The 144,179-nt window shown below is 39.7% G+C and overlaps 2 protein-coding genes, 3 long non-coding RNA genes and 1 pseudogene across 10 annotated transcripts in view; 3 read left to right on the top strand and 3 right to left on the bottom strand.

The window, feature by feature from the left end:
- Positions 1-4,834: 4,834 nt before the first annotated feature.
- LOC140641167 (uncharacterized) lies at positions 4,835-19,610 on the bottom strand. The gene is made up of 3 exons (XR_012037671.1): positions 19,475-19,610; positions 7,534-7,826; positions 4,835-5,922 (listed from the first exon to the last, which is right to left on the bottom strand). It is a non-coding gene; the product is annotated as an uncharacterized lncRNA (long non-coding RNA).
- LOC140641166 (N-alpha-acetyltransferase 20 pseudogene) lies at positions 16,044-17,033 on the bottom strand (annotated as a pseudogene).
- A 5,924-nt stretch (positions 19,611-25,534) lies between the features above and the next one.
- CCDC112 (coiled-coil domain containing 112) lies at positions 25,535-70,844 on the top strand. 3 transcript variants are annotated; one of them, XM_072840597.1, is made up of 10 exons: positions 25,535-25,573; positions 52,492-52,613; positions 56,733-56,854; positions 59,855-59,944; positions 61,713-61,788; positions 62,402-62,792; positions 66,474-66,887; positions 68,520-68,615; positions 69,349-69,467; positions 69,872-70,844. In XM_072840597.1, exons 1-10 carry the CDS (start codon positions 25,550-25,552, stop codon positions 69,912-69,914), a joined length of 1,497 nt encoding a protein of 498 aa, XP_072696698.1. In that variant the 5' UTR covers positions 25,535-25,549; the 3' UTR covers positions 69,915-70,844. The 3 variants fall into 3 exon arrangements, with proteins under 3 accessions (XP_072696698.1, XP_072696699.1, XP_072696697.1); XM_072840596.1 differs by lacking the exon at positions 25,535-25,573 and adding an exon at positions 42,580-42,803; XM_072840598.1 differs by lacking the exons at positions 25,535-25,573; positions 66,474-66,887 and adding an exon at positions 42,575-42,803.
- On the top strand, positions 40,665-41,414 carry LOC140641168 (uncharacterized). The gene is made up of 2 exons (XR_012037672.1): positions 40,665-40,861; positions 41,228-41,414. It is a non-coding gene; the product is annotated as an uncharacterized lncRNA (long non-coding RNA).
- Positions 70,845-75,574: 4,730 nt separating the features above from the next.
- PGGT1B (protein geranylgeranyltransferase type I subunit beta) lies at positions 75,575-128,611 on the top strand. 4 transcript variants are annotated; one of them, XM_072840593.1, is made up of 10 exons: positions 75,592-75,739; positions 84,889-85,011; positions 87,724-87,898; positions 98,246-98,313; positions 101,602-101,753; positions 103,147-103,279; positions 108,683-108,728; positions 116,695-116,879; positions 121,635-121,743; positions 127,164-128,611. In XM_072840593.1, exons 3-10 carry the CDS (start codon positions 87,841-87,843, stop codon positions 127,343-127,345), a joined length of 933 nt encoding a protein of 310 aa, XP_072696694.1. In that variant the 5' UTR covers positions 75,592-75,739; positions 84,889-85,011; positions 87,724-87,840; the 3' UTR covers positions 127,346-128,611. The 4 variants fall into 4 exon arrangements, with proteins under 4 accessions (XP_072696692.1, XP_072696694.1, XP_072696693.1 ...); XM_072840591.1 differs by lacking the exon at positions 87,724-87,898 and having other exon boundaries at positions 75,575-75,739; positions 84,889-85,007; XM_072840592.1 differs by lacking the exons at positions 75,592-75,739; positions 87,724-87,898 and adding an exon at positions 75,882-76,191 and having other exon boundaries at positions 84,889-85,007.
- A 2,747-nt stretch (positions 128,612-131,358) lies between these two features.
- Positions 131,359-144,179, bottom strand: part of LOC140641163 (uncharacterized) — a 14,936-nt gene continuing 2,115 nt past the window's right edge. The window contains exon 2 of the long non-coding RNA XR_012037670.1: positions 131,359-134,846. This is a non-coding gene — a long non-coding RNA (uncharacterized lncRNA). The remainder of the gene's footprint in view (positions 134,847-144,179) is intronic.

The following is a 144,179-nucleotide window of genomic DNA, read 5'->3' as shown; positions in this document are numbered from 1 at the left end:
AGCCATTAACAACTATCTCACTGCTTCCACCACAGCTCAGACTTTGGAAATGTGTTTTTGTGTCTCAGGGTGTCTAATGAGTCCCAGAGGGAAACTGACTCTAGTAGGTAGTAAGTGGAACATTTTTGGACTAGGGTAGAATATTTATAAAGGGTGTTCTCTCCCACAAATGAAAGTAGGGTAGACCCTGATGCAGGCAGAAAGGCTGGGAAAGCTGGACATACCTGATTCCAGAGGTATCAGATTGCCTTAGATTCCAGAGAGTGTTATTCTCAAAATACAGGTTGAAGGTAGTGGTGGACATTTTTGTATACTAATTTTCTCCTCAAGTGTGGAGATGGTCAGTAAACTTGGATGCATAGCTTCATTAGTGGTGCCTTGGAGGTGTGTTAATGATGAAGCATGAGGCAATGTTACGTGAGCAGGGGCTCTATCTGTTACAGATGAGAGACTGAACCAGAAATTAAGAATTTGGCAGAAGGGAACAATTGAACCAGAGATGGCCAGAGATGTGTAAGCTTTTAAGAATCCTTGGAAATAGCTGGGGAAGCCTTGGATGATAATTCCAAGCATGCCGTTTGAAAACTAAGAGAGCTGTAACTTGGGATGCCTGGGTGGCTCAGTGGTTGAGCATCTGCCTTTGGTTCAGATTGTGATCCTGGGGTCCTGGAATTGAGTCCTGCATCGGGCTGTCTGCAGGGAGCCTACTTCTCCCTCTGCCTGTGTCTCTGCCTCTCTCTCTCTCTCTCTCTCTCTCTCTCTGTCTCTCTCATGAATAAATAAATACAATATTTTTAAAAATAAAGCTGTAACCCCCCAAATTCCAAGTATTTAGGCATACCCAAGAGATACCTGGGTATCACCAGCATTTATGAACTGACTTTATTCTCTAAGTGGTAAAATGGTCAGGAAGACAATAATTTACCCATCGCTTCACTTTCCAGAGTTATATTTTTGGTTACACCAGAGCCAGATTTTCAGTTGTTTTTATTTTCCTATCACATATGTAAAAAAACAAAAACAAAAACAAATCTATATTGGTAAACTTCAATAGCCAAGGTTTTCCTCATTTTGAAATGTTACTTGACATCACCTACAAAAAATTAACAACTTAATTATTTTTTAAAGGCGTCTAGGTTAGATTACCAGAAAATGCTATCGGAGGCCATTAATTACACTAGATGCAAATGTATAGGCTTCGCTTACATGGATTTTTGTTTGGGCAAAGAAATATGATAACTCCAGTCTATTCTTTTTCCTGGAACAGTGGTTAACTTTTGACCATGAGATGAAGAAGTGAATTCTCCCTGTATAGGCATCTAGGAGGTGTTGCGATCATGCAGATGTGCTGATGATAGTGTTCAAAACATTCCTGGGATGAATCCAGAACGTGCTCACATGTGCTCTCAAGATGGCGAGGATGCGAGAGACCTTTCCTGGAACAGGTTTCTGGTCATCTGGTTTGATTTCAGTGGTCAGTTGTACTACCAGTCATCTAGAAAATTATCTGAACTCCTGATGTATCTTAATATATTTTCTTTTGTCTGTGATAGTCTCATTCTTAAGCTAGATGCTTCTAGTAAGGGTGGGGAGGACTCTCAGTGAGATACAGGAAAGTAACATTGTCCTCTTTGTATTTTTCTGGGAGACCTTAGTCTTAGTAACTAAAATTTGAATATGACCTTTACAGCTGGCAAATAACTTTTCCATATTCATTTGATTCTTGAGAACAACATGGTGCAGCACAAAAAAGCAGGGCCATTGAAGCCAGAGGGCTTGACTTTCAATTCTAGTGTGGCTCTTTGCTTGCTCTGAGTTCCTGGACTAGCTACTTCATGCTTTGGTGGATGCTTTTGACAGCAGGTAATTGAGATCCAAACCAAGCTAGCTGAAATGAACAGGGAATTTGTAATTTACTCATTGAAAAAAGTCTAGAGGGAGGCGACTGTCTGGGTCCTCTCGGTCCAATAGCTGTCTTGCCATCCCTCTGCCACCCCAGAGGGTCTTCCTCCAACTGGTAATGAGGTGGACAGAGCAGTTCCAGACATCACACCTGCCAACTGGAGGATAGCCAAACCAGTTATTAGCATCGTAAAATACTTTGGTACCAGTTGATAAGTAGCCATTGCTCTGAACCTGCTGAGTACCCCCAGCATCGGCTGCTATAACCCCCCGCCCCAGGACTTCCCCAAAGTCCAGCACTAACAGAGTGATCTGCAGCCCAGCAGGGAGCCCCAGACCCTGCTTTGGTTGTATCTGGCAGTCATCATGATAAATATGCACCAATTAAACATTATTTCTATTACTCTGGTAACGTGTGTTAACATTTGGAGGAGGAGAGCCTATCTTTCCCTATGGCTTTATGTCTGAGCAGAGAAACATACTTTGCAGAAGTCCCTAGCTCACTGTCTCCCAGTTCCCCTTGCCCCACCTCAATAATGTGGTCATTTCCTGACCAGTTTATATGACCCCTTGTTAATTGAGAATAAAGTTCAACGTAAAGACTGCTAACTCTGGGAAACGAACTAGGGGTGGTGGAAGGGGAGGAGGGCGGGGGTGGGAGTGAATGGGTGACGGGCACTGGGGGTTATTCTGTATGTTAGTAAATTGAACACCAATAAAAAATAAATTTAAAAAAAAAAGAGAGAATAAAGTTCAAAAGCTGATCATCCACAAAGGGGATAGGCTCACCCCCAAGGTTAACGGGAGGGAGGACTTCCTTGCTAGGTCAGAGAGGAGTAGATATTAGCACAAAAGTTAGAATATGCTCATTGTCAGTGTTCTCTCCTAAGCAACAGTCTGGTGAGGATCAGATGAAATCACATGGTACACTACTTAGAACAGAGTTTGGCTTACTGATTCACACCAGGTGCTCAACAGATGGCAGTTGGCCACATTCAAAACAGTTATAATGGCTCTGCTATTGTCAAGAACTGTGGAGGGTCTGAGATTTCACACCACTTGCAAGCTTAACAAGTAGGCCTGCCATAGTTTCATGGATCTTGGCAAAGGACACCACACTCATGGGGCAAAGACACAGAAACTTACCACTCATAGCAGTAGCCAGAGTATCAGCATTATCAGGGCTTTGAGACCCAAGCCCCACAGGATGATTCCAAGAAGGCCCAGGGACCCCACCATGTGCAGTGAGTTGCATTACAAGAGAGGAACCCTGAGCTTAAGAAAGCCCAGTATTTTTATATGGTGTGGGGAACACGCCTGCCCTTTGCTCAGGAGGGAGGCGTGATCTCTGTTTCCCAAGGCTGTTCTCTATACAGACATCCTTGAAAAGCTATTTCAGAACGGCAACCAGTGCCTCTTTTCACAAGACATGCAGCATTTTGAGAGACCCCACTGAGCATTATCTCCCAAGAGCTGCTGTTTGATGGTGAGTTAAAAAGTTGAAATATCTTTCCAGAGCAGGCAAGTATTATTTTTCTTACTTGGAGCACTTGACTAGCCCTCTGTTAGTGGAAGAGTTGCACTGTGTATGTTATGTTGGTGGGGGACCGCATGTTCCTGGGCCCATATGTCAGAAGTCTTAGTAGATGAGATAAACTTTTATGATCTATAATCAATATCCCTGTGGACAGCTCATATTGAAGTGTTCGCCGATACCTCGGGTTGCTCTCACTGACATGTCTTACAAATGACACAGGCTAGTGGGAACTCTAGCATGTATGTGGAAAACCCAACACAAACTCATCTATAGCAAGATCACCTCACCTTAAATCAAATGGACATTTAAGAGGTTGGGTGAATCTGGAGAAAGGACTGGCTTGTCTGGAAAAAGACAGCAAGACATAGAATGTTCAACAGAAGGTATTCATAGCTACTCAAAACTATTATTTAACAATAAATGAAAAAGACAGGTTTTCTGTCAACATCCAAAAGCACTGGACCTCTACTTGACTGTCACGGCAGAAACTGAACTTTGCTGCATTGACTCTAGGTCTTAGGACTCCAGTGGACTTTGGAGTCCAGCAGACATCCCAGCCTCTGCGGCTTGCTAGCTGTGTGAGCATACACAAGTTTCACACAAAGGAACATTTCTGTTCTTTTTTTTTTTTTTTTTTTTTTTTACATTTCTGTTCTTTAACTAAAATGTAGAACTAATAGCACCTACCTCATAGGCCATTTTGAAGAGTCAATTCTGGAATTGAACTTAGCCTAAAGACCAGTGCATGTTGTCAGTAACAGTGGGTGATATGCTTGTTTAAAAAGCTTTACTAGTGAGGGCACCGGGGTGGCACAGTTGATTGGGTGTCAGACTCTTGGTTTTGGCTCAGGTCATGATCTCAAGGTCGTGAAATTGAGCCCCATGTCCGGCTCAGCGCTCAGCAGGGAGTCTTCCTAGTGTTCTCTCTCTCCCTTCCCACTCCCCTTCCCACTCATGCTTTCTCTCTCTATAAAATACATGAATAAATCTCTAAAAAAAAAAAAACCCCACAACTCTACTGATGATAATCTTAATAATATATCAAAAAATATGCCTATACTCCATCTGTGTTTCTCCCCAGACATATGTGGGACAAAAAGGCTATTTCATAAAGCACCTACACATGGGGAGCTTAGACGGGTCATCAAAATGATGAGGCATCCCAGAGACCCAGTACCACCTGTGTGCCACCATAAAGTCTCTCCGGGTAATGCATCTCTCCATTTCCTGGACTCCCAGCTCTGGGAGATGGGCATAAGGTGCAGTGATCAAATTCTAGAATGTTGGGTGTGCATCCTGGCTCCACTGTTTTTGACTGTAAACAGATCACCTCAACAAAGAGTTGTAATGCTTAAATAAAATACGTTTATTTTATTTATTTTTTTAAAAACGGTTTTATTTATTTGAGAGAGTAAGAGAATGCATGCGTGCGTGGTAAGGTGTGGGTGAACCGGGGGAGAAAGAGTCTCCAGCAGACTCCATGCTAAGCGCAGAGCCCAAAGTGGGATTAGGTCTCACAATATGAAATCCTGACCTGACCCAAAACCAGGAGTCGGGAGCTCAATTGAGTGCACCATCCAGGCACCTCTAAAACACATTGATTCTTAACTAGCACAATTTCTGGCACATTTTACACACTCAATAATTATATATTCCTCTCTTCCCATCTCCATTACAATAGAGCAGTTGTTTTTCTCCAAGAGTGTGTCAAGCTGCCACTTTTGGGTAGAAAGGAGCAGCCATTTCAGCGAATCCTTAAATGTTAGTGAGCATCAGAATCACTTGCGAAGCTAGTTAGTAATGCATATTCTTAAGGCCCATCCAGAAACATGTTGCACAAATGAATCTGGGGTGGCAACCAGAAATCTGCATTTTTAGGAGACTCTGCAGGGGATCCTTCTGGTGTCAGTGATGTGTTGACCACACTCAGAGAAATGCTGTCTCCAATGTGCCCTACTCTGTTGGTCTCAGCTATCTATCTAGTATTGCTAATGTCTCTTTCTTTTCTTTCTTTCTTTCTTTCTTTCTTTCTTTCTTTCTTTCTTTCTTTCTTTCTTTCTTTCTACCATATTACACAACAGAAATTTTATTTTCAAAGTGATATGTAGAGCAGTGGCTGAGGGGATCCACCAGGGTCAGGGAAGGCAGCTCTGCATTTTCATTTTAGAATCCTGTTCACTTCTCAGGACCTAGAAGTGACAGTGCAAATAAAAAGTGAATTTTCCCGTGAGTAGGAGACTCAATCTTAGTTTGAGATAAGAGCAGTGGAAGAGTGTTCTCATTGTAAGTGCACAGAAACACCCAAAAGTAAAGGGTTGTCTGGTAATAACAAAAAGGATTTTATAAAGCAAGAGGAACTCAATCCAGGGGCACCTGGGTGGCTCAGTCAGTTAAGTGTCCAACTCTTGATCTTGCTCAGGTCTTGATCTCAGGCTTGTGAGTTCAAGCCCCATGTTGGGCTCCATGCTGGGCATGAAGCTTACCTGGAAAAAAAAAAAAAAAAGGAGGAAAAAAAAGAACACAATCCATTAATGTGGTCAGTGAGTATTCAGGTTATTCTATAGATGAACTCAGAAATGGTTATAATTTTTCAGGAATGAACATAGACTCAGCTTCTTACTGTGTTAATCTGTAACACTGATATCTCCTGTACTTGAGAAAGGAAAAATTATATGCAGATAAAATTGGTGATAAATGCTCCACCCTCTTTCAAGGTATAATGTTGCCTATGGAAGTGCCTGGTGGGGAATGGCTGTTGGTTCTTCCCTACAACACAGGCCTTGGAATAAATGGGGTATTGTGGTCTATTCCCAGCTGGCTATTTCTAAGAAATGGAGTATTTCTGTGACAGAGACTCTCTTCCTAAGGGAAGTTCCTTATTCATTATTCAAATCCATACCCATCCCTGGAACAGGTTCAGCAACAGAAGTTCCTTTGCTTTAGGATGGTGAGGTATAAATAGTTCTGTAGGATTGAATGCCCATATTATCTCATAATATTGAAACCATTGGAATGTAGCTGTGAATCAGGTTTCAAGCTGTTGTACCACTTCTTGGGGGAAAAATGACTTTAACTAATCCAGCCCTCAAAGGTCTAATGAATTTAATTGCTCCTATTTTGAGGCTAGCTTCGAAACGTATACCCAATTAACCTGGCTATACTTGAAGGGTGAGGGGAGGAATCATCAAGTCAAATAAGAAGGCGACACTCAGAAACACAAAACTCAACACGATGTTAGCTTTTGGGGGTAGAGATTGACCCGGGGAGACGTGTGGCACCTCCGGGCCATCCTAAACTTGAGAACGAACATGGGCACAGTGATGCGGAGTGGATGATTTCCTTCACACACGGGAAAGAAGAGCCTTTCTGCTCCGTCTCTAAAGTAAGCGGTATCAGGGCCTCTGCCTCCCGAGGGGAGAGAAGCCTTCCCCCACCGCCTTCCCGGATTGGGCCAGTGGTGCTGGAAACGGACCATGCTGTGCCTGTCATTTTGGATCTATAGGACAACGGTGACTTTCCATAGACATCTCATTTCCTTTGTCCTTCCTTAGATGTAGTAATCCGTCGGTCCACCTGTCCAGCTGTCCGGCTGTGTCTCCATCTCCTCCCTCCTGCTCAGCCTTGTTATTCAGAGATCTTGCTCCTGGCACTTTCCGCATCGGGCTCCCTGCATGGAGCCTGCTTCTCCCTCTGCCTGTGTCTCTGCCTCTCCGTGTGTGTGTCTCTCATGAATAAATAAATAAAGTCTTTTTTAAAAAGTTTCCATTTCCCTTTTAAGTATCAAGATCCCCCACTCCCCCACCCCCACCCCTCCTGTCACACATCTGTGGGGAGGCAAGTCACTATCTTCTATCCTGGTTCTGTGATCTTGAGCCTGCTAGGCTTTGTACCCCAAAGCAGAGGGGCTGGACTCCACCTCCAATACCCCTCTGGTTGGGCAATGGTTTTGAGCCGTGAGGAGGAGCTGATGCAGGTGGAGGATTTCCCTCCTGTGAGCCCACCGGGCACCCCAGGCCCGAGGTGGTAGTGGGAGGTCCTCCCATGGGGGGAGGGAAGGCCCACGTCCTTGGGGACCTGGGCCCATGAGCACTCACATGACATTCCCGGCATCTTCCCTGTGAGCCAGTCAGGGGCCACCTCCTGGCCCTCAGGTTGTTCTTTGTTAATATATCCCGGGAGCAGACTCCAAATGCAGAAGAGCATCAGGGGCTCTAAGTCCTGGTGGTTTTAATCACTTCTGATATTTATATATATAAACTCTCAGGAAAATCAGTGCTCATTGGTTTCCTTTCTCTTCTCCGTCTCTTCTTCTCTCACACAAAGAAAGCTCGGGGTGCCTTCCACTCTGTACTTGTCTCCCCTCCAAGTGCTCCCGGGCATTTCCAGACTGAAACACAAGGTAGAACTGCTGATTTGGGGCAAGGAGGAAAGAAAGCATTTTCGCAGAAACTGAACCAAACAAAAAATGCCTATTTATGTTTTTTGAGTACGTTTGCATTAACCTGGAGGAGATAGGTGACGAGAGCACACTCATGAGACTTGGACACATCAGAGAGGGGAGATGACAGCAGAGAGGCAGCAGAGGTGGAGTTTATACTATTAAGGTTTTCTGTATGCTTCTTTTTGTCATTCTGCTTGTCAGGGTGAACATTATTTTGTAAATTAAATAAAAATAGAGAACATTTGTCTTTGTTTAGATTTTATTTATTTATTTGAGAGAGAGTGCACATGAGCAGGGGGCAGGGGGAGAGGGAGAGGCAGGCTCTTCACTGAGCGGGGCCTGATGCTGGACTCGATTTCAGGACCTTGGGATCATAACCTGAGCCGAAGGCAAATGCTTAACTGACAGAGGCAGCCAGGTGGCCCCAAATATAAAACATTTTATTTTACTATTTTTTAAAAAGATTTTATTTATTTATTCATGAGAGACACACAGAGAGGCAGAGACACTGGCAGAGGGAGAAGCAGGCTCCTTGCAGGAACCCCGACGTGGGACTTGATCCTGGGACTCCAGGATCACGCCCTTGGGCCAAAGGCAGGTGCTAAACCGCTGAGCTAGCCAGGTGCCCCCAAATAGAAAACATTTTAAAAGGAGTAAGTGGACTTCCACTTCTAGGAAGCTGAAACAGACATACTTTCCCCTATCCTTCCCACTAAACACAACTTTAAAAACTAGACATTATATATAAAACAAAAATAAAAGACTCTGCAAGGTGGAGAGATAAGGCAGACGATCTCTGAGCAGCAGGAGTCCCTGGAGCAACTCGGCAGCTGATTTCCTGGGTTTTCATTCTGCCCCCCTTTATCCCTCACTTGGAGCTAAAGATGCCATCCCGCCAGGAAAAGCCAGAGGGTATAGACCCACAAAGGCCCCACCAAAGCCTGCTCTCTGCAGCCAAAGGATGGGGAAGAGGACAGCCTCGCAAGGTTTGTGAGGACATAATTACCATTCTAGCCCAGTGGCACACCACAGGGGAAACTAGGGCCCCCACCCCAGCAAAGGTTGACTGGGAACTTCTGCCCCAGCCTGGGCTGTACGAAGGTGGGAGAGGCTTTCCTCGGATAACCACCTCCGTCCAAGGTGTCAGGTGGGACTGTGTGGGGGGCCTAGGATTCCACGCTGCATGGGTCCAAACAAGACACTCTTCCTTCCCACTGGGATGGTATCAGAGTCAGCCACCAGCTCTCAGTGGTAATAAGGCTTCCCTCGCCAGCTGCGCCCCGTGTATGACTCAGAACAAGGGACTTCCACCCCCTCCCAGCCAGGGACGTATTAACAGAGGCCTACGGGGCAACCTGAACTCCCACCCCGCCTAGCAATACCTTCTATCATACGAAGTTTTTAAAGCATGGAGACTCAGAATAAGTACAGTAAGAAATAATATATTTACTTGAGTCTGTTAATGAGTAGTTGGATGTTTGAAATAGCTGGTTTCCTCTGTTTTAAAAACTTTTATTTTATTTTCCAGTTAGTTAACATACAGCATAATATTAGTATCAGGTATACAATATTGTGATTCAACACTTCCTTACATCCCCCAGTGCTCATCAGGACAAGTGCCTTCCCTAAGTCCCACCACCTGTTTCAACCACCCCCCCACCCCCTCCCCTCTGGTGACCATCAGGTCTCTATAGTTAAGAGTCTATTTCTTGGTTTGCCTCTCTTCCCCCACCCCTTTGCTTATCTGTTTTTGTTTTTTAAATGTCACATAGGAGTGAAGTCATATGGTATTTGTCTTTCTGACTTATTTAATTTAGCATTATATTCTCTAGCTCCATCCACATCATTGCAAATGGTGAGTTTTCATTTTTTTAATGGCTGAGCAATATTCCATTGTATATATTTATACCACATCTTCTTTATCCATTCATCAGTTGATGGACACATGGGCTGCTTCCATAATTTGGCTATTGTAGATAATGTTGCAATAAACATAGGGGTGCATGTATCCCTTTGAATTAGTGTTTTGTATTTTGGGGGTAAATACCCCATAGTGCAATTACCAGATCTTAGGATAGTTCTGTTTTTTAAGTCTCTGAAGAAACTCATGCTATTAAAAATTTTAATTAAAAAAATTTTTCACAATACATGAATATATTCTAATCTTTTAAAAATTCAAATTCTAGGGGGATCCCTGGGTGGCTCAGCGGTTTAGCGCCTGCCTTTGGCCCAGGGCGCGATCCTGGAGTCCCGGGATCAAGTCCTCTGTCGGGCTCCCAGCATGGAGCCTGCTTCTCCCTCCTCCTGTGTCTCTGCCTCTCTCTCTCTCTCTCTCTCTATGTCTATCATGAATAAATAAATCTTTAAAAAAAATTCAAATTCTAGGGGCACCTGGGTGGCTCAGTGGTTGAACGTCTGCCTTTAGCTCAGGTCATGATCCCTGGGGTCCCGGCATCAAGTCTGACATTAGGCTCCCTGCATGGAGCCTGCTTCTCCCTCTGCCTGTGTCTCTGCCTCTCTCTGTGTGTCTCTCATGAATAAATAAATAAAATGCTTAAAAAAATAAAAAGTTCAAACTCTATAGAAGTATGTAGAAGTCATGGCTAACAGACTTTCAGTTTTATATACGTCCTTCCAGACAATTCTATGTCCGTTTATATAGATACATACATATTTACAAGTCTACATTTAGAAAACTAGCCATTGATGTTTTTTAAATAAGTGGCATCAGATTCTATGGGTGATTCCATGACTTTTTTTTTTTAAGTTTTTATTTATTTATTTGAGAGAGGGAGAGAGCATGTGTGCAAGTAGGAGGAAGGGCAGAGGAAGAAGGAGAAGCAGACTCCCCACTGAGCAGGGGGCCCAATGCAGGCCTCAATTTCACGACCCTAAGACCATGACCTGATCCAAATTCAAGAGTTGAATACTTAACTGACTGAGCCACCCAGGCACCCCAGCTCTACTGCTTTTTAAAAACTCAACACATTATAATGGGTGCTCCATGCTAGTACATGATATTTACTGTCAGTACAGGGTTTTCCCCCCACAGTTATGAATATATCACACAATTCTATCATAAGCCAATCACTTTAAGGGCCATAGTGTTCATAACCTTGGTATACGTATAGATGTATGTTTCTAAGGACAATATCTAGAATTGGAATTTCCTGATTGACAATCATGCACAAAGTGTTGATCCCTTTGGCCACACAGCTGCTGGTGAAGCCTGTGCTGAGGCGTGCTCCCGGTAGCGTGTGTGGCCTGTCCTCACATCTGGTATCCAGCACATCCGAGCTGAGAACACGCACCAGAACAGCTCCCAGCCCCACAGCAACCCTCTGCAGCAGGGTCCCTCTCAATCCAGTCCTGTCTTCTTCCTGCCTTCCAGGCAATTTTTTTCAACATTTCTTCCACATAATGGCAACTCTTGTTTTCTTTTTTTTTTAAATAAATTTATTTTTTATTGGTGTTCAATTTACCAACATACAGAATAACACCCAGTGCTCATCCCGTCAAGTGCCCCCCTCAGTGCCCGTCACCCATTCACCCCCACCTCCCGCCCTCCTCCCCTTCCACCACCCCTAGTTCGCCTCCCAGAGTTAGGAGTCTCTATGCTCTGTCTCCCTTTCTGATATTTCCCACACATTTCTTCTCCCTGCCCTTATATTCCCTTCTTGCTTTCTAAGCATTACTGTATTACTTATTTTTAAAATATATATCCAGTTATTTGAAAGGACTTGGAGATGTGGGCATATGTGCTCCGTCTGACATCTTGCTCTCTCTCGGCTCCACCAAATGGAAGACAGGTGGTTCAGAATAGTCAAAAGGGAAAGATGTGCTCAGAATCTTTACATAGAAACTCTCTAGGAAATTTGCCTTTTTGGAAATCTCTGATCCGTGGGCTCTGTGAAACATCATCTGTAATGTTAGTTTTTCTGTTGAATGCCTCTAGCTGTGGGTCATGGAGCAGAGGACAGAGATTTTTATGTCACCCTAATGGATTAATGGTTTGAAATCAAATCCTGGCAGAGCATCAAAGACTCACATCAGAAATGCAAGGGTAAAAGTTCTATCTCTTGAAAAAGCAGAACTTTGAGCCTGTTGTTTTGTTTTGTTTTGTTTTTTTACACATTGAGTACATTTATCATATTCTTTTAATCTAAAAAACCAAAAGAAAACCCCATGGTGCCAAAGAAAGAAAGCGTCCAGAGAATAAAAAGTGATTTTGGAAGCAATAAAATTTCCTTTAAAGGATTTGCTTCTTTTAAAGAGCACCTAAATGACCTCATGTTCCATACAAAACTCTCAAATCTGGACACAGACTTTCTGTTTTCTATTTAAAGTCCTGTACAAGAGACCAAGCAAATGCTTGGCCTGCAGGTATTATACCTTGAGCTGCCTTTGCTCTGCCAAATTTTCACCAGCTCAAATCAGCAGGAAAGTTTCTGGCCACAAACCCCACCCTCAAGGCTGGGTCTCAGCAATGTTCTGAAGCAGAGAGGGTTTTTTTGTTTTGAGGGGATTTTGTTTGTTTGTTTGTTCAGTCCCCTGGCTTCCCAACCTGGGTAATCTTTTTCCTTCTTTCTGTGTTTTCTTCTTTCTCCCAGTGCTTCAGAACTTTCAGATTCTTTATTAGATTTAGGAGCCTGCTTCTCCCTCCTCCTGTGTCTCTGCCTCTCTCTCTCTCTCTCTCTATCATAAATAAATAAATAAATAAATAAATAAATAAATAAATAAATCTTTAAAAACATTAAAAAAAGATTTAGGTGCAAATGGCTGACATTAGCTTTCTTTATTTTTATTTTTATTTTTTTTATTGGAGTTCAATTTGCCAACATATAGCATAACACCTTTTTTTTTATTGCTTGGAAAATATCTGCTTGTTAACATATGTACTTTAGGGATGCTTGGGTGGCTCAGTAGTTAAGCGTCTGCCTTCAGCTCAGGTCGTGATCCTGGAAACCCGGGATCGAGTCCCACATCGGGTTCCCTGCGTGGAGCCTGCTTCTCCCTCTGCCTATGTCTCTGCCTCTCTCTCTCTATGTCTCTCATGAATAAATAAAAAATCTTTAAAAAAATAGGTGCTTTAATTATGGAGACGGGGTTGACAAGCAGGTGTGGAGCAGGTGCAGGGGGCCAGGTGGCCTTCAGAACCTTCCAAGTTGGTGAACAGTACCTCCTTCATCTGCACACCTGGGTGCCACTTCCAGCTTCTCACCATGACTTTCATCTGGTTGTGGCCAAAACAGGATCATACTTCTGTGCCTCTTAGGTTCAGTGAAGAGGTAGGAGTCAGCCGGGCTTTGAGCAGTACTTCTCAGAAATGAGCCTCTCCACCACCTCCAGGGAAGGAAAGCAGTGAGAACAAGCAGGACCTTCACCCTTCCTCTACCTTCTTTTTAAAAAATGTTATTTATTTATTTGACAGAGAGACAGAGAGCAAGCCGGAGCAGGGGGAATGGCAGAGGGAGAGGGAGAAGCAGACTCCCCGCTGAGCAGGGAGCTGGACTCGGGGCTCAATCCCAGAACCCTGAGATCATGACCAGAGCCACCCGGCTGCCCCCTCCTCTACCTTCTTCTTCAAAACAATTCCTTATTTGTCCTTTTTTCTTTTTTTCAGTGTGAAATGTTGAAAAAGGGAGTTCTGTGTCCAAAATAAAGATGGAAAACCTAGTGAAGGCAAGCATGTTCTTTGGAATGGAATAGGGCTCTGCTTCCTGCTTCTTGGAGCTCAGGTGGGTTCAGTATGCAGCGCTAGTACAAAATAAGTCTTGGTCAAAGAAGACCTTGGCCAAAAGTCACATTGGGCCAACGGAGATGGTGGCCTACAATCACCTCCCAGCTCAGGCTGCACTTTTGTAGGGAGGGGACCTGTGCATTCTGTCCCCTGGGGCAGGAAAGCTAATATAGATGAGAGACCTTTTCAGTGACTATGGAAACGCAGACTGTTGCTGATGACGTGTTCTATTTTAGCTAACTCACCAAGCTTTGGTGTCCTCATCTGTAAAATGGGAATGATGACAGTGACTTCACAGGGCTGCTGCAACAGTTGAACAAATAATATGTGGAAAGCTCTCTGGCTAGCGTTTGGCCCGAAGTCAATGCACATGCACGCTATTGTTACTAAGCACCTGCTGTCTCAGGTCTCTTTATGCGAGAACCACGTGTCTCCCAGCTGGAAAGGAAATGCTTGGATAGAATTATGCTTCTTGGCCTATATCCTGCCTTCTCCCATCTCCCCACAGCCCCCGGCACACAGTGAGTTCTCAGCAGATACTGCTCATTGACTTATATGTAGTGCAGCTGAGCTCACGCATTCCCCTTTCTCCTGCAGCCCCTGAGATCCTGTGGTTACACTTGCCCTTGTTTCTGTTTGCTCTTTTATGGAGAATGCCACCTTCACTCCTAAGCACTTTTTTTTTTTTTTTTTTTAGAAAAAGAAGTTTCTGCAATTTGATCTTTTGGTTTACCTACATGAGGTAAAGGAAAAGAAACGATAAAAATCAAGGGTTTTGTGGGTTTTTATTTTTTCTAAGATTTTATTTATTCATGAGAGACACAGAGAAAGAGAGGCACAGACATAGGCAGAGGGAGAAGCAGGCTCCCTGCTGAGTGGGGAGCCCGATGAGGGACTCCATCCCAGGACCCTGGGATCATGCCCTGAGCCAAAGGCAAATGCTCCACCACTGAGCCATCCAGGTGCCCCGTGGTTTTCTAAATGTACCTTTTGAGTCAACCCAGTAAGAGCTTGTTTTTCCCGCTCTTAAAACTATAGGATATTGGAAAATATTTTTGGTTTCACTTTGCTTTATATTCTACACTTGTAAAAAGAGGAGAATTTTGAATGCAGTGGAGACTATGGTTTTTTAAGATGATATCAGTAAAGAGTCACTACATAAAGATGATATCAGTAGAGTCACTACATAAAGTGTATTCAATTGTAGAGAGACAAAGAGGATTATATTCTTCTCCACCACTGGGTGAATTTTGAGTTAAAAGTAGATCTGATATGAAATGAATTATGCATACATAAATTATACATAATTACATAAATATACATAATAGATATTATGTATCTATATGTGATATAGATACTATACATTATAGATATCACATATCTAAAATATACATAATAGATATCACAGTTGATGTTGAATTCACAAAGTTTTCTTGCTTAACGTATACTTTATTTTTTTAAGATTTATTTATTTGAGGGGGGAGGGGCAAAGGAAGAGGGAGAGAGAAACCTGAGAAGACTCCACCCTGAGCTCAGATACCAATTCAGGGCTTGATCTCACGACCCTGAGTTCACAACCTGAGCTGAAACCAAAAGTGGATGCTTAACCAACTGCACCCCGAGGAGTCCCTATTTAACATATAAAGATAAATATAAATGAAATAGTGCCGTCACTTCGGAATACAGTGGGTCAGTTTCCTGAAAACTAAACATGCAGTTTGTATTATCTAGCAGTTGTATTTGTGGGTATTTATTCCAGAAAAATGAAAATTTATGTTTACACAGAAACTTGCCCAGGCATACTCATCATAGCTTGTTCATGATATCCCCAAACTGGAAATAACCAGATGTCCTTCAGTGGTGAATGATTGAACAAACTGTGTTACGTCCCTACTATAGATCACTCCTCAGCAATAAAAAGGATGTATTCCAGCTACATGCATCAGGAATTTTGTGAAGGAAAAAGCCACCCTCAAAAGGTTATATGCCATCTGACTTTCTTTATGTAGCATTCTTGAAGTAACAAAATTACAGAGATGGAAAACAAATCATTGATTGCTAGATGTGAAGGAGAGAGGTGGTCGCTATAAAAAGGTAGTACAAGGGAAGCTTGTGTTGATAAAGCAGTTCTGTATTCTGATTGTGATGGTCTACACTTGTGATAAAATGACATAGAGCTGCATACACACACACGTGCACGTACACACACACACACACACACAAATAACTGCATGTAACACTGTGACACCAGAATAAGTTCTGTGTCCTCTACCAACATCAATATCTTGGTTTTGATGTTGAACTCTAGTTTTGCAAGGTGATACAGTTGGAGCAAACCGGGTGAAAGGGTACATGGGACCTCCCTGTATAGATATTCTGCAACTTCTTGTAAATCTGTAGTTCTTTCAAAAAGAAAAAAAAAATTCTTTTCAGAGAGTCAACAGTGCATTTTATCATACATCTTAGATTTATACATTTCACATATGCTTTTAAAGCTTCAATTAACAGTTTGATACAAAATAAAAAATATATATGCAGCAGTGGTTCTCAGGCACAGAATTTAGGAGACTGGAGCAAGTTTTTTTCCTAGCATATAGTGAGTATTACGAACCAAAATAGTGGAATGTTTCCATCTGACCTAGCTGCCTTTTTGATTGAATTTTATTACAGTGAAAGGATTTAGTAGGTATGAAATTGCTAACTGGAAACAATGAGACTCAATTTTATAACCTGTATTTTCTTGAAGTCTGTAAGACCTAAATAATTACTTTTTTCCTAATACAGCCCCAAGATCATCCAATGAAAATAATACTGTCCATAAGATATCTGGAGCATCAGCCTAAGAACCACTGCTCATGGTTATTCAATGTCTTCAGGCCTCACAGGATGAGGTAAAGGTATGATGGATTTCTTCTCAGTGTCTCTGGAAAGTGCTTTCCTCATATCATAGGCGTCCTCATCGGGCTCCCCATTGCTGACTGAGTAGTACTCTATGACTGTCCCGTATATATGCTGTAGCCCAATTGCTTGTACATGTTCACTGCAACTTGGTTAGATACTCTCACAAAGAGATCAACAAAAAATCCACCCTTGCTTTCTGAAATCTCCTCTAATAACTCCATAAGTTTAGCAGCCAAAACAAGGCGTCGAAATTCTGGGGCGACAGAGAGAGCTGTGATATGCCCATGCCATTCTTCCCTAGCTACTGAGCCTTCCGCTTTACCCATGATATAACCCATTAACTCTCCACCAGGTGCCTCCACAACAATGAAGTACTCTGGCCAGTGGGCGAGGTACTGTAAGTAAAAAGGAATCCCATTATTTTCTGTAAGTGGATCCAAGTTAATGTTGTTGAACCGGAACAGGTCATTGCATGTGAAGGCCCGGATCATGGTCATTGTGCTGCCTCCACCGAAGTCAGCTCCCTGTGACCCCCTCAGAAAGAAAAATTTAAAACAAAAATATAAAAAAGAAAGATAGTTCTGTCCAAATAAATGTCCATTGCAGATGCTAGTTTTTTCAATAGATATATCTAAAAAGGGAGCCGTGTGATATTACAAATGATACACACAACAGGGACTTTGGAGGCACCAGGGTGGCTCAGTTAATTGAGCATCTGACTCTTGGTTTCGTGCAGGTCACTATCTCAGGGTCATGAGATGGAGCCCCATGTCTGGTTCCATGCTCAGCATGGAGTCTGCTTGAGATTCTTTCTCTCTCTCTCCCTCTGTCCCTCCCCCTGCTTGTGCATGCTGTCTTTCTCTCTCTAAAAAATAAATAAATAAAATCTTTATAAAAAGAAAAAGAAAGTGATCTTTGGGGATCAAAAATGTAACCCAGCACACTTTCTCTTAGCTTATGAACACAGGTAGAGTCGATTTGATCATAAAAACTTTGATCTCCAAATCAAAAACTAGATTTGAACTTCCAAGTATTTTTATTAATCTCTTAAACATTCAAGAGTACTGCCAGCATAGCAGTTAAAGAACATGCACACTTGTCCATATTTTAAGAGAAAGAAAATGAAACATAAGTTTCTCCCTGTATGCTATATACTGCAGAATTTCCATTAAAATTCCCTATTCTCCATAGCTCTCTGTATTTATCTCCCTTCTATTTTATCCTTGTGATAACTGTATGGAGTGTGTAGAGGAAAGAACAGAAGCAGAAAAATCCTAGGCTGCTAATACTACCATTATGAACTGCCAAGATGATCACACATAGCCAGATATAAGTATCCCCAATAACTCAGAGACCATCCCTGGGTATCCCTCACATATTATGCCAAAAAGACACAAAAATTTGGAGTGACTTGACAACTCTTCCAAAGCACTGTGCTGATGTAAACATTGTACTATATGGTTCACTGTATTTCCCAACATTTTATTCTCCTTATTATCCTGTGAGGTAGGCATCTTATAGATAAAGAAACCACGTAACTCATTAATCTGCAAATGAAACCTATAGGTGACTGAGCCTGGGGCTCGTCCTGGCCCAGCCACATTCACAGTGACTTGGCAGTCAGCTTCTGGAGCCATGCTACATGGGTGTGAATCTCAGTTCCACAAGGTGTGAGCTGTGCCATCCAGGCCTGTTACATAACCTCTCCGTGCCACAAGCTCCTCATCTGTAAATTAAGGGCAGTAGTAACAACTGAGGTGCTTTGAATATCAAATAACTTCATGCTTATAAGTCACTTAGGAGTCATCAAGCTCTGTCTCGTGGGCCCCTATCTAGCCCGCTGCCTGTTTTGGGGGATTAAGTTTTATTGGAACAGACCCACGCTCATTCCTTACCTGTTATCTGTGGCTGCTTTCTCACACTAAAGCAAAATTGAGTAGCTGTGACAGAGATCATGGCCCAGAGAGCCCAAAACATTTGCTATCTGGTCCTTTCCAGAAGAAGTTTGCCAACACCTGATTTAGTTGAATATGTGGCAGAAGTTAAGTGTTCAGTAAACGTTGGCTCTTGTCTCTATTGCTGTTAAAATCCATGCTGAAGGCTTGGAGAACAGACTCCCCCACCCACTGAGGGCCCGGCACAGTGCATGCTTCAAGCAATGTGTGTTTCAATCATAATTCACTTAGAAAACCCACACAGTTGGCCGTTTCTTAGGCCTGAGCAATAAGGGCAGCATCCTGGTAGAACAGGTTTCTCCTTACAGAGAAAACTGCAGAGTCACTGTAGTTAATCATGGGAGGGGGGAAGGTTTGGTCAAAAAAATCTTGCTTTGGAGCATAGTTGCAGCATGACTTTTCCAGGTCACACCAACCAATGCTTTTGCTAAGTGACTATAAGACAGTGGACTGCTTTTCCCCCCTGTGCTAGGTCACACCACGGTCAGGTTCTCCAGGGAGGGAAAGCATCATTACCTAAAAGGGCCTGGTTTTCCGGAGGACAGGTCTAAAGCTCAGGAAGAATAAAGGGGAGGGATTGGGAACTAATCTGGATTTGCAACAGATAGAAAATAAAAATAGGAGTCCTGTTACTGGCCCTGGGTGAGTTTGTATCAGCCGCATTCACAAGGCTAAAATAGATCTACTCTCCTCGCAGCATGCAGAGTTACCTGTGAAAGCACAGGTCAGATTGTGTCCCTCCCTTACCTAAAGTCACACACTTACTTCTCATTTTAGTGTACAATCTGAATTCCATGATTCTGCTCTGTCCCCTTCTCTGACCTCAACCTGCTGTGCCTCTCTCCCCCTTGTTCACCTGGGCTGACCCAAAGGCCTTCTTTGTTTGCTAGCCATCATGCATGCTTGCTCTCTCTTCTCCCTAGTTTCTGCTCATGGTTTAGGTCTCAGCTTCACTGGCACTCCCCCCAGCCAACTGTCTCTGGTGATCATCCACTCACATTTTCCAGCACTTCTTCCCATATGATTTCGTTCTCATCACCCTCATCACCAGCTGAAATGATCTTGTTTATTTGCTTGCTGACTTGATGATTGTCTGTCTTCCTGCACCAGCACATGAGTTCTGGAAAGGCCTGGAATTTCTCTTACAAAATCGATACTTGATAAATAGTTGCTCAATGAATGAATGAATTGGCAAGGTTTTTAACCCCACAACTTAAAAAAAAAAAAAAAAACTGGCCGAGATAGAAGATAAGAATTCTTCAGGGAACATTCATTTAGGTTAAGGAGCAGGATATAGTTGGAGTGTAGTCAAGGGACAGAAGACTGTGTCCAACAGAACTATTTGGAATGTGCTTTCGAAATGCCTTCTTCTGATACATGCATCCTCTCTCCTGCCATTTAGGCAACATACTCGGAGAGTCTGCAGAAATGCATTTTAACCAACAATTCTACTCTTCCTCATTAATCTTAATCAGACTGCCTGTAAAACCAGCAGACAGATGCAAATGCCCTGAATCTCTTAAATGCCTACAGGTCATCTTTCCCTTCAGTGTTTCTGGGATCAGGGTCAAAAAATCAACTCCCTTCTTCAGAAGAGAACATTCTTTGAATTTTTTGTTTATGGCTCAATTTCCTGTTTGAAAAAAAAAAGTCAAGTTATTAATATATAAAAAGACCATTAAGGAAAAAATAAATAACTAAAAAATAAAAAGACCATTAAGGAAAATAATCTTGTACCTGAGAGTAGTTCTTCAGTATTTTCACAAAAAGTAAAAGTAGGCTTATCATAGGCAAGAAATGATGTCTGTCATTGGCCCTTGGAAAGCCTTCTAACAGAGTTCTATTTTTTTTAAGTTTTATTTATTTAAGTAATCTCTACACACAACATGGGGCTTGAGCTCATAACTCCAAAATCAAGAGTCTTGAGAGATCTAAACAGCCTCGTAAATTACGTACACTAGGGTAAGCTAGGACTGCCATGAAAACAGGCATCAGATCTTTCAGGATCCACTCTGAGGACCAAGCATGTCCAGTGCATTGGTTAATAGCACATGGGTGTCATATTGAAAATGTATTTAAATTAACATATAACATAAAATGTACAGTTCCATACATGTGGAAAGCTCTAGATGAACTTTAGAAATTAAAGGAAGGGGAGAATTTCAGAGAATTCATTGAATTTAGAGGAAAAAAATGCATTTTGAGGTAAGAAGCTCCTAAGCACAAACTTTCATTTCTATTTTTTTAAAAGATTTTACTTATTTATTCATGAGAGACACCCAGAGAGAGAGGCAAAGATACAGGCAGAGGGAGAAGCAGGCTCCATGCAGGGAGCCCGATGTAGGACTTGATCCCAGGACTCTGGGATCATACCCTGAGCCAAAGGCAGACACTCAACCACTGAGCCACCCAGGTGTCCCCAGACCTTCATTTCTGGCTCAGACATTATTTTTTTAGTTGTGCAGTAAAAACCTTCTGCTTCATTTATTCATTCATTCAACAACAACTTACTAACTACTGCTTATGTACCAGGTGAAAGTCTAGGCTCTCACAGAACTTACCTACTAGTGAAGTGAGACAGACAAATATCAGATAGACAAAAAAATTTAATTCCAGATTTTAAAATGGAAGTTCTGAATGTCAAACAAAATATCTGAGTTATAGTTTTGACTAATCTTTAATATTCATCAGGTAAATTATTTAACATCTATCTGGACAGACCTAGGGAATATTAATGAATATTAATTCTCATGAGAATTCTGAATTCCACATAGATGCAGATTTGAGTTAGAGTTTCAAAGTGGGGCCAAAGAGAAATGTGTCTTCCAGGAGGATTACATTTTTTTTTTTTTTTGAGGATTACATTTTTTTTTTTTTTTATGATAGTCACGCACAGAGAGAGAGGCAGAGACATAGGCAGAGGGAGAAGCAGGCTCCGTGCACCGGGAGCCCAACGTGGGACTCAATCCCGGGTCTCCAGGATCGTGCCCTGGGCCAAAGGCAGGCGCTAAACCGCTGTGCCACCCAGGGATCCCTGAGGCTTACATTTTTATTGCAGTGAAAGGATTGGGCTCAGATTTTATGGAAGAAAATTAGATACAGGACATTTGTTCTCATCATGTAACAAAAAGTATTTTCTAAATGGAGTTTATCAAATAAAATAGCTTTTTATGTATTTGGTGGATTAGAAAGATTAGTGTTTCAAGGAGCGGCACATTTTGTTGCTGTCCACAGAGAGCACACTCTGGAGGAGAGCTCACATGTATGGGAAAGCTCAAGGCCTTGTTTGTAGATTTCTCAGTCTATGCCAGTTGCAGGGACCCCAACACCTTGCCATGGGCTTTGCACCCATGACCACACTTAAACCATAGACACGGGAAACAAACGGGTGTTACCAGATGGAGAGGGCTTCAGGAGTAGGCAAAATAAGCAAAGGGGATTAAGAGGTTCAGACTTTCCAGGTATAAAATAATCAAACCATGGGGATGAAAAGTACAACCTAAGAATGGGATCCCTGGGTGGTTCAGTGGTTGAGTGGCTGCCTTTGGCCCAGGGCATGATCCTGGAGTCCTGGGATCAAATCCCACATTAGGCTCCCTGCATGGAGCCTGCTTCTCCCTCTGCCTGTGTCTCTGCCTCTCTCTCTGTGTCTATCATGAATAAATAAATAAAATCTTTTTTTAAAAAAAGAGAAAAGTACAACCTAGGGAATATAGTCAATAATATTGCAATAACTTCATAAGATGACAGATGGTGATGACACTTGTCATAGGGATCACTTTGTAATGCATGAAAATATTGAATCACCATGATGAACACCTGAAATGAATAGGATATTGTATGTTGATAAAAAAAATTTTTTTAAGATTTATTTACTTATTTGAGAGAGAGTACATGTGCACAAGTAGAGGGAGGGGCAGAAGGAGAGGGAAACAGAGAATCCTCAAGCAGATTCCATGCTGAGCACAAAGCCAGTCATGGGGTTTGGTCTCATGATCCTGAGGTCATGACCTAAGCTGAAACCAAGAGGCAGACACTTAATGCACTGAATCACCCAGGCACCCCAATAAAAAAAATTAACACATAAATAAAATAAGCCTGACAGGGAAACAGAGGGAAACAGAGTTAAGTAATTTGCCCACAGTTGCCACAGCTAGTAGGTCAGCGATTTTAGACCTGACTCTAGGGTCCATAAGAACTCAATCACTTTCCTGGAGCCTCTCTCTCAGTTGAGAAATGTTTCATCAAACTTGAATCTGATGGGCCACCTGGGTGGCTCAATTGGTTAAGCGTGGGCCTTTGGCTCAGGTTATGGTCTCAGGGTCCTGCGATCAAGCCCCTCATAGGGCTCTTCACTGAGCAGGAAGTCTGCAGGAGATTCTTTCTCTCTTCCTTTGCCCCTACCTCCCCCTCATTAAATAAATCTTGTTAAAAAATGAATAATAATTATATTTATAGCTAAAGCTATTTGCCCACCTCACTTGCCTTTCCTTTCTTTCCTGGTGCTGACCACTATTTGTTTTTATTTTGTTGTGTTTTTTTATATATTTTTTTTCTTTATTCATGAGAGACACACACACACAGAGAGAGAGAGAGAGAGAGAGAGAGAGAGAGATGCAAAGACATAGGCAGAGGGAGAAGCAGGCTCCCTGCAAGGAGCCGGACCAGAACTCAATCCTAGGACCCCAGGATCATGACCTGAGCCAAAGGCAGACGCTCAACTGCTGAGCCATCCAGGTGTTCCTGACAACTTGTTTTAATTTGAAGATCTAATTGGCTTTATCATTCAATTCATGAGTCAGGCAGCACCCATGTCGCCAGTCGAGGGGAGCCCCTGAACAGTGCCCTGATACTCATGTATATGTTTCTCAGCAAAAGGGTTTTTCTAAGGCAAATATCTCTGAGTTAACAAATGCTAGCTGATAAAACAGATGCACCCTAAAATCTCCATGATTTAACACAATGGAAGTTTATTTCTTGCTTATGTGAAGTCCCAAGTGCGAGGCAGGAGTGAGGAAGGGAGGAGAGAGCTCTGTTCCAACAGAACCATTCCGAGACCAGGCCTCTGTTTGGACACCCTGCCTCCCTTTGAGATCAGCCTGTTTGTCAGCATCCAGCCAGAAGACAGAGAAAGAGTGGGGAAGGTACACTAGCTCTTTAACTGCTTTGGTTCAGATAATACACACATGACTTCCACTTACCTTCCACTGGTGAGAACCAGCTCACCCACATGCAAGCTGGCCAAAATACTGATCCACTGCCTATGAGAATGTTGTTTCAAATTAAGAATTAGAATCCAATGAAAGTAGCTTAGTCATTGTCATTTGAAACTAAGGGGAAAGGAATGGCAAATATGACAGGACCTACCCTCTGTTTTTCCTAATTCTGTTCCATCTGGTTTTGGCCCAACACACTGAGAATATGATCCACCTCGTTAAAGAACAGCCACTCTCCCTGAAAGAGATTCTTAGCTGGGGGCTACACACCCCACATCCCAGGGCAAGTACAAGTAGCCTTGAACCTGTTCAAGGGGCTATAGACAAAGGAATGGAGCAGCAGAATATTCCCAGAACTGTGATCACAGAATGGTTTCCTTTAGAGAGCACCTCTTTATAAGATTTTATTTATTTATTTATTTATTTATTTATTTATTTATTTATTTATTTATTCATTCATTCATTCATTCATTCATTCGAGACACAGAGAGAGAGGCAGAGACATAGGTAGAGGGAAGAGCAGGCTCCCTGCAGGGAGCCCAATGTGGAACTCGATCCCAGGACCCTGGGATCACGACCTAAGCCAAAGGCAGATGTTCAACTGCTGAACATCTTTATTAATGTATTAAACATTAATAAAGGTGCCCCTCTTTAATACATTAGTATTAAACATACTTTTGCAAGAATGATTCACTGGTATCCCCTCCTGTGACCAGTTTAGTTTATTTATTTGTTTAGTTTATTTATTTTTAAAATATATCTATGTGTTCTGTTTGGGGCAGAGTTCTCCAGCATAGGGCCATCTTGCCAGCTGATGCATTAAAATGTCTCTGAACAGGGGCATTTGGGTGACTCAACCAGTTGAGCATGGGACTCTTGATTTCAGCTCAGTTAATGATCTCAGGGTCCTGAGATCGAGCTCCGCAGCAGGCTTTGTGCTCAGCAGGGAGTCTACAAGAGATTCTTTCCTTTTTCCTCTCCCTCCCCTCTGTTCCTACCTCCTCCCCACCACCTCCACTTATGCACATACTCTCTTTCTCAAAAGAAAAGTTTCTGAATAGCCTGACCTAAACACAGTAGAGTACTCTGTTTCTTTGCCATCCTAAACTAAGGGGTAGCATAGAAGAATCAGGGGGAAGAGAGAGTGGTGATAATGTCCTTTGGTGATTTTGATACACACCCCAGCCTAAAACCCACACTCGCTCACTCAGCCATCTTTGGGGAATAAACAGTTCTAAATCAAAGATGGCTGGTGGCCATTGGCCATGATAACCTTCCAATCAACAGGGAAGTTAACTTCACCATATCCTTTTTAATGGGCTAGAAGGGAAGTAAACCAAAAGTAAATTTCACCAGATCCTTCTTAATAGGCTAGAAGGGGGAAACATCACCACGACATTTTTAATAATTTGTGATCCTAGAATAATACAGCTGCGACATAAGTGGTGACTTAAAGGAGGTATGCTTTAGAAAGATTCCTGTGGGTTTTGCCTTACAATTTTGCTTTCTCCACAACTTACTAATCAACCTTATCAAAAGGAAATTCGTGACATAGCTCAATGCTAAAAGACCAAGGAACAACGTTAGGGCTGGAAATAGTGACCTGATTTTGCTAGATATTGCAGAAAAATTACAGATTTATAGGTCACTGTTTTTTTTTTTTTTCCACCAGAAGTGCCTGAATAAATTAGATTATGGCCTGCAGGTCCTTCACCTGTCTCTTATACAAATAAAATTTCCCAAGAGTGCCCTTTCAGCCCTATGCATTGGATGACTGGCACAAACATGATTTAGCCGAAATAAATTACCTTGTTTGTCTGTTTCAGGAGAAATTTGGTTCTCTTAAGAGGGGATGGCATGAAAATTTGTTCAAAGCCAAAGGTGAGTGATGAAATACAGTAGTCTCTAAAAGGATCCTTCTGCCTCTAAGACCACAGAATTCTATGATTAGAGGATGTGGAATGGAAATTAATGAGATCTGCTCTCCACAAACGAGCAGATCTAGGATGAGAGAGGTATGTTGTAACTTGAAGACAACCTCAAATTTATTTTTAGTTTGCACGAATATTTCAAGGTTCTTGATTTCAGGAACAAAACCCACTCTAGCTAGTTTAAGCAGAAAAAGAATTGTATTACAGGTAATATTGTAATAAATTACTTGCTTCTGCATGGAGGTATCCATGAGGTGGGTCTGATTGGCAGAACCTGGACCCTCTGTCCTCATATCTGAGATGTCAGGAGAGTTTCTGACTTCTTTGGGGAGCAAACTCTCCAAAATTAGGACATTCTCTGAATATAAAATAGGCTGAAAAGCAATAGGTGGCCAAAAAACATGACAAATGCTCACTGTGGCAAAGTTGTATAACTCCAGCTTCCCCTATGTGCCTGGAGAGGCTGAGGATGCCTTTCCATGAGAGTTAGTGATCCATGGGGCAGACTCTCAACCCATGGGACACAAGGAATGGGAAAGAGCTGGCAGAGAAATTTCTTTCCCTTCTTCTGTCTTGAGGGTCTGTCTTTGGTCTTGCTGAACACATCCCAGGAGCATTATCCTCTTGCAACCAATCACAGGCTGACTCCAGCCTCTCACATTTACCCCTGACCCATTCCCTTTTGACTCTAACCTCCCTGGGACTGCATCTCCCTACAACGGGGCAGCTCATGAGCTTTCCCTTGGGCTCTGGTTTCTCAGAAAGCCCACGCTACAAGAGCGGCTTATTGCAGGTGCAACGTGGTCCCCATGACCAGCTTCAATTATTTTCCCTAGAAAACTAGTCATAGATGCTCATGCTGATTTATAAACCAGCGTTCGTCAGAGCTGTCACTCATGTTGAAGACTTCTCCTGTCTCTCATTTAGAGAATTATTCATTGGGAAATTGGATTAGGAGAGTGGGGATGGAGGAGTTCGCTTGCCAAGTCTCTCAGGGTCCCCGGGAGTCTCCTAGCTTCTGGTTGAAACAGCTTTATGTTTTTCTGGCAGCACAGCTCTAATCTTTTTCAAGTTGTCTTCTAAAAATCTGTGCTTTGGGGGCATCTGGGTGGCTCAGTTGGTTGAACAGCTGCCTTTGGCTCGGGATGTGATCCTGGGGTCCTGGGATCGGGCCCTGCATCGGGCTCCCTGCTCAGCAGGGAGCCTGCTTCTCCTTCTCCCTCTGCTGCTCCCTCTGCTTGTGTTCTCTCTCTGTCAAATAAATAAATAAAATCTTAAAAATAAAAAGCTGTGCTCCCTCTTCTCTTATCTCTAAAACAAAATGCTTCTTGTCCTTGAAAACTGAGCTTGGGTGTGTGTCCTCCTTAAGGAAGCTCTTCTGAAGACCCCCAACCACAACCCTAATTAATGCTCAGCTGTGTATTTCTATAGCACACTGTGCAGCATATTTATGTAGGCTACACTGGACTTTAGTGATTGGTCTATTGGCCTGTATTCTCTCCAAGAGGTTAAACTTGTTGTGGGCCAGGATCATGTCTCATTTGGCTTTGTAGCCCCAGCTTCAAGCAGTGTAACAGGCACTTAATGATTATTCAGTAAAAAGCTGCTGAATGAACAAATACAATTTGTGGGATAACTCACTGAGTAGTCCCAATTAGAGTCCCTGTGCAATGTCATGGAAGTGCCAGGAAAAATCTCCTTTCTGAGCCCTCCTCTGGCTCAAAGAACTGTTTTACCCTTCCACTCAGCTGAAAAAGTCATACTGCATTGCACCATCCTGGTGAAAAAAACCCTGTAATTTCCCTAGGAAGGAAGAACACCCTAGGAAAGGGTTTGGTGACACGTTTGGTTGGTTTTTGAGTCTGTGAATGACAGTGATAAGAGACTGAATTTCTACTTCCAAGAAGTTCTTTCACTTGAGACTGGCCTCAGAGATGACCAATGTTCTTGTCAACCATATATACTCATTCATTTATTCATGGATCCATTTAGCAATATTGATTCTAACAGTGGGCCCCTATCAGGCATAGGGTTGCAACAGTGGACAGAGCAAAGATCATTCTTCATGGAGCTTGTACTCTAATGGGGGAGGCACACAAACATTGTAATCTGTACTCAATAATTCTTCCTTTCAACAAATATTTATTAAGTGCTATTAATTAAACTCCACTGTGGCCTATGAGGCAGAGACGTAAGGGTGCCCCATGGAGGAGGTTCCCTTTTAGATCATATCATCACACAAATAGATCATAACAAATGGTAACATCTGTTATGAAGGAAGAACAGATTAGAGGGAATCCAAATCTAAATGGCACTGAAGGTGGCCAAGGAAGGCTTCCTTGAGAGCTGAGATTCAAATTGTGTCCAGAAGGTTCATGACTAATAAAATAAAGGGAGGGCTGGAGGCTCATTCCAGACCCAGCGCCTAATATCCTGGCACATTCGTGGACCTGAGAGTAACCCAAGGTAGCGGAAGAGCCAGGAGGGCAAGAGAGGGAAGCAGGAAAGGTGGCCAGGGTCAGATAATGCAGGGTTTTATAGGTCATTGAAGGAGTCTGGTCACATGCAGAAGAAAACAATAGACTACAGAAGAGGAAATGGGGTTGTTGGTAAGAATTAGTTCATGAACTTCAAAGTTACTCAGTCTCTATTCTTTTGGTTCACCTGGTATAAGCAGGTGAATGTTGGGTTTTTTATATCATATAGAAATTGGTAGCATTAAAAACTATTCCAACGACTTCCACTAAAAAGAACTCTTAGATTTAGTATAACATTTGGGTAACTGAAATCTGTTTCAGAGGTGAAATGTCAGTCGACTATATTTGAGAATCTGAATACGTGTAAATGTTTTTATTTATCTGCCACGTTTCAACTGGCCTGCACCTTCCTACCCATATTGCTGATATATCCTAACAAGAATATTTTAATTTTCATGCACAAAAAATGAGAATATTTTTCTTTTGCAAATAATCACTCTTGCTTACTGTTTCTCAGGTGACATCTGGTGGTTAAAAAGTGAAATGCAGTTTTCTATAGTTAAGAAAGGTGAGGTTCTCAAATTCTTTGAGCAGGAAATCATGCAAGCATTTGATTTGCATTGGTTAAAGATTAAGTTTGCTTAAAATTTTGGCGTTGTGTGATCCACAGCAAGTAGGCGTATGGTATGAGATGTGATGGAGAGAACAGTAGTGCGTCACTGGATTTGGCAGGCTTTCAGCCCTTCCCCCTGACAATAGCTAGAAGATTTGCTTTTGTGTTTGCTTTTCAAAAGCGCTTTCGGGGTGCCTGACTGGCTCAGTCAGTGGAGCTTGCGATTCCTGAATTCAGGGTTGTAAGTTCCAGCCCCACACTGGGTGTAGAGATTATTTAAAAATAAAATCCTTAAAAAAAAACTTCTGAACTAAAGAAACAAATTAGGTGCAGGCAGACAAAAATCAGGTTGATATTGGTACTATACTCAATACAGTAGTAGTACTGCATAAAATAGAAAACAGAACAATATCTTCAATGTTCTGAGGGAAATTTACTTATTTTTTAAGATTCTGTTTATTCATGAGAGGACACAGAGAGAGAGGCAGAGACATAGGCAGAGGGAGAAGCAGGCTCCCTGCGGGGAGCCCCATTTGGGATTTGATTCCAGGACCCCGGGATCACAACCTGAGGTGAAGGCAGATGCTCAACCACTGAGCCACCCAGGTGTCCTGAGAAATTTACTTTTACCTAGAGTTCTCTACTGAGCCAACTCTTCTTCAGATAAAAGTATTTAAAATACTGTCTTTATTGAACATTTCATTTTATCTTTAGGTATTTTCTTTTTTGCTACTATAATATGCGTCTTTATTTCCATCACACTCTTTCTCTCTTTCCCTACTAAGGTATAACTCATACACAACTATTGTATTTGCTAACTGGTTATTGTTTGTATAGATGAAATCAATTGATTTTGTGCCCTTCCATGTCATAAGTTCTCATAGTTTATAATAGATTTATAATTGAGTTTCTTGGGTTTTCCAGGTATACAGTTATCTGTAAATAGTAATAAATGTACCTCTCTTCCAATGTTTATACTTCCTATGTCTTTCTCTTGTCTATTCACATTGGTTAAACCTCCAGAACTATGCTAAATAATAGTGGAGATTGTAAATAGAATTGCCTTGCTATTGATTTTTTTAACATTACTCATCTTTTCAGCTTTTCAGCTTTATTTATTTATTTATTTTACTTTTCTAAGTAGGCTCCACACCCAACGTGGGGCTTGAATTTAGAATCCCAGGATCAAGAGTCACATGCTCTACTGATTGAGCCAGCCAGGCATCCCTTGCTGTTGATGCTGTTGATTTTAAGGGGAATGCTTCTAGTGTTTCTTCATTAGGCATAATGCTGGCTTTAAAAAAAAAAAATCCATCTTTCCTATTTTAAGAAGATTTTTTAAAAATCAACTATGACTAATCAAATGTAGCATCTCTGGAGAAAATCTTACAATTCTTTTTTCTCTTTTAATCTGTTTTATCAGCCAGCATTCCGTTGCAGGAAACAGAGGGGATTTATTACAGGGAATCAAACACTTGTAAATCAGTGGGGAGCTGAAGGAGGAGGTTCTAGAAATAACTCTCAGAACCATAGTGCAGAGCCAGCCCACCAAGAGAGGGGCCACCTCCACAAAGGTCAGGAAATCATGCTTCTGTCTATTAGCTTCCAGAAAACACCATCCTAATGTGCTCTGGGAATGAGACGTTGCCACCAGAATTCTCAGCTCCAGAAACACACCTTCTTATCTGTCACCTCTGGATCTCAAAACCAGTGCTAGAACTGTTAGCCTCACGGTTTCATATCTGCTACAATCTGCTACAATCAACTCCAGCAAAACGGATGCCTCAGGCACCACCTCTTTCCCTGTTGAATTGAGTTCTAAAACCAAGTTTCACATAAGTGCATCTGATTGGCCAACATAATTTACAGTGAAGACCCTAGCTGCAAGGGAACCTAGGAAATGAAGATTCTAGAGCTTTCTAGAGTCTGCAGAATGGGAGCCAACCAGCCATGCTCAACCACTTCCTAACATAGTGAATTATGTTGAATCGTTCTTGCAATCCTAAGAGGGAAATAAATCTATTTTTCTCTTAATTCCTCCAAAGTACTTCAGGAATCTATTTGCTAAAACTTTGCTGAAGATTTTTTGCATCAATGTTCATAATTGAGATTTTTGTTATAAGTATTTTTTTGTGCTATTGCTGTTGGTTTGGGGTAACAACTATATGCTACTTTTACTGTGAAAATTCAGAAGCTGTTCCCTTTTGTCTCTGTTCTGGAACAGTTTAAAAAGCATCAGAACCCATTTGTTTCTTAAGATTTGGTTAAGATTAGCCTGTGAGGTCCTCTGGGCCTGATGTTTTTGTGGAGTCTACCATTTTAGCAATTTTTTTTCCTTTTTCTTAGGTTTTTCATAGCTAATGGTTAGATGTTTCTTTTTCTTTTTTTTTTTTTTTTGATGTTTCTTTTATCAATGTTAGTAAATTGTATTTTCTTAGAAAAATTATTCATTTCATCAGGATTTTCATATTTATTTGCAGATAATTGAACAAGATAGTCTCCTGTGATTCTTTTACTTTCTTTTGCATTTTATATTACGTATATTTGTGATTTCTTAATTCCACATCAGGTTAGCTAGTAATTTACCTGTCTTAATTGGTTAAATTTATTCATGGAGATCATTTCTCCATCTTTTTATTTCATTATTTTCTGCTTTTACATTTCTTGATTAATTTTTCTTTCTTTCCTTTTTTTGGTTATTGATTTTTCCCAATTTTCTTGAGTTGGATGGTTAATTAATTTACTTTTATTCTTTTTTATTTATTAATATAACTTTTGAATTTGCTTCTGAGGATTGCTTTAGCTGTATCCTATGGAAACTAATATGTAATGTTACCAGAATTTTAGTTTTGATATCCTCTTTGGCTCTAGAGTTTTATGAGAATTTTAAAGTTTCACGTAACAGAGTCTTTTTGTCTTCTCACTCCATTTGCTTTGTGATCAGAGAATTATTTCTTCTTTTTGGCATTTATTGAGGTTTTCGTGGCCTAAATATATGGTCAGTTTTTGTGAATGTTTCATGAGTATCAAAAAAGAAAGTATTATTGGGGGCGCCTGGGTGACTCAGTTGGTTAAGCATCTGACTTGGGTTCAGGTCATGATCTTGAGATCCTAGGATCCAGTCCTATTTTGGGCTCCCTGATCAGCAAGGAGTCTGCTTGTCCCTCTCCTTGTGCCCCTCCTCCCACTTCCCCACCCCCGCTCATGTTCGCTCTCAAATAAATGAATTCTCAGGGAAAAGAATTCTTTGAAGACTAAGTGGTATGGCCACAAAACTATCAACCACACAGATTTTTCATTTCCCTGAGGCTGATATGAGGGATGCCAGCCTAGCACTTCCTACAGAAGAATAATCAACACCCCTTCAAACACAATTGATTATCCTCTTTATTTTCTAGTGGCTGCCAGAAAAAAAAAAAAAAAACAAACCCACTAATCTTTAAAAGAAAAAAACTAGACTTGGAGGTTATTATGGTTTAGGAAATTAAGTATTAATTGTAAAGTCAGATCCAGGCTTCATGGTCGGCTCTGCCATAGTCAGGCTACATTATTTTTAAAAGTTTTTAAAAAATATTTTATTTATTTTTTCATGAAAGACACACAGAGAGAGGCAGAGACAGGCAGAGGGAGAAGCAGGCTCCCTGCAGGGAGCCCACTGTGGGGCTCTATCCCAGAACCCTGGGATCATGACCTGAGCTGAAGGCTGATGCTCAATCTCTGAACCACCCAGGCATCCCTTTTTAAAAGTTTGCTAACGAAGGTTCCCCACGTTAATTTATTTATTTAAACCAAAGAGTAGTGATGGAGTTAATGAGTGTGTTTGACACACAACAATCAAAAGTAAGGATTATACGTATTCACACTGTTTTCCAGACCTGCACTTACTCTGCCTTGCAGCCATATCTGAAGCAAAGATTCACTGATTTTGCACCTCCTGTCATGGTGATTATTCAGCAATAAATCTTTTGGGCCCGTCCCAAGGAACTGATAGCGTGCTGGAGAGTATCTGGTAGGGAACCCCAACCTTCCCCTAACCCACCAGACTGAGGACTCTTTATATCACTGTTTCTTTTTAGTGTCCAGAAATACAGACAAGTTCAAACCACTTGAACATTTTGTATGGAAATAGTCATTTAAAGGTCAACTATTTTTATTTGAGAATGAAAATAGTGGAAGGTGTTATCATCTCATGTATAAATAGGATTGGTTAGCTCTTCTGATTTCTTATTTCTGATTTCTTGCAGCCCTGTCAATTTTTGCTGGTGGGTTCTGTAGGGCACCCTAAAACCATCCCTTTGTTAGTGTATTTACAACAGTAATACAAATATTTTGTTAATAATTAAGCCTTTTTAAAAAATATTTTATTTATTTATTTGAGAGAGAGAGAGAGCAAAAGCAAGCAAAAGCAGGGGGAGAGGCAGTGGGAGAGTGAGAAGCAGACTCCCCACTGATCAGGGAGCCCAACATGGGGCTCAATTCCAGGACCTCAGGATCATGACTTGAGCCGAAGGCAGATGCCTACTGAGCCACTCAGGTGCCCCATGAAGCGTTTTTAGAATGAGCAAATCTGGTGCCTGAGCATAAGAATATATTTGATTTTACTTAACTCTCTGGAGCAATTCTACCCATTGCTAGCATATCGGTCTGTGACTCTGAAATAGTTTATAACCGTTTCGCCATCTGTTCAAATTTCAGTAGGGATCTTTAGGGCAGTAGCAAAACAAAACATTTTCATTAAAACAAAACACTTGTGGGTGCCTGGGTGGCTCAGTTGGTTAAGCGTCTGCCTTCAGCTCAGGTTATGATCTCAAGGTCCTGGGATGGAGGCCCATGTCTGGCTCACCACTCAACATGGAGTCAGCTTCTCCCCTCCCTCTGCCCCTCTTTCAGCTCATGCTCTCTATCTCTCTCTCACATAAATAAATGAAATCGTAAAAAAATAAAAACCCAATATACTTGCAAATCCCTAGTCCTAACACGTGTAACTAGTTTTTTATTGAGCTGAACTTGGTTAGTTATAATTGGAAAATAGCCTCTTTCTTCCCCGCACTGATTTCTCTTCAAATGTCCTCCACTACGTCTCTCTTGTCTGCCCCAAGGTAATACTTTAGGGGGATCCCATATGTTGTCTGGTCTCTTAGGATATTAGAACAATCATGTTTTCTGATGTTAAAAAATCAATGTTGCCTAAGTCAATACTATCATCTCTTGTCCAATTCATTGCATCCCCTGCCCCAGAATCAGTAAGCAGGAGTGGAAAAGGAAAATATGTTCTTCTCTCCCCTTTTTTACTCCCCTTGCTCTGCCTCCTTTGTGTGCTCTTATGCTGCTACTGGATACTTCTGGATCAAAGTGAATAGGAAAGGCAAATAGAAAGTCAAGAATTGGTGACAGTAAATATTGAGTTGGTTTCTTTTTCTCCCAAAAAATGGCAGTGAAGACCAGAAATATAAGACTGTAACTTGGCTCACATATTGTCTCAAAGCGAAGTTCAATTTATAGGCTACAGGCAAGAGACATGCCTACACAAAATGAAAAAATATTGAAATTAGCGGGTGGACAAAGGCCTACTGGCAAAAAAAATACCCATAAAAATGAATCACCAGATAATGCTCTTAATAGAAGACAAGATTGAACTCAGGGCAAAAATCATTAAACAGGAAGGGTGCTTTACAACAGTAACAGGTGGAATCCACAGTGAAGATCTAAAAATTATAAATGTGTATACACTAAGTCACATGGCATTGACATCCACAGGAAGGACCACAAGAGCTAAAGGAAGAAAAAGACAGAGAAACACTAGCACCAGGAGACTTCAATTTATTTCTCTCAGTCTAAGATCAAGAATTAAAAAACCTAAGTATGGATTGGGAGGGAATACAATGATGTGGGGCAAAATTGACTGTAAAATAAACTATTCGTTTTACTATTTACTAATGCTATTATTACTAAAATAATTTGGTCTTTTTTTTTTTAGTAATAAATAGATCTAGAGGAAAAATACATTTGCATGTAAAGACTGAACGAGGTAATATAAGAGTAATTTAAAAAGCTAGTCAGGCTGTTAGAACAGGCAGTGCTAGCAAGTATCAGCTCATAGCAACCCAGATAAATACCCTTTTAGGATGCTTTGCAAATAGGGGTGGTCATGTGACTCAATTATAGTCAATGATATATAAATGGAAGGCACACCATAGAGCTCTTAGGAGAGCTTCTTAAAAAGGAACAGATTTGCTGTCAAGCTTCTTTTGCTCTTTGCCTCTGTAGCAAACATTGTAGGTGTCCCATCTCTGAGTTAACCTATCTTCACAGAGAGCTGCCCACTTCTGCCCAGGCCTCTGCTTCTTGGCTTAATGGCTTTCTCCGGGAGATTGTTTAGTTATTGTGTGTGGCAGCCTGTAAATGCTGGAGCTTAATGGCCCCAGAGAAGTCTTCAACCAAGGAGTTTTGGGATTTGTTGGATAGATATTAAGATTCCCCATCCCTTGGTGGAGCAGTTCTGAGAAATGTTCTGTCAGTTTCCTTAGGAGGTCCGTAGGTAGAATGAGTCCATCTGTCCACAGCAATAACCACTATAGCCTCTTTATTGGCTTTCCCTCCGTTCCCTCACTTGTCTTCTTGGGACCACCTCTGAAACAAGCCTCCTCCTCTACCCAAGTCCTTGACTCATGATCTGATTTCAGGGAAACCCAAACTTGGAGTCTTCTTTCTTCTTTCTAGTTGGAATATAGGCGTGAGAATTGGAAGGGAGGACATAACATGATCTCTATTGGCAGATACTATAATAGCATAAATTGAAACCCTAAGAGAATCATTCTAAAGATAATACCAAAATTAGGATAACTGATTAAAACACAATTAAAAAACTAACAAAAATCTATTATCTTCATATACTCAAAGAATACCTAGTGAAAGGATATGAAGGAAGGGGAAATCACACTTACAGTTGCATAAAATCTTATGAATAAACTTAAAGGAAAATGTTTACTCATCAAAGATGAAAAGGTAGACATGAATAAATGTAAAGGCATGCCTTGTCCATGGATAGGATAACTTTATGTCATACGTGTGTTAATTCTTCCCAAGTTAATAAGTAAATTTAATGTGATTCCAATAAATATCTAGAGTTATTTTCCCTCAAAATAGATTATTTAATTCTAAGTTTCTTATGAACAATTGAATAGGAAAAGGTAAGAAAACCCTGGAAAAAATAAACAATGAGAGGAACTAGACCTATAAGATATTAAAACATTTTATAAAAACTCTGTAATTTTAAAAGTGTATATTCATTGGTACATAAATAGACACACAGAAGGATAGAATAGAAAATTCAGAATAGGAGCAACTGGGTGGCTCATTTGGTTAAATGTCCAACTTTTGATTTTGACTCAAGTCATAATCTTGGGGTCCTGAGATTGAGCCCTGCATCAGGCTCTGCTCTCAGTGGGAAGTCTGTTGAAAATTCTCTCCTTCTCCCTCTCCCTCCGTTCATGCCTGCTCTCTCTCTCTCTCTCTCTCTCTCTCTCACACACACACACATAAATAAATAAATATTGAAAAAAAAAGCAAATTCAGAATAGAACAATTTTATATGAAAAGTTAAGTGACACCTAAAATCAGTGTTGAGAATATACTGTTTTTAATAAATGTTGTTGGCATAATTAGATAGCCATTTGGGGGAAAAGCAAAATTTGATGCATATCTCATACCGGATATCAAGATGAAATCCAAATAATACAGATATCTACCTGTAAATAGTAAAACCACACAAGAATTCATTTCTTTGCAAACTTGAGTGAGAAAAGCCTTTCCAACTATGATTATAAATCCAGAAGCATCAAAGACAATTCTAAAATATTGACAAATTTAACTACATAAGGATAAAAATAACTTTTTCAAAGCAAAAACAATCACAAAACAAATTAAAAACCTAGAAGAAAATATTTACAATTTATATCACAAAATTATATCAGATTCACCTAATTATTAAAGAGCTCTTTAAAATGGAAAGAAGCCCAAATACCAATGGGGAGAGAATGTGAATAGAGAGTTCAAAGAAAAGGAAAGTCAATAATGTCCTTCCACTTGTGAAAAAAGGCTGACCTTCACTCATAAGAGAAAGGCATATTAAAATTACTGAGAGATACCATTTTCCACTTATTCAGACTGTCAAAAATCCAAATAAGTTGAAGAAATCCTGTGATGGCAAGCGGCAAAGAAATGGGCACCCTCAGGCTTTGCTAGTGAGGGTGCAAAATAATACAACTCCTTGAAGGGAATTTAGCGATACCTAACTGCATTGTTTGCTTTGACTTAGCAATTCCACTAAAGATACACTGCCCTGAAATGAAATACTTATGAATCATTGCTTGTAACACCAAAAGATTGGAGATAACCCATACATCTATCAATAGATGACGGTTGAATAAAACAATGGAAAGGTAGGTGTCTGGGTGGCTCAGTCAGTTAGACATCTGCTTTTGGCCTCAGGTCATGATCTCGGGGTCTGTGATCAAACCCAGAGTTGGGCTCCCTGCTTGGTGGGAGTCTACTTCTCCCTCTGCCCTTCCCCATGTGTGTATTCTCCCTCTCTCTCAAATAAATAAATAAAATCTTTAATAAAAAATTAAAAAATAAGATAATGGAACATGATGCCTGCATTAAAAAAAGAAATGAGGAAGATTTCTGTGAACCAAGTAAGTTCCAGGAGATATGATTAGGTGAAAAATGTAAGGTGTAGGGAATTATATATGAGTTGAGTTGTGTCTTTCAAAGAGATGCTGACATCCTAACACCAAGTACCTACGAATGTGAACTTATTTGGAAATATGACCTTTGCAGTTGAGTCAAGTTAAGGTAAGGTCTTACTGGATTAGGATGGAACCTAATCCAATGCCAGGTATCCTTATAAGCAAAGGAAAATTTGTACACAGACATCACGTGGAGGGGGGGAACCCCATGCAAAGATGGAAGCAGATGTTGAAGTCATGCTTCTAAAAGCCAAGGAACACTGCAGGTGGCTGGTGACCGTCAGAAGCTAGGAATGAGCCATGGGACCAATACCCACTTTGAGCCCCAAGAAGGTACTTCTGGCCTCCTGAACTGTGAGGGAATAAATTGCTATTGTTACAAACCCCTCAGTTTGTGACTTTGTCATGGCAGCCCCAAGACACTAATATAATATGCTACATATTTTTGTGAGAAAAAAATAAAAATAAAAATAAAAATAAAAATAAAAATACATATAGGGGCACCTGGGTAGCTCAGTTGGTTGAGCACCTGACTCTGTTTCAGCTCAGGTCATGATCTCATGGGTTGTGGGATTGAGCCCCACATCAGGTTCTGCAATTGGCAGGAAGTTGGCTTGAAGATTATCTGCCTCTGTCGCTTCCCCCACTCACGTGTGCACATGTATGGGTGCTTTCTCTCAAATAAATTTTATTTATTTATTTATTTATTTTTTTAAAATTTTTTTTCCCTGGTCAAAGTCCCTTTTTTAATTAAGCGTTATCAAGCTGTACACAGTTCCTACGCCTTCCGCTGTGAACCCGGGCAGCACCGTGTTCCACACCCGCAGCGAACCGGGCCGGGCGAGGGGTTGCGGCGGAGAGTAGGAGCTGTCTCTCAAATAAATTTTAAAAAGAATATATAGGGCAGCCCCAGTGGCCCAGCAGTTTAGCGCCGCCTTCAGCCTGCGGCATGATCCTGGAGACCCGGGATCGAGTCCCACGTCGGGCTCCCTGCATGGAGCCTGCTTCTCCCTCTGCCTGTGTCTCTGCTTCTCTCTCTCTTCCTGTGTGTGTGTGTGTGTGTCTCATGAATAAATAAATAAAAATCTTTACAAATAAAAAAATTTAAAAAAGAATATATATAAGGCTATACATATACTTACATACATCTTATATATACAAGATATGATATAGTATCTAGTACTTATATGATATAGTATATAGTACTTATACAAGATAAGTATACATGACTGTATATATGACTATGTATAAACTACCCCTCCTCCCACTTGTGTGCACACGCCTTCTCAAATAAATTTTTAAAAAGAATATATATACAAGGTTATACATATACTTGCATATACCTTATATACATACATATGTATGTTATATGTATATATACATATACAGAAGATATATGTTAGTATATATATACTATGTATATAACCATATATAAACTCATTTTTGTGAAATGAAACATAAAAGATGAGCCAGAAATTGATAAAAATTGTTACACACAGAGGATAATTTGAAATGGCATGGAGAGAATGTGTTAGCAAGACTTCTTTAAATAGACCTTGTTGTCTCATTTGACTTTATATATGTTACACATGTTTTACATCTTTCTAAAAAAGTAAACCAGAAAGAAAAAAAAAAAAAAGACTGAAACTGAACACAAATACTATCGAAAGAACCCAACTGTATACAAATTGACTCCATAACCACAGAGAGAAGACAGATTTCACAAAACCGTCAAACACAATAAATATTCTGATGGGATATATAGTGTAGGACAGAGTTGAAGGACAAAAAGAATGTAAAATGATCTTAAATTTCTCTCAGTAGGTTTACTGTTTGTGGAAATGCTACAACTGTAATTTAAGAGTATGCAATTGTTGCAAGAAAATGCAAATAAGTAATATGTTGGTAATGTAAGGAACATAGATTTTCAGTGTAAGAGAAAAGAAATGCAAATACAAAGGAGGTGAAGGAAAAACAAATCTCTGATGTTCAATTAGAACTGGTACAAAATGTAAGAAATGAAACTGTATAGTACAAATGAAACTATAGTATTTTGTAGCTCTCATCACTGAAAGGGGCCTGGCAGCTGCCTAATCTCATTGCAAAGGTCTGCTCTCATTTTCTGTTTGTGAGATTCTTAATCACTTCCCAGAATTTTCCATCTTAATAAATCATTGAAAGCCTTAAACAGTAGGCATCTTACTTGCAGTGTGTATATTCCCGTGGATTATCCGTTCCAGTGTTGCCCCTTGCAGAGACCACTGAAATGAAGCTGTTGATTGACTGCCCCTGAAGCTGCCAGATTTTTCCAGACTAACAGTTACAGGAGCTCAGGGGGTGCTATAGCAACAGATCTCATTTTGGACAAAATGTGCATATCTAAATTAGAGAGGTTTTACCTTCACAACACACCCAAGCTGCCTACTTCCTCCTACTTAACGAAGGGAGGAGAGGAAGCCATCTTCTCTCACCACATCTACCAATCAGCTTGCACTGTAACCGTCCAGTCGGGAAGAGCCTATACTCATATCAAAGACAGACCTTTCCACTTCTGTCCTGGACTCCAGGGCACAAGCACTCTCTAGTAGTCCTCACCTTGGAACACAACACAGCAAAGATCACACATCTTCTCTGGTCGCACATCTTCCAGAGACCACCTCATTTGTCTGATCCCCTGTATCACAAATTCATCAAAACATCTGTTATTTCTATTTCTATTCCTCATGTTCAATATTCCCTCAACCGTCTCAGTGAGGCTTTGTCCTCACCATCCCACTGGCGCTGCTCTTCTTGGGGTGGCCATGGCCTCCCTGTTGTCAAATCCAACCATCATTTCTCTGTTTTCCTCTCACTCAAGCTTCTGGGCAGAAGACCACAAAGTGCATCATTCCCTCTTCAAAACACTTTTTTCTTCCACAGACCTTTGGTTTTCCTCCCTTCTCTCAGACCTCTCCTTCTGAGTCTCCCTCCTCTTCTTCCTGTCCGTGGTCACCTATGTTGGAAGGCCCTAGGACTCAGTTCTTAGACTTCAATTTATCCTCCTGTGTGAGCTCATTCAGAGTTATTTAAAATATTTTCTACATGCAGGGGTGCCTGGGTGGCTCAATTGGTTGAGCATCTGACTCTGGATTTTGGCTGGGGTCATGATCTTGGGTTTATGGTATCAAGCCCCACATAGGATGGGGAGTCTGGTGCAGATTCTCTTTCTCTTTGCCCCTCTTCCCCTCAAATAAATAAATACTTAAAAATAAAACAAAATAAAATAAAATATTTTCTACATGCAGATGAAGACCAAAGTCACATCTTAAGCTCCAATCTCTCTCCAGGCTCCAGAGACATTCATCCACTTGCCTGTTGAACTTCTCTACCAGGATGATCTCTGGAGTCAGGCTGCTGAGGTTTGTATCCTTATTTGTGAAAAGGAGATAATAGTGATACCTACTTCACTGGGTTACTTAGAACAGTGTGAGCACAAAGTAAATGCTCAGTAAATACCCTATTTGTTTACTTGTTTAAATTCCCTAAAAGTTAGAGAGAAGGAACCTCGTATAAGTGTGTGGGTGTGCCCCCATGTGCATACATGTGTCTAATTGTACAATGAATTCTAAAGGCCTAGAACAGGGCCTGGCCCCTAGCAGGAGCTGGATATTGATTGAATGAGTGAAGGGATGAATGGATGAATCCATTTCTTTAGAGGAGGAAAAGGCGGTGGTGAGCCCAGGAACCCGGCAAACTGCCACTGGTTGTCTGTGTCTTAATTGCAGGAGTCATCCATCTATGGATTTTTTCCAACTCCCCTACACAGTGTCTTTGAAATGTCCCTTCTTATTGACCAAGTGTGGCATTTCTGCCTCTGGCGTCTGACAGTGCGGGGCATGTCCTGCTTCGTTTCTTGGAAAGTGTAAAATACAGTTAATTGTTCAAACTCATAAATAAATGCTTTTACAGTGAGACTCTGTTTCACCAGCACTTAGTAGAAACCTAGAAAGCAGTCCTATTAGGTAAAATATGTAACTATAGACAGAGCTATATCTATATATAACACAAATAAATGTGGCAGTAAAAGGTGAGTAGGGGACTGGAGGTAAAGGAGGGATTTAGAAAGATTTTGCTGAATACCAGTAGTGAAGCTTTTGGGAAAGTTGACACGCACCCGCAGCAGCGCTAAGGTTCTGGCCGATCGCCCCGCCCCGCCCCGCCCCTGCCCCGCCCCTCCTGTTCCCGGGCCGCGCCCTGCCGGCACCCAGGTTCCTCCCGGCCCCGCCTCTGCTCGTACTCCGCCCCGCCCCTGCCCCCCGCCCCGCCCCCGCCCCGTTCCGTCCCCCGGCCGCGCCCTGCCGGCACCCAGGTTCCTCCCCGCACGCTCTCCGGCCCCGCCCCACGCTGCTCCCAGGTCCTGCCCGGTCCCGCGCTCCGACCCGCCCCACACCTTGGCCCCGCTCCCAACCCGTTCTACACTCAGGCCCCGCCTCACAAGCCGACCCGCCCGCGCTCCCGCCTTGCCCTGAATCAGCCCCGGCAGAGCCCGGCCAGATTCCCCCGGCCGCCCTGCACTTGGCCCGCGGTGCCCCCGCGCCCCTGTCCCGCCCACGACTCGGCCCCACCCTGCCCTCCGCCCCGCCGCACGTCTCGGCGCCGCTCCGGCGTCGGCCCCGCCCCGCGCCCGGCCCCGCCCCGCGCCCCGCCCCGCGCCCCGCCCCGCCCCGCGCCCGGCCCCAACCCGCGCTCCCGCCCGGCTCAGCATCCCCTCGGAGCCCCGCCCTGTCCCCCGCCCGCGCCCTATCCCTCCGGCCCTCCTTGCACTCCCGCCTGCTTCCCAGTCGGCCGCGCCCAGCAACGCCCCCAGCTCCCGCCGGGTCCTGAGCCGCGGCCCAGCTCGACGACTCGGCTCCACCCTCCATCTCCGACCTGCCCTGCCCTGGCCTCGGCCCCTCGGCCCCGCCCCCGGCCCCTCGGCCCCTCGGCCCCGCCCCCGGCCCCGCCCCCGGCCCCGCCCCCGGCCCCGCCCATCGGCCCCGCCCCTCGGCCCCGCCCCGCATCCCGGCCCCGCCCCTCGGCCCCTCGGCCCCTCGGCCCCGCCCCGCGCCGTGGCCCCGCCGAGCTCTGCGTCCCGTGGGGCTCCGCCGCGCAGGGAACGTCTGCAGGACCAGGAGCTCCCGCGGCCCGGACCCCGTGGCCCGCGTGGCCGCTGCAGCCCGAGCGGCCGGGCGAGGAAAGATGGCGGCCCTGACGACGGTCGTGGTGGCGGCGGCGGCCACGGCGGTGGCGGGAGCTGTGGCGGGGGCGGGCGCGGGCGCGGCCCCCGGGAGCGGCGTGGGAGCCGCGCAGGTGCCGCAACAGGTAACCCGCGGAGGGCCGGAAGCCGTTCCCGCGGGGGGGCGGGGCTGTGGGCGCTGCGGGCGCTGCGGGCGCCGGGGCCGGGACGGGGCCGGGACGGGGTCGGGCCCCCGCCGAGCTGGTGTCCGCCGCAGCGCCTCCGGGGGCGGGGGCGGGGGCGGGGGCGGGGGCGCGGGCGCTGGGAGCCTCCCCTGGCCGCGGCCGGGCCCACGCCGGGCGTCGCGCTCTGTGGGCTTGTGCGTGCAACTGCTTTTTCAGAGCCACGGCCATGTGGCTTTGGCATCGAGGCAAAGTCTGGGTGGAACCCTGGCTCCGCCGCCCCCAGCCCCGTGATGAGAACCTAACGTCTTGGCGACTCCGTGCCTTCTGGTCCCCACGTCCGCGGGGCCCTGCACGGTGCCCGGTCGTTGGTGGCTGCTCCGTTATTGTGTCTGAGCGAGGAGCACAAGAAGAGCTAAACACGGGGTGGTCTCGTATCTGCCTAGGACCTCGGTCTCCGCGCCGGGGACCAGAGGATCCTCAGGGACGGCTGGGTCCAGTTGCTTCCGCCAGAGACCTCCACTGCTCTCGTTGTCCCGCAGCCCACACCCAGAGCGTGGGCAGCCCCCCGTGTCCTACCTGCAGAGTAAGTCAGAAATCCCACTCACTCTTCACATCTCCAGTGCCGCTGCCCTTGTCCACACCATCATTTCTCCCTGGCTGAAATACTTTCTGAATTGGTTTCTGTTCTAACATTCTTGCCTTCTTAAAGTATCCTCAACAGCCGGGGCAGTTCAGTCCAGTAATGACACTCTTCAGCTCAGAGCCCTCATAGTAAAAGCCGATGTCCTTACCACGGTCTGCAGAGCCTTCTGCTTGTCCCTCAGGCATGCCTAGCACTCTCCTACCTTAGGACCTTTGTCATTGCGATTCCCTCTTCCCTCTTGATTCTGTGGCTAGCTCTGTTTTCTTCTTTTTTAAAAAAAAAAAAACTTCTTCTATTTATTCATGAGAGACACACAGAGAGGCAGAGACATAGGCAGAGGGAAAAGTTCCCCTCTCTGCTGAGCAGGGAGCCCCATGTGGGACTTGATCCCAGGACCCCGGGATCATGATCTGAGCCAAAGGCAGATAATGGTCAACCACTGAGCCACCCAGGCACCCCTAGCTCTGTTTCTTTCATGTAACTTTGTTCAAGTGCCATCAGCTCAGTGATTCTTTTCTTTTTTTAAAATTTTATTTATTTACTCATGAGAGACACAGAGAGAGAGGGAGAGACTTAGGCAGAGGGAGAAGCAGTCTTCATGCAGGAAGCCTGATGCGGGACTCGATCACCAGACCCTGGGATCACACCCTGAGCCAAAAGCATCTAGACGCTCAACCGCCAAGCCACCTAGGTGTCCCTCAGTGCTTCTTTTCATGACTTACCCAAACTGAATCCCCTTACTCATCACACCCTATTCCCTCTTCTGGTTTTGTTTTGCTCCATGGCACTTATTACCAGTAGGCTACATGTTACATATTTTCCTTTTTCTCTTGTGTTTTAGTCCTGAATCATAGTAGGCACTCACTGAGTATTTGAGGATCAATCCAGACTTGAAGGAAGGCTTTTGTGAAGTGAGGATAGGTTCTCTCTTTTTCTTCTTCTAAGAGAATATAGCGATTTTCTATCTTGATTTGAATTATTAGCTCAGGAAATTCCACCTCAGCCAAATGTTTCACAGCATCCCCCTGTAATTCTATTAATCTACCTCTGGCCCAGATGTCCTAGGGGGAAAAAAGTAAAATATAATAATGCATTAAGTACTTTAAAAATAATTTTTAACATTTTATTTAATGTATGATCCCAGGGGTTTAGCCAGCTTGCTGGCTTTTTCCATGAAACCTTTCTGGCTTACTCTAGTTCAAACTGATTTGTTCTCTAAATACTGTCATCATGTTTTGCCTGATAATGTCATTAATGGGCCTTTTTATCACTCCTTTCTGGTGATGTTTGCCTTTCCAGGGGTTGGATCAAAATCACCTGTGGAGCTGTTTGAAATATTTTATCTATTTCTGACATTTAGCAATGTCTGGAGACATTTTTGGTTGTCACAACTGGAGTGGGGTTGGGTTGTGTGTGCCACTAGCATCTGGTGGGTAGAAGTCAAAAGATAGTCCCCCAACAAAAAAATTATCTAGCCCAAAATGTCAGGAGTGTTAAGGTTGAGACACCCTGCTTTATATGCTTTCATCATTTTAGGGAAGGAAGAGCCTCGTAGTTGATGATGACAGCAGTAACAATCTTTCAAGGGTGTTTGGGCTTTAAAAAAGAAATTAGAACCACTGCTGTACCATATTGTGAGGTTTTTGAGGATTTTAGCTAGGTATAATCCATCTTTGCACTTCCCTCATATACCACACACACCTACACACTCAAATTCTCAGCTTACCACTGAACTTGAGTATTTGTCATATGATTAAATGCATGAATATTCCCACTGACTCTTATAGTGAAACCAACTAATGTTTTTTGAGGAGAGATTTTTCCTGATGACCACTTCATGGTGTAAGAAATGTTCACTAAAATAGCTAAAATTCCTGTATTAGTTTGTTAGGGCATACTAACAAAGTATCACAGACTAGGTGGCTAAACAACACAAGTTAATTTCCTCACAGTTTGGAAGGCTAGAATAGTCCAAGGTTAGGGTGATGCTAGGATTGCTTTGTGGTGTGAGCTCTCTCCTTGGCATGTAGATAGCTTAAGTGTCTTCACATGGCCTTTCTACTGTGCACAGAGAGAGAGAGAGATCACCAGTGTCTCTTTCTCTTCTTCTTCTTTTTTTTTTTAAGGTTTTATTTATTTATTTGACAGAGAGAGTACAAGCAAGAGGAGCAGCAGAGGGAGAGGGAGAAGCAGGCTCCCCACCGAGCAGGGAGCCCAGCATGAGGCTCAATCCCAGAACCTTGGGATATGACCTGAGCCAAAGGCATGCACTTAACCAACTGAGCCACCCAGGCACCCCTCTTCCTCTTCTTATATGGACACTAGTCCTATTTGGGTGGGGCCTCACCCTTATGATCTCATTTAGCTTTAATTACCTCCTCAAAGGCCCTATTTCCAAGTATAGTCACAAAGGGGGTTAGGGCTTCAATATATGAATTGAGGGGGAAGACATAAATTAGTCTATAACAGTTCCTTCGCATTATTTTGGAGAAATTCCCTTCGAAGTTTTAGAAACATTTTGTATTGTATTTTATTCTACAACCTCCTTAGTGTATGGAACCTTATAAATTTCTTACCCATAATGAAAAGTAATAACGCACCCTGTTTATCCTTTCTCATATTTATATGTTTATTGATAATCCCCCTCACCATTGTTTTACAAGTCTGAAGACCACAAATCCTTACCTTCCTCTCAAATACCATTTCCCTCTTAATCATTTTAATAGTTGAATTATGAGTTTTAAAAGGTATCTATAACAGCATCACACTAGCGTGTGTCCCTGCTTTAAACTAGGATAGGGCTGTGTCCTGTTCTGTTTTTTTCTTAAGTAAACTTCCCTCTGATGGCCTAGATGTTATGGCCCTTGGCTGCTTGGAGTAGTCCTTTAGTAATAACTACATTTCTTCTCTGACTTTACCTTATTACTTACAAGGAATTTCCTCTAGAAGATCACACACATGTGTAGGGTTATGTCTGTGTTTAGGTGTGGTAGGCTGAATAATGCATCCCTCCCCCCAGGATATTCACATTCTAATCCCCAGTACCTGTGGCTCTGTGACCTTACATGGTAAAAGGGACTTTGCAGATGTGATTTAATTAGAGATCTTAAAATGGAGAGATTATCTTGGCTTATCTGTGTAAGCCTAATGTATTCACAAAGGTCCTTTTAAGAGGGAGGCAGAGGGATCAGAGCCAGTGGTAGGAGATGTGACAATGGAAGGAAGAGGGTGCAACGATGTGAGGAAGGTGCATGAGGCAAGGATGAGGGCGGCTTTTAAGAGCTGAAAAAAAGTATGGAAGTAGATTCTTCCCTGAAGTCTCCAGAAGGAACACAAACCTGCCAACACCTAGGGCTCCAGAAATGTGAGATATTAAATTTATGTTGTTTAAGCCAGCAAGGTTGTGTTAAACTTATTTGTGGTAAGTTGTTACAGTAGCATTAGGAAAACACTACACTGGGGAAGACCTGAGAAAGCCCTAAGCCTTCATCCTTGGCTGACCTTGAAGCTCTGTGCAAGTGATGAGTGAAGGCTGAGTTTGACTTGTAAACAGCCTGCCTAAGTGTCGAAGGTGTACCCTGGTATGCGTGCAGACCTCCTTAGCAAAGGCTGGAAGACGTATTGGTTCTCAGCATCTAGGAAAACCTCTGACCAGTCAACCATAAGATGACAACTGAGCTAACCAGGCAGAGATTTCAGTGCCACACAAAGAATATAGTTTTCACAGAATTAGTTCAGGAAGTTGACTAAACAGCAACAACAACAAAGCTTGGGGTTGGAAGAGAATCTCATTTTGAGGCAAATTATATTTTTAATATAATTATTATATTTATAATATAATATAATTATGTTAATATAATAGATTAACCAAATTATATTTTTAAATATCAAGTTTTTAACAAAAAAAATATGAGCTATGCAAAAACCAAAAAAAAACACAAGATTTTTTTTTTTTTTTAAGCAGGATAAAGAAACTGTCTTAAGGAAGACTAGGTGTTGGAAATAATAGACAAAGACTTTAAATAAGCTGTTTTAAATTCATTCAAAAAAAACTAAAGGAAACCATGGCTACAGAACTAAAAGAGCATGAGGATGATGTCTCACTAAATTAAAAATACCTATAAAGAGATTAAAATTGTAAAAAATTAAATAGAAATTCTGGAGTTAAAAAGTACAAGAACTCAAATGACATGTTCCCTAAAGGGGCTCAACATCCAACTTCAGCTAGCAGAAGAAAGAGTCAGAAACTTGAAAATAGGCCAATTCAGATTATCCAGACTGAGGAACAGAAATGAAAAAAAGAAAAATGAACAGAGTCTCAGAGTCCTGTGAGACACCATGAAGATCATATATACTGAGAATCTCAGAAGGAGAGGAGAGAGAAATCAGAAGGGGCAGGAGATTATAAGAAATTATTGCTGAAAAACTTCCCCAATTTTTTTTTTTAAGTAGGCTTCACATGCAGTGTGGAGCCCAACATGGGCCTTGAACTCATGACCCTGAGATCAAGACCTGAGCTGAGATCTAGAGTTGGAGGCTTAATCAACTGAGCCACCCAGGTACCCTGAAAACTTCCCAAATTTGATGAAAAATATTAATCTACATATTGTTAATGCTTGATAAACTCCAAGTAAACTCAGAGTTCATACCTGGACACATCATAATCAAACTGTTGAAAGACGAAGACAAAAAAAAAAAAAATCTTGAAAGCACCAAGAGAAGGAACTTGTCATATACAAGAAATCTTTAATAAGATTAACAGCTGACTTCTTGTCAGAAACCTTGGATTCCAGAAGGCAGTGGAATGATTTAGTTAAAGTACTAAAAGTAAAGAACTGTTAACGAAGAATTCTGTGTCCACCCAAATTATTCTCTAAAAATGAAGAAATTAAGACATTCCCAAACACTAACATATATGCCAGTATATATGCCCTACAAGAAGTATTAAAGCAAATCTTTCAAAGTGAATGAAAAGACATAGAAATTCAGATCCACATGAGAAGAATATCAATGAAAAGTACTGGTAAAGTAAATGGGGAGGTAAATATAGAAGTCAGTATAAATGTAGTTTTTTGTTTGTACCAAAATTGTTTCAGAAACTAGAGGAGGGGATTTTTTCAATTCATTCTGTGAGACTGGTTATTATCACCCTGATACCACAATCAGACAAAGATCACAAGAAAGAAAATAACAGACTAGTATTTCTTATGAATACAGATGCAAATTCCCCAATAAAATATTAGTAACTCAAATCTAACAATATATGAAAAGGATTCATACCATGATCAGCTGGGATTTGTACCAGACATACAGGTTAGTTCAGCATATGAAAATCAATCAATCAATAATAGAACTTATTAATAGAGTAAAGGACAAATCACATGATTATTCCAGCAGATTTAGAAAGAGCAATTGACAAGGTCCAACACCTTTCCATGATAAAAAAAATTCAACAAACTAGCAATGAAAGAGAACACATCAATCTGATAAAGGCTCTATAAAATTCCCACAGCTGACATAACACTCAGTGACAAAGGATTAAAAAGCTTTCCGTATAAGATAAGGAACAAGACAAGAATGTCCGTTTTCACCACTTACTCACTGGAGATTCTAGCAAAGGCAATTAGTCAAGAAAAACAAATTGGAAAGGAAGAAGTAAAACTATCCTTATTTGCAGGTGGCATAATCTGTATATAAAAATCCTTAAGGGTCCACATAAAAACTACTAGAGCAAATAAATTCAAGATTGAAGGATAAAAAAGCAATCGATAAAAATTAGTTATAATTTTATATACTAGCAATGGACAATTCAAAAATGAAATCAGGAAAATTTTGTTTATAGTAGAATCATAAGAATAAAACACATATGAATTTCACAAAAGAAGTAAAAACTTATGCTCTAAAAATTCCAAAACATCATTGAAAGAAAAGAAGGAAGACCTACATCATTGGACATTTTAGGCTCATGAATATGAAGAGTTAATATTGTTAAGGTGGCAATACTCCCCAAATTGATTTGCAGAGACAGTGCAATCCCTGTGGAAATCTCAGTTGCCTTTTTGTTCATAAATTGATAAGCTGATTCTAAAATTCATATGGGAAATGCAAGGGACTCAAAATAGCCAAAACAGTCTTGATGAACAAAGTTAGAGGACTCATATTTCTTAATTTCAAAACCTATTGTGAAGCTACAGTAATCAACGGTGTGGTATTGGCATAAAGATAGACATACAGATTAGTGAGAGTTAAGAGGTAAAGCCTACGTTTATGGGCAATTGATTTCCAACAAGTGTGCCAAGATAATTCAGTAAGAAGATTCTTTTCAGCAAGTGGTGTTGGGATAACTGGATATCTACATACAAAATGAAATTGGACTCCTGCCACACACCATATATAAAAAAACTAACTCAAAATAGATGGAGACCTAAGTGTAAAATATAAAAGTATAAAACTCTTAGAAAAAAATGTAGATGTGAGTCTTCATGACCTTTGAATGTTTCTTCTGTATAATATCTAATACACAAGCAGCCAAAGATAAAATGGATGAATTGGATGTTATAAAAATTGAAAATGTTTGTGTTTTGAAGGATGTTATCAGGAAAATGGAAAGATGGCTCAGGATAAAGGGGAAAATATTTGCAGGTCTTTTATCTGATAAGGGAGTTATATCCAGAACATATAAAGAATGCTTCCAACTAACAATAAAAAAGACAACCCAATTTTTATTCTTTACTTTTTAATTTCTTAATGATTTTATTTATCTGAGAGAGAGTGCATGCATATGCACACATGCATGAGTTGGGTGAAGGGCAAAGGAAGAGGGAGAAGCAGACTCTCCTCTGAGCAGGGAGCCCAACCTGGGGCTCGATTCCAGGACCCTGGGATCATGACCTGAGCTGAAGGCAAATGCTTGCTTAACCAACTGAGCTACCCAGGCACCCAAGACAACCCAATTTTTAAAGTGAGAAAGTAAAACAGAATTTCCTTGTGATCCCAAAATTCCACTGTTAGGTGTATGCCCAAAAGAAAGCATATTCATACTAAAGCTTGCACAAAAATGGTCATAGTAGCATTATTCATATTGGCCAAAGAGTGGAAATAGCTCATTTTCCATCAACTGATGAATGGGTAAACAAAATATGGTAGATCCATATAATAGAATATTATTCAGCCATAAAAAGAAATGAAGTACAGATTTATGATACAATGTGGTTGAATATTAAAAACATTATACTAAGTGAAAGAAGCCAGACACAGGGTTACACATTGTGTGATGCCATTTATATTAATTGTGCAGAACAGGCAAATCCATGGAGTCGAAAATAGATTAAATGGTTGCCAGGGGCAAGTGGGGAAGAGGGGTGAGGAGTGACTGCTGGAACATCCGGGATTTCTTTTTGGTATGATGGAAATCTGGAATTAGGTAGTAGTGATGTTTGTACACATTTGTGAATATATTAAAAACCATTGAATTGTACACTAGATGGATATACTCTATGGTAATATGAATTTCGTATCTCAATGAAAAAATATTTCCTAAATTCATTACTTTTTTTTTTTTTTTGGTTGCTTCTAGAAATGTAAACTCTTGTTTCCTTTCTCTCTCATCTCCTACATCAATCTGTCAGCAATTCCTCTTGGTTATAGATCCAAAATGTATTTGATCTTACTACTTTTTTTTTTAAGATTTTATTTATTTGAGAAAGAGCAGGGGGAGGGGTAGGAGGGAGAGGGACAAGCAGACATCACACTGAGTGCAGAGCCAGACGTGGGACTCAGGCCCAGGACCCAAAGATCATGACCTGAGCTGAAACCAAGAGTCAGATATTCAACCAACTAAGCCACCTAGGCAGCCCTGGTCTGTCTTCTTGTTATATCTGCCACCACCCCCGTACCCCTAGACACCATCATCCCTCATCCATGTTCTGGATGTACCAGCTTCTTCCTCCATCCTTCTACTTCCAGTCTTGCTTTACCTCCTCCCCCCACCTCCCACCAATTTATTCTCTGAAAATGGCCAGAAAGTGTTTCTTAAAAATTTCCATCTATCATGATATTCTTCTGCTCAAAACTCTTGAGTAAAATCCAGACTCCCTAAGTGACTTGAAATGCCAATGAGATAGGCCATGTACCTGCCTGTCTACCTTTACCTCCTACCAAGCTCCCCACCTCTGCTAACATCATGTCATCACTGCTCTTTGTCTGCTTGAACCAGCCAAGGTCCTTCCTGCTCTGCAGCTTTTGCACACACTGGGCCCTCTGCCTGGGACCCCTTTCCCTACTCTTTGTGGCATGGCTGGCTCCAATATTCCTTAAGCGTCATCCCCTCAATAGAACTTCTGTGGTCATTCTAACTAAAAAAACAATCCTTTAATCCATTATCTCCATCTCAGTCCTGTTTCTTCCCTCTCCCCCGCTTTTCTTTTTTTTAAAGATTTTGTTTACTTATTTGCGATTGAGAGAACAAGCAGGGGAGCAGAACAAGCAGAGGGAGAAGGAATAGCAGGCTCTTCGCTAAGCAGAGCCCAATGTGGGGCTTGATCCCAGAACTCTGAGATAGTGACCTGAGCCAAAGGCAGCCCTTAACTGACTGAGCCACCCAGGCACCCTTATCCTGTTTATTTCTTAAGTAGCACTTACTGCAGTTGGTGTTTTTTCTTTATTGCTGGTTTACTTTTTTCTTTTTAAATGTTTCCCTCATTAGACTTTAAGCCTGGGGCCATATTGATGTAGGTCATCATTATTTCCCTGGTGTCCAGAGCACCACATATCACATCATAAGTGTTTAATACATATTGCTAAATGACTGAAATAATTAGATCTTTTTGTAAAAATCCCCAGACTTAATATTTATTAATTTAGCATTTTAAAATTAAATAAGATCGGCCCCCAAATTATCCCTCAAGAAACTTGATTACTGACACTTTATCTCCGAAAAAAAAATTCTGCCTTCATCTTTTGCCATTTTTATTATTGATGGTAAATCTGTTTTTGTTCTCTGTGTAGAATGACAGTGGTTTTGGTACTTCGGGTGGGATTCGTCCCTTTCAGCTTCAAAACTGGAAGCACAAAGTCAGTCGGACAAAGAAAGCAGAGTTCATACGCACAGCAGAAAAATTAAGAAATCAGTAAGTATAAGAACATTATCTTCAGTTAACATTATTAGTTGTGTTATTTGAATCAGTGTATTTCAAGGGAAACAAGACAGTTATTTGTTTAGATCTCATACATTGGTACATTTTCAACCAAGATAAGCACTTGGTAAATATTTTTTAGTTCAGTGATTTTAATGAAGAGTCTGTACCCTCGAGTTGTTTTTCTTGAAATGGCCTTTTAATTGATCTCCCTCCTTCAGTCTCTCCTCTTTCAGATCCGTCCTGCACATCATGTCTAGAGTAATGGAGAAGTTGCCATTTACTTTCATTTTTCATTTTTAGCATATGTGTATTTTTTCTTTAAATAACCAGTGATGTCTGTCGAATGTTCATCATCAGCAGGACCATGATATAAGTATTGTAAAGGATGATCAAAAGAATTAGAACTTGTACACCCAACCCTACCCTGCAGTTGAGGGCTTTTTTTTTTTTAAGATTTTTAAAATTTATTTATGAGAGAAGAGAGAGAGAGGCAGAGACATAGGCAGAGGGAGAAGCTGTCTCCCTGCAGGGAGTCGGATGTGGGATTCGATCCCGGATCCCAGGATTACGCCCCTGAGCTGAAGGCAGATGCCCAACCGCTGAGCTACCCAGGCATCCCAGTTGAGAGCTTTATACGAACACTGCTTGACTTTGTATAATACTAATTTCCTAAGGAAATCAGGAGAAATAGAGCCTATTGTAAGGAATGGTCTCTAGATGGGCATGAATGAGGCAGTTCTGTTTAGAAATTCTGCCAACAAAAACGTATACTGTTTGACTTTTGAAACTTATACCATACTGTAGCTTTGGGAGATTGAATTGTCTCTGCATTGATATAATAGTTTTATTTTTAATATTCAGAATTTGAGGAAATACAATTTTATTTTATTTTTTATTTCTGAAATGTATGATTTTAAGTAGAACTGGACTCTAGGTTAGGGGTCTGGCTTATGTTTGTCTCTAGACAGGGTAATCGGCCAAGTGGTTAATAGCCATGTTTATAGCAAACCAGTCAATTATGGCAGTATATATACTTTGTTTACCAGTATGTGTTAGGTTTTTTATAGCTCTGAATAGACTTTCTTCATCTTGTTATAAGATTTTGGAAAATCTCATGGAAAGAAAGAGTGTTAGAAAAATCCATTAATAGAGTGTTTCTGGCCAACAATTTTCATTGAATACAGAAAAGCAACAGTTTAAAATATAGTTCTGTTTTTGTTTTCAGCATAGGTAATACATTCACATGGTTCAAAAATCAACATACATCGAAGGGTACAGAGTGGAGAGTCTGTTTCACCCCAGATCCCAGTCACCCACCTCTCCTCCCTTCAGACAGCCACTATTTTTATTTTCTTGTATCCTTCCACAGGATTTTTATTTGCTTAGGAGGAAATAAAAATACATATTCAGATTTTTCCTTTTTTATATAAGTGGTAGCATACTGTACACACTTTTACGCATCTTGTTTTGTTTTTAACTTAAGAGTATATCTTAAATACCAAGGAGTTGTTGATTTTTGTCAGACATGATCATGGCATTACAGTAAGTCAAGTATTCATAATCTCTAGAGATGCATATTCAGGTATGCTGGGGTGAAATTGAATCATATAGTAGATTTACTTTAGAATGCTTCAGTTAAAGAGAGACAAAGAGAAAGGATTAAAAAGTAGAAGAGCTTGGTGAACCAAGAGAGGTAAAATTATCAAATCAGAGTGATATGAAGGTAGGCAAGGGGAGTCATTCAATCGTTTTCTACTTTTGGGGTGTATCTGATATTCTTATGTAAAACCTTTGTTAGAAGAAGAGTGCATTTTGGAACTCTTTCCATATCAGCACACAGAACACAGTATTGCTGTGCTGTATTCCAGGGCACAAATGCACCATAATTTATGTACCCTGCCCCATAGTGATGGACATTTAGGTTATATTCGGTTTTTTGTCATAATGAATCATAGTTATCTACATCTGTCCAATTGTTTTCTACATGTGTAAATATATCTACAGGAAAAATTCCTAGAGGTAGAAATGCTCAAAGGCCCATGGGTTTGTAGATGTAATAAATAAATATTGTTAAACAGCACCCCACAGGCAATTTGTAATTCCACTAGAAATGTGTGAGAGGACTTATTTCTCCACAGTTTTATCAACAGAATATGTGTTTACACTTGTGATTTTTGCCAACCTGGTAGGTGCACAATGTTACCATGGTGTAGTTTTACTTTGCATTTCTTCTACTATGAGCAAGGTTGGGCATCTTTTCCTATATTTAGCTATCTGTCTCCATTAGTACATTTTGAATGTCTTAGCAGGTAAATATTTCTAACCTAGGAATCACAGAACATAACTTACTGTTATAGCAAATCCTGTGTACATGCAGACATTTCTCTCTGATCCTATAATTTCCCCCACCTGCCACCAGAACCTGGATGGCCTTCCCAGTCCTCAGCACAGGACTCCCTCAGTCCTTTAGAGTTGACATGCAGACTGAGATCTCTTTATATATTTTTTTAAGATTTTATTTTTTATTCATGAGAGACACACACACACAGAGGCAGAGACACAGGCAGAGGAGTGCTTCTTAAGCAGGCTCCATGCAGGGAGCCCAATGTGGGACTCGATCCCGGGTCACCAGGATCAGGCCCTGGGCTGAAGGCAGACGCCAAACCGCTGAGCCACCTGGGCTGCCCTGAGATCTCTTTGACAGCTCTGTTCTATCTTTGGCTTCCTCACCCATGCTCATGTATTACGGTAGTAATCTTCTCAGCCTTTGGGGCAGCCAGGTAGGGCCCAAGACATCTCATCTGTTTACCCCACTGTAAATTATAATATATATAATTATATATATTATAATTATATATATTATAATTATATATAATATATTATAATTATAATATAATATATTATAATATAATATATTATAATATTATAATTATATATATTATAATATTATATAACCTTATAAATATTAACTTTTTTTAAATGGATGCCAAAGTAGAAAATACTGGGAAACTCTCCCTTAGGTTATATGAAATTAAGTCATGGCCAGAGATATCCCAATATTTGTTAAATACAGGATTACTAGAGAATAATTTGTGTTCATTTCTGGAAGAAGAAAATAAACTTCTTTGACCAACCAGAAAATCTTTTTGCTAGTATTTGTTTTGTCTTACCCCAGGGTTCATGCTAGCATTAGCACTCCTTACTGGTAGATGAACTAAATCCAAAGAGCAAAGATGACACTGAAGAAGCTCTGAAGTCCTTATAGGTGATTTCCCTAAATATACTAAATATACTAAATCACCTTGTAGATGACTTCCCTAAATATACTAAAGTTCCTGTCTTTGTAGATCATTTGCCTCTTGAAATTTTAGGTTTATTAATATTAGTAATGCATTTCTATAGTACATTTTTACTGCATGAACGTCTGTCGTATAATTTAATCACATCCTGGTTTAGGTCATTGAGATCTGTCATTCACATTTAGTGAGGAGGAGGTTCACCGCAGGGGAAGTTAAAGGTCTTGGCTCAGTTTACAAAGCTAACCTATCTCCTATTGAAAGCAGCCATTTGCAGTGGTGGCCATTTTCAGGCCACAGCAAGACTGAGTTGGAATCAAGAGCCAAATAGCTATTGTGTTTTCAAAGTAAGTCCACGACTGCCTTTTCCAAAACTTACATTTTATAATTTTAATAGCAGTTCAATTACTCATGATTGTAATTGAACTTGACTCTTTTTTTTTTTTTTTTTAAATTTTTATTTATTTATGATAGTCACAGAGAGAGAGAGAGAGAGAGAGAGGCAGAGACACAGGCAGAGGGAGAAGCAGGCTCCATGCACCGGGAGCCCGATGTGGGATTCGATCCCGCGTCTCCAGGATCGCGCCCTGGGCCAAAGGCAGGCGCCAAACCGCTGCGCCACCCAGGGATCCCAACTTGACTCTTTTTTAACTACTATTTTGACTCTTTAGATGTATTAATTCTAGTAATTATATTTGGACTCCTTAGATGAATTAATCCATCTATAAGTACTGATTATAATGAGTGTCTTCATATTTTAAACAATTAAAAATATGTTTAATCATATTTATGCCATTTGTTTCTTTTTCTGAAGAGTTATTAACATAGAAAAAGATAAACACAGTCATTTCTACAACCAAAAAAGTGACTTCAGAAGTGAGCAGAGTATGCTGGAAGAATTAGAAAATAAATTGATTAACAGCAGGAAAACAGAAAGTAAGTTGAGTTCATGATGAGCTACAAACTGTTGAGTGACACTAAGTTGTAGTTGTTTTGCTCTCTCTGTGTGCATTGACTGTGTGCATTCTCTGTCAAAATCACTTTCTAGTTGGTAATAACTCTGTCTTTTAGGGATCTGTATTTTTTCAAGTCACTATTCAGTCATTCGAATTGGATTGTTTTCTATGTATGTTTTTTTCTATTTAAGAGGAAAAAGAGGGTTTTGTTCTTTGGTTGCCACATCAGTTAAAATTTCTTAAAATGAAGGGAAATCAGTTCTAGGGCTCTCATCGCCCTGGTGTTGTTGACTGAATAAGTAAACACCAAGAGATGCAGATGCCTTACTCAGCTGTGGTAGGAGGTGGGCAAGGCCAGAGTTCCTTGTCTCTGATAGAAAACCTACCATTTCTGCCTCAGAGGAGCTGTCTGTGCATCCAATGAAGTGTAATACATGAGAAAGTACTGTATAAAGTGCACAATGACTATGTTCTGCTGTTACTAATAAATACTAATCATTGGTAACAGTGTATTAAATATTAAATGTTGCTCTTAAAGAATTCTGTAAAAATATCTTGTTTTGTTGTAAAGAGTTTCTATGTTGCAAAATCCTTGTTATAATGAAAAAAAACTGAAGCATTGCATAAAGGAAAAATAATGGTTATCAACTAAGCATTATGAAATATTAAGACATATAAAAACTACACTGCTTATACTCCTTTATAGTCGATTAAAAGAAATTCTTAAATGTTTTCTTTCAGAATCTAAGACTGCAGTATTGTAAAAAGTCATCCTCTGTCAGTTAGTGGCAAAAATCATTCTTCCTCTTCTGTTGGGATGACAGCAGGCCCTAATATAATTATCAAATGTCTAGTTTTTTACTTTGCAGAGAAATCTTAACATCCCTCATTTAATATTTTTCTCAGTCCTTTTGTAGACAACTGAGAGATGGATCTTTTTTTAAAATTAATTAATTAATTAATTTATTTATTTATTTTAGAGAGCGAGAGTGTGAGCAGGGGTAGGGGCAGAAGGAAAGAGGGAGAGAGTATCTCAAGCAGACTCCCTGCTGAGTCAAAATCAAGAGTCAGACACTTAACTCCCTGAGCCACCCAGGCACCCTGAGACTGATCTTTCTATGTCTTAATCATACCATTACTGGAGTATTTCCCTTCTGTGCATTCCCTTTTGTAAGACAACTTTATTCCTATCTTTTCATTTCCCATTGTTGTACAGTTCTGCCTCTCTTTATTCACACTTTGTGTTTATCTTATCTAGGAGAGGATGGAATGCACTGTTTTAGCATAAGTACATAGAAAGTTTCTTCTTCCCATATTACAACTTACAAGTAATAAATACCTTTTCCTTGCCTCAAATATCGCACTGCAGTTTTGGCCTGCACTTATGTAATACTGTATGTGATGGTTGGCCTATTCTTAATATTAGTTCCAAATGAATAATTAAGGGATCATTTTCCCTATGACAGTTTCACTGTAGCTGATCAAACTGTGGCAAAAACAAAATAACAAAACTTTCCTAGTTATTATAGTTTGCTCGAGAAGCTGCCCAACCTAGAGTTCTAACAGTGAGTGAATGAGACCCTGTAAAATATGTTGGATATGTTTCTGCTTTTATGGAATTCTTGAATTTTAATAAAAAGTAGAACAAACCATGGGGCACCTGGCAGGCTCAGTTGGAAGAATATGCAACTCTTGATCTCAGGGCCATGAATTCAAGCCCCACATTGAGTGTAGAGATTACTTTAAAAATTAATAAATAAATTACTTTTTAAAAAAAGGTAGAACAAACCAAAACCTCATACACATGTGTGAGGTTTGTTAGCACTGACTCTGGGCCTATGGGTAAACTTTAAAAAAAAAAATTGGTTTTAAGGGACGCCTAGGTGGCTCAGTTGGTTAAGTGTCTGCCTTTGGCTCAGGTCATGATCGCAGGGTCCTGGGATTGAAATTGTCCTGCCTTGGGCTCCCTGCTCAGCGAGGAGCATGCCTCTCCCTCTGCCTGCCACTCACCCAGTTTGTGTGCATGTTCTCTCTCTCTCTGATAAATAAAATCTTAAAAAAAAAAAAAAGTAATTGGTCTTAAGGACTTTTGGACAGAGCTGTTTAGTGCTTCATGCTTATTTGTGGAAAAGTTGCAAAAAAGAAAGAGGGGGTATACAAAGTACCCAATGATGATGAAATAACAATATTATTATATGAATATATGATATTAACATAATAATTTAAATAAACATTAAAGTAAGGTTATTACTTCAGAAAGAAAATAGGAAAAAAGAATCCAGTCTTTCTGCTGATACAGAACATCTGAAAATGTCTTTGAGACCATCATCTGGCTTTTATTGTGGGTCTAGCATGTTCTTTCAGGCTAGTCCCTTGTTTGAGCTTGATAACCTATAACAAAGGTACCACTACATGGCAGCTGGGTATCTCCTCAAGGCCATGACAGTGACACCAGTGGGTCTTACCAACCCCTGTCACAGAGGATGTGGTTAGATAGCATTAATTCTCATTAGGAAGTTTGTTGGTATATTCATGGAGTTAATATTGGTTAGACAGTTTTAATATTCCAATAGTAGAGATCAAATTCTGTTTCTACAACTGATAGCAAATTAAAAAGAAAAAAAACTTTTTAAGAACAAAACATGACTACATCTGAGCTACTATTCCATGTATTTAGAACAGTGTTCAATCACTCAATCTCCAAAGAGTTAAAAAAAGAGAGAGAGAGAGAGAGAGAGAGAGAGAGAGAGAGAAAGAAAAAATTTAACCTAGTGGGCTTTTAAATATTGGAGGAAATTGCGAGTTACTTTATTTAGATCAAGGGTACTTGAAATGTTCAGGCTGTTTTGACACAAATACTCATCTTTTGTCCATTATTTAATTGCTCTTGCTTGTCTTCTAAGTGATAGGGATCAGTCTTTTGTGTTGCAACCACCTTTGTCATAGAGTTATTTAAAAAGTACATGCTTCTTCCTTGTAGGAGCAAAAATCCAGCAACAGCTGGCCAAAATACATAACAATGTAAAGAAACTTCAGCACCAGTTAAAAGATGTGAAGCCTACACCTGATTGTGAGTGAATTTAGATTTCATGTTCTGTCTTATGTGTTAGTATTTGCTATTGCTCATTAGAAATATTTATACTCTCCCAATAAGTACTTTTTCTGTTTGGCTTTACTGGAACTAGGCCATACTGTATTGGTTAGGGATCAATAAAGATACATTAGATCATTAACTATAATATCTGGCCTTTATGTAGTTGCTTTACCTTTAAAATGCTATCACATCCTTACAAGTTATGAAGTAGGTAGAACAGAGAATAGTGTGTACAGAATGGAAACTCTGGTCAGCTAATGAAGAAGAAAAAGATTAATTTTCTGATTCCTAGCCTAGTGCTTTTCCCACCATTGCTTTTTCAAACAGTCACCTTTGAAATAATTGCATTTCGAACACATAAGGAAAAGGTTAATAGTACTGGGACAAAAGGTAGCGATTTGGAAAAAAATGAAGTGGCATTCTTACCTCCCTGCGTACACCAACATTCATTCCTGAAGGATCAAATCACTTATTAGTTACGTGCTTTTAGGCAATTACTTGGTCTTTCTGAGCTTTTATTTCCTTAGCTGTAAAATGGAGATAATCATAGGACCTACCTCAGGATTCTGGAGAGATGAAGTGAGACAATGCATATAAAGCACTTGTTCAGTGTTTATAACGTAGGAAGCACTAAAAAATGATAACTATGACTCTCCTAATTTTTACTAATATATGAAGCCATAAATATCCTAGGAAACAAGTTTTTATAATTGTATTCTAGTTTGTAAGTATGATGAAAAGAAGCCTTAAAGCCAAAAGTAGACATCACTGACAACTTCACCAAAAAAAAAAACAAAAAAAACAAAAATACCCCCCAAAAAACAGAAAAAAACCCAAAACCATAAAGTTGAAAAACAAATTAGGAAAATACCAGCAATACATATGCAACTTAAAAAAACTAATGTCCGTAACATATAAAGAGTGCTGACAAATTGGAGCAACAAAGGTAAATAACCTAATGGAAAAATGGGTAAAGATTATCAGGTACTCATTTATAGCAAAAGGAAAACAAAACACATTAAAAAAATGCTCAGGCTCATAAATGATCATAAAATATCAGTGAAATCAGTCATGATCCGTTTCACCTCTCATTTTGGAAATGGTTCAAAGTGCATAGGAGGTGGCTCTCAGGACCTGCATGTGGGTTAAGCCTCCCTGCAGGACCATGCACCAGCATGAATTATACTGTTAAGTGCATATACTTTTTAATTTGGCATTTCAAATTTTCAGTTATTATCTAAAAACACTTGAGCATATAGAATCACTACACAAAAAATATTGACCTTAGCATTGCATCTATTGGAAGGCTCATCACTTGGGAGAACTAATTAAATGGTTGAGGGTGAATGTATAGACAATGAAATCCCATGAAGCCATGAAAAGAATGAGAGTGGACGCATGTATATTGACATGGAAAGTTCACCACATATTTGACTGCATTTTGTTAAATGAAAACTACTTGTCACAAAGCAGTACATGTAGTATAAAAACATTTCTATGGGAAAAAATAATGATATTAAGGTTTAATAATACTTATTCAGAGGAATAAATCTGTTATTGGAAAAAAATAGTCATAAACATTAGCTTTATAAAAGCATAAGTGTCTTATCCTTTAGGTTAAAAAGTGTGTTTAAAGTAAGGCAACATTTCATTTTTTTCTAACATTTTAGTCTTAGTCCTACTAAAATACAACATAACAGTCTTTGCGTGTGTGTGTGTGTGTGTGTGTTTTTTTTTTTTACAGTTGTTGAAAAGCTCAGAGAAATGATGGAAGAAATTGAAAATGCGATTAACACTTTTAAGGAAGAACAGAGGTTGATGTATGTTTTAAATTCATTTTGATATAAAATTACTGACTTTTAGTTTTCAATAATTCTCCACTAGGTTGTTGTATACAAACCATTTTATTGTTCTGTATTTGGTATTAGTCATAACACGAGAACGGTTTAACACCTCTCTCCTTTTGTTTTATTTTTTAAATTTTTTTAAAGATTTTATTTACTTATTCATCAGAGACACAGACAGAGAGGCAGAAACACAGGCAGAGGGAGAAGCAGGCTCCATGCAGGGAGCCCGATGTGGGACTCAATCCTGGGTCTCCAGGCTCACACCCTGGGCTGAAGGTGGTGCTAAACCGCTGAGCCACCTGGGCTGCCCTCAGCTTTTGTTTTAGCTTTGATTGCTTTTTATGTTTCAAGTGATTTTTTGCTTGTATTTGGACAAGATGAAAACTCTAGAATTTGAAAGATGTGGGTATTATTTTCCCCTTTTGGGAAACTCTTTTAAGGCTTAGATTTACAATGTTAATAATTTTAAGTCGAGAAGATGACGTGAAAAGAGTAAAGAATAATGAAATTCAAGAGGGGGGGAAAGGCAAGGTTAATATGGATTGGTTTCTATCTTATTATTCAAAATTTACCTTTAAAATTTTAGATATGAAGAGCTTATTAAAGAAGAGAAAAGCACCAATAATGAGTTGAGTGCCATATCAAGAAAAATCGACATGTGGGCTTTGAGTAATTTGGGAGCAGAGAAAGCTTTCAGAGCCATGTCAGGCAAGCTTCCTGGAGACAAAGTAATGCCAAGCACTCTTCCAGAAGAAGTGGTAGATTTTGAAAAATTTCTTCAGCAAACTGGAGGGCGGCAAGGGGGCTGGGATGACTATGACCATCAGAACTTTGTAAAGGTGAGAAACAAACATAAAGGGAAGCCAACGTTTATGGGAGAAGTTCTAGAAAACCTTCCTGGAAGAACACAGGATGAAGTTCAGCAGCACGAGAAATGGTATCAAAAATTTCTGGCCCTGGAAGAAAGAAAAAAAGAGGTAATAGTCATGATAATAGCTATTATTCATTGTATGTTGCTGCCTTCTAGGCATTGTGCTACCTCTTTAACACGCGTCATTAACTTTACAACTGCTCATGAAGTGTATTTAGAGTTTCTCAACCCACTCTCTTTTAAAAGAGAAACTGAGGCAGTGAGAACCTAAGTAATTTTACCCAGCTAGTGGAACTCCAGTTGGATTTCTTCAAGGCTGAGAAATACAACAACAGGCCAGAAAACTTCTGATAGTGGGCAGAACCCTCTGTGTCTGCCTGAAATGTGGGAAATCCAGAGCTATTTAGGGTTCAGTAAAAGTTATCTTACCACCAAGGCCAGATTGTTTTCAATGGAAAATAGAGGCAGTATGAAAAAGTCTTTGGTTCTTAAAAGTTTCTTGGAGTTTGGGAGTGTAAGCCTCACTGTTTATTTTAAAAGACTCAATATGTTGGCTACCCCAGAGGAAAGAGTAACTCTTCATGGTAGCAAATACCTAACAGGTTCCATTTTCACAATAAGATGACTCTGGCTTTGGTTTAAACCAGGACTTCTCACCCTTGGCACTGTTGACTGGGCTGGAGACCTCTTTGCTATCTTGTGTCATAGATGGTTAGCAGCATCCCTAGTCTCCACCCTCAAGATGCCAGTAACACCCCCTTAGCTGTGATCATCAAAAATGTCAGATGTTGAGAGATGCCCCATAGATGGCAAGAATTGCCCCTAGTTGAAAACCATGGGTTTGGATAGTCTGTCTCAGTCTCTTACTTATAGACTTCAGCTGTAATAAACGTCAACTAGCTTGGTTTGACAGCAAAAGTATGATTGTTCAACAGATGACATACCTCAAAAGTGGTGAAGAAATGTTGATTCCACATTTAATTTAAAATTCTAGAGATTCGGTGCCTGGGTGGCTCAGTCAGTTAAGCATCTGCCTTCAGCTCCTTGGGTTGTGATCCCAGGGTCTTGGGATCGAGTGCCACATCAGTCTCCTTACTCAGTGGAGAACCTAGTTCTCCCTCTGCCTGCTGCTCCTCCTGCTTGTGGGCATCCTCTCTCTCTCTCTCTCTCTCTCTCTCTCTCTCTCACAAATAAAATCTGTAAAATTTTAGAAAAAAATAACTAGGGTTCATTTGTTGTTTTTTCCCTTAAAAATAAGTTGAATGCAGGAAAATTGACATTTGGGACATAAAGAAAATTTTTTAAAACAAGTAATTTTTTTTTTTTTTTTTTAGTGAGAAAGCACACAGGCTCATGGAAGGGAGAGGGAAGGAGGGCCGGAGGGAGAGGGAAAGAAAGAATCTTAAGCAGACTCCACACCTAGTGCAGAGCCGGATATGGGGCTTAATCTCATGACCCTGAGACATGACCTGATCCAAAATCAAGAGTCAGACGCTCAAATGACTGAGCCACGCAGGCACCCTGAAACAAGTCATTTTTAAAAAGCCAAAATATGAGCTATTAAGAATTTATTTGGGCTTTTTTTCCAGGATACTGAAAACATGGGGTCCCTGGACCAGCAGAGTCAGCATTACCTGGGGACTTGTTAAAACTTACCAGACCACCCCCAACCACAGACTGAATCTGAACCCTGGGTGTGGGGGGAGCAATCTGTGTTTTCACAAGGCCGTTAGGTTATTCCATCACAAGTTAAAGTTTGAGAGCCACCTCTCTAGGGAAGAGGACCAGACACGGTATTCTGGTAATAAACATAAAACTGGATTCTGGCTCCCTCTTCTCACTCTATTTCCTAGTGTGTGATGACTTATCGAATATAAGGGTGAGGTGGGTGGGGTGTGCACGATGAGGGGCCATTTATTGTGATACGACATGTTGGAGGAGAAGAGGGAGGTTTGGGGGAAAGGATCAGGACTGTAGCTTTAACTCTTCTGAGTTTAAGACGATGAGTAGGAGGGGTGATCAATGGGCTCGGTGGGTGGAGCAGGTGACTGCATCTTGGGGTTGGGAGTTCGAGCCCCATGTTGCTGTAGAGATTACTTAAATAAAACTTAAAAAAAAAAAAAGCTGAGTAGGAAATTCTCCATGCTTACTTCCCACTTCCCTTAACATGTCCTGTATTTTGCCCAAATGAAGATACTGATTTTCAGACATGCCTTGAACTTTCTGGCCTGAGGACCCTTGCTTGTTTCTGTTTCTGGAGCCTCCATCTTTCTTTCCCCTTCCACTGCCAGCCCATCACAATCTGACCAGATCAGATGCTACTTCCTGCTTGCCCATCAGACACAGGAAGTCCTCTCATAATTTAGATTCTTCATATATACCTTTTTTTTTTTTTTTCTTGAGAGAGAGGGAGAGAGAGCATGAGCAGTGGATGGTGGGAGGGAGAGGGAAAGAGAGGATTTCAAGCAGGCTCCCCAGTGAGCGCTGAACCTGACCTGGGACTCGATCCCAGGACCCTAAGATCATAGCCTGAGCTGAAATCAAGAGTCAGATGCTTAACCAGTTGAGCCACCCAGGCGCCCCTTGTTTATACCTCTTTTATGATGTGTGAGGGCGCATTCTCTATGCTGGTGTTTATGCACATATCTTATCTCACCTAGAACAGTGCTACTCAAACCTGGTCCATGGACTAGATGTTAGTTTGTTAACTATTACTGGTTTCCAGGAGGATAAATTGACTGCACCAGAATCAGCTACTCAGTAAGCTCACTGTTTAGTCAGTTCACTTTTTTTTTTTCCCTGTAGAAAACTTTCTCTTGGAAGGAAGCAGGGCATTAATGTACATTCTGGTGTGAATTCCTGATATTTTTGTGGACCTGTGCTTTGAGAGAATCTGTACTAGATGGCACTTGGTATTGTTTTAATTATCTGTGGCTCCTACCACATTGCCTTGCATATAGTACCCTTATCATAGGGATTTATCTAATGAATGTATGATACAGCATGAGAAAGGGTGAAGAAACTGTTTCCTGACTAGTGGGGGAAGTAATTCAGTAGATATATCCTTAATGGCTGCTAGCAGACTGCTAGAATTTTAAATAATATTTATATACCCATATGCAATATAGCAATTTTACTTTTTTTTCACACTTGTGAATCATTATGTGCCAGGCACTGACTCACTGACCCTTCACAACAGCCCTGTTTGAGAGGTACTACCCACCACTTTTACAGATGTGCAAAATGAGGACAGAGAAGTTTAGTGACTCATCCAAGTTCACACCTACTAAAATGCAGAACCAGTATTCGGTCTCAGATGGCCTGGCTTCAGACCCCATGCTCTCCATCAGCCCACTTTTAATTCCTCTTCTGATTTTTGACCAAAGGAAAGTCACTCAAAGTATTCCAAGCCTAGACAGAGAATTTGGAAGCTGAGTGGGATGATCAGAAGAAGAGATGTTCCCCATGAATGCAAAGGAAGGAGGTAAAGGAGAGGAGGCTACTTGATGAGGTGCAGTCCTTGTGAACCTAGGGATTCAGAGAAGAAGAGGAAGGCCAAAAGAATAAGCCACTACTCAGGGTTTAAAAGATAAATTTATTTTAAAAAAATGAAGTAGAAAAAAACCTGCATTTGTTTAGGGGGAAAAAAGCTTTAAAACTCCAGCAACCAGCATTCTGCCAACAATATTCTTTTTGGGAAGATGGATATGAGGTTGCATTTTCAAGTGCTCCTGGTTATTAAAAATATTTTTCTCTTGCTGTCCTTTTTATTTGTTTAATCATATAGTCTATTCAGAACTGGAAAACCAAAAAGCAGCAAAAGAAGGAGGAAATTTTCAAGTTAAAGGAAAAAGCAGAGAACCTATCTCTACTCTTTCATAATAAAAAAGAAGATAATCAAAAACACAAAGAGGAACAAAGAAAGAAGCAGAAACTGGCCGTGGAAGCGTGGAAGAAACAGAAAAGTCTGGAAAGGTCAATGAGACGTGCCTCCCAGGTGAAGGAAGAAGAGGAGAAAGAGAAGAAGCAGCAGAAAGAGCGCCGACGCCAGTTTAAGCTAAAATTACTGCTGGAGAGTTACGCGCAGCAGAAAAAAGAACAGGAAGAATTTCTGAGACTTGAAAAGGAGATGAGAGAAAAGACAGAAAAGGCAGAAAAAAGGAAAGCCGCTGCCGAGGAGATCTCCAGGTTTCAAGAAAGAGTGAGTCAATACAGTTCCCGGGACATGCTTTCAGGGCTGCACACAGCAGAACCCAGGGCTTCTCGAAGCCTGTCAGGCTGTACCCGGCGTTCGTCCAGTCGGAACAGGAAAGGCTGTTCCCTGATTTCCAGTAGATTGTAGTCTCGAGGGAGAGACAGGTGTTCAAGTGGGAGACGTCAGGAGAACGAGGTGATGGAGGTGGGTGGGGCCCGGTACTTAGGGAGATGGACAGGCAGCCCGGGCAGCTTCCCCCGTAGTGGCGAGTGTCAGACAGGAGGTGATGCTGGCATTGACCCTTGGAGGAGAAGAATGGAGGGATCCTTCCTGGCAGAGGGAACACCAGAAGTGGCCATGTGGCTTGGCCGGGAACCCGGGAGAACTGCAGTAGTTTCAGGGCACTGTGCACACAGGAGATGGGAAGCAGCTGGGGATAAGGCTGGACAGGGAGCTGTGGGCCCAACTGCACAGGTCTGGTCTTTGCCAGACCAGTTGGTCCTACACCGTAGGTGATTTGCTTACTGGTTCACTGTCCATATCCCCCCCATCATCATGAAAGTTCCATGAGAGCAGAGGTTTTTGTCCTTTTTGTCCATCCTTGTACCCTAGGGTCTGCTACTGTGGAGAAACCTGGGATATATTTAAGGGCATCCAGGTTACTGCTGAGGGGTGGGGATGATCGGGGATTTTAAAAAAAACAGAAGCAGAAGAAAAATGCTAATCAAAGAAAGAGTTTACGATTTTACCAGTGAAGTGGAATTCAGTCCAAAAAATATTTTAAAAGACCAGGAAGGACTCTTTCTTTATTTTTTGAAGATTTATTTATTTATTAGAGAGCTCGAGCACATTCAAGAGGCAGAGGAGCAGGGGTGGTGGAGCAGAGGGAGAGGATCTCAAGCAGGCTCCCTGCTGAGTGTGGAGCCAAGCTTGAGCTGGGGTGGGGGAGCTTGATCCCACCCTGAAATCACCCCCTGAGCTGAAAGCAAGAGTCAGATGCTTAACCAACTCCACTACCCAGGCGCCCCAGGAAGGATACTTCAGAATGAAAAAGTTAGCATGAGATACAACTGTTAGGAATATAATCATTAGGAATTGTTCTATGCATCCAAAAGACATAGTCGCAACTTTTCATAAAGCAAAAAGTAAAGGAAATACAAAGAAAAATAATAGACAAAAACGCAATAATAGGATATCTCTTAGTCCATATGTAAAAATATTCCTAAATAACAAAAGATCACATGCATTCTCCCCACCCCCCACCCAAAAAAGGTGAGCAGGCCACACAATAAAAGACCATAGGGAAAATAAAGAAATCCTGTAAAATGAAAAAAATTCAAGAGATCTAAAACCAGACATATCTATATCAGTAAGTGAAAATGGGCTTAGGTCAACTATTAAAAGGAATTTTAGATTAAACCATAGAATAAAACAAGATAGCTAAAAAAAAGTGCATGTCTTACATTTATATTCAGGAAAAATACAGCTCTTAGCTTTTGTTGCAAAAAAGTTAATTATTGGAGGAGTAGTGATACTTAGGGTAATTTAATTTTACCTACAAGCAATCAACCTTTAAATCAAATTCCAACTAATTTTATTTTCTTAATATTGCCCTTCTTTTGTTGGTGTATTTCCTAGGATTTACATAAACTCAAATTGAAAATTCTGGATCGACAGTTAAAGGAAGATGAAAAGGCAGAAAAACAAAGAAAACTGGCAAAATTGAAAGAAAAGGTACTGCGTGCTGAGATTCATTTATTTTTATTGATACTATCCTAGACCCTTGATCTGTAAGGAGACAAGCATAAAACCCACTTTCCATCCATCCCGCGCTGTATTTTGGTGTCATTTCCCCCAAGTCTCGTACTTGCCCATTCACATACCGCGAAGCCCACCTTCGTGCAACTTAAGCAACTGTCATCGGAATTCTCTTGTTTCACCTCCTCAGCACCTTATTCTCTTTTACCCTGAGTTTTCTCTTCCTACACTCCCTTCTGTTTTTCATTTTCTCTTTATGTACCTCTGTGTCAGACGTCCGGCAGCTTAGGAGCACTGCTCAGTATCCCTGGTAGTGCATGGACTTCAGATGTTGGTGCCTTTCATGGGAGCAAAGAACTTCCGGTGGTTATTTATCTTAAGTCCATTGTCTGGCTATCCCACCATCGTACTTGGCCGCATTACACTTCCCTCAGAATAGAAACAGAGAAAAATAGAACCACAGTGGAAACAGAACAAAATAATTGGACTAGAAAAAAATGAAATTAAATTAACAGTTTGTTAATAGATTGATGGAGTCCAGGTTTTGTGTCAGCTCTAGGAGCACAATGAGAAGTTTACTGAAAAGGTTATTAACAGTTTTATTTCTGTTTAGCTAATATCAAGGATGTTTCTTATAACTGCTTGCTCTTGTTACTAAGGATCTCACTCACTAGTCAAAATTGATAGTTCATTTTCTTTCTGATTACAGGTTGAAAACAACATTAGTAGAGATCCCTCTAGGCTTTACAGACCTACCAAAGGTTGGGAGGAAAGGGCCAAAAAGACAGGATCCACCAGCTCTGGGCCACTTCTGCATATCCCACACAGGTAAAAAGGAGTTAGAGTGGATGTCCACTTTATAACAATTATTAAATATAACTACATGTTTATATTTTGTACAGTTTCTATATATATGCAGTATTTTACAATAGAAAGTTGATAAAAATTGCTAAATAATGTTCATTTATATAGATGTTCTAGCATTCCTAGACTTTGAAAACTTGAGCTATTTATTCTTACTTACCCAGTAATATAGAGTGGCATTTCACATGCTGGACTCTGTCATGCATTTCTCAACAGTCTGTGTGGTCAAAATCACCCATGAAAAGCCTTTTACTTACCCAGGAGGCATATTGTAATCTCTCTCAGTGAGCCCACCATAGAATTTTAATTAATTAGGATTTTTAAAAATTTTCCTTTGTATTTATAATTGCTCTTCTTCTTTTTCCTAGGGCTATTCCAACCTGGAGACAAGGACTTCAGAAAAGAATATGAGATAATGAAGTTGGTATTCAGTTGATGAGAATGTCCGCATATTCATAGTGGGAGAGTCACTAACCATGTTCTTAAATTGTACTAGCCCCATTCAGATTGATAACTGTATTGTATGCGAATCAACAGGCAGTGAGTTACGTGTGGCACTGTCGTATTTCCTGTTTCTACTCAGAGGGTATTTAATGTGTCTGTTGGCCTATTATTGATGTAAAAGTCTTTTAAATAAGTTGATGCTACAAACGTTATTTCATTTAAATTCTCAGAACACTGCAAAGATATTTTGTTTTTGTCATGGCGTGGCAAAATAAATTGGGACAATCATAGAGTAACATTTTTTTTAAACAAAAATTTTGTAACATTTATAACCTGGAGGTGAATTAGCCCAAGTAACAAAAATATGAAGGTTTTCCTGTTGGCAGGGGTGGGGTGGGGGTGGGGGAATAAGGTAGTATTTTTCTAAGCTTAACAAATTGGTAGTTTGTCAGTTGCTACATTTTTTGTGTAATAAATATTTTGTATTTGTTGGAAGCATGCTTTGTTTTAGAGAATATTTATTTTAAAAATATGCCTTACCTCATCTATACCCTATTATTTGTATTATCAATATTTTTTTTATTTTCTTTAGCTATTCCAAATTTCCCTCCAGCCTTTCTGGACTTGACACATTTATAAAATCTTTGTGTCTTTCACATCTTCCTGGCTGATGCAGTTTTCTTTACTGCTTCTGTTTGGCTTAAAATATTTGGTCAAAAGAATTAATTTTAAAACTCCCAAACTTTTGTACATGAAAACACAATTTAACTTAATATGACTCAACTTTTCCTATTATAAAATCTTAGTCCCTATATTTAATCAGTCCCCATCTTGTAGGAAAGGTACTACATACATAATAAATATAGGAAACTTGTTTCTTTTAACTTTTATCTTTTATCTTGGAGTATCTTTTTTTATATATAAATTTATTTTTTATTGGTGTTCAGTTTGCCAACATATAGAATAACACCCAGTGCTCATCCCGTCAAGTGCCCACCTCAGTGCCCATCACCCAGTCACCCCCACCCCCGCCCACCTCCCCTTCCACCACCCCTAGTTCATTTCCCAGAGTTAGGAGTCTCTCATGTTCTGTCTCCATTTCTGATATTTCCCACTCATTTTTTCTCCTTTCCCCTTTATTCCCTTTCACTATTTTTTATATTTCCCAAATGAATGAGACCATATGTTTGTCCTTCTCCGATTGACATTTCACTCAGCATAATACCCTCCAGTTCCATCCACATCGAAGCAAATGGTGGGTATTTGTCGTTCCTAATGGCTGAGTAATATTCCATTGTATACATAAACCACATCTTCTTTATCCAATCATCTTTCGATGGACACCGAGGCTCCTTCCACAGTTTGGCTATTGTGGACATTGCTGCTATAAACATCGGGGTGCAGGTGTCCCGGCATTTCATTGCATGTGTATCTTTGGGGAAATCCCCAGCAGTGCAATTGCTGGGTCGTAGGGCAGGTCTATTTTTAACTCTCTGAGGAACCTCCACACAGTTTTCCAGAGTGGCTGCACCAATTCACATTCCCACCAACAGTGCAAGAGGGTTCCCCTTTCTCCACATCCTCTCCAACATTTGTGGTTTCCTGCTTTGTTAATTTTCCCCATTCTCACTGGTGTGAGGTGGTATCTCATTGTGGTTTTGATTTATATTTCCCTGATGGCCAGTGATGCGGAGCATTTCCTCATGTGCTTGTTGGCCATGTCTATGTCTTCTTCCTCTGTGAGATTTCTGTTCATGTCTTTTGCCCATTTCATGATTGGATTGTTTGTTTCTTTGCTGTTGAGTTTAATAAGTTCTTTATAGATCTTGGAAACTAGCCCTTTATCTGATACGTCATTTGCAAAAACTATAGAACACTTCTGAGAGAAATTGAGGAAGACACAAAGAGATGGAAAAATATTCCATGCTCATGGATTGGAAGAATTAATATTGTGAAAATGTCAATGTTAGCCAGGGCAATTTACACGTTTAATGCAATCCCTATCAAAATACCATGGACTTTCTTCAGAGAGTTGGAACAAATTATTTTAAGATTTGTGTGGAATCAGAAAAGACCCCGAATAGCCTGGGGAATTTTAAAAAAGAAAACCATAGCTGGGGGCATCACAATGCTGGATTTCAGGTTGTACTACAAAGCCGTGGTCGTCAAGACAGTGTGGTACTGGCACAAAAACAGACACATAGATCAATGGAACAGAATAGAGAATCCAGAAGTGGACCCTCAACTTTATGGTCAACTAATATTTGACAAAGGAGGAAAGACTATCCACCGGAAAAAAGAGAGTCTCTTCAATAAATGGTGCTGGGAAAATTGGACATCCACATGCAGAAGAATGAAACTAGACCACTCTCTTGCACCATACACAAAGATAAACTCAAAATGGATGAAAGACCTTAATGTGAGACAAGATTCCATCAAAATCCTAGAGGAGAACACAGGCAACACCCTTTTTGAACTTGGCCACAGTAACTTCTTGAAAGATTCATCCATGAAGGCAGGAGAAACAAAAGCAAAAATGAATTATTGGGACTTCATCAAGATAAGAAGCTTTTGCACAGCAAAAGATACCATCAACAAAACTCAAAGACAACCTACAGAATGGGAGAAAATATTTGCAAATGACGTATCTTGGAGTATCTTTAATTATAACTTGATACATCTAGGTCAAATGATTCAGAAATTTACTAATAGTAGTAACCTTTACTTATTTTATAGTTAATATAGTCAAAGTAGATGGCTTCCAAATTTTGGAAACAGATTTTTTTTTAAGATTTTATTTATTTATTCATGAGAGACAGAAAGAAAGAGGCAGAGGGAGAAGCAGGCTCCCTGCAGGGAGCCTGATGTGGGACTCGATCCTGGGACTCCAGGATCACGCTCTGAGCCAAAGGCAGATGCTCAGCCAGTGAGCCACCCAGGTGTTCCAGAAACTGAATTCTAATTACACTATTATTGGTGCAAAATGAGAGAAATGACATAAAACACCCTTACTCAGGAATGCTTGTTTTGTTTGTAGTCCTTGTTCTCTATAACCTTTTCAAATGATTGGAGGCAGCTTAGAAATAAAATATTGGACAACAGATTTTAAAAACAGAATGGAACTATGAGAAGATACACAAAAGAAAGTTTTCTTACATACAGCTTTTGAACATGTTGCTTTTTGTTGTGCACAAAAGCAGCTTTCCATTTCCTGCATCTAAGGAAGCATACTGGGTAGTATGATTTTATGGCTTTTTACCTGTTTTTTGGTTTGTTTTTTAATAAAAGTATGGAATTCTTATTCACAAAACCAGTCCTTCAAACTGAATCCAAAATAAATGAGGGATTTATCATATGGATCCTCTAAATAAAGGATGTAGAAATAGCATAATTAAGAGTACCTTCAGTTACAGGCTCATAGACAAGATAAATAAACATTTCTTATAAAGGATATGGGTAAGAAATTTAGGAAAAACTCTAAAGGGAAAATGTTAATAAAACACTCATAATTCCATCACTCCAGGGTAACTTTTTTCAAAAAATACCTACATATTTTAAAATAGTTACAGTCATAGAGTACATTTTATTTACCATACTAATTACCTAACATTACATTATACATACTTTCCTATATTTTTATAGAATTCAAACATTATTGTTTAATGGCTAAATGTTCAGTTTTATAGATATTCTATTATTCGTGTACTTTGAAAAATCGAGCTATTTACACTTCTTACCTAATGATGTAGAGCGGCATTTAATGTGGGGGTTAGGTTCTGTCATGCATATGTCAACAATCTAAATGTGGTCAAAATCATCCATGGGGAAGAAAAAAAATATATATATATATATGTATGTATATGCACCTAGAGGCAGTGAGTCCACCATAGAATTTGGATCAGGCTACTGGTTCTTGAGCTGAGAATCATATGAAATATCTGGGTTTCCTTTAAGGCCCGTTGAATAGGATTTTCTTTCTGAGCACATATAGACTGCATTACTCATTCTAGTAAATTAAATGTGTGTGATATGACTCATTTTGAGCATCCTCAGACATTTGGTGGTGTATGTAACTGTAATAACAGAATGAGCACTCCTCTAGACTGGACATATCTGAAAAGCAAGGAATGTGGCCTCCCTATTTGTAAGGAAGCACCAAAAATGCCCTCCAATTGTATCCAGCCCTTTGGTGATGCTGTATTTGTTAAAGACGTAACAGGAGGGGATCCCTGTGTGGCGCAGCGGTTTGGCGCCTGCCTTTGGCCCAGGGCGCGATCCTGGAGACCCGGGATCGAGTCCCACATCGGGCTCCCGGTGCATGGAGCCTGCTTCTCCCTCTGCCTGTGTCTCTGCCTCTCTCTCTCTCTCTGTGACTATCATAAATAAATAAAAATTAAAAAAAAAAAAAAGACGTAACAGGAGTACTTGTGAATTAGTAGTTACTAGAACCTAAAATTAGGCACTTTGGATAACTCTAGTCCACACAGAATGTATTTTAAATAGATTTTCTAAGAAAGCTAATAATAAAACTATACTCAAACTCAGCTTAGCTGACTATAAAGAACATAGGTTTTGGCTTGATATTTGGCTCAAAATGATCCCCCCCTCCCCAAAGACTGCCTCATGAACTTTTATTTTTTTATTATTTTTTTTAATTTTTATTTATTTGTGATAGTCAGAGAGAGAGAGAATGAGGCAGAGACACAGGCAGAGGGAGAAGCAGGCTCCATGCACCGGGAGCCCGACGTGGGATTCGATCCCGGGTCTCCAGGATCGCGCCCTGGGCCAAAGGCAGGCGCCAAACCGCTGTGCCACCCAGGGATCCCTCATGAACTTTTAAAGGGAATGCTAACATACTGCTGAAGCAAATCAATCTCTCTTTAAAAAAAAAAAAAGCTAGAAGCATGTTCATTTTTTTAATATACAGGTAGTTGGAGAACATTTTAGGTTGGTTGCTATGTATGGTAAATTGATTCAACAATGATGCTAGATGGATGCATTGACTCAAGCATGAAGACTTGAAAAAGAAAATGATGCAGTCACATATGAATAGGTTATAAGTGTATGTTATATTTGGGTGTGTGTGTATATATATGTATATATTTTTTTAAGTGATTGCTGGTATCCTAGAGAGGACCAGGAATGTCTCTGAACTTAGGAAGTGTCAATAATCATTTAACGAACATTTATCTCCACAGCTCTATTTGCAGGCCTAGCTTGCCTATCCATTCAGCTTTAAAACTGTGGCCTTCCAAAAAGCGATTTACTCTGATCCATCCGTTTTCATATGTACCATCCTTTAAGCCCCTGATGGTTTTAAGCGATCTAGGAGCTTTTCATCTTGCACTTCCACAAATATCGAATGAGGATAAGAGTTCTGCAAGGATTTGTGGATTTGTGGGCCGCATTTTACAAGGCGTGAGAGGGGTCTCCAGGCCTGTGGAGCTCAGAACGGAAAAGGTGGGGTCCAGAGAGGAATCCGAGGCCTAAAGCGCAGCGTAAGTCTGCCAACGCCGAGCGGCATCAACCGCAGGCTCCCTGCGCCCGGCGCGCCGCCCATCCCCCGCGCCAGCCCCGGGTTGCCCCTCGGGCTTCCTTCCCGCCGCGCGCCAACTGCTTCCGGGTCGCGGCGGACGTCGCTTCCGCAGCAGCATGGCGGCCCCGGAGGATGAGCGGCCGGCGGGGAGCGGCGAGGGAGAGCGGCTGGATTTCCTGCGGGACCGGCACGTGCGGTTCTTCCAGCGCTGCCTCCAGGTCTTGCCCGAGCGCTATTCCTCGCTCGAGACCAGCAGGTAACTGGCGGCTCCGGGCCCCGGCCCCAGCAGAAAGGCACCGCGGAGCCTGCCGGCTGACCCGCCTTCTGTGGGGCCTGCGCCGCCGCCCACCCGGCGCTGCCCGGGGCCTCTCCCCTCGGGCGGCTCGGCGGTCACCCTCCCGCCCCCGAGCTACGGCGGGAGGGTTGGGGCAGCGGCAGGGCGAGGGCGTGGGAACCTCCAGTTTCCGCCTTTCTCTCTTCCCGACCGTTTTCCCTGTCAACTCTGAGCTTCCTTTTTACTCCCTCTGCGAGGCTGCGAATCACTTGGCCTCACCGACTTCCGAGTGTAGCAGGAGAAAGACCAGTCATTTCGTCTTCGCAGTTTAGGTGTATAGTCTCCCATGCTACCCTTTCCTCCGACACCTGATTAACTCTTGATTGAATATCTGGATGGTGTTCGATGTATAGGAGCGGCGCAGACCCTGTAAGGTTTGTAGAAATTAACTTTCCAGGAATTGTGACTCTCGGGGTAGGAGAAGGTTGGCGGAAGAGGTGCAGCGTTCGTGGAGCATCCTGTTAAAAGTGTATTTGCCGTAGCCTTGGGAGTTTGGAGTTGGCTGAGGAGTGTGATTTGGCTGCGGCTAAAAAAACTGTGAATTAGTCATTCAGAGTAAAAGTCTGGAGATGAGAAGAAGGAGGAGGCGGTCCTCGCTCTGCATTGCTGTGTTTTGAAGTGGGGCTCCCAGGCTGCATGGGACTGGGTAAGAGCAGATTGGTTTTGCTCTAATCTCTCCGTGTTTTCTGGACTCTGATTCTCTGGTGTGTTTCAGACGTTGCAGGGCTGGGTCAGACTTGGAGGTTTGATAGTTGACTTCTGCCTAGTGTAGTGGCCTTGAAATGTATGATGCTGGGTGCTGGAGTACAGCCGCACAAGACAGCTGTTCTGTGCGGTGTGTTCGCCCAGGGTTATTGGGAGCATGTGTGAGAGCAGATTCCCAGCCCAGATGTCTTTAGAGACGCCTTCCCAAAAGAGATCCACCCCTTCCAATCACCACCTAAAATTACATATTTGTTGGTTTATTTGCTTACTATTTTTCTTTCACGCTGGATTGTAAACTTCACAAGGTATCTTTTTTCTAGTTTACCTGTATGATACTAGAGGTGCCCGGTCCAATGTAGTCACGAACCACATTTGGCTGTTTAAATTTGGATTAATTAAAATTAAATCACATTAAAAATTCAGTTCTTTCCAATTGCAGTAGCCACTGTATTTGGAGGGCTCCATCACCTCGTTGGCCAGTAGCTTTTGTTTCTGCTTTAACATTTCCATTATCCCAGAAAGTTTATAGGGCATTGAATATATTATCTCGTATATAAGAGGCATGAAGTAAATATTTGTCGAATAATGTGAGCTGAGCCCTGAACAATGAACATATTATTGCTAAAGAAAGAGTGAAGCATCATTTTATATTCCTTTCTGTACCCATAGGTGTTGATTGACTAGCAGAGCATCTCTCTAGAGCTAAATTAAGGTTTCCAAAACTCACTCTATTGATTGGAATGATATGTGATGAAACAAATGATACTAATAAATCACATATTTTATGGGGATTAACTTTATGTGAATTCAAAGCATTTGGATAAAAAAAAAAATCTTCCATCCTATTGTGCTTGTTAAACAGTTGAACTTTGCTCATAGGTATCATTTTAGGTCTGTGGTTGCATTTTCAAAATGCCAGTGTTTGTTCTGTTTAAAATTTCAGCATGGACAAAACCATATATACTAATGTATGTTGGTAAACTGATGATGCTCATAACAAATAAAACTGCAAAAATTGATTGAAAACTGATTTAATAACCTTAGTGTAATCTTAGAATCTACAACAGGCATTATAAGAGAGTGTATTATGTCATGGTGCGTTAAATATTATTTCCTTTGTAATGCCTAATGTTTATCACTTGAATAGAATATTTATCATTTCTCATTTTCTTAGGGCACACTTAATAACCACGTTTAAGCTAATGTGCACATAGCAGTTTTTGTAGTAATTTTTTAAAGTTTGTCAGTTTTTCTCTTTTCTGATTCAGTCTTTAGTTTAGCATTAAGTCCTTTCATGGTGTATGTGATCTCTAATTGACTTTAAGATGCTTGTGAAGGAGCTCGGAGCTTTTAAGGAAAGGTGACATATCACAAAATTTCCACTGATACCAGAGTTTTCAGATGAAACAATGTGTTTGCTAAGTCACAGTTCTTCATCTGGTATTGCTGTTTAATCTTTCAGATATTTATTTGAGGGCCTGCTGTGTGTCTGGGTACAGGGATACAGTGCAAAACCAGTGATTTTGGTGTTCCTTTTTTCTTACTGATAGATATGACACAGGTGACTCTGGGGAAGGCTGATAACAAACTAGATATTTAGACACTTATTTTCTGACCCACCCACCTGGCAAAATTACCTCATTCCCCTGTTTCTTTTAGTCTGACAAATAGGACTAAGTAATTTTTATTTTTCTAATAACTATGGGTTTATGAAAAGAACAAAGTCTTTGTTGTTTCACTTGTAGCTTTCCTTTCATATTAACTTCTGGAAAGTGGCAGCTTTTAGTTACCTCAGGTGAATATTAAAGCTTGGCTTGTGAGCTTTGTGCATTAACAGATTTCTTTTCTATGAGCTTTTTGGTCATGAGTTGTTACTGCCATTTGTAGTTGGGTAATGGGAGTTAGAGTAGGTTTTTTTAAATCAAAGAACATAATACCATTTTCTATGTATGTTATTTTTACAGATCCAGCTGCTCTCGAAGAAGGGTTTAGACATTTGGTTTTTATTTTCTGAGACCTCACAATCTACCTGGTCTTTCTGTTCATGTGTCCTTTCGTTTTCCCCTGTGTAATCTGTGTCATAACTGTCCACCTGATTAACATCTAGCAACTACTCTGCTCTTTCATTCCCTCCCTTATCTGAAATATATTGCAGTCCAGCGGTGTATTTCTTAAGATGTGATGATGATGGCAGGAGGCTCCAAATCAGTGACATCATCACATGCTTTATAAGACTGCAAGTACCTGGGCCCCTCCCCAGTTCTGCTTCAAACTCTGGGCTTGACAAGCATTCCAGATGGTATTCATGCACACTGAAGTTTGAGACTGTTTGCCTGATAGGAGAGACAGATGTACAAACATTCTTAAAATGTTTCCTCCCAACTCAAATGTGCATATAAATCACCTGGGGATCTTGTTTAAATGCAGATTCTCATTGCATAGATCTGGGAGGGGTCTGCATAGAACCTGAAGTTCTAACCGGTTCCCAGGAGGTGCTGATGGTGCTGATTGCCTGACCACACTTGAATTTGTTTGCACAATGATTGTGGTATCCACAGACATTATGGAAGAACCTTAGCTCAACCTGAAGAGAGACATGTCTCAGAGATGGCTTCTTGGAAGAAGTAATCCTGGAACTAAATATTAAAGAATGTGTTAGGTTTGGAGGATGGATTATAGGCAAATGGACAAGACAATAAAGGTAGACGAGTGAGTGTTGAGCAGAGAAACTGCAATCATTTGTCTCATAGTGGTTCAAGATGTAAGGCAAGTGTGGTAGGAATTGAGTCTGGAGGGCTGACATGGGCCAGATCACAGAGGGCTTTGTGTGCCAGATCAAGAAACTTAAATTTGATATCACATAAGTGATGGAAAGTTGCCCAGCAGTGGATCTTTCTGGTTAGATATGCATTTCAGAGTCATCATTGAATTTGAGATTGGTTGCTCTGGTAAGTGGAACTAGACCAAACAAGGAAGACCCGTTAGGGAGCTGTTGTAGTATGCAGGAGTCTGAGAGCCGTATGCTGGGGCAGTGGAAGCAGGGATAGAATGAAGAGGTATAGGAAGAAGGAGGAGTTCCAGAATTCTAGGTTTGGATCTGCCATCTGGTCTAGAGAACAAGAGGCAAAAGGAGTAGGTTGAGAAAAAAAAGATGATTTTTTTTTTTTTTTTTTTTTTTGATAGCAAGAGCACTAGTTGTGTGACATGGTGGGGTGGAAAGGTGGAAGGGAGGAAGGAGAGAGAGAATAGAACCTTAAGCTCCATGCCCAACACCAAACTGAGGCAGGGCTCGATCTCACAACCCTGAGATTAAGAGTCATACACTTAACTGACTGAGCCACCCAGGCACCCTGAAAATGGTTTCTATTAATAGTACTTATATAACTACTTATTTTCTCTCATAATTTAACCTGCTTAAGGTTTGGAGGCTTGTTTTATTCGTTTTTGTCATGACATCTCTCTAGTAGATGTTTAGTAAACACTTCTTATTGAAAAATTATTTTGCGTGTAAAATAATTCCAAAGATGTGTGACTGTACTTAAAAATACTTACCATTGAACCAGCTATTTAAAAATATTACAGATAAAGAGTAAGGCTTATAATTCTAGCATTCTTGCAGCATTGCAGTCATTCATTCCAGAGTATTTATTGGGGCCTCTGTTTGCTGTGTATTTTAACTTCATGATTAATTTCCACCTGTCCTCTAAGGCTCTCTCATCATTTCGACTGTTAGCAATTTTATCCAGCAACTGTGTTCCTATTTCTAAATATTCCCTACTTCTAAATGCTTGTTTATAATTTAAAAATTCTTTGCAATATGGTTTAATTATAGCCCCACCTGAGAGCTAGGCAGGAATGCAGTTACATTTGGGGATGCCAGTAAATAGACTGTACTAGAAAGAGGCAGAGCAGGTAATCCAAAGTTTGGGAATCTAGTCAGTGCCCATAAATTAGTGTTTCCAGTATATTCCAAATGGTTACTTACCTGTCATAGCCTAACAGTACACTACTCGTTTAGTAGTACAGGAAATCATACTGCTATTACTTAGTTCTTTTATCTACTGCCCAGACTGGTTTTCTTTTCTTTCTTTTTTTCCCTATTTAATCCATGGGAGCTTGGGCGACTATTTCTTAAGCCTGAAAAATTGGAGATCTTCTGGTGACATCATTTAGTTGATGCCTACCATCTGTGAATTGATCCAGTGGGGCAGCACGTTGATTTAGAGGAGACAAACTTTACTGCTTCATCCATGTAAGATATACTTTCCATATGTATTGTTCAGAGTGGAAGAAGGGGCAGGAAGATGTGGCTGGCTTACTTTGCTTTCTCAGGTTATAGTTTCAGAGTTCAATTCTAGGGAAGAGAAGAAAGGAAGAGAACAAATGAATACTCACCAAAGTAACAAAATTGAAATACCTTCACTGGCTTGATTTTAGGCATGTGTCTTGACACGATTTCCCCTCTAGACACCTGCGCCAAGGTGGGTGGGCAGCAGTCCATACCCCAAGTACCACTCAATGGGGCACTGTAAAACCCTCCATTATTTCTCTCAGAGGCCCACAGCCCAAAATTGCTTTGTTTTTCTTATGACTTCTGTAATTCTCTCCCTCTCAGAATTTTAGGACTGCTTGAGAAGTCTGCTGTGATGAGAAAGGATATTTTTCCAGCCTATCTTAGAGGGAGGCCAGGCATTTGCTGCAAATTGATTCCTTGGTTCTGTCTGCCAGCCGCTGCTGGGTGTCTTATTTTATGACCATAAGCTTTTCTCTATAGCTGTGTTAATCCTATAAACCTTAGTCTTACCTGCTAGTAGTTGAAAATCCTGGACTCTCAGAAGCCTTTAATAATTAAGTATGCAAGATTTTAAAGTAGTTTACCAGCAACTGACTTGATTTCTGGTATTTGCATCCATATTCAGAAGCAAGTAAAATGGGGATCCCTGGGTGGCGCAGCGGTTTGGCGCCTGCCTTTGGCCCAGGGCACGATCCTGGAGACCCAGGATCGAATCCCATATCGGGCTCCCGGTGCATGGAGCCTGCTTCTCCCTCTGCCTGTGTCTCTGCCTCTCTCTCTCTCTCTCTCTCTCTCTCTCTCTGTGACTATCATAAATAAATAAAAATTAAAAAAAATAAATAAAAGAAGCAAGTAAAATGAAAAACAATCATTCATATAACACTTAACGTGTAGGTAACAGTATGACGTTAGAACAGGGTTACTTAACCTCAGCACTGTTGGCATTTTTTTGAATGACGCTGCCCTGTGTGTTGTAGGTGGGACATTTAGCAGCATCCTTGGCTTTACCAGCTAGCTGCCATTGGCACCCTCCTCTAGTGACAGCCAAAAATGTCTTTAGAATGTCCCTACCGGCATCACTGCTCTAAAGCAGTGCCTTTTTTTTTTTTTTTTAAAAAAAAAAAAAAAAAAAAGAAACAAGCTCCATGCCCACAAGTGGAGCCCAACATGGGATTTCAACTCACCCTGAGATCAGGACTGGGCTAAGATCAAGAGTTATACACTTAATTGACTGAGCCACCCAGGCACCCCTAGAGCAGTGCTTCTAAAGCCCTGCTGTACATTACCCTCACCTGGGAAGCTTCCCACACCTGCCTCCCCCACCCTAAATACCAGGTACCCAGACCCCACCTTCCACCTAGAATTTCAGTTTTATAGACTAAGGCCCAGGCCTCTCTGTTTTATTAGTGGTGTTTTAGGTGTTTGTTTTTAAGCTAATTCTAATGTGTAGACGGGCTTGAGAAACACCCTTGTGGAGAACACCACCATGCAACTCAGAGTTCCTAAGTAGCTTTTTTTTTTTTTTAAGATTTTATTTATTCAAGAGAGACACATGGAAAGAGGCAGAGACATAGGAAGAGGGAGAAGCAGGCTCCCTGCAGGGAGTCCAATGCCTGACTCATCCAAGAACTCCAGGATCATACCCTGAGCCAAAGGCAGAGGCACAACCGCTGAGCCACCCAGGTGTCCCGAGTTCCTAAGTAGTTTTAAGTGGTTATCTAGGGTTGAAATCTCAAGCAAATTACTGGAGTTCTTTGGACTTCATGATCTTGAGCTAAAAAAATTTGAGAATACTTCACTTAGAAAAGAGTACCAGCTTATTTTTATAGCTTTTTAGATGTTTTCTAACTATACATTTTTTATTGTGCAGAAGATCTTCAACTTATTCAGCCTTAGTAGGTTGTCTTATCGACAATCCTATGCTGTCCTCCACTTTTATCTTCCTTTTATTTTTTCTATAATAAAGCTTTAATAAATGTAATTATTAGATAATTTTAATTAATTGTATCTGACTATATATAATCATTTACAACAAAACTGAAAATCCCAGTGAGAGTTCTCCAAGAGGGCTGATGAGGTATTGCAGGTCTTTTATTAGTTAATTCAGTAGATATTTGAGTACATATTACCACAAGGCAGACCTTATCTCCTGAGACATAATTATCATGAAGAGCAGTAATTCTCACACATGGCTGCTATTCTATAGACATTCTTCTAATTTCTAAAGTAGCATTTTGTTTTGGGAAAGAACAGGGTTGTCTCGGGGGCAGAAGGTGCCCAATGACCTAGAGAAAGGACCTGTAGTGTGATTGTGTTTAGATCCTGAGGTCGTCATTAACTCCTGTCAAATCAGGGAAATATCAGTAAGGATATTCCTTACTGATTTCCCTGAGGTCTTGCTTGCGGGCAGGTATTGCAGTAACTGTGAGGTGTAATGTTTTACAGATAAGGAAGCGGACTTAGAAAAGATTTAGCAAAGGTCCTACCTAGGTTATAAGTGGCTAAATCAGCCCACCTCGGATTTGAACATAGCTCATTTGATGGTGAAGCCTGAACTCTGAACCACAGCCTCCCACTTTAAGGGGTTTGTTCACTGCCCTGAATTTAATCCTGGTCTCAGATAAATCACGTCCCTAGTTCTGGTGGATCTCAGTGGTTTGTTAGAATTAGGGTAGTATGTAAGAAATTTTCTAGCTCAGTGTCTGGTACATAGTAGTAGTGTCTCAATAATTTGTGTTTCCCAAAATCTGTTGTTGTTAAGTGTACCAATATCTCATTAATCTTAGTTTTTGCCCTTAAGCTTTGGTTAGAATTAAATTACTCCCTGATTTCTTCTCCTATTATTTAATGTACACCAGTCCTTTTCAACCAGAGATCAAAGAGAATTATACCCTTTAAAAAAAAAAGTGACTTTTCTCATTTTTCCTTAAGTTGGTAGTATTTTTCTAGATGCATGGGAAAGAAGTTAATTTATTACACACAGTGGATGCCTTAGGATAGTAAGGCTTATTTATTTCTCTTTTTGAATCTTAGTTGAAAAGGTTACAGGGGATCCCTGGGTGGCGCAGGGGTTTGGCGCCTGCCTTTGGCCCAGGGCGCGATCCTGGAGACCCGGGATCGAATCCCACGTCGGGCTCCCGGTGCATGGAGCCTGCTTCTCCCTCTGCCTGTGTCTCTGCCTCATTCTCTCTTTCTCTCTGTGGCTATCACAAATAAATAAAAATTAAAAAAAAAAGAAAGAAAAGGTTACAGAATGTGTCCAGTGCCTTTGCTGTCAGATTTTAGGCCAATCAAAGTATTGTTATTAGTCATAGGAATTATTAGAATACAGAAATGAGATAACCATGCTCAGATAGCAGTTTTGCATCTTAGCCTGAAAAGAATTAAATATAACAAACTCTTTGTATAAAAAATAATCACCAAAGTACTAGTTTTTATATGAAAACAAAGTTAACACTTCTCATTTAGTGTACAGTCTTGGAAGGAAGGGATTGTGTTGCCTTACTGTTTTTCATTCTATCACAGAATCCTCTCTGGGAAAATGGAGTTGAGACGCATATGTATTTTTAAAGTTTTATTTCCCAAAATTCATTTTAAGTTTTTCCCAGTCACATTAATTGTAAACCAATTTGAATACAGATGGATTCTAACATTCCTTCAGAATTAAGCACCAACTGTAAGCATAGTTGCTCTTGGCAAATAAGTGGAAATTGGGATTTTTACATATTTTCCAGCCTTTTTAATTTATTTGTACTAATTAGGTGCAGAGAATTCTTTTTTAAATTCTGCTTTAGCCTTTAGGTTGCTGAGACACTGCCTTCAATGAATCCATATATGCTTCAGATGAGTAGCACAGGTTTTTTTTTTAACTCCTAACTATTCCTTTTTACAAATGAAACAAACGTGTGATTGATATTAAACTAGAACTATAAATAGGATTTTTTGGCTTTTGCAAAATGAGACTATTTAATTTTAAATTAGAAAGACTTTATTATTTTTCTGAATCAGAAAGACTTCAGTGTTTTGATAGTTAAGATGGAAATTTTATGTTTGTTTGTTTGTTTTCTTTTAGGCTGACAATTGCATTTTTTGCGCTCTCCGGGCTGGATATGTTGGATTCCTTAGATGTTGTGAACAAAGATGATATAATAGAGTGGATTTACTCCCTGCAGGTCCTTCCCACAGAAGACAGTGAGTGAGTTTTTAGCATTTTATTTTTAGTGTGACTAGTTAGTTGTACTTGGCATAACATGTGTCAGACTAGCAAATCTCAGTATTAATTTATAAACTATTACCAGATTTTATTCATCCATGTTTTCCTTGCAGTGTTGCACTCCCCTTGTGTTCAAATACAAACACTTAAGAAGTCTAATCATTGGAGCACCTGGCTGGCTCATTCAGTGGAGTGTGTGACTCTTGATCCCAGGGTCGTGAGTTCAAGCCCCATGTTGAGGGTAGAGATGACTTAAATAAAAATTAAAAAGTCTAATCGTTGCTCTCTCTTTCGAGAGAACCATTGTGCAGTTGTCTGGGACTCGAGATTTGCAGTTGTAGCCACATGTTATGTTCCGCACTTCCTCATTGATGATTGCTTATTGATTATTTGTATTTGGTATTTATGTTTGATTAGTTTTATAGCCTTTGCTGTATTTTTCATTCCCAGCCATTCTTTTTGTCTTTTCAGTGAACTCTTTGCTGTCAAAAAATTTCTTTTCAGTCTCCTGGTGGTTTTCTCTCTTGTGTTTCACTAGCCTTTCTCTGATGGTTTCTTAGAACTCTTACTAGCACTACAGTCATTTTTATGCTTCTTAAACTTTATAAATTTTGGTCAGTTATTTTTCTTTTCATAACTAATTTTCAAAATTTCTATGTTTCCTGATCAACTAAATGCCCACAAGTTTTATACACCTTATTGTTCACTCTGTTAAGTGTAACATACCTAACATTGATTTAATTTACAAATGTTAGAAATTCTAACCTTCAAAAGAGAAGCAGATAAACTCCTGAAGATGACAGTTTTTATCATGCCTAAATGAGTCAACATTTATAAATTAACTGGGTGTTTCGTTGGTTGAAGTAAACATTTATAAATGTCTCACCTAGATGAACTTTAGGGAAATAATAAGCTGAAACTTTATTTAGAAAAAAAGAGGTTTGGGGACACGGGTGGCTCAGTGGTTCAGCGTCTGCCTTTGGCTCAGGGTATGATCCCGGAGTCCTGGGATTGAGCCTTGCAGGGAGTCTGCTTCTCTCTCTGCCTATGTCTCTGCCTCTCTCTGTCTGTGTCTCTCATGAATAAATAAAATCTTGGGCAGCCTGGGTGGCTCAGGGGTTAGCACCGCCCTTCAGCCCAGGGCCTGATCCTGGAGACCCGGGATCAAGTCCCACGTCGGGCTCCCTGCATGGAGCCTGCTTCTCCCTCTGCCTGTGTCTCTGCCTCTGTGTGTGTGTCTCCTGAATAAATAAAAAACCTTAAAAAAAAATCTTTAAAAAAAGAAAAAAGAGGTTTGATCTATTAGCAGATGTTTTTGGACATTGTTTTATGTCTTTCTACATTATTGTTATTGGATTTCATAGTGTTTGTGTTTATATAATTTTTAAAATCTGGCCTGTCAGTGAATTCTTACTTAAAAATGATTAGACATTTTGAACTAGGTCTGGCATACACAAGTATCTACTCACTTTTCACCAGCTGCATGAAGCAGTATGTATGATATATTGGTAAGTAGTTAAAGATTCTAGCATGTTGGTGAGTAGGATTTACTGAATGTGCTGCTACACCTGTAAATACGGGCTGTGATAATTAATAAGATAATGCTACTCATTTTTTTCGGAGCTTATGGCTGAGATTTGGTCACAATTCTAGATGCCTGCAAAGTGGAAGTAATTTGTGTTTTCCCTTTTTACTAGGTTGTTTTTTGGGTTGGGGGGGGGGTTGACTTGTTTAAATCAGTATGGGTTATTTTTTTTTATTTTAAAAGTTAAACATTACATATAGTATTATTATAGATTCTGATTTTGGATTATTAAAAACACATGTCCTGATTAAATTATACACTAATTTCTTGAAAGCACCTCACATAGTATGCATAAGGAAATTATACAGTGTGAGTCATAGAAAAGCTATTCTCTATTATGTTTTTGCTAAAATATATATTATTTTTAGAAAAAATTTATTGCTACTCATTTCCCTGAAATAGCCATTGCTACTCTAGAAGAGTATAGATCATAACATTTGAGAGAACTCATACTACTATATTCTTTGCTGGCCTCTGTGATTGAACTAAGCTATTGTTTTTTCTTAAAATATGTTTACTTTCTTCTACCATTTTATTGTAAGTTTTTCATGGTAGTTTACTATCTATTAATACACACTTTTTTTTTTTAAAGCAACTTACAGAATGGTTAAAATAACTGATTAATTATTCCCCCAGTGGAAAAGCAGTGGCCACAAAACAATAGGCTGCTGGTTTTATGCTCTTAAACATGGATTTTACACATGTCATTTTGTTATCCCTTGGGTGTGTGACTATGTTCATGAACTTTTTTTGTGTGCAATTAGTTTAATTAAAACCCATATTCTTGGGACATCTGGGAGGCTCAGTCGGTTGGGTGTCTAAGTCTTGGTTTTTGCCCAGGTCATGATTGCATGGGTCATGGGATTGAGCCCCTCATCAGGCGCTGTGCCCAGCAGGGAGTCTGCTTGAAGCTCTCTGTCCCTCTGCCTCCACTCCCCCCATCCCATTCACACACACTCTCTCTCTCTCTCTCTCTCTCCCTCCCTTAAAAAAATAAATACATCTTTTTAAAATACCTGTTTTCTTTCTAAAGACTGCTTTGTTGTGAGAGGTTTGTTAATAGCTGAACTCTCATATTATTCATAATGTGTTTGCTACATACTCACTAGAAGGCTAAAATGGAAAAGGCAGAAAGTAACAGCACAACTGGAACTCACACAAGCTGAAGGAAAACTGCCAATTTACCAGCTCCTTTGGAAAACTGGCCGTACTCACTAAAGCTGAACATGTGTGCACTTCTCCCTAGTCCACACCCATCAGAAGTGAAAACATGTTCACCAGAAGGTATGTTTACAGCAGTGTTCTTCACAAGAGTCCAGAAGTTAGGAACCATACAAACTACCTGTCTTGGGTATAATGGATGAATGATGTATTAATACAGTCACACAATGGAATTCTGTACAATGGAAAGTGGGAAAGAACAGTCTATAACTATATGCAAAAATTTTGATGAATATCACAAACCTGTTTTGAGAGAAAGAAGTTACCTAGTGCATAATTCTATACAGAGTACAAAAATAGACAAAACCAATGGGAGCTTTTGGGGAGCAAAGGAAGAAGAGGAAGTAGGAGGGGGCTTCTGGAGTGCTGTCATGTACTTTCTCTTGAGCTGAGTACTGGTTATGTGATAAGTTTACTTTGCAAAGTTCATTGAGTTGTTTATGATAATGTGCTTTTCTTATGTGTATTACAGTTTGATGGAAGTTTTAAAATTTTCTTTGAATTCCAATTGGTACTCACCCCATCTCTTTTGAGACTTATCAGAATTCTCTTTTGTGTTGCACTGCCCTCTCCATGGATTTCGTTGGTTTGAAGCACATTGCTAATTGTTTTTTCATTCATCGCTGCTTAATTGTTACTTAAAATATTTTTGCTTGCGCCTGAATTGTACACTTCTGGAAGGCAAAGAATGTATCTCTCTTATATTTCTTTTGTCTTTTAGTGCCTAAAGCTTTGCTGTGTATCAGGAGTTGTTGGACTCTTAAATCACCCATTCATCCTCCAACTTGACTTCTCTGTGTTTTCACATTTGGTCTAAAGCATCGTGATATTGTGATTTATAAGAAATGTGTATTTGGTCTTCATCCACAGTTCCTGGCTCACAACTCCCAAGACCTTTGGCGTTTCCTAAGGCTTGAGAGTGATAGAAATTGTCTTTTGTTACCTTAATAAGGTGACTTTTGTAAAGCACCTAAGGATGGGGCCTTTATGCCCTTAGAGCCAGCCAGAGATTAGAGTCCCACTACCTGAGCTCCAGGGAGGGGAGCGGTGAAGGGCTGGGGGCTGAAGCCATTGCCAGTGGCCTGTGATTTAATCCATCATGCCTATGTAATGTAGCCTATGTAAAAACCCAGAAGGACAGGGTTCAGAAAGCTTCCAGGTTGGTGAATACGTGGAAATGCTGGGAGAGTGCCACACCGGAGAGGGCATGGAAGCTCTGTGCCCCTTCCCCATACCTTACCTATGCATCTCTTCCATCTGCATGTTCGTGAGTTACATTCTTTTACTGTTAACAAGTTTTTCTGAGCTCTGTGAGCTGCTCTGGCAAATTAATTGTGCCCAAGGAGAGGGGCTCATGAGAACCTCCAGTCTGTAGCCAGTTGGTCAGAAGCAGCACAGCTAATGGGGCTTGCATCTGAGGTCTGAAGTTGGGGGGGTGTGTTGCAGTGGTTTGCAGTCCTGGTGGACTGAACCCTCAGCCTGTGGAGTCTTTTTTTTTTTTTTTTTTTTTTAAAGATTTTATTTATTTATTCATGAGGGACACAGAGAGGAGAGGCAGAGAGACACAGGCAGAGGGAGAAGCAGGCTCCACGCAGGGAGCCCGATGTGGGACTCGATCCCGGGTCTCCAGGATCAGGCCCTGGGCTGAAGGCGGCGCTAAACCGCTGAGCCACCCGGGCTGCCCCCCTGTGGAGTCTTCATAGTGTCTGCAGCCTATCTCTGCATAGTGTCAGAATTGAGTGGATTGTATTGAGTTGTATTCAGTTGAGTTGAATGAATGGCTGGCCTTCTGAGAATTGCTTGTTGGATATTGCATCTCAAAACACCTAATTTTAGCATCCTCTGGCTCCTCAAATATTTTCTCATTCATAAGGGTTTTGCAGAATGAGTAGAGTGTGCCTTCTGTGACTCCTAGGTCTGTATTTGTCCTACCTTGTGATACCATGTAAAATCTTAGGGAATTGAAAAATCCAGAAATGTTAAAAATCCAGCACCATAAAATAAAAATGTGATAAATTTGTTTAAACAAATACTTTAAAATGTTTTGTAGTAAAAGATAAGGCTGAGTAAGTGACAGGCTTGGAAATTGTGGTAATATATGTAACAAATACTCATATCCAGACTGTGAAGAACTCTTAAAGATTGAAAGGTAAATGACACATCACTGTTTAGAAGATGATGAAATTTAAGAATGGAGGACCTCAAAGAAGTCAGTAAATAATATATAAGAGAATTAGCCTTACTAGCAAAGTCAGGGAGATGCAGTAGAAACAAGGTTGCATTATTTTTTATGTAACATCAATTTAGCTGGAAGTTTTAAAAATTGGCAAGAGGGGTGCCTGGGTGGTTCAGTTGGTTAAGCGTCTGCCTTGGGCTCAGGTCATGTTCCTTGGGCCCTGGGATAGAGCCCCACATCAGGCTCCCTGCTCAGCGGGGCAGGGCGTCTGCTTCTCTCTTCCTCTGCCCCTCCCCCTGTTCATGAGCTCTCATTCTGTCTTTCTTTCACTCACAAATAAATAATGAAATCTTTTAAAAGAAATAAATTAAAAAAATAAAAGTTGGCAAGAGTACTGGGGAAAGAGCACTTCATTTTTGTGGAAGTGAAAATCATTGTAACCTTTTGAGAGACATTTTAGTGTATGATTTTTTTTTTTTAGCACATCTGACACAGTCTCATGTGTGTTATAGTGGCTCCGAAAAGATCTGCTTAGAACCTCAGAATATGACCTTAGTTGAAGAAGGGCCTGTGCAGGTATAATTAAGGTAAGCATCTCCAGATCACTGCCTAGTGCCCTTCTAGGAGAAGGGAAGAGGGAGATTCTAGACCCCGAGGGGAATGCCCTGTGGGGGCAATGGCAGAGGTTATAGTGAGCTTACTGCACAGAGGAATGCCAGGATTGCCCAAAGCCACCAGGAACTGAGAGAAGCATGAGATGATTTCTCCCTCAGAGCCTTCAGAAGGAACCAGTCCTGCTAGCACCTTGATTTTGGACTTCTGGTTTCCAGAACTCTGAGAGAATATATTTCCATTGCTGAAAGCCTCCAGATTTGTGGTGATTTGTAACCTCAGGAAACTAATAACATGCATAAAAATCTTTGTAGAATATGTTTTGGCATTGTTCGATACACAGGCAAATTAGAAGGGGAATAAATGTTCACAAAAGTGAAACAGTTAAATTAACTATGGTCTACCAAGAATAGTATGCAGTAGTAAAGTGATTGAAATAGACCTATGTATATAATGACATGAAAATGTTCATATATAGTTAAGTTATAAATACTAACGTGTACAGAGATGTTTTGTGTTAATCTTTGACTAATAAGTATATAGGGAAAACTGAACGGAAACATAGAAAATATTTATGGAGGGGAAGTAGATGGGAACACATGTAGGAGGATGACAGGATAAGGTAGTACTTTGTTTTTATTCTATATATCTGCATTATTTGTGTATTCAAAGTATGTTTCCATATTTAAAAATCCAAGTTAAAGGAGAGCCTTGGCAGGCAGATCAGTTGGTTAAGTGTCTGCCTTTGGCTCAGGTCATGATCTCAGGGTCCTAGGATGGAGCCCCACATTGGGCTCCCTGCTAGATGGGAAGCCTGCTTCTTCTCCCTCTCCCGCTACCATTCCCCCTGCTTGTGCTTGCTTTCTCTGTCAAATCGATCTTTAAAGCAAAATTCAGAAAACTTCAACCTCTCTTCAAAACACAACTAAAATTAAACTAAACTTAATGTTATATGGTTATATACAAATGCTGATATTTTGCTAATGCAGAAATGTTATACATTAATTAAAATTTTATGCTTTTTAAGGCACTGTCAAATACATTGTCACATTGTTCTAATCTGCCTTCCCCAGAAGAGGAGAATGAGAGACATAGCGACTAAGAGCTGCCTGAGGCCACACATAGGTATTAAGTGATAGATCAGACTGAAATCCCAGGCTTCTGACTTCCAAGCCCCAGGTTAGCTTTACTGGTGAAGTTTTTGGTCTATGGTGGGGACTATGATGTGTGGTACTTAAGTACGTTGTGAATATTTAATCAGAATTAACCCTGGCTTTCCGCTTAACTCCAGGGGTATAAAGACCCCACTGGTATCTTAGTAAGGTGTATGGTTAGACCATTGGAGGATTGGGCCCTTCTCATCAATCTCTGGAAGTGTTTAGAAAACACAGAGGATCAAGCTGGGGGTTGTGTGTTCCCTTCTCTTATCAAGGGCACAGCCAGAGAATTTTGGAGCTAGAGTAGAGCAAGGAATATTATAGTCCATCATTTTACACATGAGGATATTAAGATCCAATGGGATGAATAATTTGTCCATGATAATATAGCATGATAATGCTAGAGGCAAAATTAGCGTACAGTTTTTTGTTTTCTAGTCCTTTGAGATTCCCATTCCTGGATATCTCCAGTACTGATTCCATACAATAGGTACGTGTTTATCGTGTATGTTGTCCTGTGAGATTTTTTTTAAAATAGATTAAGTCCTGTTACTGCGTTTTTTAAATAACATACTTACAAGTGTGAGTATAGTTGCATGTGGCTAAACTGGGCATGTTGCACATTTAAAAATAGCATGTCTGGTTTGGAAGAATTGTAGATCAAGAATTTTTTGCAGAGATGGCTCCACAATGGTTATGTGCCCAACTGTCCCTCACCATGTGTCTGGTAGGCCACACCACCAATCTTGTCACAGTCTCATTCTTCATTTACTGTTTTGTTGCATGAAACTGTTAAATCTCTATGAAGGGAAGTCTCCCACCTGCCTTTTCCTTAGTTAATCTAGTTCTGACTCTGAAACGAATTTGTGAAATTTAGAAAATAGATAAACCTATTTTGTAGGCTCTAGAATGTTTTGTTCACCTTGTCCAGTCTCTTGAGAATCTGAAACCAGGAGTTGTGTAAAGTGTATCTAGATGTTTATGAGATCCTGCTAACTAAACTACTTGCATGTAACAAGATAAACTAGTTTGACTCTGTGACTCTGATTGTGGAGCCACATCAGTGGTTCTCGATTCTGGCTGGCTATCAAACAGGGATTGTTCTTTGTATATATGATTGTCCAGGCCCCATTCTGAGGGTTTTCATGTGGGCCTGAGTTAGGACCCAACAGGCCTGTATATTTTTTCAGACTCTGCAATTGATTCTGTTGAGACCCAGAGCCACACTTCCAGTTTATTCTGCTGCTACTGAATAGGAACACTAGATGGCACCGTGTAATAACCTCCAAGGAAGCTTAGACTACTGTGAATATGCATCTGGTTATAAATTTGGAATGGCTCATTTATACTTAATAATTATCATGAATAGGTAAGCTTGCTAGAATATAAAGGAAAACACAATAGCAGGCAAATCTTGACAAGAATCAGAATGAATTGCCCAGTGAATTTTTTTGAGTGACAATATATACTCTTTTGGAAAGGGGGAAGAGGAAGTCGTTTTTGTTTATTTGTTTTTTGTTGTTATTATATTTTTTAATAATAACTTTATTTTTTATTGGTGTTCAATTTGCCAACATACAGAATAACACCCAGTGCTCATCCCGTCAGGTGCCCCCCCTCAGTGCCTGTCACCCATTCACCCTCACCCCCTGCCCTCCTCCCCTTCCACCACCCCTAGTTCGTTTCCCAGAGTTAGGAGTCTTTATGCTCTGTCTCCCTTTCTTATATTTTCTCCCTTTCTTATATATTTCTTATATTTTCTTATATTTCCCCCATTTCTTCTCCCTTCCCTTCTATTCCCTTTCACTATTATTTATATTCCCCAAATGAATGAAAACATATAATGTTTGTCCTTCTCCGATCGACTCATTTCACTCAGCATAATACCTTCCAGTTCCATCCACGTTGCAGCAAATGGTGGGTATTTGTCATTTCTGAGTAATATTCCATTGTATACTTAAAGAAACTTTTTTTGGGGTGCCTGGATGACTCAGTTAAGCATCTGCCTTCAGCTCAGGTCATGATTTCAGAGTTCTGGGATAGAGCCCTGCATCAGGCTCCCTACTCAGGGGGGGCTTCTGCCTCTGCCTCTTCCTCCCTCCCCCTCATGCTCTCTCTCCTTCTCTCTCAATAAATAAATAACTTTTTTTTTAATTTTTATTTATTTATGATAGTCACACACAGAGAGAGAGAGAGAGAGGCAGAGGGAGAAGCAGGCTCCATGCACCGGGAGCCCGACGTGGGATTCGATCCCGGGTCTCCAGGATCGCGCCCTGGGCCAAAGGCAGGCGCCAAACCGCTGCGCCACCCAGGGATCCCAACTCTGGTTTCCCTTCAGATCTTATAAATCATTTGCCTTTAACTTCTTTTAAAGAAACTTTTCTTGTTCAGTTGCAACAGAAGCTGATACTTTTTTCCTGTTTCACTTTTTGTAAAAATCTAATGAATCTGTTTGAACTGGGTTACTGTTGATTTCCGTTGGTCACTGGACAGAACATCATCTGCCTGTGTCCTTTAAACATTGCAAGAACCCTGCAAAGTACTGCTTGCAATACGTTACGTTCCTTATGTTCCTTGTTCAGAAATGGAGGGAACTAGCTCAGAGAGGGTATTATTTGCCCATAGAATACAGAGCTAGTAAGAATAGGATCTTGAATTAGATTCCAAACGTCCATGCCACAGTCTCCTAACCTTTGGTGATATTTTTGAACATCAGTATTTTTGCTGCTTTTCAGATAATTTAAAGGTGTAAGTAAATAAGCTAAATACATAGAAATGAACAATTTCCTTTACCTGTAAGGAAATAACATTTCATTCAGAAACAGATTTTTTATACTCTAATAGGCATTCCTCATTTTATTGTTTATGCTTTGAAGATACTGCATTTTCTATAAATTGAAGGCTTGTGGCAACTCTCTGTCATGCAAGTTTATTGGTTCCATTTTTCTAACATTTGCTCACTTCATGTCTCTGTTTCATACTTTGGTAATTTTCTCAGTAGTTCAGTTTTTCATTATACTTACTATAGTAATCTGTGATCAGTGATCGTTGATGCTACTATTCCAATTGTTTTGAGGCATGACAAACTGTGCCTATATAAGACGGTGCACGTAATTGATAAACATGTGTGTTATGACTATTCCATTGACCAGCCATTCCCCTTCATCCCTCTCCTCAGGCCTCTTTAGTCCCTCAGACACAATATTGAAATTAAGGCAGTTAGTAACCCCATAGTGGTCTCTAAGTGTTTAAGTGAAAAGAAGGGCTGCACATCTCTCACTTTAAATCATAAGCTAGAAATGATTGAGCTTGGTGAAGGAGGCATGTGAAAAGCCTAGATAGGTTGAAAGCTAGGCCTCTTGTGCCAGTTGGCTAAGTTGTGAATGCAAAGGAAAGGTTTTGGAGAAAATTATAAGTGCTACTCCAGGGGTCCCTGGCTGACTCAGTTGGAAGAGCATGCAGTTCTTGATCTTGGAGTCATTAGTTCAAGCCCCGTGTTGAGATTACTTAAAAATAAAACTTAAAAAAAAGTGATATTCCAGTGAACACACCAATGTCAAGAAAGCAAATCAACCTTATTGCTCATGTGGTGGAAGTTTTATTGGTTGTACAGACACTAGGCACTTATGGACTTTAAAGATGAAGTTAAGGTTCCTGGTCAGCTGACCTCAAAATAGGGAGATAGGTGTTTTATGTACTGGGGCGAGGAGTTGCCTGGTACAACCACATGAGCCCTATTAAAGGAGAAAAGGCAGGAAGAGTCAGAGAGATGCTGCAGAAGGAGAAGCTAGAGAGAATCCCAACACAAGAAGGATTTCAGCTGTGTTGCAGGCCCATGGTACAGAGGCCCAGATACAAGCAGTGGCAAGAGTGGTCTCTAGGAGCTCTGGGGCCCAGATGACATGAGCAAAGTGCCACACCTGCTAAGCAAGCTGAGGGAACTTGAGGGGAGGTTGGTTATTCCCCAGAGCCTCCAGTGGGGAGTGCAGCCCCCACTGGCATGCTCATCTAGCCTGGTGAGACCTGTCTTGGACTTCGGAACCTGCAGAGCTGTGAGATAATAAAGGGGTGTGGTTTCAAGTTAATAAGTTTGATAATTCATTAGGGCAAAAATGACTCATACAAAAAACAGAATTCACTCTCCTGTCATTCCATACAATGTTACTTTATTTATTTCCTTCTGGACTTTGTTGATAAGCCTCCTTTGCTTAATTATAAACATGATCACATAAATGTTTGTGTCCTGTTTTTTCTCTTAACTTGATCATTTCTCCATGGGGCTATATAGTTTTCCCTAAGTATTTTTGTAGCAGTTTAGTGTTCCTTTGAGGAGCTAGAGTATTGCATTTAACCTGCTGGACTCCTGTTTGTTTCTGAATCTTACCACATGTAGCACTGTATTGGGTGTGTCTGTGCATCTGGCCTTTCTTATACTGAAAGTTACAAGAGTAAATTCTCAGATGTATCCTTACCCTGTCAGTCTGAGCCTTTTTGTTACTCTTATTATACATTGACAAGTCTTAAATAGTTTATGCACTTAAAAGTCTTTAGCAAAGATAATAGAGCCATGTTCGTTAATATCCACCATTAGATAATACCCTTTTTCAAATAAATTTTTTGTTAATAGGGGAAGGTGGTTAGTGGAAAGTTTTAAATTTGGTGTGTAAAGTTTCCTAAATTGTTCAAGAAATTAATGTTTAAGCTATTATTCTAAGTACTGTGGGAAATACAGAGAATAGAGTACCTGATTTGAAGAAATATAAGAATGAAAACCAGTTATTATGAATTAGTCATGTTCCAGTCATAAGAGATACGAAACTAGTTTCTCACGTCAGAACCTATTTATAAATCTACTTGATTTTTTATTAACAGTGCTTGTACAGTCTACGGATATTACATTTCTGTCCTCTTCATCTGTAATGCTGATTGTCTAATAGGTATCAGAACCATAATTACTTTCTTACTGTGGGTATAACTAATTTTTCATTTATAGTTTTTTTATTTTTCCCAGTTTTATAGAGATATTATTGACATAGAATATACTTAAGTATAAGTTATACAACATTATGATTTGATACGTGTATATATTGCAAAATGATTACCACAGTATCCTCACATACCTTTTGTGTGTGTAGTGACAACATTTAAGATCTCTCCTATCACTTTCAGGTATATAATACAGTCCTATTAATAATAGTCACCATGCAATACATTAAGTCCCCAGAATTTACTCATCTTACAGATAGACTTTTGTATGACTAACATCTCTCCATTTCTCTCAGCCCCTGGGAACCACTATTCTACTGTTTCTGTGAGTTCAGCCTTTTTAAATTGCACATACAAGTGAGAACATAGAGTATTATAGTATTTATTTCTCTCTCTTATTTCATGTGGCATAACGCCCTGAACTTCCATCCATAATGTCACAAAAGGCAGAATTTCTTCTTTTATGACGGAATCATATCCTGGTTGGTGTGTGTGTTTGAAAAATTTTCTTTATCCACTCATCTGTCAGCAGACACATCTTGGCTATTGTAAATTATGTTGCAGTAATCATGGGGGTACAGACATCTCTTCAAGTTAGCGATTTTGTTTCCTTTGGATATATACCCAGTAGTGGGCTTGCTGGATCATATGGTAGTTCTATTTACAATTTTTTTAAGAACCTCCATCGTATTTTCCATACTGGCTATACCAATTTACATTTCCCACTACCAGTGCACAGGGCTCCCTTTTCATGGACGTGACTGAAGTTTCCAGCTTATTTTCTTAACTTCCCAGTACTTTAAAGTGGGTTATTGTGTTGAAATGCAAAATACATAATATTTTTTGTGACTAGAGCAGCTTCTTCTGCCTTTAGTTTGCTCACATATAAAAAAGCAGTGAGTTAAAGTAAAAAGACACTGGATGGGAAGTTAGAATTCCAGATCCTGATGCATTACTAACGGTTTGTTACCTTGAACATGTCACTTAACCTCCGGGACTTCTTCCTTTTCTTTAGCATGGGGATTAAATATGTTGGTCACATGAAAAATAATCATATAGAAAAGGTAAGGAAGCATTTTGTATACAGTGAGGTAGGCTATAACCTAAAGGTACATAGTAGGAAATCATTATTTTGTCTCTGGTTTGAAAATTAAATGAAAAGGGCATCTGGCTGGCTCAGTCGGAGCGTGCAACTCTTGATCTTGGGGTTGTGAGTTCAAGGCCCATATTGAGTATAGAGATTACTTTAAATAAACTTTAACAAATTTTTGAAAATTAAATGAGGAAATTCCCATAAAGAGATGACAGCTTTTGCACATAGTGAGCATTAACCAACCATTAGCTAGAATGAAAATGGACACAGTGACAAGGCTTTGGTACTAAAATGCTCAGTTTCTGAAAGAATGTTTAATTGAACGACCTAAGAGTCTGTAGAGAAATAAAGTATGCCTTAAATAAGTACACGTTTTTATTTTCTAGGATCAAATCTAAATCGCTGTGGTTTCCGAGGCTCTTCATACCTGGGTATTCCATTCAACCCATCAAAGGTGCGTTCTATCTGGGTCAGGAGGAAGGAGAAGGGAGGTGGTTGGATTTTAGTGAAAAAGAAAACTAAGAAATTATACAAACAGAACCAAGCTTCCATGTTTTGATATACCTAAAATAGTGTCTGTTGATGTACATGATGACCTACAACTCCTACAAAGGAGTGTGGTGCACACCTTATTTCCTGGCACAATGTACAGTACATACACACACAGAAATCTCTACTGTCTCAAGCATTATATCCTACTGTCACTTGTGTTTGTAAAAATTATTGGTGATTTCCTGGAGAATTGGAAATAAAGCACTCTGCTTGGTACTTGCTCTCTAGGAAGCCAGAGAACTTCTGTGTTAGTGAAAAACTGTATATTCGACTCACATACCTTAGAAATAAAAGAAAAAGTTCTTGCCAAGGCAGTAATAGAAGACCCTAGCAGTGATGAGTTTGAGGACTTTTGCGGCAATAGGCAGACAGTCTTCCAGGGTTACAGCCAGTGACTTTGGTACCAGCACATGCTGTATAGAAAGCAGTGACTCCTAACAGAGTGAAGAGCTTTTCTCTTCTTCGAAGCAGTGGAACCAGCCAGCTCTGCAGGTGTTTGCATCTAGACTCAAAATAACAATATTTTTCTATAGCAGAAGCAGAGAGAAACTTCGTCATTTTCTTTTTTTTCAAAAGAGGGCCATACAGCATAGACACTTTTCCTTTAATGGGTCACTCTGCTTATATATTGGTTACAAGCTACTGTCTAACAATACTGAGTACATTAATATTTATATCCAGTTGTAACCTAAACATAAATGGCATATTGCCCATTTTTTAATGCTCTGCTTCTAAATTATGGAATAAATAGCAGTGGATATGGGTGGGTGAAAGCAGCATGATTGATTTCCTAGAGGCACTGCTTCAATTTTCTTCCTCTGTCCTAGGCTATAGATCATCTTGCCAGTGTCAAAGTCATGTGACTCGGTCAAGTTGTCTTCAATCATGTGTGCCCATTGCTTTTAGCAGGGAGTCTAAAAACCAAGGATTCATAAAATATGTTCCCCTTTTCCTATACATATAACATTTTCCAGTTGATGCCAGTCCTGAAGAAGATGGCTCTCCCTTTGCTCATAGTGGACAAGGTTTCTGGGTGCTATGACACTTGGTCATGATGACCCCCCCCTAGAGTGCCATAGCTTACTTACACAGATGTATACCTACCCTTGTTGAAATTAAACAGGGCTTTGAAAGCATTACTTTTAAAAGTCAGTCGCCTTCCTCTTGCCTTCCCACTTCCAAGACATTTTTAAAATAACAGGAATAAAACTGAAGAAGAAACAATCTTTTTTTGTCCTGATTTACAGTCTCTTCACACCCAGTTTTGGTCCTAATTCACCTGGATCCCTGGCATCTTCTGGGGAGGCCAGGTCTCACTCCAGGTCTCGCTCCATGCCACATTGTGTTCATATGAATTTGAATGCTGGGAGGACCAGGAAAGTCCAGGGGGACTCATAGGCCCCGCAGGAGTTTTCACTGAGGGTGGTTGGTTGAGAGTCTGTAAGAATCTGAGGCACATAGGATTGTCAGATACAGTAGTGTTCTCAGTTTTTCTTCTGAATCCAAACCATCTATATAGGCCATTGCCTTACCTGTTAAATGCCCAAGATCTTCCATGGCCTTAGAGCACTTTTTAAGAAACACTGATGGATGCTCTCAACCCACTTTTCTCACTGTTTTCCTTCACAAATTCTGTATTGTCTATTAAATGAAGTGTTGTCCCTAATACATGCTAAATACCCAGAATTTTCTTTCTCTGCTTTGCTTTTACTTTTTCTTCTACCTATAAAGCTGCCTCTCCTTTCTACCCACCAAGCTCCTCTTCTGCTGCAAAAAAGAAAAATCCATTTAAAATTTTGTGTTACTGGGGCCCTTGGCTGACTGAGTCATTAGAGCATGCAAATCTTGATCTCAGGGAGATGAATTCAGCCCCACATTGGACATGGAACCTCCTTAAAAGAAAATCAAGCTAAACAGTCTATTGATTTGGCTAACAGAAGATGATAGTTAAAAAAAAAAAAAAAAAAAAATCAGTGTGTTGCTATATCTCCCTCCTGACACTACATTCTAATTTGTATTGTAATTACTAGACCAGACCCTTTTTCTGCTCTTAAGATTAAGTTCTGCATTTGATTTCTGTTTGGGTTCCCCCACAGTGCTTTTAACATGGTAGATGTTTAGTTTAAGTACCAAAAAATGAAATATGCCATAGGAGTTCTAGGTAGACTATTGTATATGTGGAGTAGAATAAGCAGGAGTACCAGAGTTTGAGCTCTAGGAAGGAGCTCAGAATTGAAAGTGTTAGCCAGATGAGAATTGGTTTGGCGCGTTTGTGAGACCATATAAAGAATCATATATGTAAAACCAGATGGGTGGGGTGGGTTCAGATTATAGAAGGTATTGAAAACCATGCACACTTGTTCTGTGAGGAACCACAGAAGATGGGTGAGCAGGAAAATAATGTGATTCACTCCCTAATGATTCCAAGATCCTGGTTCATGACTCCCAGGAAGTAGTGGCCCTTTGGATATTTGCCTTGTACTTGCATCATCATCAGGATAACTAGCATCTTTGTCCCAGTAATTTTATTTAATCCTCACAATAACCCCATGTAGAGGTACTAATATCCTTTTTTCAGAAGGAGGAAATGAAGCAAGACAACGAGTTGTAGAGCCATGATTTGGTGTGTTTCAGTGGTTGTAGAAGTTACCATTTCTTAGAGTGGGTACAGGAGAGAGATGAATTTTTTAAAATTACTCGTATTCTGTCAAAATTAAAATATTCTTTGTCATATGTCACTGTACTTCAATTTTAAAAAATTAAAACATTTAAAACATTTTTATGTGGTGATTACTATGGTATTTAATTTGGATTTGTACAGTAAAAGAATTTTTATTTCTTTTATAAATCTTTGAAAGGCTGTATGCTTTTCTAACTTCATGAGACTTAAATTGTAAGTAATGTGGTTGACTACATATGAAGCTCAAATAATGTGGTTTATTTGCATATCAGAGCTGCTTCTATAAAGTTTGAGGTTTGCAGGATAAATTTAAAAATTGTGTAGCCTGGCAAGCATGCAGTCATACTTACATTGAGACCTATAAAATGGGGTTTGTTTTTCAATCTGGTGTAGGTACAAATCAGTACTAACATTTAATTTTACTAGTTCCTGAGACCTCGTGCCGGATTACTTAATGAAGTAAGTTTTCAGTTTACCAATTAATTAACATTATGTTAACTTTGAATTTAGAATCCTGGAACGGCTCATCCTTATGATAGTGGCCACATAGCAATGACCTACACTGGCCTTTCATGCTTAGTTATTCTTGGAGATGACCTAAGCCGAGTAAATAAGGAAGCTTGCTTAGCAGGCTTGAGAGCCCTTCAGCTGGAAGATGGAAGGTATGGGTCACTCTTTGTTTTTTGTCTTTTTCTTTTTCTATTTTTTCTTTTTCGGACAAATTTTGTAGAACTAAAAAATGGGTATAATACTGTACTAGAACTTTTAGAGTTTATCATAAACTCATTTAGAAGCCTTTAAAGCTCACTGTATATACATAGAGTTAAATCCCTAATCAAAAAACCCCCCAAGATTTCTTAACGTGAGTAAAAAGAAATCACAACAGCAGAGCTCCTTGTTTTTTCTCTTTTTTTTTTAAACTGAGACAGTGAATATGTTCACAAGTAAGTGGTTGAATGGTTTCAGTATTAGGATGGACTTTAATTTACCTTCTGGGTGAAAAAAATGGATATTTTGAAGTAAGCATACATTTAGTCTGAACTTTTATTCCTTAAGATATAGTGATTGGGGAATAAGGGGGTGAAGACAATAGTGTATAGTTTCAGTGACATTTGTAAAGGTTAGAAAAAGAACTTATGAATATTAGGTGGTTTGTATGGTATGTCTGAGGAATCGTCCCAGAGTTTTAAGGTGAAACTCTCCACTCTCCCCTCCACCCACCCCCCACCACCAAATCTAGGAAGTGACAAAGCAGTAGTGATACTGTCTAAGGAAAAGATTTTGCAAACCAATTCCCCATAATGTTATGTCAGTACTCCATCAGCTAATACCTCTGTTTTCCTTTCAGTGTTTAAAAGACACGATCTTGGTGAGGGGAAAATTAAGTAGACTTGTAAGATAAATTGTCAGTAATTGGAAATACTATAGAACTCAGTCTTTACCTCAGCCAGTGTATGTGACCAAGTTCTCAAAGTTTCCATATGGTCTTTGATTACTGCTACCTTATCCTTGTTTATAAATAAAGGAATAGATATCAGACTCAGACTGTTACCTCTCTAAAACTAATGAAATAGGTAAAAATTAAATTGTAACACAATATGATCGATTAGTTAGTGGTTACATACATATACATTTAGAAGAAATTACACATATGAAAATGTGGGTTTGGAAATTTTTTACTACCCAGTGGGTCCTAGGTATATTTCCCCCCATCAGTTCTCAAGCTGGTGTGCTATGACTGTCCATGATAGGGACCAAATAAACTTATTCTGTGTGGTGCCATCTGGGAAGGAGTAACTGGTAGTGTGTAAAACTACCCAGATATCCAGAACTTTGAAATAGAGTGGTGACCTAGGGATGATTTTGTGTTATTCAAGTTAATAGTCCTGTTCTTTACTAATAAAAGTAGTATATGGCTTTTAAACCCATATTTAATAAGTTTTTCTGTGAGTTAAGACATGAAGTAGATTTTCTTGCTTCCCCCATCCCCACAAAAAAATAAAAACTAGATTCTAGTGTGGTGTTACTGTAAATAATAACTGTTATTACTTTCAGCTTCTGTGCAGTCCCTGAAGGCAGTGAAAATGACATGCGATTTGTATACTGTGCCTCCTGTATTTGCTATATGCTCAACAACTGGTCTGGCATGGATATGAAAAAAGCCATCAATTATATTAGAAGAAGTATGGTGAGTTATGTTGGTAAATTGACTGTTTTAGGTTATTATTGTTACTATATGGAGATTGCAGTACAATGCATGTCTCAGTCGCTCTTCCACCAAAATCTGGAAATAAGGGCAGTAAGATTGCTTTTTGGATACGTTGTGTAATCAGAATATAGAAATAATTGTAAAGGGCAGATTGATTCATTGGCCATTAAAATTTAAATGTAATTTGATTGTGTCTAAGGAAACAAATGTCTTTACTAGAAAGAGATTGGTCAAAAAAGAAGTAAAACCTCAAAGGCACGTGTTTGATAGCCTTTGCTTCCAGGGGCCAGTGAAGAGCCCTGGCTAAGTGTAATGGAAAATTATGGTTTCTTTGATGAAACTATTTCTGTATTTGGTGTGAGGTGGGAGTTCCATAAGTCATTGGATTAGCAAGAACCAAATATAACAAGATTGACTGAGCTAACAATAGATTTTTGGGTCTTTTTGTTAATACTTTTGCATGTGCTTTTTTTTTTTTTTTTTTTTAATCTAAGGTTTATTTTAAGGCTTGTATCAAATAGAAGTGTTACTTTTTTCATGATACAATTTAAACTTTTCATTGGCAATAATAAGGAGAGCTTAGTCTCAGCCAGAGTGATCCTTGTTCAAATGTTGCTTCCCAGGTTTATTACTTCCCAAATATGAGGTTTTGTTTTTATAGAAGTTATGTAGATAAGACTGTTTTAGGTTGTTAATTCAACTTTTACTAGTCAGTATTTCAAAATGAAAAATAAGTTCTTAGTGTAATGAAATTTTTTTAACCGAACGTTTGAGTATGGATCAGATTTGGTAGATTCTGCAATAGCAGAAAGAATAGGCCCTTAAAGGAGCTTTAGAGGGAATGGAGATTTATATGAAATAGAAGGATGTGTGTTTTGGCGTTACTGCCACAGAAGTAACACCATGTTCTCCGTGTGTTGTATTTGGAAATACAGTGTATTGATTTGCCCTGCTAGCAGTGTTGGTAACTTTTGATCACCAGTTAAAGTGGTGTATGCCATATTCTTCTCTGTAAAGTTAGCATTGTTCTGCTTGTAATTATTCAGCATCTTCTGGCAAGGTTTTGGAGACTGTTAAATAACTTGTCCCTCATTAAACTTTTGTCTACCAGTGTCAGTATGCCATTGATGATTTTCCAGTTCTATCATTTCCTCTGTAATTTTCAGTTGAAATTCTGGTTTTAGAAAAAACTTTCACTTTACATCTATCATCTATTCATCCATCCATCCATCCATCCATCAATCTGTATCAGTTTGAACTCTAGATTCTTGTTTTATCTGGTGTGGGCTATTGCCTGTTACTGTCCTTACTTATTTTGATGGTCACATTGTCCCACATTTAGCCAGTGCAAGCCCCTTCACACAGATGCTTGTGTCTTTTTTTGTCTCACTCCCTTCATTCTTTGAGCAGCTCTTTGCATTCTGGTACAAGATATTCCAGGTTCATCTTCTACTTTCCTGGAATCAGTCATTTCAGCAAGGAGCTCTGGTTCTTACTGGAGAATGGTGTGTGGAAATGAGGATTTGGGCATAGTAGCAGTGCTCCCTGGTGTTGGGATATCACTGCCTCTAACCCTTCTCTCAGCAGGCCGAGCTAGGAAATCATGTATGTGTGTGTATCTATGCACAGACTGCCCCCCTCCCCTTTTACACACATTGCCCATTCTATTTCTTTATCCATATGTGTATTAAAAAACATGAGTCCTGTTGATACCTCAAATTCCAATTCACCACAGGTTTTTTTGATCTTCCTCCTTTCTTTTTGTAACCCCCTTCTTGGACAGTGATAAGCCTGGTTCCCATCATCTAGGATACATTGACTCTTTTTTGTTTTGAACCTGAAGGTATATAGTCAAAATACCATATTTAAGAAATACTTGATGGGCACCTGACTGGCTCACTTGATAGAGGACGCACCTCTTGACCTCAGGGTTTTGAGTTCAAGCCCCACATTGGGTGTAGAGATTACTTAAAAATTAAACCTTAAAAAAAAAAAAAAAAAAAAAAAAACTTGAGTTCCTTCCTTTATTCCCCCTCACCTTCGCTATGGTTATGTTATCTGTGTAAAATACAGCTAAGTTTGTTTGGGCTCCATTTTAGTGTTTTTCCCCAATTTTGTTGATTTTTTTAAATGTATTTAATATGTGAAATATTGACTTGGTTCTGAAAGACAGAACTGTACACAAAGGGGTATTCCAAGATGTGTTACTCATCAGCTCCTGTTCCTTCTGTCTCACCTCTTTCCTGGCTCCCATATTTGCCACCTTGTTCCCATTCACTCTATAGGGAACCAGTCTCATTAGTATTGGGTTTGTCCTTCCTGTATTTCTTCTTGATGAGCAGATAAGCACATTTTTGTTTCTCCTTCCTTCTTACAAGGTAGCACACTCAAGGTACCTAGTTTCATAGTCCTCTATTGTGTGCATGTACTTAGTTTTTTGAACTATTCTATGCACTTATTTTCCAAATCCAGAGTGTTGAAATTAATAACCATATGCATACGCATTTATGTATTGTTGGAGATAGATCTTCAGAGTTCTTAGTAGTGCACTTGCATGATCAAAAGGGAAATGCATATGTAATTTTATTAGACGTTGCCCATTTTCTCTTCCAGAGGGGTGAACCAGTTTATATTCCTGCCAGTGTAGGTGAGTGCCTGTTTCCACACCACCTCGCCAATGTTATCATTCTCTTTACTTTTTATCAGTCTTGTGGGTAAAGAATGTTTTCTCAGTGTATTTTTGGTTTGTTTTGAGTGAGCATGATCATGTTCTTCACTCCAGATGATACTGAACCAGACCACAGGCACATGTAGCCTGCGGCCCATAGTTTACTAATGCCAAGTTCCAGTTCATTATTTTCCTTTAGGCACTTCAGTTTTGTGTATGTATCTTCATTCTTCCTTGCTTGTCCTTGATCAGTCACTGTTCTCTCTGACCCTTTTTACTGTTGTATCTCAGTTTTCATCTTTTGGCTGTTTTCTGCCTTTTCATCCATGTCACTTCCTGTTTTTTCTTTTGAGAATGTTATTCCTTGGTCTTATTATTCCTTATTTTCTTCCATTTCTTTGCTGAAGTTATTGAACTCTGTTTATTTCCTCCTACTGTTTGTCCTTTCTGTTTTTAACTTTTAGCTTCCTTTGCATACTCCCAGGTGCTTACTTGATGATATGCAGTTGAGTTTGGGGTGCTGTATGACAGTTTCCTGCTTTATGGCCACTTTGAGGAGGCGGGAGCAGATTTTCATATACTGAGATGTTTTCATTGCATTTGCTATGTTTTCATTTCAGAGTTACTTTATATAGATGTGTCTCTTTGTTTAGTCATTTTGTGAATTTTTTTCTCTCACAAACATTTCTATTTAAGAGTGTACTCTTTTTAGTCAACAAAGTCTGATTTCTTTAATGAGCTTTTGTAGGGTTTGATTTTGTTTCTTTTTTTCACGTTGAGGAAAGTGTTGTGTGTTTGATGATTTTCTGGCAGGACAGAGGTTCTCTTGTTTCTCAGGTCTCTGAATGTTGCCCTTTTGAGTATCTTTTATTACCTGATCTTCAGAGGGCCTGTCTCTGCTTCCTTGTTAACTTGACTCATCAGTCATGCCCTCTGAGTACTGCACACTCTGAAGTCCCTTCCCTGCAGGCAAGTGCTCTGTTCTCCAAGAGCTCATGCAGTTCAGGCAGCGCTCACTTTGCACAGTGGGGCCCGACCATGGCAGTGAGCATGCCGGCTGCCAAGAGGCCCAGTGATGTGAATCATCTGGGGGAGATCACCACTGCTCTGTGACCTATGCCACTTTTTGCCATAACATCAAACTGGAAGTCATAAGTGTACAGAGAATTTTGAAGTGGTAAAGCCAGTACTTAGTACATTGTAATATTAAAACATTAGAAATTGTGAATTAAAGTAATTTCTTTGTGGAAAAAAATATATATACAAGAGTAGTTTGAACAGTGCTTGCCTTATTTTCATTTTGTAACTTAGGACAGGGTTCGAGCATCTTTTCTGCCTTGGTAGATGATCAGACTCCTTATATTTGTAGCAGCTTCCCAACACTTTATCCTTTGTGTTTTCATTGTTGTGAAAACATCGCCAAGAATTCCTTTCCTGTCAGTGTTTTGGCAGCATCCCTTTTGTAGACCATCTTCATCCCTCCCATCACAGCCAGGTCTTCACTTGCAGTACTCTGCCTTCACGTAGTTCTCCTGATAGCACATCAGGTCTCCGACAGCAGCACCAGCACAGGAGCCCAGGATCAGCTGTGTTTTCTTTACTTTGTGTTTGATCTCACTTTGACTTCTAGGGTGCTGCTTCTCGTTTCTTGATTGCACTTTGGGTTTTGGTGGTCTGTCTGCTCTTTTGGTTCTGCCTTTTCAGAGAATGTCGTGTGGGTTTATTACTAAAACAAAGGAAGAGACAACACAACCATATGTTTTGCTGTCTGTGCATGAGCTGAATAATATGTGCAGTGACCAGTTACTAACAGATTTTGAAAAAGATGATAGGACTGGTTACTGATTATGATGCACATCTGTATGTAGTGATTTATAAACTGAGGTGCTAGCAGCAAGTTTGTACTCTGTGCAGTTGCTCACAATTAACTTACCATGGTTTCTGGATTGGAACCGTATTGTGTTTAGCTAAGGTATGGCACCTGGAATTTGTGCGTATCAGGACTGTACAAAACAAGGACTGCCTGTATTGCGCCCTTAGGGTGGACCTTCTCCTTCCCGCACTAATTTTAGATCTGTCTCAGGCCTACTGTTGGCTCCCATCCTCTCCCTCCCTGATGATTTTCCACAGACTTCCCTTGCTCTCTGCAAAAGGGTGTCAGGAGTGTGAGAGGTAACATGCTGGGATTTGATGTTCCTTTTTCTATAGACAGGTAATTTAAAGCTTGTGCGCTTCCAGCTTCCCTGAGATTTCGGTTTTATATAGTTGTATTGTTCTTCTGTTTTGATTTTGTAGAATACGTAGGGAGATCCAAATTTAGGCAGGCATTGTTATCCTCAGCTACCCACGAGCCTCAAAATAGACTTATTTCATGTTCATGATATTTTATTAGTACAGACTCTTTACATTTTCCTTAAACTTTATGCTCTTGCAAGTAGAAAAATAATAGGATTGGGACTTTTTATTGGGTAGAAATTGAATATATAGGTGCTATCTTTGAACAATCTGTCTCAGAATGTGCCTACTGTATGCATTTGACTTGGTAAATAAGCCAAGACCAGGTACTTGAAGATACCTAAAACTACTCTTTTGTGGGAAAGGATTTTTAGAAGATATGAGAAACCAAAAATGGATCAAGAGACCAAAAATTATCATAACGAGGACTTATTTCTTATCATTTCCCTATTAAACTGAACAATGTTTTTCTTTTTCAGTCCTATGACAATGGGCTGGCACAGGGAGCTGGACTTGAATCTCATGGTAAGACATCTTAAAGTAAATGAACGTTTAGTTTCTTTTGTTCTTTTAAATAACATGATGATGTCTTTGACACGGAGGACCCCAGAAGTTTGCCTCAACCCAGGGTTGTTGTCTTTCCTACATCTCCCTTTTAACACTTTTTGCCACTTCGAACATCGTCAAGGTCAGTCATTGGTCAGAAAATATTAGACCAGGATATTCACACTCCTGTAATATTTTCTAGTTACCTATTTGAGTGTCAGCGCTTGAAAATATCCCAGGGTGATTTCTTAAGATAGTGCTGGAAAACAGCAGGTTCTCTTTTTTGCCGTAATACTGGAAGACTAGCTGCACTATATAAAATCAATGAATTTGTGAAGAAATGAAAATGTTTTTTGTACCTTTCTTAATAATCCTTAATCATTACCATAAGACATTTTGCTGCATTGCATATGTTTCAGTACCTACATTAATACAGTTTCTCCTTTTACTCTTTGCCCCACTTTGGGCAGAACCAGATTGGTGAGTTGATATACTTAATTTGTCAGCACATCGGTAGCCTGAAGTTTTTCAAATTGAGTATTTCTGTGTAGGAGTTAATAAGCTGCCATGCTCCTTTATTATTGTTTTAATATTTTATTTTTAAGTAATTTTAAGTAATCTCTACAACCAGTATAGGCTCAAACTCACAACACTGAGATTAAGAGTTGCATGCTCTACTGACTGAGCCAGCCAGGCTCTCCAGCCATGTTCCTTTTTTAAAAAGAAAGAGTGTAGATCAAGGAGGCTCTGAGTGAACTCCTTAAGTTTCTTCTGTCATGGCAATCTCTTTGTACTTGCCTGTTTATCCCTCCCTTTGGCAGCATGATAGAGTGCAAGAACAGATCTCAGAAAGAACAGGTCTCAGCCCTGACACCTGCTTGGGACCTGGCCCCTCACTTTGTCCCTCTGAGGATTTCCCCATGGACAGACTAGAAGTAATTGGATCTTCCTTTAATTTTAAAATTGTTGCTAGGATTGTAAGAGATGAGGAGGAAAGTGACTTGTAAACTATAAAACACGTATAAAAAGATTTTTTTTAAAAAGGTATTTTTGACATATACTCCTTGACCCCATATCCTTGTAATTCCCCTGAGGCCTTGTCCTATCTGGTCACTTCTCCCTCTCACACATCTTCACTCCCTCCTTCAATGCAGATATTTATGGAGTATATATCCCTAAGGGCTATGTAGAAGACTGTCTTGGTTTTTCTTCTGAAGCCGTACTGTAGTTAGGACACCTTAATTCTTGTGTGTACCTCTATTTGTGTGAGATTGGGCTTGGGGCAAGCTGCAATAGCAGTTCTGTCATTCATCATCACCACTTGGTAAGGAGGGATATGTACTCATAGGTGCACATAGAGGAAATCTGGTGTCTAAGAATTCAGAGAGTTCATGCTCAGTATTGTAGCGGGTGTTAATGGGCACTGTGGCTGAAGAGACACATTACCAGTACAGGAGACCTGTGGAACTGATGTTCTTGTTCCCAAGAAAAAAGGATTGCATTTGCTGGGACTTAAAACAGAGGGCTGCTCAAATATGATTCTCTCTGACAGATCCAATCAGGAAAAAAATCTTGCTGAGTCACACTGGTAGTGATTTTAAGTCTGTATGACTTGAGAAGGATTATACCCATCAAGATCATCAGTCATAGACTGTGATTCATGAAGAAAGCTTTTATCTCTCTTCTTTTTCTCTCTAAATTTGATGGGTTTGAGACCTAAAGCTCCAGAGGAGGGCGTCCTACTCAGAGTACCGCAATACATACATTAATACACAGGGCTGGTGTCCTGTGAATGGGTTCTAGGTATGTTAAGATATAGCGCTCCCTCCACCTTTGGGGCACAGAAGTAGAGCTGTGTGTCTGGAGCCCCTGGAGAGGTGGCCTCTGACCAGGATCCCCTCTCAGGGTACACCGTGTGCGCACACACATCTGGCATCATGTTCTCTGTAAGGTTAGTTAGGCTGAGGAGACTGCTCTGTAGGCCACTGGTGTGGCCGTCCTACCCCACCTCCTCTCCTGTCTGCGCTGGTGACCAAAACCTCTTCCTCAGAAGTCACCCTGCAGTTTGTCTGCCCCTTCAAGTCTTTTGTCTTCTCCCCTCTTCTTTCTATTGTTAATCTTTTCAGAATAGCAGTCCAAATATACTATTCACCCTTCTAAACAAGTGGCTTGTTCTTCAACTTTCTATATAAGCCTTCAGCAGCTTAGGAAGTTTCTATTATAAAGTCATGAGCGATCGAGATTTCAAACCCATTGTCACCCTCTCACTCCTCACCTTGTGTTTACTGAAGCACCGGAAACTTTCAGCTTCTTCCCTGCTTTCTGGAAGCATCAGGTTCCTCTTGCCCCACTTCCTTATAAGTTGTTTCTGGCTCCTTCACCATATTGGTGTCTTCCCCTCACCCCCTTACCCAGACCCAGCTTTCTTCTTTCCTTCGAGTAGTTCTCTTTCTGAATCTCCAGGCTCTTGTACTTGCTGTTCATGTGTATAAAACCCTCCACCCTCACCCCTAGCTTACACTTGGCTTTGTTTCTTATCCCTCAGGTCTTGGCTCAAATGATTATTTTTAATGATCATTTTTGAGGTTGCAGACCGCCCACACACACCCTGTTTGGCATCATCAAACCTCCCCCCCCCCCCCCACACACAGTCTGTTTCCTATCTACCCTTTCTGCCCTCGTTTTGCTCTGTATTCTATCATTTGTGTATTATCTGTCTGTCCCCACAGGAGAACAGAGATCTTTGCCTGTTCCAGTCAGTGTTGTATCTCCCATACCTGCAGCATGAGGCATGCACTGGGGTGAACTGATGGACCGTCCTTTATTAGTCAGCCCTGTGCTGATGGCTCCCAGAACTCTGTGTCCTTCCCACCTGCCTGCCCAGCATATCTCCCTCCATACCACTTCAGCGTCTCAGACTGCACATTTTTTAAACCATTCTTTTCCTCTTTCCTTCTTCCCATGCCTGCATTTGCTCTTGAGGAATGTGGAACAGCTACTCCCAGGTCTACTGGTTTTTCAATCCATAGAAGCCAGAAGTCCAGAATTCGGGGTGTTTGACCTCATGCTCTGTTTTATTTTGTTGTTTTGTTTTTTATTTGCGGTTATACCAGTGTTCTCCTGTAGGTCACCTGCTTATAATCCTTGATCTACAGGTGGAAAGGACTAGAATTTATGATGAGGCAGCTGCTCTGTGCCAGCTACCATTTAGTCTCATTTAATTCTCACACCAGCCCTCTGGGAATAGACATCTTTGTATTATTCACATTTGATCAGAGACCTAAAACCACCACATATAGTAAAGAATAGGGATTTATTGTGGGAATAAGCTTGTCCACAACTGTGGACGAATACAGAGAAGTAAGAGCTTGATGGGGAAGTTGGTGGATTGAGGAAAAGTCACTGGAGTCATCCTGCAGCCCTGGCACAGGTGGACAGTAAAACCTTGCAGGAGAATCTGGAAAGCCAGACACATCCAGCTGCCAGAGCAGGACTGTGGTAGAGAAGTCTGGTGGGGGCTCTTGCTCCGGCATCTGACTGTGGGTCTTGGGTCACCAGGGCAAGAAGTAAGGCAGACTTGGCATTCCACATATGTGGGAGAATAAGTACAAGTTGGAATCTGCCGGCACCTCTGCCCTGTCTCTTAGCTCCTGGAACCACAGCCAGGATAAGGACTGCTGTTCCTCTTCCTCCTTACAGATCACACCCAGATTTCTTGGACTGTAGCCCATCCAGGGAAACGCTTCTGGTTTAGCTAAGTGGACATGGTACCAAACCACCACAATAACCATTGTCATACTAGGCTCACATATGATTGGGTATATGTCATAGCCTGCTTAAAATCCTGTCGATGCTCAGCAGTGCTTTTCTGCCCATGTTTGTGTCCCTCATTTTAGTTCTCCTTGTCCACTTCCAGCCTTGCTTTGTAGACACGTGTGTGAGTGACCCCTTCCATGCTGCATTCCAGGCTGCAGAGAACATGTGTTTCCCAAATGTTCTCACATGCCTTTTCACCTCTGGACATGGCTAACATTCTTCCCTTGCCTGAAATGCTTCCGCTTCCATCTGCTTCTCCTCTTTTTCTTTTTCCAAACCTTGAGAGTTTTCCCATCTTCCTGTGGCTGGTTCCATTCTCCATAAAACTCTTCATTGTCTCTTGTGCTGTAGCTTTGAGCAGTTCCTCCCTTTGGAGTAATACCTGGCTCATGCCATCTTCATGGCACTTACCTGTTTGCCTGAGCTTCTTTGCTATGTTGTGAGCTGGTATGTCTGATTCGTATCTAACTCCACTTGTCTTCATACATTGCAGTTGTCCAGTAAGTATTTGCTTATCCTCTACCCCACTCGACATCCTGAAGCTCAGGAGGCTGAGTGTGGGTTGTGTCCTTCTGCTACAGTTCATCGGCTCTTCTCCCACAACTGTTTAGCTGAGAGCCCATTTGTCCTGTATACAAAACAGACACATGATACCCTTCTATGCTGAGATCATCAAACGGGAGGATTCCTTTTTGTCCTAGTGAGTCTCTTAAGCCCTGGCACAATTGTAGGGTAAAGCATTCCTGTGTTTGAAAGAATTGGATTTATCTGCTTTCCTAGGATTAAAGCTCTTTTTTCTCTCAGGATTCAGGATATAACAATAATACTTAAGATAAATTAATTTTATTGCATGATTCTTCAAAAATATCTCTACTCCTTAATCCAGAAGAGAAGGATGCCTGGGTGGCTCCGCAGTTGAGCGTCTGCCTTCGGCTCAGGGCGTGATCCTGGAGTCCCAGGATCCAGTTCCACATCAGGCTCCCTGCATGTAGCCTGCTTCTCCCTCTGCCTGTGTCTCTGCCTCTCTCTCTCTCTGTCTCTCATGAATAAATAAATAAAATCTTAAAAAAAAAAAAAATCCAGAAGAGAAATATTCAGCTCTTTGGCCTAATTTCATGTAAGCATTCAGTTTCTTGAATTTTCCTCACTTTACCTTTTCCATGGGGTATTTGAATATAAAATGGTATAGTTACTTTTATTTATATACCTAGTTTTTGCTTTCTACTTTAGCTGTATGGTTGTTAGCCATCTTAAATTACGTATTTCAGAGCACACAGACTCCTTCAGATATTTTGATACATGCAAATAAATACAAGAGAATGTTTAAAAGTGAGCTTTAACCTTATGGGAGCAATAAGCCTAATACCTGTTACACACTTAAAATGTCAGTAAGTCTTTGTATCCAGGACTAGAATCAGGAATACCTTCTTCACCCCACCCCCAGGAGCACTGAGATCCATTGTTAGAGAGAGCCTGCCTCTCTGGTCCCTTCCATCTGTGCGTCTTGTGACTATGGTGTTCTGCCCACATGAATCATCTGATTGAAGCATCTCACTTAAGTTGACAAACTCAGCAATGTCCATCTTTCTCGTATTTGCATGTACCTTAATATCACATGTTGTAATAGCCTTCAGGAAAGATATCTTTGTTACCCAAGATGTAATGAACACAACTGAACCTTTTCTTGATGAATTCAGATAATTATAAGAAGCAGTTTTATATTGTACTTTAATGTAATGATGTAATATTCTTTTTTTTTTTTTTTTTAAGATTTTATTTATTTGAGAGAAGGGGTACATAAGATGGGGGATGGGGAGGAGGAGAAGCAGACTCCATGCTGAGTGTGGAGTCTAACCTGGGGTTCCATCTCCCAACCCTGAGATCATGACTTGACCCAAAATCACGAGTTGGACGCTTAACTGATTCAGCCACCCAGGCATGCCTGTAATGATGTAATATTCTTGAAATGTTTTGAAACTTATAGGAGTCATTGATGTAACCTTGTTTAGCCCTCTGGAGGCTAAATAAAATATGAGTTCCTGTGCCTACCTTTTTTAATGGTATTTCTTAGTTATTAAAATGTTACCTGTCTTGTTTTGCAGTGTTTGTATCTGCATCTAATACTGTTCTAACTAAATACTGTTAGCCTAGGTTTTTAGAACTAGTTTTTAAGAATTTTGTGTAAAATAAGACCCTCTCGGGTAAATGTTGGTAAATGAATTTTAGATTAAAGCCTAGACTGTGCGGTGTTTTTGGCTACTCAGAGCTCAGACTTACTTCAGAAGTTATCATTGTGCAAAGCTGGTGATTTGGGCAGAGTGGAGAGTATTTTTACTTTAAATTGTGCCAGTTTGCTTTAAAGCATCCTAACAAGTAATTTGGAGAGTAACAATTAAATAGCTCTTTTTATCTTTTGGTAGTTTTTTTTTTTTTTTTTTTTTAATGTTTTATTTATTTAAGTAATCTCCACACCCAACATTGGGCTCAAACTCACGAACATGAGATCAGGAGTTGCATTCTCTTCCGAATGAGCAAGCCAGGCACTCCTATTTTTTAGTAGTTAATAAGTACATGTTATCTGTTGAAGACTTTATGTTTAATGATGTAATAATACCTGAAGTGATGGCCAGGTTGTCATGAAAGAGAAATTGAAATCAGTGGGTCACTGAAGAGGAAATAAGATTGGTAGTTGCTTAATAGGAAATTATTCTAAACAGTTATTGTAAATTTATTTTTCTGTTTTAATTCACTCATGACTGACATAGATCTCCCAAGTCACTGGGAAAAATTCTGAAGATTAAATAGTTCTTACTGATAGTGGCCTTTTTAACGTGATGACTACCTTGAGTTTTCTAGAGGGAATGTTCACTTTTCCTTTGCCAGAGACTGCATCCAGGACATACAACAGTAAAAGAGAAGTTGTAGAATGAAGCATATTACAAACAATCCATTTCTGTAGCTGAAATTAATCAGTAGGTGAGGTCACAATAAATTGGAAGTGTAAATGTTTTCATATTGTTTGGACTTGACAGTAAACATTGCCAGTGGAAAGTGTCGTTTCTTTTCCTTTGTGGAAAAATAATGGATTTTTCAATTCCTGAGGAAAGGAATCGCCTTTGAATGCCATGGTCACCTGTTGCTGCTGTAACATTTTGCCGAGGACTTAGAGGTATAAAACAACACAAGTTTATTCTCTTATAATTCTGGAAGACAGAAGTCTGTACTGCACTTTACAGGGCTGGTGCCTACTCTAGGCTCCCGGGAGAATCTGTTCCCTTGCCTCTGCCAGCTTCTGGATGTGTTGCCAAGCCACTCCAGTCTGCTTCCATAGTCACATCGCCTCCTCTTTCTGTAATCACCCTCTGTCCCCTTCATGAGGACACTTGTGGTTGCATTTAGGGCCCACCCAGATAATCCAGAAAAATCTGTCTCAGAACCTGTAATCACATTCACCAAGTCTCTTTTGCTGTGGGAGGTAACATTGATGTGTTCCAGGGATTAGGACCTGGACATCTTAATCTTTGGAGGGCGTCATTCAGTCTCCCGCAGTGAATGAATACTCATCTCCTTCCTGACAGGCTCTTCTCTCTGCCCCCAGTACACTCTCCCTCATGCCTTGCTCTGACTTTCCATCCTTACATTTTGTAAGCTGAGTAGATATCATATGTACATATCCACTTCTAGCTTGTCTGTGTTCTACGTGAAAATTAGTCTGTGCTCTGGGGCAGATGGAACCACAGTTGACGAGCACTGTGCATGTGGTCTTGAAGGAAACGGAATCAGACTTGGGCAACAGAGTCCTGGACAGGAAGAAGTCATCCTTGGTTCAAGTGTCAGCTCCTCCAGTAAACCATGTAATTTTGAACATGTTCCTTAGCCTCTAGAGTCCTCTTTTCATAAGTAAAATATTTTTTACGGCTTTAAATTATCTTGTTTCATCAAATTAATATTGAAGACTTCAGTGCTTTGTGATTATTTTAAACATATAATTAATCATCTTCACAATTTATATTACTGATTTCCAAAATTATATAACCATTGGTTTTTTTTTTTTTTCTCCAGCCATTTTATACTATTTTCCTAGGCATCTGATTTGAAGTTTGAAGTACTGTGTGGTTTTGATTAACAGGAGGATCGACTTTCTGTGGCATCGCATCACTGTGTCTGATGGATAAACTAGAAGAAGTTTTTTCAGAAAAAGAATTGAACCGGATAAAGAGGTGGTGTATAATGAGGCAACAAAATGGTTATCATGGAAGACCTAATAAGCCTGTAGATACCTGTTACTCTTTTTGGGTAGGAGCAACTCTAAAGGTAAGAGAAAAAGTAAAATTGAGAAACCTAAACTCTATGTTGATACAAACTGTGCTTCAAAAGGTTTGATCTTTGTAATGTTCATTAAATACTGTTAAATTTAGGCTGCTGAGATTCTCTGATGCTCCGGCAAAGTTAATTCAGTAATCTGTTGTGCTACTTGAAAATTTTCATTCTTATAAAACTTAAGTGGCTGAGAACTTAGATAAGAAAGGATAGCATACAAAGTATAAGGTTGTAAAAATCTTATTACTAAAATGGCTGATAGTTTATCTAGAGTAAGGATCTGTCTGAACATGATACCAGCAAAAGCTTTATGGGAAGTTACTAATCTTATAAGACAAACTATGGGTTTTTCCTTTGAAAATGATTCATGGTTTTTAATTTTTCATTGATTTGCCTAACCCTTCTATATAATTTACTGATTAATGTTTGCACATTTTTTCCTATCTCTTACCTTTTGACATACCTAATTTCATGAGGTTACTAGCCACTAAATTCCTACAAGTTTGCTGTATCTTAAAATTGCCTTTTCACTTTCAAAATGTATCACCTAATTCTGATATTTGGAAATCTGACAAAAGTCTGTTCATCTTTTATATAATATCCTAATTTTTTTCTCTTAAATTCTGAAAACAGAATGATTTAAAATGAAGACAGTATGTCTCCCTCTCCTCACTTCTAGTACCATTCTTCAAGTGTACCACTTTAATTTTTTTTAATTATGGGAAATTTCAAACATTCTAAAGTAGAATAGTATAACAAACCCCTGTATGTCCACAGCTAGACTCATCAGCTTTCATCCCAAAGCCAGCCAGTGTTATCCATATTCCAACTCCCTTCCGTCCACCTCACTGTATTATTTTAGGGCAGATCCCAGATACCATTTTTTATATTACCTGGAAATTTTTCAGTATAATTCTTAACCAAAAAGAACTTTCTAAGAAACAGTAGTGTCATTACTACATCTGCAAAGCCAGCCATAATTCCTTGATAATATTTTGGCCAGAAATTATGTATATTTCTTTTTGCATCACATCAAGAGGCACATAATCTCTGGTTGTCTCCTTTTGATCAAAAGGCTCCAGAGTTGTCAAACCTGATTTATCCCGTATAAAGTTCCCCATCAGCTTTTTTTTTTTTTTTATGGTGACAAAATATACATAATGTACTACATATCAGTTTAACTATTTCTAAGAGTATAATTGGGGTGGCATTAATTACATTTACAATGTTGTGTAACCCTCACCACTGTCTTTCCCCAAAACTTTGATTTTCCTCAGTTTGAACTCTGTCCTCATGACCATTCTCCACTCCCTCTAGTCCCTGGTAATCTCTATTCTGCTGTCTGTTTTTATGAATTTGCCTGTTCTTGGTGCATCATGTAAGTGGAACCACATGGTATGTCCTTCTGCATCTGGCTTACCTATTAGCTTCTCATAACACTCTCAAGGTCCATCCATTTTACAACACATAGCAGAATTCCATCCCTTTTTATGGCTGAGTAATATGTTGTTACCAGATTTTATTTATCCACATATCTGTTGATGGACACTTTAGTTATTTCCATGTTTTAGCTGTTGTGAATAAGGCGACTCTGAACATTGGTATACAAATAACTGGGTTTATGCTTTCATTTCTTTTGGATATTTACCTAGGAGTGTAATTGCTGGATCATATGGTAGTTCTACGTTTAACTTTTTGAGGTATTGCCATACAGTGCAGATGTGCACCATCTTACATCCCTACTAGCAGTGTATGAGGGTTCCAGTTTCTTTATACTCTCAGCAACATTTGATTTTCCTGTTTGGTTTTGGTTTTTATAATAGCCATCCCAGTGGGTGTGAAGAGCTATACTCATTGTGGTTTTGCTTTGCATCTCCCTAATGATTAGTGATATTGAGCATCTTTTCATATTCTTATTGGCCATTTGTCTATCTTTGGAAAAATGTCTATTCAGGCCTTTCACTCACTTTTTTTTAAAGATTTTATTTATTTATTCATGAGAGACACAGAGTGAGGCAGAGACACAAGCAAAGGGAGAAGAAGCAGGCTCCCTGTGGGGAGCCTGATGTGGGACTTGGTCCCAGGACCCCGGGGTCACTACCTGAGCCAAAGGCAGACAGACACTCAACCACTGAGCTACCCAGATGCCCCACTTTCACTCACTTTTTAATCGGTTTTTTTGTTGTAAGGTTGTAGGGAGTTCTTTAAGTGTTCTGAATATTAATCCCTTATCAATGTATATAATTTGCGAATTATGCTCTCCCACATGGAGCATGGGATGTCTTTCCATTTATTTAGATTTTTAATTTCTTTCAGCTCTATTTTATAGTTTTCAGCTTACAAATCTCTCCTATCCTTGATCAGATTTATTCCTAAATATTTAATTATTTTTATGCCATTATAAATGGAATTGTTTTCTTAATTTCTTTTTGGATAGTTTGTTGCTGTTGTATAAAAATCTCATCAAGTTTTTTTTACAGAATCATTTTAGTGGCCATTGAGGTTAACACATTTTAATCTGTTACATTATTCTTTTTGATGCCATTTTTAGCCAGTCAAAGCCCTTTGAGTAGGTTCTTGAGTCTTTTTGATGGACAACTTTCTGAAAGCAACCACTTTTAAACATTTTAAAAATTCTTAATTCTTATGGATATCACCATAAGTTTAACTGATTTTTTTGGTTTTTATAAATATTTATTTTTAAGTAAGTTCTACACCCAACATAGGGCATGAGTGCATGATCAACAGCCAGGCGTCCCAGCTTAATGGATTTCTTGAGTTCTCTTTAGACATTATTTTTGATTCCTAACTGTGAAGAATGAAGATTTAGCCTCCCTTTTTTTCAAGTAGATTGTTACTCATTCTGTATTTTTTGGTCCTGAACCTTTTCTCTTCCCCTTCCACTTTCTAATTCTGTCATGTTTTCTTTACTTTTATAATACCAAGTTAAGTAACATTTCTATTTTATTTAGTAACAATATGCACATATTTTATACTTTCCCTGTGGGTTGATTCTAAAATTTAAAACCCAAGAATCAACACTTAGTACGATCATATAAATATTGTTTATTGCTAAACCAAGTACAGTGTTAAGATTATAGTTTCTTCTTAGTTAATGACCCCTAGGCCACTGGCTGGAAAATATTTCTAGCTGATGGATTCTAAAGAGTCTCTTTCCTTTTATTGTATGGACTAAATTAAAATGAATAAGTTTGTTTCTTATTTGTATCATAATTCATTCAGGCTTTTTCTTTTTGAGAAATAACACTGCTTTAATCACTTATATCTTCTATGGCTCTTTCTGATTTATTAACATACCTTGTGTCTTACAGAAATTTTTTAAACTCTCTTGTCTACTGCTCCACACCCCTTTTCATAGTTTAATTTATCCTTTATTTTTGTCTATTTAATGGGATCTTGAGAGACAGAGTAAATATATGTTCTAAGTCTTAAAGCTATATAGTTTTTTACACTAAAGTTATATTTATCTCACCTTTTACCTTTCCTGGTTTTTAAAGAGCTACAATTTTTTACTGTTCTCAAGTAAAACTGTCTCTAGCATCTGGTTAATAATTTTTGTTTCTCTTTTTTGTTTTTTTGTTTTTTTTTACATGAAATAAAGATAGCACTTTATCTACAGTAAACACACAATTACAAGGATGAAGTACAAGCACTCATTCACATTTTTTTTTTTTTTAACAATTCATTTTTATTGGCAGGCATTGTATTTCCTAGTTTCAATTTGTCAGTTTTACTTCTTTAGTATTTTTAACCAAAAGAAAGAGAAAAATAGTTTTAACATTCTAAATGTAATTTTTTTTTCACAGCCACATATTTTTGTTTTGATTTTAAAAAGCTGTGCCTATCCCAAGGTCTAATTTTTGATATGTAGTATGGTTTTTTATTTTTTTTTATTTTTTTTATTTTTATTTTTTATTTTTATTTTTATTTTTTTTTTTTGTAGTATGGTTTTTTATTATTCACTTCTGGATGGTTTTAAATTCCCATTAGGATTTCTTTTTAAATTATGATTTATTTAAATATCAGTATATAATGATTTAATTTCTAATTATTCAGGAAAATTCTGTATATCTTTTGCTATATACTTTTTGATATATTTACTTATTTTTTTACTAACAACTTTTTAAAAGATTTTTTTTATATATTTAGTTTTTAAAGTTGTATTTAAATTCAGTTAATCAACACATAATGTATTATTGCTTTCAGAGTTAGAGGTTTCAGAGTAAGACTGATTCATCAGTCTTATATAACACCCGGTGCTCATGACATCACTTGTCCTCCTTAATATCCATCACCCAGTTTGTTTCTCTTTTTTGAAATATTTATGGTTCAAGTTACTACCGGTTTATAACTAATATCTCAAAAGCCTGTCTTAAGAATTAAAATATATGTAGATAAATTCTCCTTTTCAAAATGACTGGTTAAGTAGAACAGATTGGTAGAGTTGTGTTTTGAACCTAACCAAATGTGATGCAAAGAGATTTGTTTAGGCATGGCTTCAAAGAAGGAAATAGTGAGTAGATCAAGAAAAGGAGAGTAGTTGTGATCAGATGATAAAAATGACAATAATGTGGTTGACTGATTCTAAGTGCTCAGGTTCCCGAGAGGCTTGCTTTGAGAGCCTTAGCTAAAGAAAAGCATATTTAATTGATGTATATCTGAAAATTGAGCCAAAGGTCAATATGAAAGCTTGATGTTAGTAAATTTATATTTGTCCTGTCATTTCAGCTTCTGAAAATTTTTCAGTACACTAACTTTGAGAAAAATAGAAATTACATCTTATCAACTCAAGATCGCCTTGTAGGGGGATTTGCCAAGTGGCCAGATAGTCATCCAGGTAATTTATTTTTTATATGAATCTACAACAACTTTACTTTTTGTTTATTTCTTGAGTAGACCTTCAGTCATCTTTGTTAGAAAGGGCATAATATAGAAAATTTAGCTACTACAGTTTACCTTTTTAAAAACATATTATTTAAATTTAAATTGTTTAAGTTTAGGGGAATTTAGCATGTTGAGAGTTGTGACGGAAGGGTTGGATTATCAAGATGTATTGCTATTAGTATGCCTTTTTTCCCCAAATATTTCACTTACTAATGTTTTATTTCATTTGAGGTAATAAGGCAGATGGCCTGAATGGGCCCTGTCCAAATAAAGAATCATTTGGCCCATCCAGAATCTTAAGGATTATTAGCTGTCACTAGAACTAAGTAGAATAAATCACTAAGTCCATAAGGGAATCTGTTCTTACTCTGTTCAGAAGCCATTAAATCAAACATCTTTAATTCTGAAGATAGCTGTCCCTCACTGTCCACACCCTTCTCTGAATTTCAGCAGATTCAAGTTATTTTTTTAGAAGAATACTTTGCTGTCTGAACTCCGTATCATTCACTGTCTAAATCTCAAGAGCCAAATCGATTCAGACAGTGTGATACTGTTTTCCAAACTCAGGAATAGCAAAAAAATAAAGAACAAAAGATTCTTGTATTTGAACTGTGCCTGTCCACTTATAAATGGATTTTTTCTATAAGTATTATGCTGTACTGTGAATGTATTTCTCTTTATAATTTTAAAATTTTTAAATTTATTTTTACAGTTTTCTTTTTTTAGCTAACTTTTACAAAGTTTTCTTTGTAGCATTTTCTTTTTTTTAGCTAACTTTATTGGAAGAATACAGTGTATAATATATAGAACATAGTAAGTGTTAATTGACTGTTGATGTTACCAGTAGGCTTTCCTGTGAACAATAGGGTGTTAATTAACCTTTGGAGGAGTCAGAATTTCTTTGTGAATTTTCAAATGCACAGGAGGTCAATGATTATAACCACTGCATTGTTCAAGGGTCAATAATGACATTTCTCCAAAAAATGTGGATAATTCTGCCATTTCCCAAACCTAGACATACTTTATTCCAAGCTGTATACCCTGATATAAAACAGCCTGCTCAGTAACTACATGGATGCTGTCCACAGGCTCCTTAGACCTAGGCTGCCAGCTGAGCTCGTCTCATTCTCCATCCTGACCCAGAACTTGAGTGGCACAAGGACCAAGTTCAGGTCTACGATTCTGCAACAGTTGGACTATTAATCTTACTGCCTCTATAGTTTGGTCCCCCTCACATTGACACCATGTGTGTGTACGCATGCATGTACGCCTTCACCCACGTGTGTGTACATGCTTGAATGAGAGGAGAGAGGCCAAAGCATTCCTTAGACTATCACAGGGATCTCTGATGCAAAAAAGGCTGAGAACTTCTCTAAACTGTTCTCGTAAATCTCTTATCATTGAGAGTCTCTCAGCACCCTGAGGTGGTTCTTCCCCATAGCACACAAGGCCCTCCTGAAATAATGCTCCTCTACCTCTAGCATCTTTCTCCAGGCTACCTGTCCCTCTCCCTGATGTTTTCACCTGTAGCAAAAGGGCTTTATTTACAGCTTCCCAAAAAATCAATTTGAAAGTTCTTTATAAATAATTCAGAACACTGACATTTTTGATAAGCAAGTTGACAAAATATTAGCTTTACTACATGAACAAGGAATACAAGGAATAATTGTTTTTACAGCACTGAAATAGAATCATGGTTTTTACTATTAGTTTAGAACCTCATCACATCTATCATAGAACTGCTGCAGTCAGAATATATATATATATTTGAATGAAAATAATAAATATGGGGCTCATGAAATCAGATTATTTTACCTGAAGTGAGCAGAAATATTTCCTCACATCCATACTTACCTGTATTTTCATGCAGGATATGCTTCTTTTTAGGAAAGGTACAGTGCTTTTAATTTCTACAGCAAAAGAATATTTTTTGCCATTTTTATTGAGAAATCATTGGCATACATCACTGTGTAGGTGTAAGGCATACAGCATAATGGTTTGACTTACATCTGTTGTGAAATGACTACCACAATAGGCTCAGCTAGCACCCATCTTTCTTATAGAAGATAAGAGATCTTCTGATCTCTTCTTAGAGATACAGAAGAAACAAAATAGTGAAGGGCAAACAATTTATTTTTGTGATGAGAGCTCGTAGGATGAACTATCCTAATGTGATTCCTATATATCGTAGTGCAGTGTGAGCTGTGGTCCTCATGTTCTGCATGACACCTCAGTTCTTATTTATTAGTGGAAGTTTGTACCATTTGACACCCTTCTTCCAATGCCTCCTCCCCCCAACCCCCACCTCTGGTAAGCACAGGTCCAATCCCTTTTCTTCTGTGAGTTTCGTTTTTTTGTTTTTGTTTTTTAGATTCCACATAAGTGGGATATTTGTCTTTCTCTGACTTCATTTCACTTAGCATTACACCTTTAAGGTCCATCCATGTTGTTGCAAATAATAGGATTTCTTCATTTTTATGGCTGAATCCTATTCCATTGTGTATGTATATACCACAAAGTCTTTTTTTTTTTTTTTTTTTTTTTTTTAAGATTGTATTTGTTAGAGAGAGGAGCACAAGCAGGAAGGAGAGGCAAAGGGAGAGGGAGAAGCAGGCTCGCATTTGAGCTGGGAGCCCCACACAAGGCTCAACCTCAGGACTCCAGGATCATGATCCAAGCCAAAGGCAGACGCCTGGCTGAGCCACCCAGACACCTGTATACCACAATTCTTTATCCATTTATCTGTTGATGGATACTTAGGTTGTTTCTATGTCTTGGCTAATGTAAATAATTCTGCTGTGAACATGGGGGAGTAGATAACATGTTAGTGTTTTCGTTTCCTCTGAGGATATTACTGGATCATGTGGTAGTTCTATTTTTAATTTTTTGAGTCTTCTCTACTACTCTACTCCCTTTCCATAGGGACTATACCAATTTACATTCCAACTAGCAGTACACAAGGGTTCACTTTATCCATATACACATCAGTGTTATCTCTGTCCCTTTGGTGATGACCATTCTAATAAGAGTGACATGGTATCTTACTGTGTTTTTAATTTGCATTTCCCTCATAGTTAATGACGATCCAGCATCTCCTCATGCATTGGTTGGCCTTTTGTGTATATTCTTTGGAGAAATAGCTATTCGGATCCTTTGCTCATTTTTTTTTTCTGTTGAGCTATGAGTTCTTTATGTTTTTTTTTTTATGTTCTAATTTCTAAAGCAAAATAATATTTTTAAATTTGGTATCTGTAACCATAGCTATAAATGTTACAACAGTACCTCAAGAAAAGTGAGAATTGTCTTGATGCCATTGGTTTTCATCAGGTCTTATACTATTTTACCAAATGGTAATAGAGAAATGACAGTATCTTAGCATGTCTGGCATAAACATACTTGAAATACTTTTTGAGTATTTACAATAGATTTGGTTTTTAAGATTTATTTATTTATCTTAGTGAATGAGCATGAGTGGGGTAAGGGGCAGAGGAAGAGAGTCTTCAAGCAGACTCCCCACTGAGCACAGAGCCCACAAGGGGCTTAATCTTACAGCCAATAAAATCATGACCTGAGCCAGAACCAAGAGTTGGATGTTTAACCAACTGAGCCACCCCCCAGACGCCCCACAATAGATGTTTTTTTTTTTTTTAATTCTTGAAGCTTTTTTCTAGCAGTCAGTTCTTAATATTCGTGTAAATGCTTGAATATAGAACTTTTTACAGATATGGTAAAATGTCTTCTGAACTTATACACCACAGAGCATAGAAAGTCTGTGTCTAGTAAATTGAATATATGTGGAAAGACCTGTTTAACAGAGTCTAGGAAAATCATTTTTTTAAGAGTCTTTAAAATTAGCTTATTCTTGGTTCTAGTAAATTTAGTAACAGAATTGATACAAAGCAATTTTATATACATTTATAGAAGAAACTTAATGAAAAGAATGAACTTTTATTATGAGGAAACTAGATATTTTAGCATCTAATATGCTTGAATACACCTACGGATAAGGAAGGTTAAAATAAAAAAAAAAAACTTTGAGATTTGAAACAAATCTTGATTCATTGGCTTTTACAAAAATCTTTGCAAAAAAATGTTTTATTTTTACATTATGTAGAAAGTAGATGATCCTATTTTATGTTATTCTGGATTGATTTTATTTCTCTTTCAGTTGTATTTTTTCCTAGAAATATTTCCTCATTTCTAGACAGTAAAACATAATGTCGTTTTGTGCCTTTTGTAATTTTAGAATAACTAGAAGGAAACTTTCATAGTATAGGGGAAATCAAATTTTTTGTGGTCTGAAAATGAGAGAAAAGTGAGCTAAAAGAAACCTAAGCATTCTCTGAGAAGACATGAAAGGGGAGTGACATGGGCCTCACAAATAATCTTGAGTAGGCACAACTCTCTCATCACTCCTGTTTTGAAAAGTAAATGATACTCACATAAGTAAAACTTTTTCTTTAATTCTTCTGACAAAGTTTGAGTTGGTAAGGTGTCTGAACTTCAGTAGCTTTTGCCTTAAATGATGGCCAGTACAAAAATAGGAAAAATGCTTGATGACTACAAAATCTGTTTTTTGTAGTATGCCCATAACTGCAGAGCTCTGAGCTCTTCAGAGTCCGTATAAGGCTGTCCAGGAGGAACAGCCATGTGATTTCTCTGGCTGCTTGAATGCAAGAGGGTCACTGCCCCTTGAAAGATGGGAAACAGTAGTGAAGCCAGTATAGAAGAAAGATTATGGTATTTATAACCACAGGGAATGTAAGTTTGTTTTTACTGTCAGGTCGGACATTTTTTGGATGACTGACATTCCCCTAAATAGGAAAACTAAATATGGTGCAGCATTCCACAACAGAGTATTCTGTTTAGACCTCTTTCACTGAACAGAGTATGAAGATACTTTGGTTATGGAAATGTCAGAGGTAAAACTTAGAGGGGAAAGGTATTGCTACTTAGAGTCAGAGGTCTATTTTCATTTTTAAGGAAATTTTTTCCTTTTACTATACAGAGCTAAAAGCAAAGGGAAACTTATAAGCAAAGGGAAAACTTAGCGAGAAGTCTTATATTACTGCTACTCTATTTTTTTTAACCATAGAGGATGTTGAGAGTGTCACCTCTTCCTTTGAGAACTATTTTCCTTTGTTAATGATATTTTCTTGGATAAAATACCTGATTTTGATCATCTTTTTTTTTCTTTTTTTAATTGGTGTTTTGAGACCTTGAGAGCACGTTTCAAAAACTAACATTTTTCTAAATTTAATCTTAATGTGATGGACTAATAGATATGTAGCTACAATACTTTGCAGCATGTACAAATAAGAATGCCTATTATGATTAAAAAAAAAAAAAAAAAACCAAATACCTCATTTTCAGATGCTTTGCATGCATACTTTGGGATCTGTGGCCTGTCACTAATGGAGGAAAGTGGAATTTGTAAAGTTCATCCTGCCCTGAATGTAAGCACACGGACTTCTGAACGCCTTCGAGATCTCCATCAGAGCTGGAAAATCAAGGACTCTAAACAGTGCCCAGAGAATGTGCACATCTCCACATGACTGACTTCATTTAGTTTGGGAGGGCGGGGGGATTTGTAGCATAACTGTAGCTCAAGGTTAAAAGCCATGTATAACCAAGTGTGCTCTCTTTTTTTTATTTTTATTTTATTTTTTATTTTATTTTTTTTAAGAAGTAGAGTCTCACAATCAAATCTTGTGCCGATGTCACTTTGGAATATGGTCTTGAGCCAGTAACCTTTGTCCTGGGTTTCAAGAAAATTTTTGTTGAAGTTTGAACCACAGTGGACTCTGTTGTGGTTCTTAAATGTTTATACTGTATTTCTAAGAAGTTCTTTGCGGCAAATTAACTATATGTATGTAGGTTATCTTTTTAAAAAAAAATCTTCAGTACAAATTGTATCATACTGTAAAATGGACACAAATCTTCAAAATAAGTTTACAGTTCACATAGCATTGATAATCTTCAGGTGAACACTTAATGGTCATTTAAAAAGCTTGACAGCTGATGGTAGAAAATTGCTTTAATGAATTAAGTATCTAGGATTCTTCTTTGAAAAGATGATTCTGTAATTTTTAAAGAATGACTTTTGTCTTATTAAGTGTGCCAGTTAAACTTATGTGGCCTCTATAAATGAAATTAATTTCATAGCAAGGATGAATAGATTTAACTAATACAGTAATTTTCTAAAGGGACATTGATTTAAGAAGACTATTATGTAATTGAGGGAAAAATAATTTAACTATGTGATTGTGAATGAGAAAGTTTTGTGCTGTGTGGGTCATTTATTTAGATGTCACTGGGGTGAATAACAGTTATGTTTGATTTTAATTTCATTAGTTGCTTTTTCTTTCTGGAGAGAAAATAGTTATCTAGAAGGAAAGACATTTAGTGGTTTTGTTTATTTTTCTGAAATATGTGATATTGTAAATTGTACTTTTATAACCGTTACTTTTAGCCATTTGGATTTTTTTTTTAGTTTGTTGCCTTCAATATGTTAGTGGTTCTGGTTTCAAAATGACAATTTTCTAATTTTTTCAAAATAAATAAGTAAAATTCTCAGTAAAAAAAAAAACAGAACCACTAAGTAAATTTAATGGTACAGCTCCATACATGGTCATTTATATTTTTATATTTTCAGGTAAGTGGAAGGGAAATGTTCTGTTCAGGCGTTAATGATGGGGGTGTCACTTTTGTTTTTTGTTTTCTTCATTCTGTGAACTAGCTAATTGTAAAGGAAATAGTGTAAAAACTCATCTTCATTAGTAACAAATTATCAATAAATCACATCCATCACTGTTGTTGAATGATGTTCAAAGACTGAAATAGATAAGAAAATCTCTTCACTAAAGGAGCTGAGTTTAAGTTCAAGTTTTGGTGATAATTGATGTTGAATTATTCCACAACTATCAGTATAAAAACTAAATTATTAGTATTACTGTTTAGGGATTATTTAAATTTTAATTTCTTTCCTAAATTGGAGGGGAGAGTGCCCTTAAATAATGGTCCTTCCAAAGAGAAATCTGGTATGTGCTTGGAGAAATGATTCATTTGTTGTTGGCATCCTTAGTTTTAAAACTCATCTTGCCAAAGTCAACTTTATTATTTTTTTAATTAGAAATAAAATCCCTTTTCTGATTGTGGGGAAAATATAAGCTTAACAGCAGATGTTATCTTTCAGCAAGTTATTTCAGTTGCTTCTATTTAAGTCCTGCAAATTAAGACATCCCTATCTCAAACTAAGTAACTTCCTAGACATGGGGAGTTAAAATAACATTTATGGAATGGCAGTAGAGCTATTATAAAAAAAACCCGGATTGTTTTTCTGAATTGCCACTAGCAGTTATAAAGTAATAATAGTAGCTATTTGTAAATGGGAGAGAATTCTAAGTTTAAAAGTATTTCATAAAACTTAAATATTTCCTAACTGCTTGTATACTTTAATAGCAAAAGATTGTAAATTTCTAAATTTACAATAAGTATGATAGAATTTCTAAATGGTACACATGTGAGGGGCCTTTTTATGCAGTCTTGTGGCCCAGTGGGTGTTCACCGTCCATAGTGGCATGCTGACCAGAACACATCAGCCAGTGAACTGCAGAGAAAGGATTCCTGTTTTTAAATAGTTATTTACAAAAACAATATTTATTAATAAACTGAATTATAAGTAATATTTCACATATTTATTCTTTAGCATTGGTTTATAATGAGCAAGGAAATAGAAGTCCAGAACCTCAAATAACTCTGTGTTCTACCCTCATCCTCTTTGTGGTTTTTTTCAGAAGTTAGTAGGAGAAGCTTTGAGCATCTGCATGAAAACAAGATTGATCAGGTCATACCACACAGTTCAGCCTATTCATCATCTATGGTGTTTTTAGATTTGACCTGTAACGTGTATACGTTTTTATCAGATCTTCAAATATTATTTAATTTCAGTTCACAGTGGCCCGTAGTTTGGAAATGGTTGGACCTGCTACTGTTTGAGAGTCAGCTTAGTAAGGAGGTGCTCTGGAGTCTTATGGTTTGGCTTTAAGTCCCAGATGTGCAAATTTAGCAGCATGATCTTGGAACCTAACTTTCCTATCCATAAAATTGGGGTGAGGAGGGGATGAACGCCTAAGGGTTATTCAAGGATTAAATGACATAATGCATATAAAACACTTGGCATAGTTAGTACCTGAAATACAGTAAATTCCTCGCTATAATTTGTCGTAACCATCATAAAATCATTATTAAAATCTCTTTTCTGTAATAGAGATTTCACAAGGGTTAAGCTTGGGGACGATGACCACAGGAGGGTCCTTCTGAACCTTCCCCTAGGAATACAGAGTAACCAGGTTAGCCCCAGACCCTTTTCTACAAAACTAGATGACAGTTGTCCCTGTGAACTTAAAAACACAAGGAAGGAAGGACAAATGACTGGCCAGCATAGTTTCAGCATCTGTATTCTGACAGTCCCTTGCTTCTCAGCCAGGGTGGTGTCTCAGCAGTGTAATGAAGTCTGACAAATGTACTAAAGCAGTTTGGACCTGGTGCTGTGTAGGTCTCAGAACTAATGAGATGAAACCTAGCAGCACTGAGGAGAAACAGCTAGAATTAGGATTTCAGCTTGACAGGACAGGTACAATAGCACAAAGAGAAGAGAGAGTCCAGGTCAACGTTGGGAAGGAAGGTGGGTAGCAATGTCCTGTCAATTCTTTGTCAAAACGAAAACGGAGCTTTAGGGCGGTGGAACTAAGAAAAGGCATCCTAGAGCCACTCCTCTCCTAAGAAGTACAGGAAAACTCTCAATCAGGAAACTCCACAAAACTGTGAGAAGGATGACCATGAGATCTCATTCAAAAGTTAGAAGAAATAAGAGAATAAGCAAGCCGACATCCCCAAAGACAGTGAAAGCACACCAGAAAGACATGACCACAAGACTGACGAAAACTTCAAATTTTTTAAAAAAGGAGTTATGACAGGTAATTTACAGTATTTAGAATATATCATTAAAAAATGGGAGAGGCTGAAAATTATACAAACAAGTCTTAAAATCTGAACGAAGAAAAAACAGAAGGAATTTGTAAAAGCAGAGAGGGTGTGAATCTGCTAACTCATTCAAGAGAAAAGGGAGGAAGCAGAAATACACAGATTGAAATGACAACAGGAGAAATAACCACAAAACATGAAATTTTTCAAAATTATAAGACTAATTTGATGTAATAAATTAGAAAAATAACTTGTTTAAGAAAAGGCAGATTGCCAGCATTTACCCTCCTAGACACAAATTTAAAACCAGTTGTCATTGAAGAAACTAATAAAGGACTCCTTACCAAAAAAGTGTCAGGCATTGATGGTTTCCAGGGATTTCTACTAAACTTTTAAGATTAAATGATCCCAATGTTGTTGATGTAATTCTAGAAGCTAGAAGAAAAGAATCTTGACCTCAAAGTGCCAAAAAAAAAAAAGTTTTTAAGACTTGCAAATTGATTTTGTAAAGCAAATACAATAGCGTTGTTTCCAAAACTTGACAAAGATTGTACCAAAGAGAAAATTATAGACCACTCACAAATACCAATGCAAAAAACCTTGTGTATTAGCAAACATTCCAACAGCACTTTCAAAAACTAATAAATCATGACAAAGTAGGATTTCTTATAGGACTACAAGGATAATTCAATAGTAGGCAATTATTAGTACCATCATATTAAGAGCAAAGGAGAAATTCATTCTCCATTTTTCAGAAAAGGCATTTGACAGAATTGAGCATTCAATTCATGCTGAATGTATTCAATAAACAGAAATTGATGAGTCATTCATTACCACTGTACCTCTGCCCAAAAGCCAGCAATACAAAAGTGGCTTTCCACAAAGTGAAACAAGACACAAGATGTGCCCCTGTCTCTCTCTTCCCCTTAACATTGTTAAGGCTAAAACCAATGCAGTTTGACAAAACAAAGCCATATGAAATTTGTGGAAAGGAAGAAGTATTTGCAGATACGCATCTAGTATCTAGAAAACCTTAAGAAATTTGTTGAAAAACTGTAAGATGACTTAGTAAAGTAGCAATTACAAGTATACATTGAAATACCATATGCATACAAGTAGCACTCCCCAGACAGAATATATATAACTGATTTCATTTAAATGAAGTTCAAAACAAGCAAAACTTATCTATAGGTGTCAAGAATCAGCATCCCCTTTCACTATCTCCCTCCCCCAAAGGTAAGCACTGTCATGATGAAATTGTCAGTTTTGTCTGTTTTTAAACTTTATATAAGTGGATTCGTATACGTGATTTTTCATCTGGCTTCTTTAGCTCAACAAAGACCTGGAAGAGGAAGAGTATGAGGCAGCTTCTATGGTGCTGGTAATGTTTCATCATCAGGTGCTGGTTACATAGGTGCATTCATTTTATGACTACTTATCAAGCTGTACATTTATGATTTGTGCATTTTTCTGTATGTATAATTATAGTTCAATAAAAATGTTTACTAAAAAATAAAAGACTTTATATATATACACACAAACTTAAGCTAGTTAGAAGATGCTTTTGAAGAGAAGACCCTTTTATTATTAGAAAAAGAAATTTATGTGTAAACCTTTTTTAAAGTTTATTTTTTCAATCTCTATGCCCAACGTGGGGCTCAAACTCACAAACCCCAGATCAAGAGTCCACAAGTTCTCCCAACTGAGCCAGCCAGGTGCCCCTAACAGGAAGACTTTTAAAAAATAAAACTCTTGATAGAAAAGTAGGCTTTAACTATTGAAAAGATGTATCATATTCTTTTTTTTTAATGTATCATATTCTTAAGACTCATCATGAAAATATTTTTCTCCCAATACAGATGATCATGTTTACTTCTATTTGAGAGAATATACAAGAAAAGCTATGGAAACTAAAAAACAAACAAACAAAAAAACCTAACCTTACCAGACATTAAAACACACTCTTAAATCTTCCATAATTCAAAGTTTGGTATTGGCACGTGAATAGGCCATACAGCAGGACAGAAAAATTCCAGGAGTAGACTCAATGGTAGCCACATAAGAAAGGTAGCATTTCAAATCAGTGAGATTAACTTTTTTCTTTTTTTTTTTTTTTTAAGATTTTTAAGTAATCTCCACCCTCAATGTGGGGTTCGAATTCAAAACCCCAAGATCAAGAGTCACATGCTTTAGCCAGGTGCCCCAAGAAGATGAACTTTTAAAATAAATCATATGGGAATGACCATTGATTACTCCGATATCTATATTTATTGTTAAAGAATTTATAGCTTCTTTCACTTTGAACCCTTTATTTTTTTTACACTGAATATTTTTTATTCTTTTAATTTAAAATATTCGAAAAACAGTGATATACCCCACCTCTCCCCTATCTTGTAATTCCTGGAGTTAATAAACACCACTGTTGGATAAATCCTCAATCCTTTCATCTCTCTCCATACACACGTATGTTTGTATATCTGTATATTTAAGCCCTCGTCATTCCACCACTACATACATCCACAAATACATGTGGATAGGCATATAAACGAGATACTGCATTATGTTTTGCAACTTGTTTCCAAGTTCAGTGATCTTTATGAACATCTTTCAAAATCCATACTTTGTTTTCAACAGCTGGGTAATATTAGTAATATCAGTATTATGTTAGTATTGTATAAAGCTATAATTAGTATCTATTTCTCACAATTACAAAAATATTGGTGTAAGATCTTTGAAAATGTATCATTGCCTACTTGGGTAACTCAGCTAAATTTATGGCTGTGAAATGGCTGGGGCGAAGATTGTGCACATTTTAAATTCTGGTAGCTTTTCCATAAAAGACATTGCTTTCAAAGACTGATACATGCTTCTACCTTGACACTTGAGGTTTTAAATATCAGAAAATAATCTTCCAATAATAAGACACCATCTTGTAATTCACAATTGTGGCATTGGGAAAGACCTCCATGGTTCCATTCCTCACCCAAGGACAAAAGAATTCATGCAAGATCATATATGTACCATATTCTTAGATAACATATCTATCTATAGAACATATATCTACATATAAATAGAGATATATAAGACAGATGTGTTCTCTAACATAAAATTTGTGGTGATGCTGCAACTAGAATGCACGCAGTCTCCAGGATGAGGATTTTTCCCACACTGTGGCAAGTCTTTCCCCAGGGTATTCATCCTATTGCCCACTTTCCCATTTTTCCAGATGTTCAGTTCTAATAACTTTTCGTTGAGGCTCTCAAGGCTTTGGCTAAATTAAGTGCTGCCTTTAAAAGCGTATGTGGTATTTACTGAACTGACCGATGAGGCGTCACAATTCTTCACCTGTTGATGAAGCTGTGTGATGGGTGCTCAGGGCCCCTTCAGAGTCTGCTCACAACCTACTGTGAGTTTAAGTATTTCAAAAAAGTTTTTTAAAGTGTCTATGGGAACATGAGAGGCATAAATTCACTGGAGGAACTCCAAGCCACTTTTCCTTTCATGTAATCCTAGATGTGCAAGCCAGGCAGTTTGGTAGGGCTTTATGAAGTCTCCCAAGGAGTGAAAGAAAATCATTAAAGGAATCAATCTGATAAAGTACAAAGGTAGCTTACTCAAATGTTAATGGATTTTCATCTTGCATTTGAATTTCAGCAGTTGATTTCCACGCTAGAATATCCACGATATTTTGCTACAGAGTATCTTCTCTGCTACAGAACGTACTGTAGAAAATTATTCAGTGATTAAATTATAGAAACACGCATAGGAGAACAATCATTCAGGTAATACCTTTTATGACATTTGCTACTGATTTTAATATTTCATATTAAGGGATATTTGATTATTTCCATCTTACCAATGTTGCTGTGAACATCGTACATATTTTTTATGGGGTTTCTAGCAGGCAAATTCTGTATTAAAAGATATGTACTTAAAAAGTATTGGTAGTTGCTGTTAAATTAGATCCAGAAACGGGGTAGCCATTCATAACATCATCAACAGGATATTGGAGTACCTCTTCCCTCATATTCTCTGCAATACTGGATATTCTCAATCGTAAATTTTCCCATCCTGCATGCCAAAAAAAAAATGGTGTTCCATTGTTGATAAACAACATGGGTAGACAACAGGCCCTGCCAAGTTTGGGGAAGGTTGATTTGTGCTGTATGAGTCAATGCTAATTGTTTCATGTCTGTAAGAATGAACTCAGAAAAATGGCTCTCCATTAACATAGGCTTAATAGCAATCATTTTCAAATTGTGTGGTCTGGAGACAGGAGCATTGGCATCATCTAGGAGCTTTTCGAAATGTGAATCCTCTGGTCCCACTTTAGACCTACTGAATCAGAAAGGGGGAGGAGGGGCTGGTGAAGAGCAGCCATCTGTGTTTAAAAAGCCTCTGAGTGGTTCTGCTGTGCCACTCAAGTGGCACTGATGAAGGAAAGTTTGAGAACTAGTCACTGATGAAGAAAAAAATAGCAGCTTGGGCAGGGGAAGCAAAGGAGATCCCTGTTAAGTATTTGCAAATTTAAATTTTAAGAAGATAGGCCTTTTTTTCCTTAAGTTTTATTTAAGTAATCCCAATGTGAGACCCCAGCTCACAACCCCAAAATCAAGAGTCACCAGCTCTTCCCTAATAAAAACATAGGGGTTTTAGTCAACAGTAAGCCAAGTATGTTAAAACAATGTGATCTTTACCCCCAGCCCCAAAAGTTGATGCTGTCTTCATGTGTGGTAGTAGGATTGCAAATGTAATTAATGCTCAGATATGCAAAGAAAATATTCATTTTCTCAAATGGACCCAGTCTCCGTTTGCCAGTAACTTTATCTGTCAGGGTAGGGCAGGTCCGGGAGTGGAACTATTTAAATCTGTCAATTAACATTTTAAGTCTTTGTCAACATCATTGGTTGCTTCTCCTGCTCTTTGCTTTCTGGTTGGTTGTGCCTCCTGGTGGCTGATAGAGTCTCTGTTGCAGGTTGCTGCTTTGATCTGGTCCCTCGACTGGTGCCCACTGAATTGTCTGCTGGTGTAGTATGGTCATTCAAGGTGGGTTACTGCCATTTGCCTCTGATGGCACTGTCCCAGCACCAGGGCCTCTTTGCTCTCAGGCCAGTCCTAGATTTGTATGCCCAAAGCTCTGCCTCCATCTCGTATTAACCAGCTCCCTCCCCTCCCACTTTGGTGCTGGAGGTGGAGCTAAGCTAAGTGTGTTTCCTCTAGGACTCAGCCTCTTGTAGGCTGTGCTTGGAGAAGATCACAAGGCCACCCCATTACTGCATGTGCAAATATTTAAGAGTTACAAATCAAACTAGAAGATGATGATGTTCTATCCTTCCTGGTTGACGAGTACACATAATGACAGATTTGGAAAAATATCAGGTCATATAAATAACTGAAGAACAAAAATCCATAATTCATTTTCCACCCAAGGCCATGATTTGACAGTGGTGGTTACTGGCCTGGAACAGAGTGGACCATGTGCAAAGCTTTCTCCCTGGTGTGCTGGTTGACCAGTCCTGGCTTCCTGCTGTCATTGGTGATATTCATAGAATAAGCATTGGCTTTCTCTTATTTTATTTTATTATTTTATTTTATTTCATTTCATTTTTAAAATATTTATTTGTTAAAGCATGCGAACAAGCAGGGGGAGCAGCAGAGCCAGAGGGAGAAGCAGGCTCCCCACTGAGCAGGGAGCCCGATGGGGGCTCAATTCTAGGACTCCAGGATCATAACCTGAGCCAAATGCAGATGCTTAACCGACTGAGCCACCCAGAGGTCCCTATTTATTTATTTTTTTAGTAAAGTCTGCCCAACATGGGGCTTGAACTCACAATCTGGAGATCAAGAATTGCATGCTCTACCAAATAACCCAGCTGAGGGTCCCAGCTTTCTCTTCTTACAGGGGCTATAGGGACCTGCACCCTCTCCAATAAAGATATGCCCCAGGCAGTCTTTACTCACATGTCCCCAGCCCTCCTACCTCACCAACATCACCCCTTTCAAGTACATCAGCAGAACAGAAGCCTGGAAGGTCAGTCTCAAGTTAAGAAATTTTGGCGGCCTCAGGGTTCCCAGCCTGTGGCCAGCCCTCCTCTCCCCCACCTCGGCACCCTCCCACAAAAGCTTCCTTCCATCACACCTTGGACCTCGAGTATGCAGCCTGACAAACACAATCCAAAAAGGACCCAGAGAAGAAGCCCATGCAGAGCCAGGAAGTGGGTTCAGACAGGAATACCAGGATCTCCAGTACCTGGAACATGGTCTAGAAAGGGGCCTCTCCAATTCCCCATCTTAAAGGGAGTGTTGGAATGGGGTCCTGGCAGACCACCAGCCCCCGTGTCTGGACCTTGCTACTAGGCATCTTCACACACCTCTCCTCCTCTGCCTCTGCCTTCCTCCTTTCCAGGCTGTCCCAGGGCTGGGGGACACCGAACTACTCCCCTTCATCTGTGGGGCGACCTGCCTTTCTTCACTTCCCAGGTTCTCTCTGCCACTGACCTGATGTATTAATTGGACTTCTAAGAAATCTACAAAATCCTCTCCCTCGTGACAAAAGCCTGGCTTTATGATTCTCATTTTGCTATAAAAACAAAAGCTGCCCCCTTCTTCCTGTCTCAATGATGAAATGTTCTAACCTTTTGAGGCAAATGAGTGCCTCTGGAGGAACAGGAAATACCCAGGCAAATGCATTAAAATTTTTCATAGTTGGCTCCCCCGCTGCTCAGGTTTGGGTAGCTAGAATGAAGAGAGGGTGACACCAATGTGCTCTGTACTGTCAGGACACCACTGTCTGTTCAGGCTGCTACATATTCGAAAGATCGGAGGTGGGAAGATCAGGTTTTGGGGGTTAAAAAAAAGGCTATTTGCACATTCAGATATATAAAGGGCTCTTCTATGGAAAGAGGTTAGTAGACTCAGTAGCAACTCCAGAATTTCTCCCCAGGTGGGGGTGGCATCAGTAAGCAAGTGAGGCTTGGACCGGTTGCTATGAAGGAGATTTGCATATCACTTGCACTCTTTTTTTTTATTAGGCATTTATGTCAGGTAGCTTTAGAGGGAGCAGGTGAAGATTCAGGTTAATCTTAACCATATACCCTTAGCCACACTCTGGCTCCACCAGTAATTGGCTGCTGCAAACTCAAAGCGCATGTGGCAAATAACACTTGTTGGATAATGGAATTAATACATGAATTTCTGTGTGAGAAACATACAGCACTTGGGGACATTGAAGCTGCATGAAGCTGGACCCAGTAGCCCCAGTAAGTTTTCTGGTGCCGGAGAAGGGGTGGCTCAGCTGGAAAGCAGGTATGGAGCACAGGGCAGCACACAGTGAGACCCCCTTGCAGGTGTCATTCAGTTTGGAAAGGGCAGCATTTAATGCAAAAACAAACACGCTTATTTTATTAATTTATTTCACTAAAAAGTAAGCATTTATAGTCCCTGCTCTGAGCAAACTATTTTCAGAGTAAACAGATTATCCCCACTGGTGAGGTTAAGTTCCCTTTTTCAGAAAAATGCTCAGCTCATAAATATAGGAAGAATGATGGGGATTAAAAAAAAAAAAAAAAGAACTGTTTTGCAAACACTGATGAAGTCTAGACCACAATCAACAATGGACACCAAAAGTATTAGGAAAGAAGTTGATGGAGAACTTTACAGTGGAAGGTGTCATCACCTGAGTCCTTCAGCCTCCAACAGAATAAGCAGATGTCACATGCCTCCCAACATAATGCTGTATGAAGTAAAGAGTATTATCTATAAAGGATCACTGCCCAAAAAAGTTGAGACTGAATCTAATCATTCTGGTAGATCTAACAAGTAAAATGGTACTACACAGAAGCAATCAGCCACATCCAAAAGGTAGGACATTGGGACACCTGGGTGGCTCAGTGTTGAGCCTCTGCCTTTGGCCCAGGCCGTGATCCTGGGTCCTGGGATCGAGTCCCACATCGGGCTCCCTGCATGGAGCCTGCTTCTCCCTCTTCCTGTGTCTCTGCCTCTCTGTGTCCCTGATGAATAAATAAATAAAATCTTGAAGAAAAAAAAAAGGTAGGGCATCTGAAAGACAAACCTGGTTTCTTCAACCAGTCAATAGCATAAAAATTATGGAGCATCAGGAATAAGCTACACTCCTCTAAATTAAAGGAAATGCAAGAGACAGAATAAGCAAATGCAACACATGGAGTTTGGGTCCTAATCTGTACAAACTAACTTTTTTTAGGACTGATTTATTTGAGAGAGAGAGCATGAGCAGGGAGAGGACCGAGAGAGGGTCATAGGGAGAGAGAGAATATGTGCGGCCTTATTCCAGGACCCTGAGATCATAACCTGAGCTAAAGGCAGGCACTTAACTGGCTGAGTCACTCAGGTAGCCCCAGAACTTTGCTTTCAAAAGACTATAGCGGGGGTGGGGTGGGTGGGGCAGATGCCTGGATGGCACATTCAGTTGGGTGTTTCATTCTTGGTTTTTGTGATCTTGGGCTCTGGGATCAACCCATGCACTAGGCTCCATGCTCAGTGGCAAGTCTACTTAAGATTCTCTCTCTCTCTCCCTCAGCCCCTCGCCCACATACTTGTGTATGCTGTCTCTCTCTCTCTCTAAAATAAATAAATCTTAAAAAAATAAAAAGACTATAGTGGGGGGTGCCTGGCTGGCTCAGTTGGTGGAATATGCTATTCTTGATCTTAAGGTTGTGAGTTCAAGCCCCACACTGGGTGTGGAGATTACGTAAAAATAAAATTCTTTAAAAAAATTAAAACTAAAAATACTAGTGGAGTTCACCTCCAAAGCTTTTTATTCAGAAAACAATGGCAAAGACAAGAATTTTTCTCTTCCTTTTTTTTTTTTTTTTTTTAAGATTTTGTTTATTCATGAGAGACACAGATTGAGGCAGAGACGAATGAGAAACAGGCTCTGTGTGTGGAGCCTGATTCTGGACTCGATCCCAGGACCCTGGGATCACGCCTGGAGCCAAAGGCAGATGCTCAACCACTGAATCACCCAGGTGCCCCTTTCTTTTCTTTTTTCTTTTCTTTTCTTTTCTTTTCTTTTCTTTTCTTTTCTTTTCTTTTCTTTTCTTTTCTTTTCTTTCTTTTCTTTTCTTTTCTTTTCTTCTTTTTTTTTTAAAGCTCTGTGGGCAATTTTGACGAGAAGCCAGGTTTAGGAGTCACTATATTAAATAACTCAAAAGGAGGGGATCCCTGGGTGGCGCAGCGGTTTGGCGCCTGCCTTTGGCCCAGGGCGCGATCCTGGAGACCTGGGATCAAATCCCACATCGGGCTCCCGGTGCATGGAGCCTGCTTCTCCCTCTGCTTGTGTCTCTGCCTCTCTCTCTCTCTCTCTGTGACTATCATAAATAAATAAAAATAAAAAAAAAATAACTCAAAAGGTCCCTTCTACAGGGAGAGTGAATGGCCTTAATGCATTCTTAAAATAGTGCTTGGGAGCAATGTCATTAGGATACTTTTAAGGTTCTAACAATAGGATCCCTTTCCTTGAAGGGGCATCGATAATAGGAAACCTAGAGATTACTTTTAAAAAAGAATCAGAAGCAGAGAAACTTTTATTTTTCCACTTCAGGCCTTGCTGGTCTACACTATGCCCAACACTGGAAAAGGAAGATATCTTTATTGAAAACTTCAATAAAAGTTGGGGTTGGCTGTATGTTATTTGTCATTGATAGGGGCGTCTGGGTGGCTCTGTTGGTTAAGCATCTGCCTTGGACTCCGGTCATGATCCCAGGGTCCTGGGATCGAGTCCTGCATCAGATACCTGCTCAGTGGGGAACCTGCTTCTCCCCATCTCTCTGCCCTGCCCCCTACACTCATGTTCTGTCTCTCGCTTTCTCTCTCTCTCAAATAAATAAAATTTTTTTGAAAAAAAGCATATTTTATCTATACATACCTCATAGGTGAAACCAGCAAGAGTAGGAAAAATGTCTAAATGTCACATCTATTTAATGAGTAAATTGACAAAGGTGTTTTGGGAAGCATAGCACTTAAGTGTACTACCTGCCAGGAGGTGAGAAGACAGGCAACAACACACACAGCTCCACACCAAATTATTTCGGCTCCTGTTTCTACAATGGGAGCATACTAATATTACTGTTGTGTCTAGAGTTCATTAGGCTCACTCTAGTTTAGATTTTATTTAATTTGTAGATTACAAAGTGGGTTATAGCTGCTGAATGTCTAATTGTAGTATTTATAAAGGATACAATAATGCCTCTCCCCTGCTTAAAAATATATAATAACATAACGCAGGCTATCCACTAAATGTGTATGGATGGTGTATATCTGGGCTGTGTTTTCCCCACAGATCTACAATGGTGTATTTGGGAGCAGAGAGGGGGTAGTGGGAGGGGCATCAGTGAAGATGCTTGCTTGGGTTAAAAACAAATTTTTTCCTCCAGTTCCTGTTTATTTTGTAATATTACATCTCCTTTCGTTTATGTTTTGCTGTTATCTGAAGAGAGGGCAAAAGTGTCAGCTGGGGATGCAATTAAAAACGATTCTGACATATGAGAAACTTGTAATTTCAGAGGTTTATTTCCTCATAACAGACTCTGGATAACACAGCAGCATGTTCAAACACAGGAGATATAAGGACTTTCATCTTTTCCCTTGGAACCCATAGAATGAGAAGAGTCTTGAGATTAGATGCATCAGGAGGAAAGTGAGTGTTCTCTCCAAACCAGCACAACGAGGGGGTACAGCAGATATCATCATGCTTCTCAACCATTGACATGACTCTTGTCTTTTCTATGTTGTTTAGGAAAGGTAAGCAATCATATCAGAAAAGTTGTAAGCAAGACAAAAGTCACTGTAGACAAGAAGGCCTCCTGGGGTGCCTGGCTAGTTCAGTGGGTGGAGCATGCAACCCCTTAATCTCAGGGTTGTGAGTTAGAGCCCCACTATGAGTGTAGAGATTACTTAAAAATAAAATCTTAAAAAGGAGGAAGGGAAGGCATCTGGGTGACTCGGTTAAATGTCCAACTCTGGATTTCGGCTCAGGTCATGATGTCAGGGTCATGAGATGGAGCCCCAGGTCAGGCTCCGTATTTAGCGAGGAGCCTGAATGAGATTCTCTCTCTCCCTCTCCACCTGCTCTCTCTCAAATAAATAAGTAAAATCTTAAAAACATAAGGCCTCCTTCCCATTTCTTTTCTAGAAATGGAACAGCAAATATAACCAAATATGTTTATACTCACACACTGCTTACAACAGTGACCCAAAGACCAATGGACTCAGCAGAAATCCAAATTGGCATTCATTTGACATTGGCTGGTATTTTTCTGTGCAGGATGGATGTCTATTACTGTCATTAGGAGAAATGGCCAACTTAATCATCTTGTTTCTGTTTTGAGGATGGACTAAGAAATGACTTAAAATAACTTAGAGAGCTGTACGTATAATAATGAACCAGTACAAACTGTCAGGTCCCAGAAGGAGATTTGGTGTTTTCAGCCCACCATTCCTTGGCTGCCATCACATAATAGAGTCTTGCCACTTTGAGTGGGACAGAGAGACTGCAACAGAAACCATCACAGGCTGGGATGAACTCAGCAGTTCACTGGCAGAGTACAACTCACTCCCACTGGCAGAGTACATTAGGAGTTGAGATTTCAGTCTCGAAACACTGAATGCTTGAGGAAAGGAGGCTCTGGGCCACAGGAGCTGTTGCAACACTGTGGGTTCCTAATACAAAGCCAGGTTGTGGTTTGTTAGCGCACACCTGCTTATTTGAACTGGCATTGCTTCCTCTCCCCTCCTTTTTAAAAGATTTTATTTATTTATTCATGAGAGACACAGAGAGGCAGAGGCCCAGGCAGAAGGAGAAGCAGGCTCCCTATGGGGAGCCCAGTGTGAGACTCAATCCCAGGCAAGGATCATGACCCTAGCCCAAGGCAAACGCTGAACCACTGAGCCACCCAGGCATCCCCCTGCTTTTCTTTCCATCACAGAATGCATAGAAAATATTACTCGTAGCACACCTGCCATAAACCCAGGATGCAGCCTGTGGGTACCACTCACCAGCCTGGAGGCTCTGGTGACCCAGGTCCCACTGTACACCCCTCCTTCCAAAGGGCAGAAGACATCAGAGCTGAGCACACAAGAAATCCATTCCTGGTGCTGGAATCTGTAATGATTTGCTCCCTTAGTGAGGCCAGAAGGTCACTTGATTGCAGCCACAAAACACCTGGGGCTCATTAGAAGTGGTGACACTCAGACCTATCAAGTGTCTTTTTTTTTTTTTTTTTAATTCATTTTAGAGAAAGAGCAAGCGGGGGAGAGGCAGAGGGAGAGAGAGAATCCTGAAGCAGATTCCACACTGAGCACAGAGCCTGACACCAAGCCCAGTCTGGGGCTGGATCCTAGGACCCTGAGATCATGACCTGAGTCAAAATCAAGATCAGCAGCCTAACAGACTGAGCCACCCAAGCGCCCCCATCAAATGTCATTGTATTTTCATTTATTTCTTCAAGTATCATTTTATTTTTGCAGAGTTTTTTTTTTAAGATTTTATTTATTTATTTGGGAGACACAGAGAGTGAGAGTGAGAGTGAGAGAGAGAGAGAGAGAGAGAGAGAGCCCAAGCAGGGTAAGGGGCAGAGGGAGAAGCAGACTCTTGCTGAGCAGGGAGCCTGTTGTGGGACTTGATCCTGGAACTCAGGGATCATGACCTTAGCCAAAGGCAGATGCTTAACTGACTGAGCCACCCAGGTGCCCTCAAGTATCATTTTAAGGGAGCTCCCCATGGGTATCTGGTGGACATTGAAGTTTGAGAAGTATTAGTCTGCAGGGTAATGTCTAGTGTCTGCCTCCTTTGTGTGCTGTATAAGGCCTTACATAAAGAGAAATGAGGGGGCTACCTGGGTGGCTCAGCGGTTAAACATCTGCTTTCGGCTCAGGTCATGATCCCAGGGTCCTGGAATCGAGCCCCACATTGGGCTCCCTGCTCCACGGGGAGTCTGCTTCTCCCTCTGCCTCTGCCTCCTTCTCTGTCTCTCATGAATAAATAAATAAAATCTTTAAAAAAAAATAAAAAGAGAGAGCTGGGCCCTGCAGACCTTCCCAGCCTCATCTTTGATCATTCCTCTTCTCTTTATCCCAATCACAGTGAAGTGTCTATAATGCCTGAATGCACTCTGCATTCTCTATTCTTTGCACGGCTGATTCTCTGCCTAGGATGTGCTTTACCTGCCCTTCTGAACTCTTGCTTATGCTTCAGCTGTCAATTTAAAAGTCAAGTATCACCAGTCCCAGCTGAATTAGGCAGAGCAAGACCCTGGCCCCTTTATAAAGTCTTACTTCCATCTGCTGTTCCCATGCTCTGACTATGTGACTATTACAGAACACATCATACTGGACAATAATGTTCTGTTTACTATCTTCTCAAGCCAA

Source organism: Canis lupus, chromosome 10 (assembly GCF_048164855.1).
Source record: "Canis lupus baileyi chromosome 10, mCanLup2.hap1, whole genome shotgun sequence".
NCBI lineage: Eukaryota > Metazoa > Chordata > Mammalia > Carnivora > Canidae > Canis > Canis lupus.
This window is presented reverse-complemented; position numbering and strand designations above follow the sequence as displayed.

What these genes read in the sequence shown, in the direction of transcription:
- CCDC112 (XM_072840596.1), top strand. Translation starts at nt 42,681, where the DNA reads ATGGCGGCCCTGACGACGGTCGTGGTGGCGGCGGCGGCCACGGCGGTG. An exon ending in AAGGAAGAACAGAGGTTGAT is followed by an intron (nt 61,789 to 62,401) that starts GTATGTTTTAAA and finishes TTAAAATTTTAG; the next exon opens with ATATGAAGAGCTTATTAAAG. An exon ending in TCTCCAGGTTTCAAGAAAGA is followed by an intron (nt 66,888 to 68,519) that starts GTGAGTCAATAC and finishes TGTATTTCCTAG; the next exon opens with GATTTACATAAACTCAAATT.
- PGGT1B (XM_072840591.1), top strand. Translation starts at nt 75,600, where the DNA reads ATGGCGGCCCCGGAGGATGAGCGGCCGGCGGGGAGCGGCGAGGGAGAG. An exon ending in AGCTGGACTTGAATCTCATG is followed by an intron (nt 108,729 to 116,694) that starts GTAAGACATCTT and finishes TTTGATTAACAG; the next exon opens with GAGGATCGACTTTCTGTGGC. An exon ending in GTGGCCAGATAGTCATCCAG is followed by an intron (nt 121,744 to 127,163) that starts GTAATTTATTTT and finishes CCTCATTTTCAG; the next exon opens with ATGCTTTGCATGCATACTTT.